Below are 139,592 nucleotides of genomic sequence, written 5' to 3' on the forward strand. Positions count from 1 at the left end.
GTGATAGGAGCAGCTGTAGCTCCCGCCATCCTCCCGGCTCACGTTGCTGAAGGGAAACTCAGCCCCAAACCCGTCCGAATCCACAGGTGGGAAATGGCGTCGCTCTTTATTCAGCACAAACCGCACGCCCCGGCGCTGCCCCCGACACCGGACGGTCACGGCTCCCCCCAGCGAGACCCCCCAACTGGGGCTCAGGGAGATGCTGGGTTTGCGGTAGCTGGGCTCTGCGGTGGGAAGCAGACAGACCGTGAGACACAGGCCCCGTCACTCACTCCTGGGCCCCATCCTCACCACGCGGCCTCAGTGGTGGGTCACACCCGGCGGCCCTGGGGACGGGCTCCTGGATCCCTTTCCACAGAGGCCCAGAGTTTCCCCTCAGCCCTGGGCTCACAGCATGAGACACGGAGCCATCCCAGCCCCTGGGGCCCAGAGCTCTGCTCCCCGGCGAGTGACAGGCCAGTCTCCAGGGTCCATTCACTCCCTGGCTTCTCTGCTGGGGGGGGGGCTGGGAGCCAGGACTCCTGGGTTCTCGCCCTGGCTCTGGGAGGGGAGTGGGGTCTAGTGGGGAGAGCAGGGGGTATGGGGGCCAGGACTCCTGGGTTCTGTGCACAGCACCACCACTGACTTGTAGGGGACTGTGCAAGTCTCTAGTATACACTGAGGTTTATAACCTTCGGCTCCACTCATCACCCCCTAACTGATGTCTTGCCTGGGATAGACCCCCCCTGCTCTTCAGCTCCCCCTGGGGGCAGGGATCCCCCCTTCCTCAGGTGTGAATCTCCAGTGGCTGCTTCTCCCCCAAGCTGGGGAACCCACCAGTGACTCCGTCCCCTGTCCCCGACCAGGCGTCCCCTCTGCTGGGCCCAGGGCTCAGGGCAGAGCCTGGCTCTGAGCGTCCCATTGGTGCAGAGACCCCCAGAGGATCTGGCTGGGTGTGGGGCTGGGAGCTGGGACACTGAGCCGGGCCCCTCACCTGCTACAATGATCTCGACGGGGTCGCTGAGATACGACCAGCGACTCGGTTCCGTTATGGAGCGATAGTCGCAGGTGTAGCTCCCTCCATCTTCCCGGCTGACACTGCGGATGGGAAATTCAGCCACGGGCCCATCAGGCACTGTGTGCACCTGCAGGTTCGGGTGTCCAGCTTTACGCAGAACGAACTCCATGCCCAGGTACAAACCCTCACAGTGGATGGTGACGTATCCCCAGAGCGCCACCACCCTGCTGGGGCTCACCCAAATGGTGGGTTTGATAAATTCACGCCCTGCTTTCAACAAGAGACAGGAGTTAAACAGGGGAGACAACCACGCCCCCCCCCACCTCCCCTCCACTCCAATTCAGTCCGTCCGTCATTCGGCCTCTCTAGGAGTCTGTCCCCTACCAGGATTGGCACTGCCTGCCCATGGGGCTCGGGGTCAGGGGGGCACGCAGACGTAGCTCAGCACTTGGCTCCATGAGAGATCACCTGACCCCCCACACCGACCCCACCTGAGGCCAGCCAGGGAGCCTGACCAGTGGGCCCCCTGCAGCTCTGCCCCCCAACCTGGGTTTGGAAATAGTCTGTGACCAGTCGGAGTTGCACAAGATCCAACTTTCCCCAGGCCTTGGGAACAGGGGAGCTGTGAGTGCAGGGGAGGGAGCTGTTGGGGGGTGAATCTGGGGGTGGGGGTGGATCTGAGGAGTTCTCCCCATGGTTGCACTGACCATGAATGTTTTGGTTACCCCAGAGTCCTGGCCGCTGGGCATGTAGGAGAGGAGAAGCCCCAGCACCCGGACCCTTGTCCCCCGCAGAAGCACGGTGCAGTGGGGGGCAGGGGAAGGCTTAGCACCAGGACCTACGCTGAGGCCCTGGAACAGGAGGATTCTCGCTACCTGCCATGGCCTCAGGGCTGGGGGACTCTCACTCCCCACTGCACCCTGCGGCTAAGGGGCAGGCACAGAGCTTCTCCGGGCCTGGGGCTGCAGGGGGGAGGGGGGCAGGGGCAGAAAGGGGCTGAGCTGTGGGCGGAGCCACAGGCCGAGGAGGCGGAACAGGAGAGGGAGGCAGGTGGAATTGGGGGAGGGATCCCCCCTTCCTCTGGCCCAGGGCCCCAGGAAACCTTAATCCACCTCAGCCCGTGACTCAGCATCGGTCGCTACTGTCAGTCCCGGGGAGGGGGGTTGTAGCTGGAGACGGTGCCGGCTCGGCAGCCTCTGGGCCCTGATTACTCTGTGCATCCCCAGCATGGAGGCAGCCAGGGGAGCATCCCCTGGGAAAGGCCCCTGCTCTGCAGCTCCCCCCGGGGGCAGGGATTCCCCCTCCCCCAGCCCTGAACCTCCAGGAGCTGCTGCTCCCCCTTGGCTGGGGAACCCCCCAATGACACTGTCCCTGCTCTCTGTCCAGGCCAGTCCTAGGGCTCTGGGCAGAGCCTGGCTCTGAGCATCCCGTCAGGTGCCGAACTTCTGAGGGTGCAGCTGGGTGTGGGGCTGGGAGCGGGGACGTGGAGCTGGGCCCCTTACCTGCTACCACCAGCTGCACGGGGTCGCTGGGCTGCGAGGAGACGAAGGGCTCTGACCGGGGCCGGTAGCTGCAGCTGTAGCTCCCTCCGTGCTGCCGGCCCACGCTGGGGATGCGGAACTCGGCCCAGGCCCCAGCAGGGTCCATGTGTCGCTGCGGGTTCAGGTCTCCAGCCTTGTGCAGGAAGAACCTCACGTCCCGGTGCTGCCCCTGACACCGGATGGTGACATTTGCCCCTGGGGCGGTGACGCTGGTGGGGCTCAGAGAGATGGAGGGTCTGGGTAAGCCGGGATCTGCGCACAGGAGACAGGCTGTGAGAGCCAGACCCAGGCACCCACCCAGCCCCATCCTCTAGCTGCAGAAGAGAAGAGTGAGGGGGGTTTTGATAGCAGCCTTCAACTACCTGAAGGGGGGTTCCAAAGAGGATGGCGCTCGGCTGTTCTCAGTGGGGGCAGATGGCAGAACAAGGAGCAATGGTCTCAAGTTGCAGAGGGGGAGGTTTAGGTTGGATATTAGGAAACACTATTTCACTAGGAGGGTGGTGAAGCACTGGATTGGGTTCCCTAGGGAGGTGGTGGAATCTCCTTCCTTAGTCGTTTTTAAGTCTGCTTAACAAAGCCCTGGCTGGGATGATTTAGTTGGGGTTGGGCCTGCTTTGAGCAGGGGGGTGGACTAGAACCTCCTGAGGTCTCTTCCAACCCTAATCTGACCTGGGCAGATCCAGGGGCCCCCTGGCAGAGATTCTCTCACAGATCCCAGAGTCCCCCTGTGACAAAGTGGGGGATTTTCTTATCTTTTCATGATTTTCCAATGGTTTGCATGCAGAAGGAGGGGGACTCAGTGCCCCTGGGTGTTACTGGTTTGACGAGGTGAGGGGAACGGGAGTTTGTTGTTGCAAAGGACCAGAGAGGGCACTTGGGACCCCAGCCGATGGCCTGGAGGAGGGACACCCCAGCGACTGGTGACCTGATGACCCTCACTGGAGACCCAGCTCAGGAGTCACAACCGGTTCTGGCCAGTGGTAGGACAATGGGCTGCGGGGAGAGGATCCCGGTGACCTGAGCAGCCGGTTCCAGCCAGAGGGGCCAGAGGAGGGCTGAGAGGAGAGGAGGCCCAGGCGACCCTGTTTACCTGGAGAGAAGACAATGGACAGAGGGGGGGCTTGGGGCCAGTGATATCAGATGCCCAGCTGGGAAGCAGGGGGGCTCTGGGCTGGAGATGGGGGGCAGGCAGAGCCCACTGGATGCAGGGGGGACTGGGATGTGCTGTGCTGAGGGGGGCCAGGCCTGAGGCCCAGAGAGTTTCCTGTGCTGGGTTCAACTCTCAATAAACCCTCAATGGACCTCCAAGAAGAGCTGTCTCACTGAAAGCGGAACCCCCCCACGGACCGCACGGGGCCAAGAGTGGGCACGATCTGTGAATCCGTGACACCCCCGACCCAGAATCCGGCCCTGCGAGCTGGGCTGCCAGCCCCACAGACACCGAGCCGCAGTTGCCTAGTTCTTGGGGTCCTCATATGCCATGTGTGGCCCCTGCATCGTTCATGGCATCCCTGAGATCCCCCAAGATTGAGGGCTCCCCTCCCACAAGAAAGGACACTGTTGAAAACTGCAACGTGCTCCCATCACACAGTCTGTGGCTGCGCCAGGAGCTGGGCCAGATCTCCTGGGTCCCAGCTCAGCGCTGTGTCCACCAAGCCACCACTTCTCCTGCAGCCCCTGCCTCATTCAGCCCCAGCCGGGGCACTGCCTGGGGCAGGGCCTGGAGAACAGAGGCGATGCGATCATGGGATTAAATAGCGACTCCCGGTTCCTACTCACAAGGGGCAGGATTAAAGTAGCCTCCCTGCCCCGGGTATCCGGGGGCTGCTGCTCCCCCCGGCCGGGGAACCCCCCAGTCACTCCATCCCTGCTCCCCGGCCGGGCGTCCCCTCTGCTGGACCCAGGACTCAGGGCAGAGCCTGGCTCTGAGCATCCCATTGGCACCGAGCCCCCGTGAGGGTCTGGCTGGGGGTGGGGCTGGGAACGGGGACGCCGAGCCGGGCCCCTCACCTCTCACCACCAGCTCCACGGGGTCGCTGGGGTACGACACATTGAACGGCTCCGATCTGCTGTGATAGGAGCAGCTGTAGCTCCCGCCGTCCTCCCGGCTCACGTTGCTGATGGGAAACTCAGCCTCCAACCCGTCCGAATCCACAGGTGGGAAATGGCGTTGCTCTTTATTCAGCACAAACCGCATGCCCTGGCGCTTCCCCTGACACTGGACGATCACGGCTGCCCCCAGGGAGACCCCCCCGCTGGGTCTCAGGGAGATGCTGGGTTTGGGGTAGCTGGACTCTGCAGTGGGAAGCAGACAGGCCGTGAGACACAGGCCCCGTCACTCAGTCCTGGGGCCCGTCCTCACCATGTGGCCTCAGTGGTGGGTCAGACCCGGTGGCCCTGGGGACGGGCTCCTGGTTCCCTTTCCACAGGGGCCAGAGTTTCCCCTCAGCCCTGGGCTCACAGCATGAGACACGGAGCAACCCCAGCCCCTGGGGCCCAGAGCTCTGCTCCCCGGCGGGTGACAGGCCAGGCCAGTCTCCAGGGTCCATTCACTCCCTGGCTTCTCTGCTGGGAGGGCTGGGAGCCAGGATTCCTGGGTTCTTTCCCTGGCTCCGGGAGGGGAGTGGGGTCAGGTGGGGAGAGCAGGGGGGGATGGGGACCAGGACTCCTGGGTTCTGTGCACATATAAAGGGACATTCAGTGGGGGTGTTTTGGTTGGGTAGCTCTCAGTACCAGGGAGAGGGGTCGATGGGAAATCAGGACCCTGAGACTGACAGTCCCCAGGTACAATGGGGAGAGGCCAATGCTCCAGGTCAGCCTGATTGACAGGGCAGACAAGCTAATCAGGGAGTTAGGAGGGCTGGGGGGTCCCGTCCTATGTGAGTTGGAATTGCCTGGGTCAGACAGAGGGGGGCCGAGCTGGGCTGTGCTGGGAGCAGAGCTGCAGCAACCGCAGCCGGAGGGGCCAGAGAAGCAGCTTAGGGACCAGGTCAGAGCTAAGTGACCACGACAAGACTGGGGGTCGAGCCCCCAGGGATCCGGGGCCCAGCCTTGCCGGGGTTACGAGGACTCTGCTGCATGTGAGGGACCCTTCCCCTGCTTACACACAGCACCACCACTGACTTGTAGGGGACGGTGCAAGTCTCTACTATACACTGAGGTTTATAACCTTCAGCTCTGTCCATCACCCTGTAAGGCCTGGTCTGCACTAAGGGGGGGGGGGTGTCGAACTAAGGTACGCGACTTCAGCTACGCGAATAGCGTAGCTGAAGTCGAACTACCTTAGTTCGAAGTACTCACCCGTCCAGACGCCGCGGGATCGAACTCTGCCACCCCGGAGTCGACGGGAGCTCGTTCGGAGTTCGAACTATCGCGTCTAGATTAGACGCGATAGTTCGAACTCCAAGAAGTCGAACTCTCCGCGTCGACCCAGCAGGTAAGTATGGACCTACCCTTAGTGTTGTGTTGCCTGGGAAAGCCCCTCCTGCTCTGCAGCTCCTCCTGGGGGCAGGGACCCCACTCCCTCAGCCCTGAATCTCCAGTGGCTACTTCTCCCCCCTGGCTGGGGAACTCCCTAGTGACTCTGTCCCCGCTCCCCGGCCAGGCGCCACCTCTGCTGGGCTCAGGGCAGAGCCTGGCTCTGAGCATCCCATCGGTGCAGAGACCCCTTGTGGGTCTGGCTGGGTGTGGGTCTGGAAGCCCGGGCCCCTCACCTGCTACAATGATCTCGACGGGGTCGCTGAGATACGACCAGTGACTCTGATCCGTTATGGAGTGATAGTCGCAGGTGTAGCTCCCTCCATATTCCCGGCCGACACTGGAGGCCAGCCAGGGAGCCTGACCAGTGTCCCCCCTGCAGCTCTGCCACCCACCCTGGGGTTGGAAATAGAGTCACACAAGACCCATCTTTCCCCAGGCCTTGGGAACGGGGGGACTTTGAGTGCAGGGGAGGGAGCTCTTGGGGGTGGGGTTGGATCTGGGGGTTTCTCCCCCATGGCTGCACTGACCATGACTGTTTTGGTCCCCGAGGGGATCTAGAGCCCACAGACGGGCCCTGTTAGCATTTGTATGAGCTGAAATAAATCCACGTGCCCCCCCCCTCCGATCCTCACAGCCTGTGGGGGACAGGACATTGAACCAAGGGACGGTTCCCAGCTGCTTTGTCAGCCCTTAGGAGCCAGAGTCAGCTGCTAGTTACTCCCTGGTGGAGTGGGGCGGGGAAGAGAAGAACGGGGCCGGGTCTGAGCTCACAGTGGGAGTTTGGATTGAGTTTTGGGGAAGTTTCAGGGCTCAGTTCCCCTCCCCGGCCTTGATGTTACCGTCCTCCCCACAAACTGATACTCACCTCCCCACACTCCGCTGTGCCCGGCCAGCCAGCAGCCTGGAGAGGAGACGGCTTGTTAGTGACCAGATCCCAGAGCAACACGCCCTGGTCTCAGATCCCCGGACACACACCCTGGCTGTCTCCAATACTTACTGAGGAGGACGACGGTCAGAAAAGACGCCATGACGGGGCAGTGGGGGTCTCATCAGAGCAGCCACCAACACCCCTGTGCTCAGCTCCACCGAGCCTGAGGTCCGAGTGCGAGGGGAATGAGGAACTGCGCCAGGGGCTGCAGCCCCAGGAAGCCCGTGATGCACTCGGCCCCTTTCTGCACCATCAGGTGGTTTCTCTGCAATCTCCAGCCCAAATCTACCGCGGTCAGAGCAAAGCCAGCTGCCTGCAACGCCCAGCAACCCACACCCCTTCCTGCAGCTGCCTGGTCCCTGCCCCCCCCCCGCCCCCATCACTTCCCAACCCCCCATGGGAGCTGCCCAGTTCAGGGACCATCTGGGAATAGGGGAATCTCAGGAGGTGTCAAGAGATGCCCAAACTGCCCTGACCTTTTCCAACAGGCCCGTGTGGACTCCCTGGAGCAGCAGCTCAGAGCAGAGGAGGGCTCCCCCAACCCCCCCCAAACAGTGCCCCCCACGGAGAGACCCTCTCCCATGGAACGGGACAGAGATTCCTTCCTGACCCAGCTGGGCCCAGCACCCGCCCTGGAGCATGAGGGTGGAGAGGCCTGGACAACCTCCTTCTCAGGTAGTGTCACTGCAGATGCTGTTCTTAGCCGAGTGCTGTGACACAGAGACAGGACGGGGAGTTGGAGGGGTTGTGGTTTGTGGCCCTCGTGAGCGGAGGAGGGAGGGATAAATGTAGATCCTGTGTTGTTAAAGGAGCAATGGATAAATCCGCTTAAGGGGAAGTCTGCCCATAGCCGGCGCTCGCTTCCTGTTTCTGCTACTGCCAGTGAAACTCTGTGTGAACCTGATGCCCCGGGAGCTGCCTGTTTTATACCCCAGTTCTGGGAGGGGAATGGGGTCTAGTGACTGGGGGGGGAGGGGCTGTGAGCCAGGACTCCTGGGTTCTCTCCATGGTTCTGGTTGGGGCCCAGGGGGAGGGGTCTGGTGCTTAGAGAAAAGGACAAAGATTAGAGCCTGGGAGGAACGGGGGAATGTGGCACACTCAGGGGAGGAGGCGGGGCCGGGCTAGGGATTTGGGGAGGGATCCAACAGGGGCAGGGAGGGGGCAGAGGTTGGAATGGGAGTGGGGCAGAGCAAGGGTGGAGTCAGGGTGGGGCTGGGGGGGTGCGAGCACTCACCGGTGCCATGAGAAGTTGGCGCCTATGCCCCCGGCCCCAGTACCTGGCCCTTCGCTGCCCAGGTGGGTGGGATCCAGCACCGCTCCAGGCTGGATCAGGTCGGTTCCCCCTGTGGGAATAGAACCAGTGTCCATCAGGGCCTGGGGAGGGGATGAAACAGCGACTCAGCGAGTATTGTGTGCAGTTTTGGTCTCCCATGTTTAAGAAGGATGAATTCAAACTAGAACAGGTACAAAGAAGGGCCACTAGAATGATCCGAGGAATGGAAGGCCTTTCGTATGAAAGGAGACTTGAGGAGCTCGGTTTGTTTTCCTTAACCAAAAGAAGGATAAGAGGAGATATGATTACACTCTTTAAATATATCAGAGGGATAAATACCAGGGAAGGAGAAGAATTATTTCAGCTCAGTGCTAATGTGGACACAAGGACGAACGGATATAAACTGTCAGTCAGGAAATTCAGGCTTGAAATTAGACGAAGGTTTCTAACCATCAGGGGAGTGCAATACTGGAACAGTCTACCGAGGGAAACAGTGGGGGCGAAGGACCTCCATGATTTTAAGATTAAGCTAGATAAGTTTATGGAGGGGATGGTATGATAGGATAACGGGCTTAGTCAATAGGTCAATTATGTGCCTGGTATGATGTAACCTTTTCCAGAGGGTTTGGCTGGAGAGTCTTGCCCGCATGCTCGGGGTTCAGCTGACCGCCATATTTGGGGTCGGGAAGGAATTTTCCTCCAGGGAAGATTGGCAATGGCCCTGGAGGTTTTTCGCCTTCCTCCGAAGCATGGGGCAGGGGTCACTTGCTAAGGCGTGGGTGGATCGGCTTATGTGGCCTGCATCTTGCAGGAGGTCAGACTAGATGATCATAATGGTCCCTTCTGATCTTGAATTCTATGATTCTATGATTCTATGATCTCCCCCAGCCGCTGACTCAGCATCGATTTTCACTGTCAGTCCTGGGAGGGGAAGGATGGATTTTAGTTGGGGGGACCCTGTTCCTCCCTGGGTGGGACGCTCACTTCCTCCTGTTTCCTTGTAGCAGAGACAGGCCAGGAGGTGCCATTCACACCTGGAGTCACTGCGGAGCAGGTCTGGGCGCGGCTGTTCCTATTTGGGAGGAGAAACGTCCCTGTGTCTATAGAGCTACGGGGGAGGTTGTCTGCCAGCCGGGGCTGTATCAAACCAGGGGGTGGGGGTGTAATTCCGACAGCCCAGACCATAGGCGCCAAGTTTCCCCAACGCCGGTGGGTGCTCGTGCCCCCACCACCACCCTGCCCCAACTCCGCCCTTTCCCCACTCCTGCCCCTCCCCCTGCCAACTCCTGCCTCAAAGTCCCTGCCCCAACTCTGCCCCTTCCCTGCCCCTCTTGGACCTCTTCCTCAAATCCCCGCCCGGCCCCACCTCTTCCCCGAGCGCGCCGCCTTCTCCCCACTCTCCCCTCCCTCCCAGCCATGCGAAACAGCTGTTTTGCAGCACAAGCTCTGGGAGCTGGGGAGAAAAGCAGGCACGTGGCATGCTAAGGGGAGGAGGTGGAGGTGATCTGGGGGGGAGCTGCCAGTGGGTGCAGAGCAATTTTCCCCATGAGATCACCAGTGGGGGTTGGGAACCACACGGGATCCATCATTTCAGGTCCAGTTTTCATGTAGACAAGGTCTTAGTCCATCTTTCTAGCCCTCACCAGACGTGCTCCCATCTCCCCGCTGCCCTACGTTCCCAAGGACCCACATTCCCACGGACCCGTGGCCGTCGGTCCCCATGGATCTGTCCATCACCCTCTATCTAGCAGAACTGAACCCATCAGTTCTGTCTGCAGGGACCATCCCCCTCCAAACGGCCCGAATGGCCCTGTGAGCGTCTGAGCCGGGAGCCCTGTTCCCTGGGGGGTGAATTGTTCCATTTCTCCCGCTCACCTTCTCCAGCCGGGTCTGTTGTGGCGGGATCCGGCTGCTGGGGCCCAGCTAGGTCAGTTCCCTCTGTGGGATTAAAATGAGCATTAGCTGGGATGAGGGAGGAAGGGAACCGAGCACCCAGGCCTGGGGCGGGAAGGGGCTGATGTTGTACCAATATAATAAAAACCAGCAGGATCTTATTAAGAGGGATAAGGCAAAGATGCCACATTTATTGTAAATACCATAATAAAACAAAAGATAACAGTAAACAATGTTGTTTTACTACTTATTTCTATCACTACTTATTTCTTACACACACACACACACACACACACACACACACACACACACACACACATTCACACAATCATTCATTCAGGTTCTGTATAGATGTTATAGTTACCAGCCTAGACGTTGCTCATGCCAAGTTACTGGCCAGGTATCTTGGTCATGAGGATGGAGCTGAGTCTGTGTCAGATGAATCTGATGCTCCTGGAGGCTGGCAGCAGAACCATAGACTCAAAGTCCTTAGTCTTCAGAGTCCAGTTTTATAGGGATTTTTCCCTATGTTAGTTCATGGGAGTTGCTTCATTCTGCTGTTGCTAAATCAATCAGCAGGTGGCTGGCTCCCTGTTGTTAGATGTTTTGTTTTTCCTTCCTTTGAGGTGGTGGGGTGGATTCCAGTTTGCCCTCCAGGGGTTATCTGGTTGATCCCACTTGACACCTTCTTCGGCCAACACTGAATTCTTCAGGCTGGTAAATCCCTAACCATTTATTCATTATTTAAACTAGGCACTCATTCACATACATCCTCTATTTTAATCACATTTATTTCACTGTCTCTTTACCTTTCGGGGTGTTACCAATTTAGAGAACAGGCACTTAGAGTCAATTGACTTTTAACAAGTTTTATATAAAGTATTTCTTTGAGCAGGCTTCACACAGACACAGCTGGTGGCTTGCAGCTTAGAGGCTAAATCTTGGGAATCACATTTACTTCTAATATAAACCTTCAGTTATAAAGTATCAATTAACAATAAATCATTTTTAACAATAAATTATTTTTCATATAAACCATGTCTAATATAAACCTTCTTTAATATCCCTACACTGAAATGGTGACTCAGTGATTGGGCCGTGGCTGGTGGGGAGTGAATTCAGCGCTGGGGCTGATGCCGGCTGGGCAGCCCCTGGGAAAGGCCCCCTGTTCTGAAGCCCCCCCGGGGGCAGGGATCCCCCACCTTCCTCTGCTCTGAATCTCCAGCAGCTTCTGCTCCCCTCTGGCTGGGACCCTCCAGTGACTCCATCCCCGCTCCCCAGCTGGGCGCCCCCTCTGCTGGGCCCAGGGCTCAGGGCAGAGCCTGGCTCTGAGCGTCCCATCAGGGCTGAGCCCCTCTGAGTATCCAGCTGGGTGTGGGGCTGGGAGCAGGATGCCAAACTGGGCCCCTCACTGGCTACCACCAGCTCCATGGGGTCACTGGGCTCCGACCAGATGGGCAGGTCCCACTCGGTGCTGTATCGGCAGCTGTAGCTCCCTGCGTCTCTCTGGCTCACGTTGCGGATGGGAAACTCAGCCACATCCCCCGCGGGGTCCATCGAGCGCCGTGCGTCCAGGACTCCAGCTTTACTCAGAAGGAACCTCGCTCCCCGACACCGCCACTCACACCGGACAGTCACGGCTCCCCCCGGGGTGACCTGCCCGCTGGGGTGCAGGGAGATGTTGGGTTTGGGGTAGCTGGGCTCTGCAGGTAGGAGGACACAGGCCGTGAGCCCGGCATGGTCACAGCGTCCCGTCCCCACAGCCCAGCCCCGGTGACGAGGCCAATACACGGGCCTGCAGGGAGAGTCTCCTGGATGCTTTTCCCCGAATCCAAGACCGAGAGAGCTGGGCTAGCGACACAAGAGACACTGCGTTCCCCACCCATCAGCAGGGCAATGGCGCGGATCCATCTGCAAGGAGCCCATGGAGGGGTGGCTGGGGCAGGGCAAGGAGAGGCCGAGGGGACCTAGAGGCTGTGTCGAACTGGGACTGTTCTGTCTGTGGTCTGTGAATGCTGAGTGGGGAGGGTTGGCCTGGGAGGACGATCTGCATTGGGGGATGGGAGACTGGCCTTGAGGAAAGATACCTGAGCACCTAACATGAGAATCCAGGAAGGGGTTAGAGGCCAGGTGACACCTCTGCCCGGGAAGCTGAACAAAGGCTGGGGGAGGAGACGCTGGGGAGTGAGAGAGTTTCAGGATCTGGCTGGGGAATGGAGGGAAGCACAGACAGGGCTCTGATTCTCCAAGGGGGTTGTGGTGCCCCTGGGATCCCAAGATGGACCTAATTGGGGAGGATCCTGTTGTCTGTCCCTGCAAGACCTGTCTTGGACTGTGTTCCTGTCGTCTAAATAAACCTTCTGCTTTACTGGCTGGCTGAGAGTCATGGTGAATCGCAGGAAGCTGGGGGTGCAGGACCCTGACTCCCCCACACTCCGTGACAACTGGTGGCAGTGGTGGGATCTACTGCACCCCATGGACGGCACTTCCTGCAGTAATTGACTGGGGAGCAGTAAAACAAAGTGGGATTGATGGGAACCAGGCGTGCTGAAGAGTCGGAGAGAGATGGTTTCAGCGGGTGATTAACCCCTGGGAGTGTGTGCCCAGTGAGAAGGACTTTGCAGTAACAGGGTCCCCCGGGGGGACTGCAGGAGCAGTCCCAGGGGTGGAGGAGTCTGCAGCTCGACGCTGGCAGAGAGGTGGTGACCTGAGGAAGGGCTGGAAGCCAGCAGGGGATCGTCCCGGTGAAGCTCCTCGTCCCTGGAACGGATGCGGATGGAACATGACAGGGAGCTGAGACGGGAAGAGCTCGAGTTAAGGAGGCAAGAACTGAAGCAGGAGCAGGAGGAACGGGAAAAACAGCATCAGCATGAGCTGGAGGAGAAAGAGAAACAGCGTCAGCATGAGTTGGAGCTGGCCAGGCTGAGGAGCCGTGGAAAAACCCAGCCTTGGGCTGTAACTGCCCAGTTTAAGCGATTTGTCCTGAATTGGCACTCTCAGGGTATGGCTCCACTCGCAGCTGTACAGCGCTGGGAGTTACAGCTGTCTTCGTACAGTTGAGTAGGGAAAGTGCTGCAGTCTGGCCACATTGACAGCGCACTGTCGTGGCCACATTTGCAGCATCTGCAGCGGCATTGGGAGCGGTGCATTATGGGCAGCTATCCCAGCGTTCAAGTGGCTGCAACGTGCTTTTCAAAAGGGGAGTGGGGTGGGGTGGAGTGTGACAGGGAGCGTGGGGGAGAGAGAGAGAGACAGTGGATTTTTGGAGCCGACACTGTGTAAGCAGCTGCCTTGCAAGTTCCGACCCCTTCCCCCACCCCTCTCTCACTCACTAAAAGCACACAACAGCTGTTTGTTTTTTCCCTCACAGACCAGATAAGCAGCCTCGCCTAAATGGACACCCCCCCATCTCTCCTGCCCGCCGCCGCTGCTTCTCTCCTCAAACCCCCTCCGTTCCCCTCTCTTCAAGCAAACACTAGCTGTGGGCGTTCCAAAGGGAGCCCCCTGCCTCTGCTCATTCACAGCAAACAGTGGCTGTGTTTGTTTTTTTGATAAGCAGCTCCGGACAAAACAAAGAGCGGGACCTTCACTTAAAAGGATTATGGGAAGCTTCCGTAGGTCAGTCACTGCGTACTAAGGTTATTCCCTGTTTACACTGGCACCCTGGTGCTGCAGCAGCAGCAGCACTATACTCTTTATTCCTCTCGTGGAGGTGGAGTACAAGCAGCGCTTTAGCCACGGAGATACAGCGCTGTATGTGCCTTGCCAGTGTGGACGGGGAGTGAGTTACAGCGCTATAAAGCCGCCAACAGCGCTGTAACTCTCAAGTGTAGCCAAGGCCCTAGTTGGGTCCCGCTGTGACGATGCGGTTCTGGCGGGACCCAACTGAGAGTGCCAATTCAGGACAAATCACTTAAAACAGGGCAGTTACAGCCCAAGGCTGGGTTTTTTCCACCTCTAAGGCAAACCAAACCAGACAGACAAAGAGGATTTCGGTCTCACCCCACTGGCTAACCACAAGTCACACAAGCAATTCCCTTAGACACTCCAGTCTTCCAGTATCACCACCAGTGCCACTCGTCCTGGGGATGAATGGTTATGAAAACCAACACCCCAATAAAAGAAAAAGGTTCTCTCGATCCCAAAGAATCAAGCCTCAGACCCAGGTCAATATACACATCAGATCTTACTCATAAATCACGCTGTTGCCAATCCTTTAGAATCTAAAATCTAAAGGTTTATTCATAAAAGGAAAAAGAGAGAGATGAGAGCTAGAATTGGTTAAATGGAATCAGTTACATACAGTCGTGGCAAAGTTCTTGGTTCAGGCTTGTAGCAATGATGGAATAAACTGCAAGTTCAAATCAAGTCTCTGGAACATCCCCCGCTGGGATGGGTCATTCAGTCCTTTGTTCAGAGCTTCAGTTTGTAGCAAAGTCCCTCCAGAGGTAAGAAGCAGGATTGAAGACAAGATGGAGATGAGGCATCAGCCTTTTATAGGCTTTACAGCAAAATGGAGTCTGGAGTCACATGGGCCAGTCCCTGCACTTTGCTGAGATACAAGGCGTATCTGCCTCCTCTCAATGGGTCAGTTGTGTAGCTGATGGTCCTTAATGGGCCATCCAGCAGGCTAGGCAGAGCTAAAACCAACTGGTCTGGGGTGTCTCCCAGAAGCACAGCACAAGTTTGAAATACAGACAGTACAGAGCCAATACTTATAACTTCAACTACAAAATGATACACACACACAGACAGCATAATCATAACCAGCAACCCATAACCTGGTCTTAGACACCTTATATGACCCCCTTTTACATAAGATTTGGTGCCACTACAGGACCTTGGTTGCATGTTCTATATGGTCCCAGATTATATCAATAACGTCACACCCCACTCCTTGGCTGGACGTCCCCTCTGTTGGGCCCAGGGCTCAGATCAGAGCCTGGCTCTGAGGGTCCCATTAACATAACATAAGAACGGCCGTACCGGGTCAGACTAAAGGTCCATCTAGCCCAGTATCTGTCTACCGACAGTGGCCAATGCCAGGTGCCCCAGAGGGAGTGAACCTAACAGGCAATGATCAAGTGATCTCTCTCCTGCCATCCATCTCCATCCTCTGACGAACAAAGGCTAGGGACACCATTCTTACCCATCCTGGCTAATAGCCATTTATGGACTTAGCCACCATGAATTTATCCAGTCCCCTTTTAAACATTGTTATAGTCCTAGCCTTCACAACCTCCTCAGGTTAGGAGTTCCACAAGTTGACTGTGCGCTGTGTGAAGAAGAACTTCCTTTTATTTGTTTTAAACCTGCTGCCTATTAATTTCATTTGGTGACCCCTAGTTCTTGTATTATGGGAATAAGTAAATAACTTTTCCTTATCCACTTTCTCAACATCACTCATGATTTTATATACCTCTATCATATCCCTCCTTAGTCTTCTCTTTTCCAAGCTGAAGAGTCCTAGCCTCTTTAATCTTTCCTCGTATGGGACCCTCTCTAAACCCCTAATCATTTTTGTTGCCCTTTTCTGAACCTTTTCTAGTGCTAGAATATCTTTTTTGAGGTGAGGAGACCACATCTGTACACAGTATTCGAGATGTGGGCGTACCATGGATTTATATAAGGGCAATAATATATTCTCAGTCTTATTCTCTATCCCCTTTTTAATGATTCCTAACATCCTGTTTGCTTTTTTGACCGCCTCTGCACACTGCATGGACATCTTCAGAGAACTATCCACGATGACACCAAGATCTTTTTCCTGACTCATTGTAGCTAAATTAGCCCCCATCATGTTGTATGTATAGTTGGGGTTATTTTTTCCAATGTGCATTACTTTACATTTATCCACATTAAATTTCATTTGCCATTTTGTTGCCAAATCACTTAGTTTTGTGAGATCTTTTTGAAGTTCTTCACAATCTGCTCTGGTCTTAACTATCTTGAGCAGTTTAGTATCATCTGCAAACTTTGCCACCTCACTGTTTACCCCTTTCTCCAGATCATTTATGAATAAATTGAATAGGATTGGTCCTAGGACTGACCCTTGGGGAACACCACTAGTTACCCCTCTCCATTCTGAAAATTTACCATTAATTCCTACCCTTTGTTCCCTGTCCTTTAACCAGTTCTCAATCCATGAAAGGACCTTCCCTTTTATCCCATGACAGCTTAATTTACGTAAGAGCCTTTGGTGAGGGACCTTGTCAAAGGCTTTCTGGAAATCTAAGTACACTATGTCCACCGGATCCCCCTTGTCCACATGTTTGTTGACCCCTTCAGAGAACTCTAATAGATTAGTAAGACACGATTTCCCTTTACAGAAACCATGTTGACTATTGCTCAAGAGTTTATGTTTTTCTATGTGTCTGACAATTTTATTCTTTACTATTGTTTCAACTAATTTGCCCGGTACCGACGTGAGACTTACCGGTCTGTAATTGCCGGGATCACCCCTAGAGCCCTTTTTAAATATTGGCGTTACATTAGCTAACTTCCAGTCATTGGGTACCGAAGCCGATTTAAAGGACAGGTTACAAACCTTAGTTAATAGTTCCGCAACTTCACATTTGAGTTCTTTCAGAACTCTTGGGTGAATGCCATCTGGTCCCGGTGACTTGTTAATGTTGAGTTTATCAATTAATTCCAAAACCTCCTCTAGTGACACTTCAATCTGTGACAGTTCCTCAGATTTGTCACCTACAAAAGCCAGCTCAGGTTTGGGAATCTCCCTAACATCCTCAGCCGTGAAGACTGAAGCAAAGAATCCATTTAGTTTCTCCGCAATGACTTTATCGTCTTTAAGTGCTCCTTTTGTATTTCGATGGTCAAGGGGCCCCACTGGTTGTTTAGCAGGCTTCCTGCTTCTGATGTACTTAAAAAACATTTTATTATTACCTTTGGAGTTTTTGGCTAGCCGTTCTTCAAACTCCTCTTTGGCTTTTCTTATTACACTCTTGCACTAAAGTTGGCAGTGTTTGTGCTCCTTTCTATTTGCCTCACTAGGATTTGACTTCCACTTTTTAAAGGAAGTCTTTTTATCTCTCACTGCTTCTTTTACATGGTTGTTAAGCCACGGTGGCTCTTTTTTAGTTCTTTTACTGTTTTTCTTAATTTGCAGTATACATTGAAGTTGGGCCTCTATTATGGTGTCTTTAAAAAGGGCCCATGCAACTTGCAGGGATTTCACTTTAGTCACTGTACCTTTTAACTTTTGTCTAACTAACCCCCTCATTTTTGTATAGTTCCCCCTTTTGAAATTAAATGCCACAGTGTTGGGCAGTTGAGATGTTCTTCCCACCACAGGGATGTTGAATGCTATTGTATTATGGTCACTATTTCCAAGCGGTCCTGCTATAGTTACCTCTTGGACCAGCTCCTGCGCTCCACTCAGAATTAAATCTAGAGTTGCCTCTCCCCTTGTGGGTTCCCGTACCAGCTGCTCCATGAAGCAGTCATTTAAAGTATCGAGAAATTTTATCTCTGCATTTCGTCCTGAAGTGAAATGTTCCCAGTCAATATGGGGATAATTGAAATCCCCCACTATTATTGGGTTCTTAATTTTGATAGCCTCTCTAATTTCCCTTAGCATTTCATCATCACTATTACTGTCCTGGTCAGGTGGTCGATAATAGATCCCTAATGTTATATTTTTACTAGAGCATGAAATTTCTATCCATAGAGACTCTATAGAACATGTGGATTCGCTTAAGATTTTTACTTCATTTGAAACTACACTTTCTTTCACATATAGTGCCACTTCTCCCCCTGCACGACCTGTTCTGTCCTTCCGATATATTTTGTACCCCGGAATGATTGTGTCCCATTGATTGCTCTCAGTCCACCAGGTTTCTGTGATGCCTATTATATCTATATCCTCCTTTATCACAAGGCACTCTAGTTCACCCATCTTATTATTTAGACTTCTGGCATTTGTGTACAAGCACTTTAAAAACTTGTCCCTGTTTATTAGCCTGCCTTTTTCTGATGTGCCAGATTCTTTTTTATGTGACTGTTTATCATCTGATCCGGCCCTTACATTATACTCTTCAGTCCTCTGCTCCTGACTATAACCTGGAGATTCTCTATCATCAGACTCTCCCCTGAGAGAAGTCTGTGTCCGATCCACACGCTCCTCTGCAGCAGTCGGTTTTCCCCCATCTCCTAGTTTAAAAACTGCTCTACAACCTTTTTAATGTTTAGTGCCAGCAGTCTGGTTCCACTTTGGTTTAGGTGGAGCCCATCTCTCCTGTATAGGCTCCTCCCATCCCAGAAGTTTCCCCAGTTCCTAATGAACGTGAACCCCTCCTCTCTACACCATCGTCTCATCCACGCATTGAGACTCTGAAGCTCTGCCTTCCTACCTGGCCCTGCGCGTGGAACTGGGAGCATTTCTGAAAATGCCACCATAGAGGTCCTGGATTTCAGTCTCTTCCCTAGCAGCCTAAATTTAGCTTCCAGGACATCTCTCCTACCCTTACCTATGTCATTGGTACCTACATGTACCACGACCACTGGCTCCTCCCCAGCACTACACATAAGTCTATCTAGATGCCTCGAGAGATCCACAACCTTCGCACCAGGCAGGCAAGTCACCATACGGTTCTCCCGGTCATCACAGACCCAGCTATCTACATTTCTAATAATCGAATCTCCCATTACTAACACCTGCCTTTTCCTAGAAACTGGAGTTCCCTCCGCCAGAGAGGCAACCTCAGTGTGAGAGGCAACCCCAGCACCATCTGGAAGGAGGGTCCCAACTACGGGAAGGTTTCCCTCTGCTCCCATCGACTGCTCTACTTCCCTGGGCCGTTCTTCCTCCTCAACAGCACAGGAGCTGTCTGAGCGGAGGTGGGACAATTCTACAGTGTCCCGGAAAGCCTCATCAACATACCTCTCTGCCTCTCTTAGCTCCTCCAGTTCCGCCACCCTGGCCTCCAAAGTCTGTACATGGTCTCTGAGGGCCAGGAGCTCCTTGCACCGACTGCACACATACGCCACCCGCCCACAGGGCAGGTAATCATACATGCAACACTCAGTGCAATAAACTGGATAGCCCCCACTCTGCTGCTGGGCTTCTGCCTGCATTGTCTCCTAGTTAGTGGAAGGGTGGTTTACAGAAAGGAGTTTTGGAATGTGGTTCGGTTTACAGGTTTTAGGGGGGGGGCACAGGGAAGGGGTTACGGCTGGCGAGGGGCTCCCACTCCCTTCCCACTCCCCTTCTAAACTCCCTTGCGAAACTCCCTGTTAGCAGCCCCTGGTCGCTTGTGCGCGGCTTTATAAAGCCCTGGCCTGAGTGAATGCCCCACCCACTGATTAAGGCTCAGCCAATTACCAGAGGCTTCAAGCTTTCAAACCTGCCTCCAACTGCCAGCCAGAGCACACGGTCCCTCAAACAACCAAACAAACAGACTGACAAACACAAGCTCAGCACACAGCAAGTAACCCCCAAACACAAACAAACACACACTACAGACAGTCACTTACCCCACAGATGCTGTATTAGCTCCTCCTTCACCTGGAGAACTCCCTTGCGAAACTCCCTGTTCGCAGCCCCATTGGCCCAGAGACCCCCTGTGGGTCTGGCTGGGTGTGGGACTGGGAGCGGGGACAGTGAGCACAGAAGCTGGGAGGGCGACAGGGGATGGATCACTCGCTGATTGCCTGTTCTGTTCATTCCCTCTGGGGCACCCGGCATTGGACACTGTCGGAAGACGGGATACTGGGCTAGAGGGACCTTTGATATGGTAGGGACCCAGTATGGACATTCTCATGAGCCAGGCCCCTCACCTGCTACAATGAGCCACATGTAATCACTGGGATCCAACCAGTCGGGCGGCTCCGATCTGGAGCGAGATCGGCAGCTGTAGAACCCTCCGTCTTCCCGCCTGGCGCTGGGGATGGTGAATTCACCCCCGTCCGCAGCAGCATTCAGCTCCCAGATTTGGATTCCACCTTTATACAGAAATAACCTCCTGTCCTTGCATTGACACTGATGGTGAAAGGTGACAGCTCGCCCCAGGGCGATCACCCTGCTGGGGCTGACGGAGATGGAGGGTCCGGGCACAGGGAGCTCTGCGTTCACACACAAACAGGACTGAGATGGGGAGACAAAAACCCCTCCCCGTGTGTTTGTAACCTGCACCCAGCCCCAGAGACAGTGCCAGGTCTAACAGACACCTCACTGCATCTACAGGGAACATGTGGGCTGGATTCTGATCTCAGCAGTCCCCGGGGTCAATCCGGTGTCACCCCTGACTGCACTAGGGGAAGGGCTGAGTTCTGATCTCAGCAGTGCCCAGGGTCAATCCAGAGTCACTCCTGACTGCACTGGGTGCAGGATGGAGTTCTGGTCTCAGTCCTCCAGGGTCAATCTGGAGTCACCCCTGACTACACTGGGTGCAGGGTGGAGTTCTGGTCTCAGTCCTCGAGGATCAATACAAGGAAGTTGAACTGATTTTTGATGGAAACGTTCTGGGGCAGCTCCTCCCCACCCCCACCCTTAACAATAAAATTTCTCCAGTCCCAGAGATACTCATGCCTGGACACCCCACTCCACGCACCAGCCAGCACCCTGGAGAGGAGACGGTGCATTAGGGACCAGATCTTAGAGCAACTGGATCCTACACCCTGGTCTCAGATCCCCCACCCCCAGGGCACATGCCCTAGCTTTAGCTGAGTCTCTGAGGAAGAGGATGATGAGAGCAGATGCCAAATGAGGAACTCAGCTGGTGGCTCCAGCTACAGGAAGTTGACATGTGTCGTCTCTTCCTGTGTCCATCACATGTTGTCTCTAATCTGCAGGTGAAATCTAGGGCAGCTAAAGCAAGCAGAGGTCCCTGCAAAACCCAGGAAACCCTGGGCCCATTGGTCTGGCCAAGCATCATGCAGCTCCCAGCTTCTCTATGTCTCTGTGGGGAGAGGTCACCCTCAGCATTGGGGAAGGTGCATCGGGCTGGGAGCCAGGAGACCACAGGGTCTTGTCTTCAATCTTCCACTGACCACTACAGTAGAACCTCAGAGTTACAAACTGACCAACCAACCACACCCCTCACTTGGAACTGGACGTGAGCGATCAGATGGCAGCAGAGATAACTTAAAAAAACACACCCAGTACAGAACAGTTCTGTGGTAAACATAAACTGCTAAAAACATAAAGTTTAAAAAGAAAGATTTGACAAGGGGAAACTGTTTCTGTGCTTGTTACATTTCAATTTAGGTGGTTAAAAGCAGCATTTTTTTTCCACATAGTAAAGTTCCGAAGCTGTGCTAAGTCCATGTTCAGTTGTATGAGGTCAATGTTCAGTTGTAAACTTGTGAAAGACAAAAAATGTTTTGTTCAGTGTAGCGAATATTTCAGAGTTATGAACAACCTCCAATCCTGAGGTGTTTCTAACTCTCAGGTTCTACTGTATTTCCATGCAGATTCACAGACACCCTTCCCAGACACACACACACCCACCCAGCCCACCTGCTTTGTTGCATTCTGAGTTCAAAGCTGGCTCGTGACCCATGTAGGTAAAATTAATAGGTGCTCCATGCAATGAAAGGGGGCAGAGTTAAGGAAAACTGAACAGTGGCATTTCTTGGTGCTGGAGGGTTTGACTCTGCAGCCTTCCCTCTCAGCCTGCCAACCTGCCCACCTGCGACACGAGCTGTGGCACCGTGTGAGAAGCGGGAGCAATGGAAGATGCCTGAGTTTGCTGCCCCTTGCACCGTAGCTGGGCGGTGATGGCGGCTTTACACTGTAACGCCTGGTTCTAAGGGGCTTGTCTCAGCGTGTGAATTAAATCAACCAGGTTCAAAAGAAAATCAGAGAAAGAGAAATTCCATCCTGGGTTCCCAACGGGACACCAGCTGGGAGAGACCCAGGGACCTTTTAATGCCCCTGCAGAGACCCTGCCCCCGAGCTGGGGGAGACACTGTCAGGGGTTATGTGGCCAGGCCCCTAGAGAGGGCCGTGACACAGGCTTTGTTTATACACCATTGGCTAGAGGGCAGCAGGAATCTGGGGTCAGGGGGGCTCCATTCCCTGCTCCGGGAGGGGAGTGGGGTCCAGTGGTTAGAGCAGGGGGCTGGGAGCCAGGACCCAGGCGTGATGGTCTCGCCATCAACCGTCCTTTGCTCTGACACTGCGCTGGGTAACACCACAGAGCAGGAGGGTGACAAGCAGCAGATTTGCTGCATAGCAGAGTCATTCCCCATCCCCGGCCTGTCTCCCACAACTAACACCCCCCACCTCTGCCTGCCCCCTCATCTCCCATCCTGACCCTTGGTCTATTCCCATTCAAGTCCCCCCGAGGGACCCTGCCCCCATCATGGCCCATCCCTCCTCACTCTCTCCCAGCCTGCCCCCCCTCACACCCTCCCCCACCATGGCCAGTCCCCCCTCAGACCCCCGTCCTCTGCCCCGTTTCCCCTCAAAGGCCCATCCCTCCTGCCCTCAGTTAAGATGGCCGCAATCTCCCAGTGTCCCCAGTGGGCTTGGCGCCAGGCTGCCCTCTGGGAAATGGTGCCTACACAGGAAACTCAGTGGGCGCCTGTTGGCGGGAGGGGCTGGTGTGGGGGGCACAGCGGCAGGGGGGTCCCGCTGCTGCGTCTGGGGCGGCGCGGCCTGGCTAGAACCCGCCCAGAGGGGGCCAGGGCGGGTGGGGGGCAGGTGCAGTGGGGCAGGGGCAGACACGGGGGGCGGGACCCCTCGTGTGCCCAGCTTTCCTCAGGGAAAGGCCCTTGCGTGGGCCATGAAGTCCCCGGGCACCAGGCTGTAGGCGGCTGGCGGGTTCTGCCTCGTGGCCCGGAAGGAGGCGTCTCCGCCACACAGGCCAGGGCTTCAGCGGCTAAATCCTTGCCCAGGAAAGGGCAGATCCTCCCCACGCTGCCCATCAGGTCCTGTGCGGGTGGTGGGAAAGGAAGCGGGGCGCCATGGCCTCAGAGACCTGGTTTGGGGGGGAGGCTGCATGCCCTGGGGCAGTGTGGAGGGAGCTACGGACGCTGCTGGGAACAAGGGGAAATGCCCCACTTGCCCCAAAACTCATCAGCCCCCCCTCCCTTTGGGCAGCTCTGGCTGCCCCCCTCTTCTGCTCCTTCCGCAGCCCCCCCAGACAGGCGCCACCTACCCCCGTTCACCAGCTACACCCCCAGACCCGGCCTGGCTTCACGTGCCCAGCTGCTCTGTCCGCTTTGGGGCCCCTAGTACCACCCAGAACCCGGTGAGCGCCCACTGAGGGATCACCCCGTTTAAAGGGGAACTGCCCTATTTCTACACGCTGCAGAGCCGCCTCGCACAGCAGGACGGGGATGTCTCCCCATGTGTGACCAAGGGGCAATGCCCTGTAATATTATTATGAAGCCTCAGCGTGCCTCAGTTTCCCTCTGTCCTTCGCCTGGCTACCAGGGTTGAGGGAGAACTTGGGTTACAGCTGCTCTTGGGGGCAGCGCGGGCCCGGAGGTGCGGGTGGCACCAGGCTGTCTGGGCCCTAGGGAACTGACTGAATCCGACCCAGATCCAGAGGGACACCAGAGGGCCCGACAGGGAACCATCCACACGCAACGGCAGGAAGCACCGGTGAACTCAGCTACTGTGTCTTCACGGCAATGCAAGCCCAGGGCTTGAGCCCAGGCTCACATCTACCCCCCTCCCCCCATCTACATACCCATCATGCTCCCCCAGGGCTCAGACCCAGCAGCCCCCACTGGAGTGCAGGGTCCCAGCCGGAGTCAAGCCGGCTCCCAGGGTTCAAGCCCTATTGCTCTGCAGTGTAGACGCAGCCCCGCCAGCCTTGTGCTCCAGAAGTTCTCCAAATGTAGCCCACAATCCCCCGGGCCAGGGGGCTGCATATACACAGCCGAGCAATCGGGCTTGAAACCAGGGTCCCTGGCTTGACACAGTCCTGTGTTACAGGAGGGTGCTAGGATGCCTGGGTTCAACCCAGGGTTAGGAAGGAGTGTAGACACTCAAGCTGGGGGCGGGTCACTCCATTTCAACTAACCCTGGGCTTTTGTTGCAGTGTAGACAGACCCAGCCCGGAGTCAAAGCACAGGGAGGCGGCCAACGAGGCAGACAGAGTCCCCTCAGGCGCTGAGAAAAGGGCTTTGTTCCTCCCGCCTGGAGCCAGAGATAGACCCCAAGAGACCTGACCACCCAAACCAGCGCCCTATACCCTAATCCCACCTTTTGGCACATGGCACAGCTGTTATGGAAATACTCTCCCAGTGGGGGGCGCTGTTGGGAGAGGGGTTGGAGGACTGGCTATGGGGTGGAGGGGCTTCCCACTTCCCCAGCCCCACCTCTCCCAGCAGGGGGTGCTGTCACGGAGTGTGGGGGAGTCCGGCCCTGCACCCCTCTTCCTGAACTCACAGTGACTCTCAGCCAGCCAGTAAAACAGAAGGTTTATTGAACAGCAGGAACACAGGATACAGCCCAGCTTGTGTTCAGAGCCAGGACCCCTCAATCTGGCCTATCTGGGGGGTTCAGGGTGCTTGGATCCCAGCCTAGGATCCCCTGAAAACCCACCTCCCAGCTCCCAACTGAAGACTGACTTCACTCCACCCTTCCCTTTTGTCTAGCCCCAGCCAGAGGTGTCACCTCCCCTCCCCCAGGCCAGGCTCATGTTACAGTCTGAATACCTGCATCTCACCTAACATCCTCCCTGCTCTCCCATCCCCCACACAGACAGCCCCTACTCCATCACAGGTGCCCCCGCCACACAGAATCGCTGTCCCAGCCAGTGTCTCTGCTTCGCAGGGGTCGTCAGTGACTGGAAGAACCATTTCACCAAGGTGCAGAGCAAGCGCTTTGCCCAGGTTTACCGAGAGCAGCTGCAGGAGCTGGTCGGGACCGTTCCCTGGGACAAGGAGTGACACCCCCCGCCAGCTCAGGCAGGGTGCACGGGGCTGTACATACCCAGGGGATATGTTGGCTGGAGGATGCCCCTCCATGGATCCAGGGCTCCCCCTACTGGCGTCCCGCGGTAGCTCCCCATTCCAGAGCAGCTGGTGCTACTGCCAGGGGGCGCCCTCGCCTGACGTCTGGCACCTCACGCTTGCCCCTGTCCCCATCCACTCTTTCCTGCCCCCTTTCCCTCCCCCCCAAATAAAAGCCGCCTGCATCTAGGGGTTGGTTTGTACCCCACACTTCTCCTGAACGCCCTAGTCCGGATGGCAGGACACGTCATCAGCAGCTGCCTTGTCTATTGCATCCACTGCGAGCCAGGACTCCTGGGTTCTCCCCCTGGCTCTGGGAGGTCAGTGGGGTCTAGTGAGTCCAGCCCAGCACCCTCTAGGCTGGGGGTCGGGGTTCAATCCTGGGGTGTGACTGTCGGAGTGGGAGCAGTCGGGGTGGGGGGATTCTCCAAGGCAGGGGTGTTTGGGGGCAGGGGGGGTTGTGCCGGCGTCTCAGCCCCCCGAGGGAAGCGGCTTGTCTCTGGGGAGATTCTCTTCTCCACACGGCCAGATCCAGGCTCCTGGGGGCACAGGGAGATGGTGGGTTAGAGGGGCCCGTGTCACCGTGGGCCCAGCCCCTGGGGGGATCAAGGGGCACAGAAGGGGGGGTCACCTCACCTAGGGCACCTCCCTCGGGCGGCTGTAACAGGCCTCAGCCAGGATCAGCCCCAGGACGAGCAGGACCGCAGCGCTCAGCACCAGGCGGGCGATGTTGGTGTTGGTGAAATCCGGGCGCCCTGGGGTGGCTGCTGTGGGGGAAGGGCAGAGTCACTCGGCAGCTCGGACGGGGAGATCAGCAGCCGGCGCTGCCCCGGGAGCGCAGCCCCCAACCCCCCGTCTGGCAGGTGCGGCCCTGGGCCCTCAGCTTCCCTAACAAGGCGGTTGCCCAGCCCCTGCCCTGAGGGCCCACCCCCGACTCACTCCACCCACCCCTCATCGGTTGCTCTCCCCCACCCTCACTCACTTGCTCATTTTCACCAGGCTGGGCAGGGGGTTGGGGAGCTGCAGAGACGGTGCTCGGGGCAGGGCCCCTGTGGCCACCCTGTGCCTGGGAGCCGGAGGGAGATGCCGGCTGCTGCCTGGGAGCCGCCCTGACTTTTAACTGCCCCGCCAGGGTCCCTTTGCAACCGGATGTTCCAGTCAAAAACCGGACATTTGGCAACCCTAGTCCCAGGCCCCGCCCGGGCACCCAGCTGGTCCCAGCCCCAGAGCCAGGCCCCCAGATCCTGTCCCTCTCCTGGGACCCCCCAGTAGCTTCCAGGCAGCAACCTCCAGGGCAGGGGCTGCCCCTCCCCCTGGTGTCTGGGCTCATGCACCATGAGTCACTGCCCCCATCCCACCCCCAGCCCCAACCCCCAGGGGGGGCTCCTTGGGCAGCATGAGCCTTCCAGGGCTGGTTCAATGGTGATTCCCCCGCTGGCCCCGGTACCTGGCCCCGTGCTGCCCGGGCGGGTGGGAGCCGGCGCCGCTCCAGGCTGGGTTGCGTTGGTTCCCTCTGTGGGAAAAGAACCGGTTTTTGCCAGGATGGGGGGAGCGGCTGAAACAGACACAGCGATACCCATCTCCCACCGCAATTCAGCTTCAATCGTCATTGTCATTCATGGGGGGGGGGGGGGGTGTGTGCCGGCTCAGCAGTCCCTGGGCCCCGACTCCTCTGTGTGTCCCCAGAGTGGGGACAGATGTCTGGGGGCCAGGATCCCCGCTCAGCCCCAAAACTCCAGTAGCTGCTGCACCCCACTGGCTGGAGAACCCCCCAGTGACTCCCCGGGTGGACGTCCCCTCTGCTGGGCCCAGGGCAGTGCCGAGGTGTGGTGGAGTAGGGGCTGTCGAGATAGGTGAGAGACAGGTATTCAACCTGTAACATGAGTAGGCAGGGGGGAGGGGAGGCCGACACCCCTGCCCGGGAAGCTACACAAAGGAAAGGAGTTGAGTGGGGAGGGTGGAGTCAGTTTTTCAGTCTTCCGTTTGGGACCTGGGTGGTGGGTTTGCAGGGCAACCTATGCTGGAATCCAGACACCCTGAACCCCCAGAAGGGCCTGATTCAGGGGTCCTGGCTCTGAACACGAGCTCTGCCGTATCCTGTGCTTCTGTTGTCCAATAAACTTTCTGTTTTACCGGCTGGCTGAGAGTCACTGTGAGTCCCAGGAAGAGGGGTGCAGGGCCCCAAGGACCCGACTGTGTGTGCGGCAGGGAGAGGGGATGTGGAGCCGGGCCCCTCACCTGCTACCACCAGCTGCACGGGGTCGCTGGGCTGCGAGGAGACAAAGGGCTTTGACCGGGGCCGGTAGCTGCAGCTGTAGCTCCCTCTGTGCTGCTGGCCCACGCTGGGGATGTGGAACTCGGCCCCGACCCCAGCAGGGTCCATGTGTTGCTGTTGGTTTAGGTCTCCAGCCTTGTGCAGGAAGAACCTCACGTCCCGGAGCTGCCCCTGACACTGGATGGTGACGTCTGCCCCTGGGGCGGTGACCCCAGTGGGGCTCAGGGAGATGGAGGGTCTGGGTAAGATGGGATCTGCGGAGAGGAGACAGGCTGTGAAAGCCAGACCTGGGCACCCACCCAGCCCCGGCCTCCCCGGCCTCCCCAGCCACGGGTAGATCCAGAGGTCCCAGGCAGAGATTCTCTCCCAGATCCCAGAGTTCCCCCCACCCAGAATCCCGGCCCTGAGAGCTGGGCTCCCAGCCCCACAGACACAAGCCGCGGCTCCCTAGTGCTTGGGATCCTCATATGCCGTGTGTGGCCCCTGCCTCACTCACTGCCCTGGACAGAGCGACTCACGGGCTGGTCTCTGGCGATGGCACCGCAGGGCCCAGGGTTGCCGGTGCCCAGTTTTCAGCCGGAAAGTGGGTTAAACAGGGAACCTGGCAGTGCCGCTGACCAGACACTAAACCTGATTCCCTGCAGTACCCAGCCTCTGCCAACAGGGGGCGGGAAGAGCAGCTGCTGCTGGAGCCTGGAGGAGCAGTGGAGCCACTCAGCAGGGGCCCTGCCCCACTCCCTGCCCCACTCCCCCCACCCCCATCCCAGCAGCACAGCTCCCCCTCCCCCACCCTGCCCTGCTCACCCCCACCCCCGGATTGTGGCTCTCTGTGCCCCACCCCAGTCCCCCCCATGGGATTAAATAGCAACTCCTGGTTACTACGCACAAGGGGCAGCGTTAAAGTTGCCTCCCTGCCCCGAGTATCCAGGGGCTGCTGCTCCCCCCTGGCTGGGGAACCCCCCAGTGACTCCATCCCTTCTCCCCCCATCTCCGCCCTGGGTGTCCCCTGTGCTGGGTCAGGGCTCGCTGAGACCCCCTGGGGCCTGGCTGGGTGTGGGGCTGGGAGCCGAGGCGCCGGGCTGGGCCCCTCACCTGCTACAATGATCTGCACAGGGTCACTGGGCTCCGAGTAGGCAGCTCGTACTGATCTGTTGCTATAACGACAGGTGTAGCTGCCCCCGTGTTCCCATCTGGCGCTGGTGATGGGAAATTCAGCCTCAGAGCCGGCAGGGTCTGAGTAATTCAGAGGGTTCCTATATCCATCCCTGTAGAGGAGGATCCTCTTGCCCAGGCGCTGATGCCAGCACCGGATGGTGACGTTTCCCCCCAGGGGGATCACCCCACCGGGGCTGACGGAGATGGAGGGTTTGGGGTAGGACCCCTCTGGAGTCACAAACAAACAGGCAGTGAGTGGGGGTGACACAAACCGCGTCCGTCTGATTCAATCCTCTGCCCAACTGTCGCTCCAGCGTTTCACCCCCCGCCCAGCCCTGGGGCACAGCCAGGCCGGGTCTGGCATTTTTGCTGCCCCAAGCAAAAAAAAAAGGCGGGGGCCGCCGGAGTGGCAAAGCAGAGGAGAAAAAAAAAAAAACACGTCACGTCCAGAGTGGCAAAGTGTGTGTGGGAAGGGAACAAAACAAAAAAACGACGCAGCTGGAGCGGCAAAGCCGGGGGAGGGGGGACGGCGCGGCCGGCAAAGCAGGGCAAAAACAAAACAAAAAACCCTACAGGGCGGCCGGAGCCAGGGTGCAGGGGGACTCCCTGTGCTGCAGAGTGCGCGCCCGGTCTAGTGGGGGGAGGGGGAGAAGGGGGGAGCCAGCGCATCAGTGGGGCGCTCACTCCACAGCCCGACCGCCGCGCCGCCTGCCGGGAGGGCTCTGCTCTGCTCTGGTTGGCGGGGAGGGAAGGACACGGGCTGCCCTGCCGGGTTTGCTGCAGGGCGCAACCCTCCTCCACCCCCTACAGAGCGGCCGGAGCAACGAACAAAAAAAAAAAAAGAAGCGGCCGTGCTGCCCTAGGATTGGGCGGAAGCCGCCCCCTAGAATCTGCCGCCCCAAGCAGGAGCTTGCTCAGCTGGTGCCTGGAGCCAGCCCTGGACACAGGAGGGGAAGGAGATTTCCAGTCTCAGATTCCTTCAGTTCTCCAGGGTCAATTCAGCCCTGCCCCCGCTGCAGTCAGGGGTGACTCTGGATTGAATCTGGGGGGCTGAGATCAGACTCTGGCCCTTTCCACACGGCACTCAGTGAATTGGGATCTCCCCTGTGGGGTTCCTGGTCCAAATTCAGGTCCTTTGCGCATGCAGCTCCCAGGACAGCCACCACCACCCCCAATTCAACCCCCCACAAAAAAACCACATTTGCAAAACCCCCGGTTGTTCTTTTTCCTGCCCACCCCTGGGGCTCAGACTCTGGCTCTGCTCCGCCCCAAACCGCTCTCAGACGCTGGGGATTTAGCTCCGCTCTGCACGGTGCCGGGGGCCCCTTTGGGGACGGGATATTCCCAAAGCTGTTCAGGGGATGTTCCGAACGCCGGGCCGGGCTGAGCCTGACCCACGAGCAAAGCAGTGACACGCGTGTGTGCAGCAAGCCGAGGGGGAGACACAACGGGGCCTTGCTCCAGTCCCTCTGCGTGTCCACGTCTTACAGCCCTGCTCGGCCTGCCCCGTTCCCCGGGCTCCTGCCAGCTCCCCGGGCACAGTGCGGGGGCGCTGCGGGGGGGCTGGTGCCTTCACTCTGTATTTCCTGCTTTGAGTGCAGGTGAATTCACCCTGTGTGGTGCCCATCCCTGTAATGAGTGGGGCGAGGTCTCAGTCTCATCTCTGGGTGTGGGAGGGAGCAGAGGACTCACACGATCATCCCTTTGGGGGATCTGCTGCACCCCTCATCCCTCACCCATGTGCCTCGTCCTTAATGTGGAAATTCCCCCAGCTGCCCCATTCCTCACAGATACTCACCTCCCGATACCCTGCTCTGCCCGGCCAGCCAGCAGCCTGGAAAGGAGACAGGCCGTTAGGGACCAGATCCCAGAGCAACTGGATCCAACACCCAGGGCTCAGATCCCACCATGGGCACATGCCCTGGTTGTCTCCGATACTCACCGAGGAGGAGGACGGTGAGAGCAGACACCATGACGGGGCAGTAATGGAGACCCTCAGCGCTGCCACCAACACCCCAGTGCTGAGCTCCACCCAGCCTGAGGTCCGAGTGTGAGCGGAATGAGGAACTGTGCCAGGGGGCTGCAGCCCCAGGAAGCCCATGATGTGCTCGGCCCCTTCCTTCCCCATCAGATGGTTTATCTACAATCTCCAGCCCAAATTTACCACTGTCAGGGCAAATCCAGATCCCTGCAACGCCCAGCAAACCACATCCCCTCCTGCAGCTGTCTGGTCCCCTTCCCCCCCACCCATCACCTCCCAGCCCCACATGGGAGTTGCCCAGTCTGGGGACCAGCTGGGAACAGGGGGAATCTCAGGAGGTGTCAAGAGGTGCCCAGGCTGCCCTGACCTTTTCCAACAGGCTCGTGTAGCCTCCCTGGAGCCGCAGCTCAGAGCAGAGGAGGGCACCCCCTACACACGCAGTGTCCCCCACAAAGAAACCCTCTCCAATGGAGGAGAGCAGACATTCCTTCCTGACCGGCTGGGTACAGTGCCCACCCTGGAGCATGAGGGTGGAGGGGCCTGGCCAACCTCCTTCTCAGGTACCGTTGCTGCAGATGCTGTTCTTAGCCCAGTGTGCGTTGGACAGAGACAGGACAGAGGGGTTGGAGGGTTGTGGTTTCCGGCCCCTGTGACAGGGGGAGGGAGGGAACATTTACACCCTGAATCGTTAAAGGAACAGCCGATAAAGCCGTGAAAGGGGAAGTCTGCCCACAGCTGGCGCTCGCTTGCTGTCTCTGCTACTCCCAGTGAAACTGTGTGTGAACCTGATGCCCTGGTACCAGGGCCGGATTTAGGGGCAGGCGACCACCTGGGGTGCCAGGCTTGGGGAGCGCCAGGCTCGGGTGCTGGTTTTGTTGTTAGCGACAAAAGGGAAAATCGAAAGTTTGGAGTAAAATGTTTCAGAAGAAAAATTCCAGAGGGAGGTTTTTTATGGCTCGTTATCCCTGCCGAAGCGTCTATCGAAGAAAGGTTCAGACCAATGAAGCACCATTGACGCATGGGGACTGTTGGACGTCAATGACAAAGACCTCTCTGTCGAATCGGACAACATCCGTCCTGTTTTGCCACACGGGACGTGCTCCCCACTCCAAGTTCTCCACCACACGCGTGAGGCAGAGCTGCAGGACACTTCTCCTAATGTGTGAGCAGCTCTGAGGATTCTGCTCACGCTGCTGGTCACAGTCGTGTGTGGTCAGCGGAGCTTTTCGATGCTCAGGCTCATTAAAACGTATCTGCGATCGCCGATGGCCAATGGGAGACGGACGTCGCTGGCTGTTTTATCGCTTGAAAATGCCACTGGCCGGTCTTTGGCTGCCACTCGCATGCTGCACTTCAGTTCACGTGAGCAAAGCTGAGAAAAGCGACTTTAAGAACTAAAGGACCAGGGGTAACATGCTCAGGCTGTCACCTGCCGTAACACGATTTAATGCTGGTTGGGGCACAGGTCAAGTCCCTGACGTTAGCACATTTCAGTTTTGCTTAAAATGAAAACGTTTCTATAAGCTTAGAAGAAATAATTTTTTTTGCACTTTTCTGATCTATGGCATGAATAAATACAGATTTACAGCTCCTAGTGTGCAAATTTACCATCTTCTACGACAGGGCTAAATCACGAATGCAAATCATGCATCAAAGTCATGAAATGGGCTAGAAATGCAATTAAAAATAAAGTATTCAAAAGTTTAACAAATGGAGGGCGGCCCCTGGGGCACCATTGCGTCCTGCCCAGCACCTGCCCAGTGATGTACCCAGCTCTGGGAGGGGAGTGGGGTTCAGGGGTTAGAGCAGGGGAGGGGCTGGGAGCCAGGACTCTTGGGTTCTATCCTGGGTCTGGGAGGGGAGTAGGGTCTAGTGGTTAGAGCAGGGCCCTGCCTCCGTGCACCTTTTCCAGAGTGATCCCATCTCACCCAGGAAAAATGAGTTAAAACAAGAGAATCCCCCATTTCGTCATAGGAGGTCCCAGGGGTCCAGAGCAAGTGGACTCCCTGAGGGGGCCCACAGTGAGAGACAGGGATGCTAAAGCTCAGAGAGGTGCAGCTCCAGGAAGTGGAGGGGCCTGACCCCGAGAGAGAGAGTGGACCCCCGGGAAGGGCTGTCTCACTGAAGGGGGTTCCCCCAGGGACCGTACGCGGCCAAGAGCCGGCCTGTGAGTTCATGACAGTTCGCAACTCTTAAATTTTCCAAACTCTGCATAAAACGTTCTGGTTCTTTCACAAGTTTACAACTGCCCATTGACTTCACACAGCTTTGAAACTGGATTGTGCCGAAGAAAAATGCTGCTTTTAACCATCTACATTTAAACGAAACAAGCACAGAGAGAGTTTCCTTCCCTTGTCAAAGCTGCTTTTAAACTTTCCCTTTGGTTTTTTAGTACTTGGTTTAACACAGAACGGTTCTGTAGTGGCTTTTTTTTGGTCTCTTCTGGTGCCTGACTGCGCGCTGCCGGTTCCCAATGAGGGGTGTGGTTGATCGGTTAGTTCAGTGGTTCTCAAACTTTTGTACTGGTGACCCCTGTCGCATAGCCAGCCTCTGAGTGTGACCCCCCCGCCACATATAAATTAAAAATACCTTTTTATATATTTAACACCATTATAAATGCTGGAGGCAAAGCGGGGTTTGTCGTGGAGGCTGACAGATCGCGACCCCCCATGTAATAACCTCGTGACCCCAAGGGGTCCCGACCCCCAATTTGAGACCCCCTGGGTTAGTCCATAACTCTGGTGTTCGTAACTCTGAGGCCACGTCTACACCACCACTTTTCTCAGTAAAATGTACATCGCTCAAGGGTGTGAAAGAAACACACACCCCAGCCCGAGCGACGTAAGTTCCACCGACACAAGCTCCGGTGTGCACAGCGCTACGTGGGCAGGAGACGCTCTCCCGCCGACAGAGCTACCGCCGCTCTTGGGGGTGGTTTATGAGGCCGCTGGGAGCTCTCTCCTGTGGGCACCGAGCGGCTACACTGGAGTGTTACAGCAGCGCGGCCGCGTGGGTACAGCTGTGCCGCTGTCAGCTCCCTAGTGTAGACATTGCCTGAGGTCCTCCTGTACCATAAACACCTCCCATCCCCCTCCCGGTGGTGAACCTCCCCCCACCCCGTCCCCACACGTGGGTCTGGACCAGGCAGGGGGACACCAGCTCAATGGGATGGGGCTGCAGCAGGGGGAGGGCAGCGTCCTCCCTAAATCTTCCCCATAAGCAGAGTTCTCTGGGGCTGGCGCTGCAGGGGGACGAGACAAAGGAAATACAGACGCTCTCATGTAGCTGGATGTCAGTGAGGCGTTCGATACAGTTCCACGTGGGAAACGATCAGTTACACTGGAGAAGACGGGTCGAGGATTCATACGAGAACTGAAAGGTGGAGAAGGAATGGGGTGAAGGGGAGACGACAACGCGTCACACTGAAAGGGGAACTGTCAGGCTGGAGGGAGGTCACTAGTGGAGCTTCTCAGGGATCGGTCTTGGGACTCGTGTTCCCTCTAATTTTCCCCACACGTGTGTGGAATTAATTTTGTTACATGTGACACATCGCCTCCATATTGATGCACATAACCAAATCCATGTGGCAGGGGTGGGTTCAGGGGGTTCGGAGTGTGAGAAGGGGCTCAGGGCTGGGCCAGAGGGTTGGGGTGAGGGAGGGGGTGTTACCCAGGGGTCTTTCAACCCAAAGCTCCTGGTAACTTTTACTTTGTGTGAGGAGGTGTCAGGAAATAAATGGAGGAGACACGGCTGCCCAACCGAGAGATGGCTGCCACAGACAGGACAACACAGGAGTGCTCTCACTTAAAGCTAAACTTTACTTCATCTCAAGCACTTACACACGTCCGCAACAAGATTAGTAAAACACCCCCGACCCGCGATAATTACCAAAGCCGAGCGTGGCTCTCGCGTGGCACAGTGGCAGACCGTCTGCTGGTGGGGAACACGAGATGCATCCAGAGGCAGAGACCAGTCCTGAAGAGTCCCCCCATCCCAAGCTTTTTCCCCTTATTTATACATTAGAAATACAACCACACGTCCCTTAAAGAAAACTTGTCAAGCAAACAGTTCCAATGGGCAAGTGTCACGGAGTCCCCGGGCGATGCTCTGGACCTGCTCCCCGCCAAGCCAGGCAGGACTCTGGGGAGCCTCCTCTCCCTTGGAGCAGACTTGTTCAGGGCAAGAAGCTCACACGGCTTCACCTCCTGGGTCTCTCCTTGGAGCATTCAGCATCCTCTGCCCCTCCGTGCGCTTCCCACAGCGAGCCCGCCCCAGCTGGGTCCTGGGGAAGCCACAGGGTCCTGCCCCCGCACTGCGCAGTCAGACGTGACTCTCAGCCAGCCAGTAACACAGAGGTTTATTCGATGACAGGAACAGGGTCTAAAACAGAGCTTGTAGGTACAGAGAACCGGACCCCTCGGCCGGGTCCATTCTGGGGGGCAGGGAGCCAGACCCCCACGTCTGCCCTCACTCCTCGTCCTCAGCCAGCTCCAGACTCCTAACCCCCTCCAGCCCCTCCTCTCTGCTCAGCCCCTTTCCCGGGCCAGGAGGCCACCTGACCTCTTTGTCTCCAGCACCTTCAGTTGGCACCTTTGCAGAGGAGGGGCCCAGGCCATCAGTTGCCAGGAGACAGTGCCAGGCATTTAGGTCACTGGCCCTTTGCTCTGCAGCAACCACACACCCTGATCCCACCACCTAGATATTAAGAACTGCAGAGGGGACACTGAGGCACCAACACTGTATTCAGAGAGAACATTAAGAACATTCCCAGTTCGTCACACCCTCATCAGCTCCCCGCCCTCCTAGTGCTGCCCCGTCCCGTGTCCCTTCACCCCCCAATTGTGCCCTTCATGCCCCAGGTCCTGTCTCCTGTTCTCCCAGCCCCGGCCCCCTGGCCCCTCACACTAGAAGGCAGAAGGGAGGGGGCTGGGGTAACTGGGAATGGAGGGGAGGGATCCCCAGAGAGGGGCTGGGGGACAGGAGATAGGGAGCTGGGGAATTGGGGGTAAGAGGGGATCCCAGCAGCAGGGGGACCCGGGCGGGGGGCAGAAGAGAGGAAGCTGGAGCAGCAGCGGATGGAAGGGGTGGGGATTGCTGCAGAGGGGGAACTGGGGGACGCAGAAGAGGGGGGCTGGGATTGGAGGGGGAGGGGATCCCAGCAGCAGGATGGATGGGGGGACAGAAGGGAGGGGCTGAGCCAGCGGGAAGCGGAAGGGGCCAGGAGAACGCAGTGGCAGCTGGGCACATCCCTCACCAGGGCACGCAGCCCTCCCCTCCCCCCCGGGGCCTCTGAGGCCACGGTCCCTCCCGCACAGGATCTGCAGGGCATGGCGGAGAATCCCTCCTTCCGGGCCACGAGGCAGAACCCACCAGCCAACGGCAGCCTGGTGCCCAGGGGCTTCATGGCCCTCAAAGGGCCTTTTCCGGAGGAAAGCTGGGCAGAGGAGGGGTCCCACCCCCCTGCACCTGTTCCCCACCCCCCACAGGGCCCCCCACCCTTGCCCCCTCTGGGCTGGTTCTAGCCAACCCACGCTGCCCCACACCAGCACCGGCACCCCCCTGCCGCTCTGCCCCCCACGTAAGCCCCTCCCGCCAACAGGTGCCCGCTGTAGGGGGCAGGCAGGAGGAATGAAGCCCCTTTCTCAGGGGGACCCTTTCTGCCCTGCTGGCCACTTCCCTGTGCTTCGACTCTGGGCTGGGTCTGTCTACACTGCGGTATAAACCCAGGATTAGTAGAAGTGGAGTGATCTGCTCCCAGCTTGAGTGTCTACACTCCTTCCTAATCCTGGGTTGAACCCAGGCATCCTAGCGCCCTCCTGTAACACGAGACTGTGTCAAGCTGGGACCCTGGTTTCCAGCCCAATTGCTCGGCTGTGTAGACGCAGGCCTTTGGCCCGGGGGATTGTGGGCTATATTTGGAAGCCTCCCAGAGCATGAGGCCAGCGGGGCTGCGTCTACACTGCAGAGCAATAGGGCTCGAACCCTGGGGGCCAGCTTGACTCAGGCTGGGACCCTGCACTCCAGTGGGGGCTGCTGGGTCCGAGCCCCGGGGGAGCGTGACGGGTGAGTAGACAGAAGGGCGGGTAGGCCTGAGCCTGGGCTCAAGCCCTGGGCTTGCATTGCCGTGAAGACACAGTAGCCGAGTTCACCGGTGCTTCCTGCCGTTGCATGTGGATGGTTCAGTGTCAGGCCCTCTGGTGTCCCTCTGGATCTGGGTCGGATTCAATCAGTTCCCTGGGGCCCAGACAGCCTGGTGCCACCCACACCTCCAGGCCCGCGCTGCCGCCGAGAGCAGCTGTAACCCTAGTCCTCCCCCAACCCCGGTAGCCAGGTGAAGGACAGAGGGAAACTGAGGCACGCTGAGGCTTCATAATAATATTACAGGGCATTGCACCTTGGTCACACATGGGGAGACATCCCCGTCCTGCTGTGCGAGGCGGCTCTGCAGCGTGTAGAAATAGGGCAGTGCCCCTTTAAACAGGGGGTGAGCCCTCAGTGGGCGCTCACCGGGTTCTGGGTTGTACTAGGGGCCCCAAAGCAGACAGAGCAGCTGGGCACGTGAAGCCAGGCCAGGCCTGGGGGTGTAGCTGGTGAACGGGGGTAGGTGGCGCCTCTCTGGGGGGGCTGCGGAAGGGGCAGAAGAGGGGGGCAGCCAGAGCTGCCCAAAGGGAGGGGCAGCTGATGAGTTTTGGGGCAAGTGGGGCATTTCCCCTGGCTCCCAGCAGCGTCCGTAGCTCCCTCCACGCTGCCCCAGGGCATGCAGCCCCTGCCCAGCGCTGGCACCGCCGGCTCATAGGACATTTGGGAAGGAAAAGGGACGCCTGGTCCGGGACTGGCTCCCCTGCACGGGTCCCACCCAGGCAGGGGCCTATTGCTAGGGGGACTTGCCCTTGGCCCAAAGGCTGGGGGGAGGTGGGATGAGAGGGCCCCCTGAATACAATGGGGTCAGGGCAATCTGGAGCCACCCACTCCCCTCCCAGAGCGTCAGCTACAACCCTGGAGTCCTGGCTCCCAGCCCCCTCCCCCCCCGCCAGCTCTAACCACTAGACCCCACTCCCCTCCTGGAGCCAGAGATAGAATCAAGAAGCCTGATCCCCCAGCCCAGTGCCCTATACCCTAATCCCACCTTCTGGCACATGGCACAGCTGCTATGGAAATACTCTCCCACTGCGGGGGGCGCTGTGGGGAGCGGGGTGGGAGAATTAGCTGTGGGATGGGGGGCTTCCCACTTCCCCAACCACAGCTCTCCCAGCAGGGGGTGCCCCCGCCTTACAGAGTCGCTATCCCACCCAGTGTCTCTGCTTCGCAGGGGTCATCAGTGACTGAAAGAACCATTTCATCTCGGCGCAGAGCAAGTGCTTTGCCCAGGTTTTCCGAGAGCAACTGCAGGAGCTGGCCGAGACCGTTCCCTGGGACAAGGAGTGACACCCCCCTTAGCTCAGGCAGGGTGCACGGGGCTGTACATAGCCAGGGGATACGTTGGCTGGTGGATGCCCCTCCATGGAGCCAGGGCTCCCTCTAGTGGTGTCCCGCGGTAGCTCCCCCCTTGCCTGATGTCCGGTGCCTGGCCCTTGTCCCCGTCCACTCTTTCCTGCCCACTTTCCCTCCCCCGCAAATAAAAGCCGCCTGCATCTAGGGGTCGGTTTGTACCCCACACTGCTCCTGAACCCCCTAGTCCGGATGGCAGGACACGTCATCAGCAGCTGCCTTGTTTATTGCATCCACTGTGAGCCAGGACTCCTGGGTTCTCCCCCTGGCTCTGGGAGGTCAGTGGGGTCTAGTGAGTCCAGCCCAGCACCCTCTAGGCTGGGGGTTGGGTTTTGATCCTGGGGTGTGACCGTCGGGGTGGGAGTAGTCGGGGGGGATTCTCCAAGGCAGGGGTGTTTGGGGGCAGGGGGGATTTGTGCCAGCGTCTCAGCCCCCCGAGGGGAAGCGGCTTGTCTCTGGGGAGATTCTCTTCTCCACACAGCCGGATCCAGGCTCCTGGGGGTGCAGAGAGATGGTGGGTTAGAGGGGCCCGTGTCACCCAGAGCCCAGCCCCTGGGAGGAGCAAGGGGCACAGAAGGGGGGGTCACCTCACCTAGGACACCTCCCTCGGGCGGCTGTAACAGGCCTCAGTCAGGATCAGCCCCAGGACGAGCAGGACCCCGGCGCTCAGCCCCAGGCGGGCGATGTTGGGGTAGGTGAAATCCGGGGCGCCCTGGGGGGAAGGGGAGAGTCACTCAGCGGCTCGGACGGGGAGATCAGCAGCTGGTGCTGCCCTGGGAGCGGAGCCCCCAACCCCCCGTCTGGCAGGTCCGGCCCTGGGGCCTCAGCTTCCCCAACAAGGCGTCAAGTATCAGAGGGGTGGCCGTGTTAGTCTGGTTCTGTAGAAGCAGCAAAGAATCCTGTGGCACCTTATAGACGTGGACGAACAGGTCCTGCCCTGAGGCCCCCCCCGACTCACTCCACCCCCCCCCCCCCATCGCTCGCCCTCCCCCACCCTCACTCACTTGCTCATTTTCACCGGGCTGGGCAGGGAGTTGGGGAAGCCCCTGTGGCCACCCTGCGCCTGGGAGCCGGAGGGAGATGCCGGCTGCTGCCTGGGAGCCGCCCTGACTTTTAACTGCCCCGCCAGGGTCCCTTTGCAACCAGATGTTCCAGTCAAAAACCGGACACTTGGCAACCCTAGTCCCAGGCAGCCAGCTGGTCCCAACCCCAGAGCCAGGCCCCCGGATCCTGACACTCTCCTGGGACACCCCAGTAGCTTCCAGGCAGCAACCTACAAGGCAGGAGGTGCCAGAGGACCTGGGGTGTCTGGTGCTGAGGGAGGGGCAGGGACTCATACACCAGGAGTCACTGCCCCCGTCCTGCCCAACCAGCCCCAACCCCGGGGGGCAGCTCCTTGGGCAGCATGAGCCTTCCAGGGCTGGTTCAATGGTGATTCCCCCCCTGACCCCGTGCTGCCCGGGCGGGTGGGAGCCGGCGCTGCTCCAGGCTGGGTTGGGTTGGTTCCCCCTGTGGGAAAAGAACCGGTTTCTGTCAGGATGGGGGGGAGCGGCTGAAACAGAGACAGCGATACCCCCCTCCCACCGCAATTCAGCTTCAATCGTCATTGTCATTCATGGCGGGGGTGGGGGGTGCCGGCTCAGCAGTCCCTGGGCCCCGACTCCTCTGTGTGTCCCCAGAGTGGGGACAGATGTCTGGGGGCCAAGATCCCTCCTCAGCCCCAAATCCAAAGCGGCTGCTGCACCGCCCTGGCTGGGGAACCCCCCAGTGACTCCCCAGGCAGGTGTCCCCTCTGCTGGGCCCAGGGCAGTGCCGAGGCCCCGAGGACCTGGCTGGGTGTGGGGCTGGGAGCTGGGACGGCTGAGCCGGGCCCCTCACCTGCTACCACCAGCTGCACGGAGTCGCTGGGCTGCGAGGAGACGAAGGGCTCTGACCGGGGCCGGTAGCTGCAGCTGTAGCTCCCCCCGTGCTGCCGGCCCACGGTGGGGATGCGGAACTTGGCCCTGGCCCCAGCAGGGTCCATGTGTCGCTGCGGGTTCAGGTCTCCAGCCTTGTGCAGGAAGAACCTCACGTCCCGGCGCTGCCCCTGACACCGGATGGTGACGTCTGCCCCTGGGGCGGTGACCCCGGTGGGGCTCAGGGAGATGGAGGGTCTGGGTAAGCTGGGATCTGCGCACAGGAGACAAACACTGAGAGCCAGACCCGGGCACCCACCCAGCCCAGGCCTCTCCCAGCCACAGGCAGATCCAGGGGCCCCCGGGCAGAGATTGTCTCCCAGATCCCAGAGCTTCCCACCCCCGAGAAACCCGCCCTGCGAGCTGGGCTCCCAGCCCCACAGACACAAGCCACAGCTCCCTAGTGCTTGGGATCCTCATATGCCATGTGTGGCCCCTGCCTCACTCACTGCCCGGGACAGAGCGACTCACGGGCTGGTCTCTGGTGCCCGGCACCGCAGGGCCCAGGGTTGCCGGTGCCCAGTTTTCAGCCGGAAAGTGGGTTGAACAGGGAACCTGGCAGTGCCGGTGACCGGACACTAAACCTGATTCCCTGCAGTACCCGGCCTCTGCCACCAGGGGGCGGGAAGAGCAGCTGCTGCTGGAGCCTGGAGGAGCAGTGGAGCCACTCAGCAGGGGCCCGGCCCCACTCCCTGCCCCACTCACCTCCACCCCCGGAGAGCGGCTCTCTGTGCCCCGCCCCAGTCCCCGCCATGGGATTAAATAGCGACTCCCGGTTCCTACGCACAAGGGGCAGCGTTAAAGTCGCCTCCCTGCCCCGAATCTCCAGGGGCTGCTGCTCCCCCCTCGCTGGGGAGCCACCCAGTGACTCCGTCCCTTCTCCCCCCATCTCCGCCTTGGGTGTCCCCTGTGCTGGGTCAGGGCTCGCTGAGGTCCCCTGGGGCCTGGCTGGGTGTGGGGCTGGGAGCCGAGGTGCCGGGCTGGGCCCCTCACCTGCTACAATGATCTGCACAGGGTCACTGGGCTCCGAGAAGGCAGCTGGTCCTCTTCTGTCGATATAACGACAGGTGTAGCTGCCCCCGTGGTCCCGTCTGGCGCTGGTGATGGGAAATTCAGCCTCAGAGCCGGCAGGGTCTGTGTAATTCAGATAGTTCCTATCTCCATCCTTGTAGAGGAGGATCCTCTTGCCCAGGAGCTGATGCTGACACCGGATGGTGACGTTTCCCCCGAAGGGGATCACCCCACCGGGGCTGACGGAGATGGAGGGTTTGGGGTAGGACCCCTCTGGAGTCACAAACAAACAGGCAGTAAGTGGGGGTGACACAAACCGCGTCCGTCTGACTCAACCCTCTGCCCATCTGTCGCTCCAGCGTTTCACCCACCGCTCAGCCCTGGGGCACAGCCAGGCCGGGTCTGGCTTTTTTGCTGCCCCAAGCCAAAAAAAGGGGGGGGGGGCCGCCAGAGTGGCAAAGCGGGGGGGGGGGGGGGAAAACATGGCCCGGCCGGGGGGGCAAAGAGTGTGTGTGCGGGAAACAAAACAAAATAACGGTGCCGCTGGAGCGGCACAGCGGGGGGGGGGGGACGGCGCGGCCGGCAAAGCAGGGGAAAAAACAAAACAAAAAACCCTACAGGGCGGCCGGAGCCAGGGTGCAGGGGGACTCCCTGTGCTGCAGAGTGCGCGCCTGGTCTAGCGGGGAGAGGGGGAGAAGGGGGGAAGCCAGCACATCAGTGGGGCGCTCACCCCATGGCCTGACCGCCGCACTGCCTGCTGGGAGGGCTCGGCTCCGCTCCAGTCGGTGAGGAGGGAAGGACGCGGCTGCCCTGCCGGGTTTGCTGCAGGGCGCAACCCTCCTCCGCCCCCTACAGGGCAGCCGGAGCAACGAACAAAAAGAAAAGAAAAATAATAGCGGCCGTGCCACCCTAGGTTTGGGCGGAAGCCGCCCCCTAGAATCTGCCGCCCCAAGCAGGAGCTTGCTCAGCTGGTGCCTGGAGCCGCCCTGGACACAGCAGAGGGGAAAGGAGATTTCCAGTCTCAGATTCCTTCAGTTCTCCAGGGTCAATTCAGCCCTGCCCCCGCTGCAGTCAGGGGTGACTCCAGATTGAATCTGGGGGGCTGAGATCAGAATCTGGCCCTTTCCACACGGCACTCAGTGAATTGGGATCTCCCCTGTGGGGTTCCTGGTCCAAATTCAGGTCCTTTGCGCAAGCAGCTCCCAGGACAGCCCCCCCCCAATCCGTCCCCCACAAAAAAACACCTTTGCAAAATCCCTGGTTGTTCTTTTTCCTGCCCACCCCTGGGGCTCAATCTCTGGCAGGATCAACCCTTTGGGGGATGGGTGCCCCCCATCCCCCACCCACGTCCCTCATCCTTAATGTGGAAATTCCCCCAGCTGCGTCATTCCCCACAGATACTCACCTCCCAACACCCCGCTCTGCCCGGCCAGCCAGCAGCCTGGAAAGGAGACAGGCCATTAGGGACCAGATCTCAGATCAACTGGATGCTACAACCTGGGCTCAGATTCTTCCCGCCATGGGCACATGGCCTGATCTCAGATCCCCACATAAGCACATACCCTGGCTGTCTCCAATACTCACCGAGGAGGAGGACGGTGAGAGCAGACGCCATGATGGGGCAGTGGGGGGCCCCTCAGAGCTGCCACCAACACCCCAGGGCTGAGCTCCACTGAGCCTGAGGCCCGAGTGCGAGCGGAATGAGGAACTGCGCCGGGGGCTGCAGCCCCAGGAAGCCCGTGATGCACTCGGCCCCTTTCTTCCCATCAGCTGGTTTCTCTGCAATCTCCAGGCCAAATCTACCACAGTCAGCGCAAAGCCAGCTCCCTGCAATGACAAGCAAACCACATCCCCTCCTGTAGCTGCCTGGTCCCCTCCATCCCCATCACCTCCCAGCCCCACATGGGAGCTGCCCAGTCCAGGGACCAGCTGGGAATAGGGGGAATCTCATGAGGTGTCAAGAGGTGCCCAGGCTGCCCTGACCTTTTCCAATAGGCCTGTTTAGCCTCCCTGGAGCCACAGCTCAGAGCAGAGGAGGGCTCCCCACAGACACGCAGTGTTCCCCACAAAGAAACCCTCTCCAATGGAGGAGAGCAGACATTCCTTCCTGATCAGCTGGGTGCAGTGCCCACCCTGGAGCATGAGGGTGGAGGGGCCTGGCCAACCTCCTTCTAAGGTATCGTCACTGCAGATGCTGTTCTTAGCCTAGTGTGCGTTGGACAGAGACAAGACAGAGACGATGGAGGGTTGTGGTTTCCGGCCACTGTGACAGGGGGAGGGAGGGAACATTTACATCCTGATAAAGCCACGGAAGGGGAAGTCTGCCCAGAGCCGACACTAGCTTGCTGTCTCTGCTACTGCCAGTGAAACTCTGTGTGAACCTGATGCCCTGGTACCAGGGCCGGATTTAGGGGCAGGCGACCGCCTGGGATGCCAGGCTTGGGGAGCGCCAGGCTCGGGTGCTGGTTTTGTTTTTAGCAACGAAAGGGAAAATCGACTGTTTGAAGTAAAATATTTAAGAAGAAAAATTCCAGAGGGAGTTTTTTTATGGCTCGTTATCCCTGCCGAAGCATCTATCAAAGAAAGGTTCAGACCAATGAAGCACCATTGACGCATGGGCACTGTTTGGACGTCAATGACAAAGACCTCTCTGTCGAATCGGACGACATCCATCACGTTTTGCCACATGGGACGCGCTCCCCACTCCAAGTCCTCCACCACACGCGTGAGGCAGAGCTGCAGGACACTTCTCCTAATGTGTGAGCAGCTCTGAGGATTCTGCTCACGCTGCTGGTCACAATCATGTGTGGTGAGCGGAGCTTTTCGAAGCTCAGGGTCATTAAAACGTATCTGCGATCGCCGATGGCCAATGAGAGACGGACGTCGCTGGCTGTTTTATCACTTGAAAATGCCACTGGCCGGTCTTTGGCTCCCTCTCGGATGCTGCACTTCAGTTCACGTGGGCAAAGGTGAGAAAAGCGACTTTAAGAACTAAAGGACCAGGGGTAACATGCTCAGGCTGTCACCTGCGGTAACAGGATTTCATGCTGGTCGGGGCACAGGTCAAGTCCCTGACGTTAGCACATTTCAGTTATGCTTAAAATGAAAACGTTTCTATAAGCTTAGAAGAAATAATTTTTGGGGATATTTTTCTGATCTATGGCATGAATAAATACGGATTTAGAGCTCCTAGTGTGCAAATTTAGCATCTGAAACGACAGGGCTAAATCACGAATGCAAATCATGCATCAAAGCCAGGAAATGGGCTACAAACGCAATTAAAAATAAAGTATTCAAAAGTTTAACAAATGGAGGGCGGCCCCTGGGGCGCCATTACATCCTGCCCAGCACCTGCCCAGTGATGTACCCCAGCTCTGGGAGGGGAGTGGGGTTCAGGGGTAGAGCAGGGGAAGGGCTGGGATCCAGGACTCTTGGGCTCTATCCTGGGTCTGGGAGGGGAGCAGGGTCTAGTGGTTAGAGCAGGGCCCTTTTCCAGAGTGATCCCATCTCAACCAGGAAAAACAAGGAAAAAACAAGAGAATCCCCCATTTCATCAAAGGAGGCCCCAGGGGTCCAGAGCGAGTGGACTCCATGAGGGGGGCCCACGGCGAGAGACACAAGCGCCGCTGTGCACGTCGCTACGTGGGCAGGAGACGCTCTCCCGCTGACAGAGCTACCGCCGCTCTTGGGGGTGGTTTATGAGGCCGCTGGGAGCTCTCTCCTGTGGGCACCAAGCGGCTACATGGGAGTGTTACAGCAGCGCGGCCGCGTGGGTACAGCTGTGCTGCTGTCAGCTCCCTAGTGTAGACATTGCCTGAGGTTCTCCTGTACCATAAACACCACCCATCCCCCTCCCGGCGCTGAACCTCCCCCCACCCCGTCCCCACACGTGGGTCTGGACCGTGCAGGGGGACACCAGCTCGATGGGATGGGGCTGCAGTCGGGGGAGGGCAGCTTCCCCCCTAAATTGTCCCCATAAGCAGAGTTCTCTGGGGCTGGTGCTGCAGGGGGACGAGACAAAGGAAATGCAGACGCTCTCATGTAGCTGGATGTCAGTGAGGGGTTCGATACAGTTCCACGTGGGAAACTATTAGTTACATTGGAGAAGGTGGGTCGAGGATTCATACGAGAACTGAAAGGTGGAGAAGGAATGGGGTGAAGGGGAGACGACAATGCCTCACACTGAAAGGGGAACTGTCAGGCTGGAGGGAGGTCACTAGTGGAGCTCCTCGGGGATCGGTCTTGGGACTCATGTTCCCTCTAATTTCCCCCACACGTGTGTGGAATTAATTTTGTTACATGGGACACGTTGCCTCCATATTGATGCACATAACCAAATCCTGGGTTTTGTGCATCCAGGGGTGGGTCCAAGGGGTTCGGAGCGTGAGAAGGGGCTCAGGGCTGGGGCAGAGGGTTGGGGTGCAGGATGGGGTGTTAACCAGGGTTCTTTCAACCCAAAGCTTTTGGTAACTTTTACTCTGTGCGAGGAGGTGTCAGGAAATAAATCGGGGAGACACGGCCACCCGACCGATAGATGGCTGCCACAGACAGGACAACACAAGCATGCTCTCACTTAAAGCTAAACTTTACTTCATCTCAAGCACTTACACACGTCCGCAACAAGATTAGGAAAAACACCCCCGACCCTCGATAATTACCAACGCTGAGTGTGGCTCTTGAGTGGCACAGTGGCAGCCCGTCTGCTGGTGGGTAACACGAGATGCATCCAGAGGCAGAGACCAGTCCTGAAGAGTCCCCCCCATCTCAAGCTTTTCCCACTTATTTATACATTAGTAATACAACGACACGTCCCTTAAAGAAAACTTGTCAAGCAAACAGTTCCAATGGGCAAGTGTCACGGAGTCCCCGGGCGATGCTCTGGAACTGCTCCACACCAAGCCAGGCAGGACTCTGGGGAGCCTCCTCTCCCTTGGAGCAGACTTGTTCAGGGCAAGAAGCTCACACGGCTTCACCTCCTGGGTCTCTCCTTGGAGCATTCAGCATCCTCTGCCCCTCCATGCGCTTCCCACAGCGAGCCCGCCCCAGCGGGGTCCTGGGGAAGCCACAGGGTCCTGCCCCCACACTTCGCAGTCAGACGTGACTCTCAGCCAGCCAGTAACACAGAGCTTTATTCAATGACAGGAACAGGGTCTAAAACAGAGCTTGTAGGTACTGTGAGCCGTTCCCCTTGGCCGGGTCCATTCTGGGGGGCAGTGAGCCAGACCCCCACGTCTGCACTTCACTCCTCGTCCCCAGCCAGCTCCAGACTGACACCGCCTCCAGCCCCTCCTCTCTGCTCAGCTCCTTTCCCGGGCCAGGAGGTCACCTGACCTCTTTGTTCTCCAACACCTTCAGCTGGCACCTTTGCAGAGGAGGGGCCCAGGCCATCAGTTACCAGGAGACAGTGCCAGGCATTTAGGTCACTGGGCCTTTGCTCTGAAGCAACCACACACCCTTATCCCACCACCTAGATATTAAGAACTGCAGAGGGGACATTGAGGCACCAACACCGTATTCAGAGAGAACATTAAGAACATTCCCAGTTCGTCACACCCTCATCAGCTCCCCGCCCTCCTAGTGCTGCCCCGTCCCGTGTCCCTTCACCCCCCAATTGTGCCCTTCATGCCCCATGTCCTGTCTCCTGTTCTCCCAGCCCTGGCCCCCCGGGCCCCTCACACTGGAAGGCAGAAGGGAGGGGGCTGGGGTAACTGGGAATGGAGGGGAGGGATCCCGAGAGAGGGGCTGGGGGACAGGAGACAGGGAGCTGGGTATTGGGGGTAAGAGGGGATCCCAGCAGCAGGGGGACCCGGGCGGGGGGCAGAAGAGAGGGAGCTGGAGCAGCAGCGGATGGAAGGGGTGGGGATCGCTGCAGAGGGGGAACTGGGGGGAGCAGAAGAGGGGGGCTGGGATTGGAGGGGGAGGGGATCCCAGCAGCAGGATGGATGGGGGGGCAGACGGGAGGGGCTGTGCCAGCGGGAAGCGGAAGGGACCTGGAGAACGCAGAGGCAGGTGGGCACATCCCTCACCAGGGCACGCAGCCCTCCCCCCCCCCGGGCCTCTGAGGCCACGGTCCCTCCCGCACAGGATCTGTAGGGCCTGGCGGAGAATCCCTCCTTCCGGGCCACGAGGCAGAACCCACCAGCCAACGGCAGCCTGGTGCCCAGGGACTGCATGGCCCTGTAACCCTTCTGCCCCTCTGAGTTGGCAGCAACAAGTGCCTGGTTCAGTATCCAGGGGTTCCGTGTCAATAACACAATGCAAAACCGGCTCGACAATTACATACCACCACCACCACCCCGGGCGCCTCTAGGAGGCAATACTTCCCCACTCGCAAGCACAGAGTCCGAGTGTAGCAAAATCCTTTTAATAAAGGAGGGAAACAATGCGCCATCACGTTGGAGAGACACCACAAACAGAATTATACACAAACCATAAGCAAAATCCCACCTCCAAGTATGTTTGGCAATGTCCTTTCCCCCTTAGGGTCTTAAGTCCAATCATCCCAAAGTCCAACAACCCAAAAGTCTCTGGTCAGTGCCGCCCCAGATTTCAAAAGCTTATCTGCAGAGTTTTACCCCCCGAGCCTGGGTGGAAATGGTGGAGGGGCACCTTACGTAGGCCAGGGCCGACTGCTCCGCCTCTCCGTGGAGTTCTGCTGCAGCCTTCACCACGACCGGCTCCACTACACCAGCTGTGCCGCTCCTCCAGCCGACCCGTGAACCGCATAAGCGGTCCCCACAAACCACTCCACTCCGCTCACTGTTCCATGGGCTGCTCCAACACGCTGCAAACTGCTCCGCTCTGCCAGCCACTTAGCGATGGATCTTCAGGCTCCCCCACTAGTTAACACAGCACCCAGTGATCTCAGCTCAGTGAGCTTAGCTCTTTTAGTGATTTCAGCTCTTAGTAATTTCAGCTTGTAGTAGGGGAAGCTCCAGTGCTGGTGCACCGTCGGCCCGATGTTAATTTAGGTCAGCAGCCTCTAGATGGACTCTTAAAGGATTCAAAATTAGCTCTGTTCTTCAACAGTGGAGAGAGGCAGATGTGCAATTGGTGTTCCAGGCCCTCAAAAGGGGTCCCATACCATCACGTACACACCCCAGTCCCCAACCTCTCTCAATTCACTGGCTTTTGGCACCCATGTCCCTTGTCTAGTAAGTGCTACTTAATGGATACTGAGCCATCTCTGTCATAACGCAGTCTCATACTTCCTCATTTACTTAATCAGGGTGACAACACTTTATTCCTCCTGCCCCAATAACAAAGAAATTGGGGATCCCACAGCTGTGAAAATAACCATCCCAGGCTGCTGTGGGCTGTGCTAGGTGGGGTGGATGTGCCAAGGCAAAATACCTGAAATTCCTTTCCACACTCCCCATAATTCGCCACCAGATGTCAGGGTAGAGCTCATCCTGACTCTGCTTACACTTATATGACTTCTGGTTAGCTAGTGGGGTAAACCACAGTTCTCTCTGGCTGGCTGGTTTGGTTTGCCTTAGTGATAAAGGACACCCAGTCTTGGGCGGTGACTGCCCTGCTCTAAGCAATTTGTCCTGAATTGATACTCTCAGTAGTGTCCCGCAAGAAGCCGCATCGTTACAGCCCCCATGCCCCTGGATCAGACCCAGAAGCCCTCACAGCCGCTGTGTCATACCCAGGAGCCACCAGTAGCAGCTGCGTCTCTGGCAGGGGCTGGAAACCTGCCGCTTTCAAGCTGGTGGCACCAGGCAGGGCCAGATTGTGTCTGGTACAACAACCCCTGGCTCCTCCCCAGCGCTTTGCACCCACAGATCTCACTGATCTTCACAGAGGGGGGCAGGAGGGATGGGAGCCAGGACTCCTGGGTTCTATCCCTGGTCCTGGAAGGGAAGTGAGGTCTAGTGGTTACAGCTGGGGGGGATGGGAGCCAGGACTCCTCAGTTCTATCCCTGGCACTGGGAGGGGAGTGGGGTCTAGTGGTTAGAGCCAGTGGGGATGGGAGCCAGGAATCCTGGATTCTATCCCTGGCTCTGGGAGGGGAATGGGATCTAGTGGTTAGAGCCAGGGGGGCTGGGAGCCAGGACTCCTGGGTTCTCCCTCTGGCCCTGGAAGGGGAGTGGGGGCTAGTGGTTAGAGCCAGGGGGGATGGGAGCCAGGACTCCTGGGTTCTATCCCTGGATCTGGGAGGGGAGTGGGATCTAATGGTTAGAGCGCAGGGGGTGGGTGGGAATTAGAGGTGCTGGGTGCAGCACATGTAAGCGGACTGTTGGCCCCTTACTGACACATACTGTGGCCATCTCCCAGTACCGAAGAGGAAGGGCTAATGAGAAATCAGGTCCTTACGACTGACAGTCGCCAGGGCCAATAGGGAGAAGCAAATGCTCAGGTTAAAGAGGTAATCAGGAGCCTGGGGTCCCGCCCTCCCTGTGAACTGGAGCTGCCTGAGCCAGAGCGGGTGAACTGGGGGAGAGCAGCCGGAGCCGAGCTGGGGGGAGCTGGGCTGGAGGCAGAGTGGGGCTGGGGCTGGGTACGGTGAGCTGCTGGGCAGAGCCAGGGGGGCCCTGGAGCACAGGGAGACGCCCCCAGCCAAGAGGCTCTGCAGGCCGGACTCGGAGGGGGATTGTAACCCCCACAGGGGCAACGCTGGGATTAAGGGTCCTGCCACCTACAGCCAGAGCAAGTGTCTGACCCGCAACGTCCCTGCGGCACGGCCAAGCTGTGGGCAGGGGCCTGGGAGTGGGGACACTCTCGCCCCTGTCCTAAGCGACCACCTGGCCTCCTTGTAGGGCCTGGAGCTCTCCCCTAGGGTGCCCCATGGCGTGGGCTCTCCATCCCACTGCTGTTAGCCATTTCTACCACCCCACAAAGGGAGGCCCTGGCACCGCCCTCCCCCAGCCCCATGCCAAGCCGGGCCCATCCGGACGCTCAGACGGGTTCAGCTGCACTGGTCCTTCCAGCTCCGTCCTGATGACGCGGCGTCACGTCATTCGAGGTGACGGTGACCCCACTGCCCTCCCCCCACGCTGAGGAAGCCAGGCTGTAGTGGGGGGGAATTGCGGGGGGGGGTCACCTCACCTAGCGTCTGCCCCTCCTCCAGCCGTGCGCAGCCTCGGCCAGGATCAGCGCCAGGGCCAGCAGGACCCCAGTGCTCAGGGCCAGACGGACGATGTTGCCCTGGGTGTAATCTGGGGGTGACAAAAGGGGAAGGGGGGTTGGTGCAGTCAGACCCACCAGGGCAACTGCCCCCTCCTGCCCCATCCCAAAACAGGAAACCAGGACAGCTCCCTCTCCCCATCCCCCCACCCTGCCTGTCCCTGTGCGAACCCCTTGATCCATCCCAATGCAGGGAGCCCCTCCCCATGGCGTCTGGGCCCCACATACCCACAGTAATTCCAGCCATTCTCCCCACCCAGGCCCAGCCCTTCGTGGCTCCCCCTGGGGCCGGCTCCTTGGGCAGGATGAGCTCATTTAATTGGCCTACGGGGTCCCTCCCCCTGCCCCCTTGCTGCCCCCTCGCTGCCTGGGCTCTGGGGCAGAGTGACTAGGAGACACCAGTCTGGGGCCCTCACCTCTCACTACCAGCCGCGTGGGGTCGCTGGGGTGGGACACAGCAACCGGCTCCCGCGTGGTGTGATAGGAGCAGCTGTAGCTCCCCGCATCTTCCCATCTGGCGCCGGCCACAGGGAACTCGGCCATGTCCCCCGCGGGGGCCATGCGCCCCCAGTAGCGTCCGTCTTTATAGAGAAGGAAGGTGGCGTTCTGGGACCGAGCCCGGCAGAGGATGGTGGCAGGTCCCCCGAGGGTGACCCCCCGGGTGGGGCGGACGGAGATGGAGGGCTTGGGCAGAGAGGGCTCTGGGAGCAGAAGGAGACAGTCCATGAGACGCAGACCCTGGGCGAGGAGGGGCCGACACAGCGACCCAGCCACCGGCCCCTCCCCAGCAGAGCTCCCCATTGAGTGCTGGGTTTCCAGGGGAGTGGGGAAGGGCTGGCTGATGGGGAGCATCCCCCTGCGAAAGGCCCCTGCTCTGCAGCTCCCCCTAGGGGCAGGGATCCCCCCTCCCTCAGACTCAAATCTCCAGCAGCTGCTGCTCCCCCCAGTGACTCCATCCCCCATGGGCGGTGGATTCACCCCCCATTTCCGGGAGGTTAGCCCTGCAGCCCCACCCCTGCCACACAAGGCCCCACTTCCTGTGGCAGGAGCCCTGAGGGCCCCCTCGCCACCAGCTCCCATGGCCGGAGAACCCCAGGCCGTCCAGAGCCCCGAGACAGTGCCCCCCCCCCCCCCCCGAGGCCACCCCCACTCCTGGGTAAGCCCCAGACAGCCAACCGACCTGAGCCCCAGCCATGCCGGCCAACTGATCCCACCCGACGGCTGGCCAGGCCCACCAGGCCCAGCCACGCAGGCTAGTCTGAGCAACCTCATCCCTGGGCTATGCCGGAGTAGCCACAGCTCCCAGCTGGCCAGCCAACCACAGCCCTGGGCCGCCTGGCCCGAGCAGCACCAGGCCCAAGCTGGCCAGCTCGAGCAGCCCCTGGCCTATTATACCTGCCACCCACCCCTCCACTCCCTGGCCAGGTGTCCCCTCTGTTGGGCCCAGGGCTCAGGACAGAGCCTGGCTCTGAGCATCCCACGATCATGGAGAACCCCCCCCACCCCCCCGGAGGATCGGGCTGGGAGTGAAAATGCTGAGCCAGGCCCCTCACCTGCTACCACCAGCTCCACAGAGCTGCTTGTGTAGGATGAGACTAAGGGCTTTGACCGGGGCCGGTAGCTGCAGCTGTAGCTCCCTCCGTGCTGCCGGCCCACGCTGGGGATGCGGAACTCGGCCCTGGCCCCAGCAGGGCCCATGTGTCGCTGCGGGTTCAGGTCTCCAGCCTTGTGCAGGAAGAACCTCACGTCCCGGCGCTGCCCCTGACACCGGATGGTGATGTCTGCCCCTGGGGCTGTGACCCAAGTGGGGCTCAGAGCGATGGAGGGTCTGGGTAAGCTGGGATCTGTGCACAGGAGACAGACACTGAGAGCCAGACCCAGGCACCCACCCAGCCTCGGCCTCCCTGGGCTGCCCTAGACACAGGGGGATCCAGGGGGGCCTGGACAGAGATTCTCTCCCAGGTCCCAGAGTTCCCCACAACCAGAATCCCGGCCCTGCGAGCTGGGCTCCCACCACACAGACACTGAGCTGCGGCTCCCTAGTTCCTGCGATCCTCATATGCCGTGTGTGGCCCCTGCATCATTCCCTGCTTCTGACCTGCCCTGGACACAGACGATACATGGACTGGTCTCTGGCGCCCAGCACTGCAGGGCCTGAGCCCCACATAGGAAGGGACTCACCCTCCCAGCCCCCTGGGGAAACTGAGGCCCAGACAGATTCACTGGCTGGTGCTTGGGGCGGCAGACTCCAAGGGGCGGCATCCCGCCGAATCCTTTTTTTTTTTTTTTTTTGCGCTTCCTCCCTCCACCCTTGCAGGGTTTTTTTTTGGTTTGCTGCTCCTGCCGCTCTGTAGGGGGCTGCGGCGCAGAGGAGGGGAGCTGCTGGGAGCGGTGCCAGGTCTGCAGCAAGCCCAGCACGCAGACCGCGTCCTTCCCTGCCTGCCCACTGGAGCGGCGCGGAGCCCTCCCGGCAGGCGGCACGGCAGGAGGAGCCGCATGGCGTGCGCCCAGCTTAAGGAAGCCCTGGCCACCCCGCTTCTCGCTCCACCCCCCCGCACTCCTCCCCCCGAGCTAGGGTGTGCATTCCACTGTCGGGGTCTGCAGGGCTGGGAGTCCCCACGCTCCTGCCGCCCCACAGGTATTTTGTTTTGTTTTGTTTTTTCTTCCCTTCGCTGCTCTGGCCGGCCGGGCAATTTGTTTCGCACCCACCCGCCCTTTGCTGCTCCAGCCGGCAGGTTTGTTTCACGTCCCCGCCCCCCCGCTCCTTTGCTGCTCCGGCTGGCAGGTTTGTTTCACGCCCCCCCATGCTGCTCCGACCCCATGCTGTTTCCCGCCCTCCCTCCTTCGTCGCTGGCAGGTTTCCTGCCCTCCCGCTTCATTGCTCTGCCCGCCCCTTTGCTGCTCCGGCTGGCAGGTTTGTTTCAGGTCCTCCCCCCTTCATTGCTCTAGCCGGTAGGTTTGTTTCAGGCATCCCCATCCTTCATTGCTCCTACCGGCCGGCAGGTTTCCTTCCCCCGCCCCCACCCTTTGCTGCTCCGGCCGGCCAGCAGGTTGGTTTCCTGCCCCCTCATTGCTGTTCAGGCTGGCAGGTTTGTTCCCCGCTCCTTCACCGCTCTGGCTGAGCGGCAGACTTGCCCCACCCCACCCTCCGCCCTTTGCTGCTCCGGCCCCCGCACAGGTTTTTTTTTTGTTTGGTTGGTTGGGTTTTTTTGCTTGGGGCGGCAAAAAAGCCAGAGTCAGCCCTGAGTGCAGACGTGGGGGTCTGGCTCACTGCCCCCCAGAATGGACCCGGCCGAGGGGTCCGGTTCTCTGTACCTACAAGCTCTGTTTTAGACCCTGTTCCTGTCATCAAATAAACCTCTGTGTTACTGGCTGGCTGAGAGTCACGTCTGACTGCGAAGTGGGGGTGCAGGACCCTGTGGCTTCCCCAGGACCCCGCTGGGGTGGACTCGCTGTGGGAAGCGCACGGAGGGGCAGAGGATGCTGAATGTTCCAAGGAGAGACCCAGGAGGTGAAGCCGTGTGAGCTTCTTGCCCTGGAGACAGTCTGCTCCAAGGGAGAGGAGGCTCCCCAGAGTCCTGCCTGGCTTGGTGGGGAGCAGTTCCAGAGCATCGCCCGGGGACTCCGTGACACTTGGGAACAGGGGAGCTGTGAGTGCAGGGGAGGGAGCTGTTGGGGGATGAATCTGGGGGTGGGGATGCATCTGAGGAGTTCTCCCCATGGTTGCACTGACCATGAATGTTTTGGTTACCCCAGAGTCCTGGCCGCTGGGCATGTAGGACAGGAGAAGCCCCAGCACCCGGACCCTTGTCCCCCGCAGAAGCACGGTGGAGTGGGGGGCAGGGGAAGGCTAAGCACCAGGACCTACGCTGAGGCCCTGGGACAGGAGGATTCTCGCTACCTGCCATGGCCTCAGGGCTGGGGGACTCTCACTCCCCACTGCAACCTGCGGCCAAGGGGCAGGGACAGAGCTTCTCCGGGCCTGGGGCAGCAGGGGGGAGAGGGGCAGGGGCAGAAAGGGGCGGGGCCATGGGCGAGGCTTCAAGACAAGGAGGCAAGACAAGAGAGGGACGCAGGTGGAAGGGTTGGAGGGATCTCCCTTGCCCTGGCCCAGGGCCCCAGGAAACCTTAATCCACCTCAGCCCGTGACTCAGCATCGGTCGCTACTGTCAGTCCGGGGAGGGGGGTTGTGGCTGGGGACGGTGCCGGCTCGGCAGCCTCTGGGCCCTGACTCCTCTGTGCGTCCCCAGGGCAGGGGCAGCCGGGGGAGCATCCCCTGGGAAAGGCCCCTGCTCTGCAGCTCCCCCTGGGGGCAGGGTTCCCCCCTCCCCCAGCCCTGAACCTCCAGGAGCTGCTGCTCCCCCCTGGCTGGGGAACCCCCCAGCGACACTGTCCCTGCTCCCTGGCCAGGCCAGTCCTAGGGGTCTGGGCAGAGCCTGGCTCTGAGCATCCCGTCAGGTGCCAAACTTCTGAGGGTCCAGCTGGGTGTGGGGCTGAGATCGGGGACGCCGAGCTGGGCCCCTCACCTGCTACCACCAGCTGCACGGGATCGCTGGGCTGCGAGGAGATGAAGGGCTCTGACCGGGGCCGGTAGCTGCAGCTGTAGCTCCCTCCGTGCTGCCGGCCCACGCTGGGGATGCGGAACTCGGCCCTGGCCCCAGCAGGGTCCATGTGTCGCTGCGGGTTCAGGTCTCCAGCCTTGTGCAGGAAGAACCTCATGTCCCGGCGCTGCCCCTGACACCGGATGGTGACGTCTGCCCCTGGGGCGGTGACCCCGGTGGGGCTCAGGGAGATGGAGGGTCTGGGTAAGCTGGGATCTGCGCACAGGAGACAGGCTGTGAGAGCCAGACCCAGGCACCCACCCGGCCCCATCCTCTAGCTGCAGAAGAGAAGAGTGAGAGGGGATTTGATAGCAGCCTTCAACTACCTGCAGGGGGTTTCCAAAGAGGATGGAGCTCGGCTGTTCTCAGTGGGGGCAGATGGCAGAACAAGGAGCAATGGTCTCAAATTGCAGTGGGGGAGGTTTAGGTTGGATATTAGGAAACACTATTTCACTAGGAGGGTGGTGAAGCACTGGACTGGGTTCCCTGGGGAGGTGGTGGAATCTCCTTCTTTAGAGGTTTTTAAGGCCCAGCTTGACAAAGCCCTGGCTGGGATGATTAAGTTGGGGTTGGTCCTGCTTTGAGCAGGAGATTGGACTAGAACCACCTGAGGTCTCTTCCAACCCTAATCTATGATTCCCCGGCCAGCTCTGGCATGGGCAGATCCACGGGGCCCCTGGCAGAGATTCTCTCACAGATCCCAGAGTCCCCTTGTGACAAAGTGGGGGATTTTCTTATCTTTTCTTGGTTTTCCAACGGTTTGCATGCAGAGGGAGTGGGACTCAGTGCCCCTGGGTGTTACTGGTTTAACGAGGTGAGGGGAGAGGGATTTTGTTGTTGCAGAGGACCAGAGAGGGAACTTGCGACCCCAGCCGACGGCCGGAGGAGGGTCACTCCCGTGACTGGTGACCTGATGACCCTCACTGGAGACCTAGCTCAGGAGTCACAACCGGTTCTGGTCAGTGGGAGGACAATGGGCTGCGAAGAGAGAACCCCTGTGACCTAACCAGCCGGTTCCAGCCAAAGGGGCCAGAGGACAGAAGAGAGGAGACCCAGGTGACCCTGTTTACGAGCCTGTTTACCTGGAGAGAAGACAATGATCAGAGGGGGGGCTTGAGGCTGGGGGTATCAGATGCCCAGCTGGGAAGCAGGGGGGCTCTGGGCTGGAGAGGGGAGCAGGCAGAGCCCACCTGGATGCAAGGGGGACTGGGATGTGCTGTGCTGAGGGAGGCCAGGCCTGAGGCCCGGAGAATTTCCTGGGCTGTGTTCAACTCTCAATAAACCCTCAATGGACCTCCAAGAAGAGCTGTCTCACTGAAAGGGGAACCCCCCCCCCCCCCCACGGACCACATGGGGCCAAGAGTGGGCACGATCTGTGAATCCATGACACCCCCTGACCCAGAATCTGGCCCTGCGAGCTGGGCTGCCAGCCCCACAGACACCGAGCTGCAGTTGCCTAGTTCTTGGGGTGCTCATATGCCATGTGTGGCCCCTGCCTCATTCATGGCATCCCTGAGATCCCTCAAGACTGAGGGCTCCCCTCCCACAAGAAAGGACACTTTTGAAAATGGCAACGTGCTCCCATCACACAGTCAGTGGCTGCGCCAGGAGCTGGGTCAGATCTCCTGGGTCCCAGCTCAGTGCCGTGTCCACCAAGCCATCACTTCTCCTGCAGCCCCTGCCTCATTCAGCCCCAGCCGGGGCACTGCCTGTGGCGGGGCCTGGAGAACAGAGGGGATGGGATCAAGGGATTAAATAGAGACTCCCGGTTCCTACGCACAAGGGGCAGCATTAAAGCAGCCTCCCTGCCCCGGGTATCCGGGGGCTGCTGCTCCCCCCGGCCGGGGAACCCCCCAGTGACTCCATCCCTGCTCCCCGGCCGGGGTCAGGGCAGAGCCTGGCTCTGAGCGTCCCATTGAGGGTCAGGCTGGGGGGTGGGGCTGGGAACAGGGACGCTGAGCCAGGCCCCTCACCTCTCACCACCAGCTCCACGGGGTCACTGGGGTCTGACACGTTGAATGGCTCCGATTTGCTGTGATAGGAGCAGCTGTAGCTCCCGCCAAGATCCCGGTGAATGTTGCTGATGGGAAACTCAGCCTCCAACCCGTCCGAATCCACAGGTGGGAAATGACGTCCCTCTTTATTCAGCACGAACCACACGCCCTGGTGCTGCCCCCGACACCGGACAGTCACGGCTCCCCCCAGGGAGACCCCCCCGCTGGGGCTCAGGGAGATGCTGGGTTTGGGGTAGCTGGGCTCTGCAGTGGGAAGCAGACAGGCCGTGAGACACAGGCCCCGTCACTCAGTCCTGGGGCCCATCCTCACCACGCGGCCTCAGTGGTGGGTCAGACCCGGCGGCCCTGGGGACGGGCTCCTGGATCCCTTTCCACAGGGGCCAGAGTTTCCACTCAGCCCTGGGCTACAGCATGAGACACGGAGCAACCCCAGCCCCTGGGGCCCAGAGCCCTGCTCCCCGGCGGGTGACAGGCCAGGCCAGTCTCCAGGGCCCATTCACTCCCTGGCTTCTCTGCTGGGAGGGCTGGGAGCCAGGACTCCTGGGTTCTCTGCCCGGCTCTGGGAGGGGAGTGGGGTCTAGTGGGGAGAGCAGGGGGAGAGCAGGGGGGATGGGGGCCAGGACTCCTGGGTTCTGTGCACATGTAAAAGGACATTCAGTGGGGGTTTTTTGGTTGGGTAGCTCCCAGAACCAAAAGGGGACAGGTCGATGGGAAGGCAGAACCCTGAGACTGACAGTCCCCAGGAACAATGGGGAGAGGCCAACGCTCTAGGTCAGCCTGATTGACAGGGCGGGCAGGCTAATTAGGGAGTCAGGAGGCTGGGGGGCGGGTCCTGTCCTGTGTGAGCTGGAATGCCTGGGTCAGGCAGACGGGGGCCGAGCTAAGGAGAGAGCTGGGGCTGAGCTGAGCTGGGCGCGGAGCTGCAGCCCCAAAGCCAGAGCACAGCCCCCAGAGCGGACCTGCCCTGGGAGCAGAGCTGCAGCAGCCGTGCTGAGGCAGTGTGAAGCTGGGGCTGGAGCAGTCCAGAGCTGGGTGTGGTGAGCAGCTGGGGAGAGCGAGGGGGGACCCCGGGCAGTGGGCCCAGCGCAGGGAGATGCCCCCAGCCACGACACCCTGCAGGCCAGACTTGGGGGGGAGAGGGTTATTGTACCCCCGACAGCGCAGGGGTGACGCTGGGAAGAAGGGGAGCCTGAGAACGTGTGGCCACTGCCAGAGCGAGTGTCCGACCTGCAGCGTCCATGCAGCCCAGCCAGGGCCTGAGAAGGGGCCTGGGATGTGTGAGGAACAGGCTTAACTGCCCTGACATCCCAAAGACACTGGGTGTGATGTCCCCGTGCCACAGAGCAGGGTGACGGGTTTCCCTCGAACCGTTCCTATTTTTTTCCTTATTTTTTTTAAATTGATTGTTGTTTAATAAATTTTACGTGCTCTGAACTCTGTGTACTGATCAGTGGTCAGGGAAGTGCCCCGGAGTGGGGACACCCTCGCCCCTGCCCTAAGTGACCACAACAAGACTGGGGGTCGAGCCCCCAGGGATCCGGGGCCCAGCCTGGCCAGGGTTACGAGGACTCTGCCACAGGGGAGGGAGGAAGGGGAGCCCTCGAGGTCAGACAGGCCTCTGAGTAAAGGGAGTGGGAGCGAGGACTCAGATCCTTTCACTAGCCAATCCCACCGGGGCGGATATGAGCCAGGAGAGTTCCCCCACAATAGCGGGATCCTTTCCCCACGTACACACAGCACCACCACTGACTTGTAGGGGACTGTGCAAGTCTCTACTATACACAGAGCTTTATAACCTTCAGCTCCGTCCATCACCCCCTAACTGCTGTGTTGCCTGGGAAAGGCCCCTGCTCTGCAGCTCCCCCTGGGGTCAGCGACCCCACTCCCTCAGCCATGAATCTCCAGCAGCTGCTGCTCCCCCCTGGCTGGGGAACCCCCCAGTGACTCTGTGCCCTCTGCTGGGCTCAGGGCAGAGCCAGACTCTGAGCGTCCCATCAGTGCAGAGACCTCCTGAGGATCTGGCTGCATGTGGGGCTGGGAGCCGGGGTGCTAAGCCAGGCCCCTCACCTCCTACAATGATCTCGACGGAGTCGCTGAGATGCGACCAGCGACTCGGTTCCGTTATGGAGCGATATTCGCAGGTGTAGCTCCCTCCATCTTCCCGGCTGACACTGGGGATGGGAAATTCAGCCACAGGCCCATCAGGCACTGTCCACACCTGCAGGTTCGGGTGTCCAGCTTTACGCAGAAAGAACTGCATGCCCGGGTACAAACCCTCACAGCGGATGGTGACGCTTCTCCCGAGCGCCACCACCCTGCTGGGGCTCACCCAGATGGTGGGTTTGGGGTATTCACGCCCTGCTTTCAACAACAGACAGGAGTTAAACAGGGGAGACAACCCCCCCCCCACCTCCCCTCCACTCCAATTCAGTCCATCCGTCATTCGGCCTCTCTAGGAGTCTGTCCCCTACCAGGGTTGGCACTGACTGCCCATGGGGCTCGGGGGCAGGGGGTTCACCCAGACGTAGCTCAGGACCCGGCTGCATGAGAGATCACCTGCCTCCCCGCCCTGCCCGAGGCCAGCCAGGAAGCCTGACCAGCGCCCCCCCTGCAGCTCTGCCCCTGACCCCGGGGTTGGAAATAGAATCACACAAGACCCATCTTTCCCCAGGCCTTGGGAACAGGGGGACTGTGAGTGCAGGGGAGGGAGCTCTTGGGGGTGGGGGTGGATCTGGGGGTTTCTCCCCCATGGTTGCACTGACCATGACTGTTTTGGTTCCCCAAGGGGATCTAGAGCCCACGGACGGGCCCTGTTAGCCTTTGTATGAGCTGAAATAAATCCACGTGCCCCCCCCACCGATCCTCACAGCCTGTGGGGGGCAGGACATTGAACGAAGGGACGGTTCCCAGCTGCTTTGTCAGCCCTCAGGAGCCAGAGTCAGCTCCTAGTTACTCCCTAGCGGGGCGGGGCAGGGAAGAGAAGAACGGGGCCGGGTCTGAGCTCACAGGGGGAGTTTGGATTGAGTTTTGGGGAAGGTTCAGGGCTCAGTTCCCCTCCCCCGGCCTTGAGGTTACTGTCCTCCCCACAGACTGATACTCACCTCCCCACACCCCACTGTGCCTGGCCAGCCAGCAGCCTGGAGAGGAAACGGCTGGTTAGTGACCAGATCCCAGAGCAACTGGATCCAACCCGCCATGGGCACACGCCCTGCTCTCATCTCCACCCCCCGACACACACACCCTGGCTGTCTCCAATACTCACCGAGGAGGAGGACGGTGAGAGCAGACGCCATGATGGGGCAGTGGGGGGCCCCTCAGCGCTTCCACCAACACCCCAGTGCTGAGCTCCACCGAGCCTGAGGCCCGAGTGCGAGGGGAATCAGGAACTGCACCGAAGGCTGCAGCCCCAGGAAGCCCGTGATGCGCTCGGCCCCTTTCTGCACCATCAGGTGGTTTCTCTGCAATCTCCAGCCCAAATCTACTGTGGTCAGAGCAAGGCCAGCTTCCTGCAATGCCCAGCAACCCACATCCCCCGCTGCAGCTGCCTGGTCCCCCACCCCCACCCCGATCACCTTCCAGCCCCACATGGGAGCTGCCCAGTCCAGGGACCATCTGGGAATGGGGGAATCTCAGGAGGTATCAAGAGATGCCCAGGCTGCCCTGACCTTCTCCAATAGGCCTGTGTAGCCTCCCTGGAACAGCAGGTCAGGGCAGAGGAGGGCACCCCCAACCACACCCCAAACAGTGCTCTGTGTGGAGCAACCCTCTCCCATGCAGTATGGCAGAGGTTCCTTCCTGACCCAGCTGGGCCCAGCACCCGCCCTGGAGCATGAGGGTGGAGGGGCCTGGACAACCTCCTTCTCAGGTAGTGTCGCTGCAGATGCTGTTCTTAGCCGAGTGCTGTGGCACAGAGACAGGACGGGGGGTGGGAGTTGTGGTTTGTGGCCCTCGTGAGCGGGGGAGGGAGGGATAAATGTAGATCCTGAGTTGTTAAAGGAGCAGTGGATAAATCAGCCACAGCGGAAGTCTGCCCAGAGCCGGCGCTCACTTCCTGTTCTGCTGCTGCCAGTGAAACTCTGCGTAAACCTGATGCCCCAGGAGCTGCCTTGTTTTATACCCCAGTTCTGGGAGGGGAATGGGGTCTAGTGATTGGGGGGAAGGGCTGGGAGCCAGGACTCCTGGGTTCTCTCCTGGTTCTGGTTGGGGCCCAGGGGGAGGGGTCTGGTGCTTAGAGAAAAGGACAAAGATTAGAGCCTAGGATGGATGGGGAAGAAGGGGGAACGGGTGCACTCAGGGGAGGAGGCGGGGCCGGGATTTGGGGAGGGATCCAATAGGGGTAGGGTTGGGGTAGGGACTCTGGGGAAGGGGGGCAGGGCAAGGGTGGAGTCAGGGTGGGGCTGTGGGTGGCACGAGCACCCACCGGTGCCATGAGAAGTTGGCGCCTATGCCCCCGGCCCCAGTACCTGGCCCTTTGCTGCCCAGGTGGGTGGGATCCAGCACCGCTCCAGGCTGGATCAGGTCGGTTCCCCCTGTGGAAATAGAACCAGTGTCCATCAGGGCCTGGGGAGGGGATGAAAGAGTGACTCAGTGATCTCCCCCAGCCGCTGACTCAGCATCGATTGTCACTGTCAGTCCTGGGGAGGGGAAGGATGGATTTTAGTTGGGGGAGACCCTGTTCCTTCCCTGGGGGGGACGCTCACTTCCTCCTGTTTCCTTGTAGCAGAGACAGGCCAGGAGGTGCCATTCACACCTGGAGTCACTGCGGAGCAGGTCTGGGCGCGGCTGTTCCTATTTGGGAGGAGGAACGTCCCTGTGTCTATAGAGCTACAGGGGAGCTTGTCTGCCAGCCGGGGCTGAATCAAACCAGGTGGGGCTAATTCTGACAGCCCAGACTCCCTCTGAGATCACCAGTGGGGGTTGGGAACCACACGGGATTCGTCATTTCAGGTCCAGTTTTCATGTAGACAAGGTCTTAGTCCATCTTTCTATCCCTGATCAGACATGCTCCCATTAAGCCACATTCCCACTGACCTGTGGCCGTCCGTCCCGTGGATCTGTCCATCACCCTCTATATAGAAGAATTGAACCCATCAGTTCTGTCTGCAGGGACCATCCCCCTCCAAACGGCCCGAATGGCCCCGTGGGCGTCTGAGCAGGGAGCCCTGTTCCCTGGGGGATGAATTGTTCCATTTCTCCCGCTCACCTTCTCGCTCCGGCTCCGTGAGTGGGGGATCCGGCTGCTGGGGCCCAGCTGGGTCAGTTCCCTCAATGGGATGAGAACGAGCGTCAGCTGGGATGGGGGAGGGAGGGAGGGAAGGAACCGAGCACCCAGCCAGCGGCCCTGAAACTCCAGCGGCTGCTGCTGCCCCCTGGCTGGGGAACCCCCCAGTGACCCCGTCCCCGCCCCCCATGTGGGTGTTTCCTGTTCTGGGCCCAGGGCTCAGGCCTCTCTGGCTTAACCCCCGAGAGAGATTGTGGCCCCCGAGAAGGGCTGTCGCACTGAAGTGGTTCCTCCCAGGGACCGTGGGGAGTTTCTGGTTACAGAGGACCAGCCACGAAACTTGGGACCCCGGCCAATGGCCTGGAGAATGGATTCCCCGGTGACTGGGGACCTGATGACCCGGAGGCCCAGCTCAGGAGTCACAGCCAGTTCTGGCCAGTGGGAGGACAATGGGGGGTGACGAGTGGACCCCGGTGACCAGATCAGTCGTTTCCAGCCAGAGGGGGACAGAGGACAGAAGAGGGGAGAGGAGGCCCAGGCCACCCTGTTTACCTGGAGAGAAGACATTGGACAGAGGCAGGAATTGGGGAGGTGATCTCAGATGCCCCAGCTGGAAAGCACAGGTGGGGGCTGGACAGAGAGAGCAGGCAGAGCCCACCTGGCTGCAGGGAGACTGCGATGTGCTGGGCTGAGGGAGGCCAGGCCTGAGGCCCTGAGAGTTTCCTGTGCTGGGTCCAGATGCTCAATAAACCCTCCTGTGTTACGCTGCCTGAGAGGCGCTCTGGTCTAGAGAACAGGTGGCATTATTCCCTCTGGGAGTGGAGGCCCTGGGGGTCCAGAGTGAGTGGATTCCCTGAGGGGGCCCATGGCGAGAGACAGACGTGCTAATGCTCAGAGAGGTGCGGCTCCAGGAGGTGGAGGGGCTTAACCCCCAAAAGAGAGTGGACCCCCAAGAAGGGCTCTCACTGAAGGGAGCTCCCCCCACGGACCGCACAGGGCCAAGAGTGGGCACGATCTGTGAGTCGTGACAACATGGCAGCAGAGGATGGTTGGCGGATGCCCCCTGTAGACGGCTGGCTGCGAGCGCAGGCACTTGGCAGTGTCGGGGACTCGAACCCCAACAGCGAAGTTCGTTGTCTGACCGCAGAGTTACAGACAACACCAGCAAGGTCCAAAACAAAAGCTCTTTATTGACAAGTGCACGTGTCAGTAAAGAACTGCTCGTATCCGAAAAGAACCAGCCCCCTCTTTACAGCTTAGTATTAGCTTATATAGACAGTTTTATTACGTCATAAATTATTCACTTCACACAACCCATATCCCACCCCCCTTTGGTTAGTAACAAACCCTAATAACAAAGCACATCTGTCTTTCTTTATAATGTAAGCAAGTTGTGATGCCCCAGCAACTTTCTTATCAGCATAGTTGCCAAGCACCAGACACTGGAAGACAGGAGTTAACGCAGCTGGTAACTTGAGGAATGCACCTCCCTTTCGTATCTCACTTTTTCCCAGGGCTTTATGAAACATGCTGACTTCAGTCAGATTGACATAACTGGTTTTTGTGCTACATCTTTATTCAGGCCTAACAATCCCCCCTTTGTCCCTAGAGGACCAACAGGACTCTTGGGACAACAAATTACTGCTTGGCAGGGCACAACCGGGTTATGGTTTCTTCAGTTGCAGACGAAGCTTCAAATCGCCTTCAGGGGTAACAGTTCATTGGTCTGGGGCACTGACTATAAATCAGTTAGGTATACCAAGGGGTCTAATGTCCCAGATGTCTCGGTAAATAATTCAGTCCCACACGCCTCCTCCCCATGGACCCGGCAGGATCTGGTATGTGGGAGCCCACACCCACCCTAACCGGTCCAAATGCTTGTGTAACCCTTCTGCCCCTCTGAGTTGGCAGCAACAAGGGCCGGGTTCAGTATCCAGGGGTTCCGTTTCAATAACACAATGCAAAACCGGCTCGAGCCCCCACCCAGTGACCTGGGACAATTACCTACCACCCCCCCGGGCGCCTCTAGGAGGCAATACTTCCCCACTCGCAAGCACGAAGTCTGAGTGTAGCAAAATTCTTTTAATAAAGGAGGGAAACAATGTGGCATCACGTTGGAGAGACACCACAAACAGGACTATACACAAACCATAAGCAAAAACCCACCTCCAAGTACATTTGGCACTGTCCTTAGGGTCTTAAGTCCAATCACCCCAAAGTCCAACAACCCAAAAGTCTCAGTCTCCGGTCAGTGCCACCCCAGAGTTCAAAAGTTTATCTGCAGAGTTTTACCCCCCCCAGCCTGGGTGGAAATGGGGGGGGTCGCACACCAAGGGTGTTAAGGGACACCTTACGTGGGCCAGGGCCGACTGCCCGCTTCTCCGTGGAGTTCTGCTGCAGCCTTCACCACGACTGGCTCCACTCCACCAGCTGTGCCGCTCCTCCAGCAGACCCGTGAACCACGACAGCCGTCCCCCACAAACCGCTCCACACTGCTCACTGTTCCATGGGCTGCTCCAACGTGCTGCAGACTGCTCCGCTCTGCCAGCTGCTTGGTGATAGATCTTCAGGCTCTCCCACTACTTAACACAGCACTCAGTGATCTTAGCTTAGTAAGCTTAGCTCTTTTAGTGATTTCAGCTCCTAGTGATTTCCACTTGTAGTAGGAGAGCCCCACTGCCACATGGCCCAACGTGAATTCAGGTCAGCAACCTCTAGATGGACTCCTAAAGGATTCAAAATTAGCTCTGCTCTTTAACAGTGGAGAGAGGAGGAAGTGCAATTGGTGTTCCAGGCCCTCAAAAGGGGCCCATACCATCAGGTACAGACACCAGTCCCCAGCCTCTCTCCCTTCACTGGGTTTTGGAACCCCTGTCCCTTGTCTGGCAAGTACTATTTAATGTAGGTTGAGTCATTTCTGTCATAAAGCAGTCTCATAGTTCCTCATTCACATAATTAAGGTAACAGCCCCTTTTTTTCCTTCCTGCCCCAATAACAAAGAAATTGGGGATTCCACAGTGTGAAAATAACCTTCCCATGCTGCTGTGTGTTATGCTAAGTGAAGTGGGTTTACCAATGCAAATGCACATTCCTAAAATTCCTTTGCCCACTCCTCATAATGTACCACCAGATGTCAGGGTAGGGCTCATCCTGACTCTGCTTACATCCTCCCCCCAGCCGAGAATTTGTCGTCCCGACAAATCACATTCCCTACTATACCAACTTACTGGTCCCCTCCAAAGGGCCTCAGATAGCCCACCTTAGCTTTCACAAACCTGTGTGCTAAAGGTATTGGCTCCTCACTAATCACCCCAGGTGCATCGTAAGTTAGCCGTTTCACTGGTCTTATTACTCTGTCTCGCCTATGAAGAAACTCTGTTGCTGTGGTAGGGGGGACATCCTCTTGAGTGACGGATGGGGAGGTTTCCTGTGAGTTCCCCTCGGATACTGGCATAGGCCCCTGCATTTCTAGTTCTAACCGTGGAGGATCGAAGGTGCTTGGGACATCTTCCATCTGTATGTCGCCACTGTCCAATAATCTGTGTAAGTCATTGCATGGGGGTTCCACCAGTGGCTCAGGAGTGTCAGGAATGGGCCTAAATACTTCTGCCATAGGGTTTAGGGCGGAAGAGGACGTAGTCTCTTTTGATTCAGCTGATCGAGACTGCAATCTTGTCTTCATCCTAGGATACACCATGGTTGTGTCTTCCTCCTCAGACTCACTCTCAGATGTGCTGAGTAGGGGTAGGTTAGCTGCAGGAGGCTGGCTGTCCACGTTGGGAAGTGGCTTTGGTACAGCACCTTTGTTCTGCCCAATTGCCCTGTTGTGGCCCATCTCATAAGGGCTGCCTACCAATTCCCCCACCGGGAGCAAAAGGTTTCTATGCACGGTCTTTGTCTGCCCTGGACCCTCTTCAGGTTTGATCTTGTAGACCGGCAGGTCTCCTAGCTTTTCCATCACCAAGTAAGGTATTGCCTTCCATCTGTCAGCTATCTTGTGTTTGCCAGCAATACCCAAATTTCGCAGCAGGACTCTGTCCCCTGGCTGGAGCTCTTGCGGACGTACTCTAGCATCATATCGATGTTTGTTACGATCTGCATTCTTCTGAGCTGCAGATGCAGCTAAGTGGTAAGCATCCCGCAGCTTTTCTCGTAGTCGGGATACATATTGCTGATGGGTTTCATAGCTATCGCCATCCTCTGATACACCAAAGCACAGGTCTATGGGTAATCTTGGTTCTCGCCCAAACATCAAGAGATATGGGGTGACTCCGTAGCATCATTCTTGGTGGCGTTGTAGGCGTGCACCAGAAATGCAACATGTTGGCTCCAGGTTGCCTTCTGCTCTGGCCGCAAAGTCCCTAACATATCTAACAGGGTTCGGTTGAACCTCTCTGGCTGAGGGTCACCCTGCGGGTGATAAGGCGTTGTCCTCGACTTTTTAATTCCTGCTATCCTCAGCACCTCCTTCAGAAGGTGACTCTCAAAGTCTCGTCCCTGATCCGAGTGTATCTGGGCTGGGAATCCATAAACTGAGAAATATTTTTCCCAAAGTACCCGAGCGACAGTGGTGGCCCTCTGATCACGTGTGGGATATGCCTGCGCATATCGCGTATAATGGTCGGTCACGACCAGAATGTTCCCAATATTCCTCTTGTCCACTTCTAAAGACAAGAAATCAATGCAAACCAGCTCCAGAGGTTTGTTGCTGGTAATGTTCTTCAGATATGCAGCCCTCGTGGGCAGAGTTTTCCTTTGAACACATCGAGCGCAGGTCTCACATTTCCTGTGAACATCTTCAGCCATCCGGGGCCAATAGAACCTACTTCGGATAAGTTCCAGGGTCCTCTCCATCCCTAAATGTCCAAAGTCATCATGCAGGGCCCTCATGGCCAGGCCTCTGTACTCTTTTGGCAGCACTAGTTGGTTCCGTTGCCTTTGTAGAGGGTCTGTGGTCACACGGTGTAGCACTCCCTGAATCAGTTTTAGCTTGGTCCATTCTCTCAATAGTAGTTTGCCCTCTGGGGTAGGTGGGACAACCGCAGCTGGGCCTCGCCCCTCCCTTTGGGCAAGTAGCGTATCACGAATGTCAATATCTTGCAGCTGGGCTTCCTGCCAGTCAGCCGCATTGAGCACGGGCAAGGGAGATTGGTCCAAAGCAATATAGTTCACTGAAGCAGAAGGCACGCATTCAGGGGGCAGTCCCAAAGCTTCAGCAACGCATCCATGAAGGCTCTCATGGGCCTCTGGCTCTCGGCGACTCACACTGCAAATAGCTCTCACTCCATCCGTGGGTATCACAGCAACTCCTGGTGCTTGTGGACGCCTGGACAATGCATCTGCATCTACATTGCTTCTCCCTGATCGGTATTGAATGCTGAAGTCATAGCTAGCCAAAGGCCACCCATCTTTGCCCTGTAGCATCCAGTTTAGCACTTGTTAACACATAAGTCAGTGGGTTGTTGTCTGTCCACACCTGGAACTGAGCACCATACAAGTAGTCTTGAAATTTCTCAGTGATGGCCCATTTCAAGGCCAAGAACTCCAGCTTGTGGGTGGGATAGCGTGTTTCACTATCAGACAGTCCTCGGCTGGCAAAGGCTATAGGTTTACGTGCCTTCCGCCTCCTGGTACAGTACTGCTCCCAGACCCTCCAAACTGGCATCTGTATGCAGGATAAATGGTTTGCTTGGGTCAGCAAAGACTAGGACAGGGGCATGAGTTAGGCAAGTAATGATTTCTCGAAAAGCCTTTTCACATCTCTCATTCCACCGTGGCCCAAAGGGTTCGAAGGGGCCATAGTGTCTCTGCACGGAAGGCCTTTTATTCCTGGTCTTAGATTTGTTCTTGCTGGACTGATATCCCCTGGTAAGATCATTGAGGGGTTTTACAATTGTAGCATAGTTTTTTACAAATCTGCGGTAGTAGCCACTAAACCCAAGGAAAGTCTTGAGTTCTCTGTAGTTGCTTGGACGTGGCCATGTAGTGAGGGCTTCTATTTTATCAGGATCAGTACTCACACCCTCTTGGGACACGATGTGGCCCACATACTTCACTGAGGTCCTGCAGAACTGGCATTTGTCAATTGAAAGCTTCAAACCATAATCCTCCAACCTATCAAGCACTTTAAGAAGTCTTTCTTCATGCTCTTCCAAAGTTCTTCCAAACACAATCAGGTCATCCAAATAAACTAACACTTGCAGTAAATTCATGTCTCCCACAACTTTCTCCATAAGACGTTGAAATGTGGCAGGTGCTCCAGAAATCCCTTGGGGCATGCGTTCGAACTGATAAAACCCTAATGGGCAGATGAAGGCTGTCTTCTCCTTATCTTCTTCACCCAGAGGGATCTGGTAGTATCCACTCCGAAGATCCAACACAGAGAACCACTGGCTTCCCAGTAAACAGTCTAAAGCATCTTGGACTCGAGGCATTGTGTACTGATCAACCACTGTACGGCGGTTCAGAGTGCGGTAGTCAATACACATCCGGATTTTCCCATTCTTTTTTCGGACCACCACAATGGGTGAGGCGTATGAGCTGCGGGACTCTGTAATGATGCCATTTGCAGCCAGCTCTTGAAGATGTTGTCGCACATCTTCCATCTCAGAGAGAGCAAGCCTCCTAGATCTCTCTCGGAAAGGTCGGGAGTCATGTAGTCTGATGTTGTGCTCTACTCCTTTTGCACATCCCACATCCCACTCATGCAGTGAGAACACCTTGGGTCTTTCACAAAGTTTCCTCCTCAGACGATCTTTCCACTCCTCCGACAATGGTGAATCTCCAAAGTCAAACTTTGCTGGGTCTATTGTCGGAACGTGAGTCTCGCACAGGGGTTTCACAATAGATTCAGGCTCAAGAGGTCTGCTATCTTTTGTCCTTGCTTCACAACAACATCTCGACTTGTTTCATTAGCAATCAGTATAGTCACCTTTTCCTGGGCTTCAGCAGGTAGGGTTATGACTCCACTGGGGACCAGCACTCCTTCCGGGAGCTCTCCTTCAACTGGCTGCTCTATCATTGCTAATGTCCCTTTACTGCCTTTCAGCCTGGTACTCATGACAAGCACCTCTTGCTCTGTCCTTGCGGGCACTACTAAGGGGGTTGTGCCCATGTACTTCAGTGCCCCAATCGGTAGCTCAGATGTCTCCGTTTTAGCACTCTCAATCTTCCTATAGGCTTCAGCACAAAGCGTATGGATCATCAGGGTACTCAGGTACTGGTCCCCAGCCCGTCGTCTGCAGTAATCCGCGAGCACCTTGAAGAGACTGGAATTGGTCCCTATCAGCACAGACACATCAGAGGTCCCTTTAGGGTCAGGGCATATTAAGGCAGCTGTGTCTACCTCTTCCGTTACCCCAGCAACCTCCTCTGGGAATTCCAGGTGCACTATGACATACCCTTGGTAGGGGTATTCATCCATGCTGAGGCCACACAGACCAATGCCAGTCAGTGGCTGTATAGGCAGGTGCCTAAGCATCTGTTGGTAGAATGACTGAAATATAATAGTCACTTGAGATCCAGTGTCAAGCACGGCTTTACACTCCACCCCTTCAATCCTCACCATGACCTCTGCTCGCGGCCCTATCAGTCCTGCAGGGATCCCAGCTGGACGGTCTCTTTTGGGGGAATCTTCAAATCCTGTAGGTCTAGGTGGTCTCTGTCCCCAGACCTTCTGGCCACTACTGGGTCTCTCCCAACTGCTCCTCAGCTTTTCGTACACTAAGGAGGGGTTCTCTTCCTTATGGCAGTTAGTAGCACTGTGCCCATCCTGACCACACCGATAGCAAAAGAATTGCCCTTTCCCCTTCGCCGGGGTGGGACAGTGGCTCTAGATACTGACTTCTCCATTGTCACAGTCTGAGGCTCCTTATTCCTGGAAATCTTAGCTCGGTCAACGGTGCTTTGCAGCTCAGCTATCCGTTCTGTCAGGACCTGCATTTGTTGGGCAAGTTCCTCTGTAGTGCTCACCATCAGTACACTGGCCATTTGCAGTGGCGTTGTGCTGGCTGGTTCCAATGTTTGGGCTTCCCAACACTCGCTGGCAGCCTGCCTTTCTTCCTCTTCCCTGACCTCCTTTATCAGCTGGGAGTAACTTGGGGGATGATCCTGCCGTTCTCTTAGTCGGAGATGAAGTAGGATCGGGTTCTGATACCGAGTCCCTCTTACAACTTGAGCCAGTCTGGTCTGATCCATCTGCTCAGCAGTCACTGCTCCCCTCATAACAGCTCTCTGAAGCAGTCTCTCCAGCCTCTGTATATAGGCGGAAATTTTCTCACCCCTTTCCTGTCGGGAATCAAGGAATTTACAGTAACTGTCTTCAGGGCTCTCTACGCTCCCAAAGGTATTATCAAGGGCCTCCAGGCAGTCCTTCACACTGACCTCAGGGTCAATGAGCTTCAGGGTGTGAAGTACATCTAATGCTGGGCCACTAAGGCTCTCTATTAGACACCTTCGCTTTTCTACATCAGGTACGGCCCACTCCCGCAGCATTTCAGTGGTATGCTCCAACCAGGGTTCAAACTCCTCTTCCCCTGCAAATAACCTTAACTTACGACAAGAGTTTGACGTAGCATAGGCCAACACAATCTTTTCCAATATATGCCCCAGTGCTTGTGCCCAATCATTGGCTGAGGCTGCCGCCCCTGAGCTAGGGGCTGCAGGACTGGGGCCCAACAAATCCAACATATTAGCCATTATACAAACAGTAATTCCCTCAAAATATAAAGACAATTGTTTCCCAATACAGTGGAACACTCAACAGGTGCTTGCGAGGGGTACTGACCCAGGGATCCCGGACGAGCCCCCAAAAATGTAACCCTTCTGCCCCTCTGAGTTGGCAGCAACAAGGGCCGGGTTCAGTATCCAGGGGTTCCGTGTCAATAACACAATGCAAAACCGGCTCGAGCCCCCACCCAGTGACCTGGGACAATTACCTACCACCCCCCCGGGCGCCTCTAGGAGGCAATACTTCCCCACTCGCAAGCACGAAGTCTGAGTGTAGCAAAATCCTTTTAATAAAGGAGGGAAACAATGTGGCATCACGTTGGAGAGACACCACAAACAGGACTATACACAAACCATAAGCAAAAACCCACCTCCAAGTACATTTGGCACTGTCCTTAGGGTCTTAAGTCCAATCACCCCAAAGTCCAACAACCCAAAAGTCTCAGTCTCCGGTCAGTGCCACCCCAGAGTTCAAAAGTTTATCTGCAGAGTTTTACCCCCCCCCCCCAGCCTGGGTGGAAATGGGGGGGGTCGCACACACAGGGTGTTAAGGGACACCTTACGTGGGCCAGGGCCGACTGCCCCGCTTCTCCGTGGAGTTCTGCTGCAGCCTTCACCACGACTGGCTCCACTCCACCAGCTGTGCCGCTCCTCCAGCAGACCCGTGAACCACGACAGCCGTCCCCCACAAACCGCTCCACACTGCTCACTGTTCCATGGGCTGCTCCAACGTGCTGCAGACTGCTCCGCTCTGCCAGCTGCTTGGTGATAGATCTTCAGGCTCTCCCACTACTTAACACAGCACTCAGTGATCTTAGCTTAGTAAGCTTAGCTCTTTTAGTGATTTCAGCTCCTAGTGATTTCCACTTGTAGTAGGAGAGCCCCACTGCCACATGGCCCAACGTGAATTCAGGTCAGCAACCTCTAGATGGACTCCTAAAGGAGTCAAAATTAGCTCTGCTCTTTAACAGTGGAGAGAGGAGGAAGTGCAATTGGTGTTCCAGGCCCTCAAAAGGGGCCCATACCATCAGGTACACACACCAGTCCCCAGCCTCTCTCCCTTCACTGGGTTTTGGAACCCCTGTCCCTTGTCTGGCAAGTACTATTTAATGTAGGTTGAGTCATTTCTGTCATAAAGCAGTCTCATAGTTCCTCATTCACATAATTAAGGTAACAGCCCCTTTTTTTCCTTCCTGCCCCAATAACAAAGAAATTGGGGATTCCACAGTGTGAAAATAACCTTCCCATGCTGCTGTGTGTTATGCTAAGTGAAGTGGGTTTACCAATGCAAATGCACATTCCTAAAATTCCTTTGCCCACTCCTCATAATGTACCACCAGATGTCAGGGTAGGGCTCATCCTGACTCTGCTTACACTTGGAAGGAGCACTGTGAATGTCCACACTTCCATCCAGAAAGTGTCCAAGTATGTCTTCATGACCACAGATCAGATGGTACTCCTGTGTGTCTGTAAGGGCAGTGGGCCAAGTCCAGTGCTCAGGATCAATTTAAACATACTAGATCCCACTGCAATGCCTTTCCAGCCTCAGTGATATTTAGTACCATCTCTGTCAGTAACTTCTGGGTCACAGAACTAAGGGTGGAAATGACATGTAACTCACCAACTCCAGCCTGTACTTAAGATAGCTGAGCATCAAAAATAAGTCTAGTGGCCTTTTCTAGTTGGCCCAATTTCTCATCATTTTCTAGGCCTTTAAGAATATTCCAAATGGCAGTGTACCATTGGCCCCTAGACCACAGGGATTTGGTCAATTCTCTTTCTTTCCAGAGGAAATAACCCAGGCCCTCTGTTGTGCTAATCTAATGGCAGCCCCTTGTGAGCAATCTGGGTATGTAAAAGCGATCTGAAAACTGGATAAGGACAATGCTATTCAAAATGCAATGAGGGAGGGCAATACATGCTGAAGGATTTATCCAAAACACAGGGCGCAGCCTGTAGAATAAACCCCAAAATCCAATTAATACCACAGTTCCAAACATAAGTCCCACAAATTTCTTCCTGCCAGTGTGTAATTGTTTGTTTCTTCACCAGGGTCAGTTCTTAATGTTCTTTTTGGTCAGGAATTCCTGGACTTTGGCAATGTCAGTGGAGTGAGTGTTTTTTTCTTCTTTCCCAAAACAGATGTAGTTTAGCATTCTACAGGGAAGAGATTATCAGTACATCACCCTGTAATGGTTTTGCTTCTTTTAGAAAAATTCAAAGGCACAATAGATTTGTCCGTGGACAAGGGAGAGGTTCAACCAGCACGTTACCTTGTCCTTTTGCCATGCTGTTCAGAAGCACAATAGAACTAGAAAAAAAGAATAGGCTTATCATCAGTAGGAGAATTCTTCTGAGGTGGAGGGGTCTTTTTGCAGAGAGAATCCTGGGTCCAAACAGTCAGTCTTTGGCACTTCACAGCGGTGTTGGTAGTCAGCAGGACTCAATACGGGCCTTTCCAGCATGGAGCCAAGGCAGTCTTTCGTTGATGGATCTTTATGTAGACCCAGTCTCCTGGTTCCAAGGGGTGGGAGGGCTGCTAGGATCTTTGGGTTGTTTCTTCTTTACCTGTGAGAAAAGAAACCTAACACATTGCATTAGTGTCTTTGCAGAGTTTACAAATTTTATAGCTGCATGGGCAAATTTAAGTCCCCCCCTTGTTCCTTTTGAGGGTTAGCCAAGTCTTAGCTGTGAGGAGTGTCCTTGAACAAAGTCAGTGTCTCAGCTTTAAACTGAGCATGTTATCTATTTTTTTTTCAGTCAACTTGTTTTTTTTTTTTTCGCTTCCCTTCTCAGCTTTTTTTTTAACCTACAAAAAAAACTTTCATGTTTTACGTATACACCTGGTGTTAACAATGAACATATACACATTGCTGTTATACAGTACATTAGTCTTATCTAATATATGCCACATATACCATTTCACTAAAATAATGTTATTACAGAGCTTGAGAACAACAAACCAAGACAAGTACACCCACTTCGATGAGTTCATTTAATACAAACTGTAGTCCAATAGCTGTCCACCATCCCCAGCCCTCTGGCTAGAAGTCTGAGGTAGCCAGAAGGATCCCTTGTACAATATGGGGAGTGGGTTAACTTTCCATGTCCTTGCTTTCAAAGACTGTTAATATGCAAATTTCAATAACAATTGTCAATTAAAAGTTTTGGCCAATGTAGTATCTTTCTCTTACTTAAGAAAATGTATTAGACTTTAGTATATCACATTTTTCTGATGCATCCAAACACTTTGTATTCTAAGTTGAACAAAACAAATATCTGCATTTTAATCCAACACTGCTGCTTGATTTTAAATCAGACCATCCCATAAAAATATTAAACACATCAATTTTGGCCACAGGACAAACACCACAAGACAGAACATAGAACACAAAACACAATTTTTACTGTGCCAGCAAATCATGGTACGGTGAATGCTGTTCAGCCGGCATCAGTGTTCTCTGATTATCTGAAAGACAGAAACAGAAGTCTACCCCTTCTGGGCAGGCAATCATTACTAAAAATATACAAAGACTTTTGTTGATTTTAGGCAAAACAAGGGAATTACCCCATATTAATTAGATAATTTGCATTAATACAGATGCTTGCTGGCTCACTTTTTACTTGTAACTCCTGCTTGTAAACACTGAAAGAAAACATCATCACTCACAGTGCTCTTAGAGCCTAATACAATTTTAATTACATAGCACTGGATACATTCTTCAGCTAATTTAACAAAATTGTTCATAGCCAAATGATTGCAATCTAATAATTTCTTTGCCTGAATTTATTTACAAACATTTCAAAGACACCAAGAACTTTTTACTTTAGTACATTTACAAAATTCAACTGCTGTTCCCTCCAGCAACTATAGAGTTAACTTTTCACTGTGCCTTAAATCACTTGCTTGTTCTTTCAACAGCCACTTACCAACTCAGATCACCATTCCAAATATTCTTCTGAGTATATGAACCCCTATGCGTATACTTACTTACTCTGTTCTTTCACTACACCCGAAAAGTTTCCAACCTGTTCTCCAAGCTCTCTGTCTGTTGCCTGGCTGCCTGGGCCCGATCCTTTTTTTTTTTTTTTCCTGAACCGTTTCTTTCCATGGGTACCAACTTATTGCACTACCAGTTAGCTAGGAGGGTGGGCTTTTTAAGTAGCCCCCACCCTTCTGGTCCTTTCCCTAAAACATTTCTACTCACAAAACTACTCGAGTCCTCCCCTGTGAGGCTTGCCACCTGGGCAAAACACATGGCCCACTGGCGTTGAACTATTTAATTTCCTCTTGTAGCAAACACACTGCTGTTACAATATATGCTGAGCACAAATGGTTAAATTTTAACAAGTCCCTGAAGGACTGGTACTTGCTTAGCCAGGGCTTCCTTTTCTAACTGGAAGTCCTGTCTCAAAGCCTGCAACTTGCCCTGGCGCAGGTTTGAGTTGCCGCCTGGTTCATGATCCATGCTCTTAATTGCTCAATTCTAGTTATCAAGTACACATCTCGTCCCTTTTCTCCAACTACTCTATTGCCCAGTCCTGCTACGACTGGGGGCAGATCCACCTGCCACCCTTCCGGTCAACCAGGGTGGAGAGAAAAATGCTAAACCCCTCTCCAGTTCTCAGACTTACTGCAGCTGAGAGTAGGCTCACCTTTAATCATGCAATCCTCAACATATAACACCAACAGTACCAAACAAAAGAAACACAAAAGAACAAAGGCAAAACAGATAGATGGTGTAAATTCTATAGGGCTCCCCTATTCGCAATTGCTCACCAAACTGTGACAAATCTGTTACCAATTTATCTACTGCAGGACGTTGGGGAAACACACCATATAATCAAATTTTAAAGCTTAATTAAAAATAATAAAACAACAATGAAGAGTGTTGGGAACGCTCCCACATTACTCAGGAAGAACATGAATGCCCCAAGCCTTAAGCCACTTTAATACTCACACATGTTCAAACTGGCCACGTCTGTATAACTTTCAGAGAAGGGGAATAGGCAGACGGGAGATTATCCTGTATACAGCTTGTCCAGAATTTCCAACATGCTTCCGCTCTTGGGAGAGCTGTTTTTTACACCCTGGAATCTCCTGCAGTGTCTCTTTCAGAGAGTCCAGTTCAGATTCCAGCCTGTGGCTTCTCCAGTTTCACCAAGTCAGGCTGAATTTCAAATTAACCCGTTCCTAGACAAATTGCTCACACTGTGTCAGAGGCTTTTCTTTGGTGATTAAAAGCTCCTTTGAGATATATGATCTTATCTAGATTGAAGGTACCTTCTAATGGGCATTGTTTAGATAGATTTTCACGCGTGTAAAGATTCCAATTCTTTAAATACCTGCAGGTTTTAAGACCATAATGTACGTACATGTAACATGCTGGGGTACCCTTAGGGGGTGAGGTGGAATATTTAGACTGTCCCTCCCCCATTTTCCACACACACACACACACACACACACACACACACACACACAGGCCATTATTTCCTATTACCACGATGCATCATATCTTGCTGCACAGTCAATAAATTCAGATGGCGTGAGCCCAAGAGAGACAGACGTCCCCACGGACAGTCTTCCTCCCAGTGTGGCTCTGGGGCATATGCTGGGGGATTTTTACAAGAGCTCTCCATACAGCTTTAAACATACAGCTCCAAAAGCTACCTGGTTCCAGAAATCTTCTTTCAATCTTTAAGTATTAGAGACAATGGGGCGTCCCCCAGACACTTACTGCCAACTTGTTCCATTTTGTAAGGGGACTCTAACCCCTCTTTCCCGCGTCAAGGTAAAGGGACTCTAACCCCCACCTCCCGCGTCGAGCGCTCACTTACCTCTCCAGGGGACTCGAACACCTGGACTGGGACTCAAACCCAGGCTGGGACTCTAACCCAGACTACTTGGATCCTGTGCAAACCTGGACTGGGACTCTAACCCAGACCTGGACTGGGACTCTAACCCAGACCTAAGTTGTCAGGGACTCTAACCCCGACAATCTGCACTGGGACTCTAACCCAGGCAACCTTAACCCTACTCAACGGGTAGGTGGATGTTGCTGGATTTCTACGAGCTTCAGCTGGTTCACAGAACTCGCCTTATCGCCGACGCAGAGATCAGATTACCAGGCAAGGCTCCTCTAAATCAGAGGATGCGCGCTGCGTTGCCTCAGAGTCTGATCCCCCGCCGGAGAGTCAGACAAAGTCCCGACCGGAGTCGCCAAAGATGTCGGGGACTCGAACCCCAACAGCGAAGTTCGTTGTCTGACCGCAGAGTTACAGACAACACCAGCAAGGTCCAAAACAAAAGCTCTTTATTGACAAGTGCACGTGTCAGTAAAGAACTGCTCGTATCCGAAAAGAACCAGCCCCCTCTTTACAGCTTAGTATTAGCTTATATAGACAGTTTTATTACGTCATAAATTATTCACTTCACACAACCCATATCCCACCCCCCTTTGGTTAGTAACAAACCCTAATAACAAAGCACATCTGTCTTTCTTTATAATGTAAGCAAGTTGTGATGCCCCAGCAACTTTCTTATCAGCATAGTTGCCAAGCACCAGACACTGGAAGACAGGAGTTAACGCAGCTGGTAACTTGAGGAATGCACCTCCCTTTCGTATCTCACTTTTTCCCAGGGCTTTATGAAACATGCTGACTTCAGTCAGATTGACATAACTGGTTTTTGTGCTACATCTTTATTCAGGCCTAACAGCAGTGAGTGGCTGCCAGCGGTAGAACGAGGGTATTGAAAGGAACCAGCCTGGCAATGGCCTGTAACCAGCTCCGTAAGAGCGACCTGGCACATCTGTGCAGGGGGAGAGGGCTGAGCATCGGGAGGCTGATTGCTCAGCTTGTGGAGACTGAGAAACAGGCTCCGGGCTCCTGGGGTCCCCAGAGAGCCGGGGAGTAGCTGTGGGGGCAGCATGTGTAGCGACCGGGAGCCCATCAGACCTGACTCCCCAGTCACCACAGGGGGACCCCGGTCAGGTCCAGCTGCGGAGGCTGGAGCTGAAAGCGAAGAAGCTGGAGCTGGAGGAGCGGAGGCTGAAGGACCGTGCAGAACAGCAGAAGCACAAGCTGGAGCTGGAGGAGCGGGGGGCCAAGAGGGCCTGCCGGGGGGTAAGTGGGGAAGGACCCCGAGTTGCCAGTTGTGACATTATGAGTGTGATATAATATCTGACAGGGCCAGAAAGAGTCAATTAACTCTTTCGGACGGACCTGGCCCATGGCCGAACTTTAGAGACTGGTTAGGAAGATCTGTAAATGACTAGAGCTTTGAAATACAGCCTGTAGTGTTAGAGATAGAAGGGGAGGTGTTTGCTCAGGTCTTGTGATGTCAGCAAACAAGTCTTGTCTGTCGCTTTAGCTTTGATTCAAAGACCAAAAAAGGAATATTAACATTTAGGAAGACACTTGAGTGAAACTGTATTATTGTCTCTATGTCTCTTTGAAGGTTGTGGTAACCTGTATCTGAACTGTTTAATGGATAAATTACCCTGTGCTAAGTGCCGGGATGTTTGGGAGAAGGGGAGTTAAGCCGATTGTTTTCTCAGGCCAAAAGGCTGCTGGAAATGCATAAAAACCCTGGGACATGATCCTTCTTCATTTCATATCCGCTTTGGGTTTCAAGAGGGGGAAACCTTAAGCCATAAGGACTGAGATCCCCAGTCACTGTCTGGAGCCACCCTGAATATGGACACTGAATTATAACCTAGGGACTATTTCTAAAAGGACTTTTGGCAACTACAAGCTCATCTCAACTTCGTATCTGTACCTCAAGAATTGAATTCAAGTCTGTCTGTATATGGATCTTTTAACCAACACTTTATCTCTTTTCTTTTAAAATAAATTTTAGCTTAGTTAATAAGAATTGGCTAATAGTGTGTATTTTGGGTAAGGTCTAAGTTATAATTGGACCTGAGTGTGTGGCTGATCCTTTGGGATTGGAAGAACCTTTTCGTTCATATGATGAGATAGAATTTTCAGTAATTATCATCATATCTGACGTGTGTGTCTGGAGGGAGGCCTGAGGCTGGACACTTTAAGGGAACTGCGTGGTTTGGATGTCTGAGTAACCAATGAGGTATTACAGAAGTTGTTTTGTGCTGGTTTGGAAAATCTAAATACTGGAATATCCACCAGCTTCTGGGGTTTGTCTGCCCCGTTTTTTTTGCAGTTCACCCTAATTGAGTGACCTCAGCTGGCTCCCACGGGCAGCACCGTGACACCAGTGTTGTGGGGAATCTAGGCACCAAACTGCTGCCCCAGTTCAAGGGGGAGGGGGTATATTGATGCCTATCTCACAGCCTTTGAGAAGGCCTGTTATCTGAACCAGATTGACCCCAACAGGCAGGCTTCGCTGTCTGACCCCTGCGCTGCATCCCAAGGCCATAGAGGTGTTCAGCCAAATGGATGGTATTGAGACGGGGGACTCTGACCTGTTCAAACAGGCTTTGCTGCTGAATTTTGAACTGACCCTCCAGGTGCACAGGAAGTGATTCCGGGGTGTACGCAAGACCTCAGGTGTCACTTACAAGGAGGTTGCCAACCTGCTGGGGGAATATCTCCACAAGGGGGGGAAGGGCACAGGGGCCACTACCACAGAGGACGTATATAACCTGGTGGGGTTGGAGCAGCTGTCTGACATCTGCCCTCCGGACCTTAAGATGTGGCTAGTGGACCAGAAACCCAAGGATCTGCGCAGTGCAGGTGCCCTGGCAGATGAGTTTGTGGACAGAAGATTGGGGGCAGGAGGGAGACCCACATCGGGGACTCAGAAGGGGAGACTCAGAAGTGGGACTCCAGGAAGCCCAACTCAGGGTGCCCGTGAATGCCGGGGCGGGACAACCCCCCTCGTGGGACTTGAGGGACCTGAAATGTAATTACTGTGGCTGTCACGGACTCACAGATCGTGCCCACTCATGGCCCCGTGCGGTACGTGGGGGGTGCCCCTTTCAGTGCGACAGCCCTTCTCGGGGGTCCACTCTCTCTCGGGGTGAGGCCCCTCCACCTCCTGGAGCCGCACCTCTCTGAGCTTTAGCGCGTCTGTCTCTGCCGTGGGCCCCCTCAGGGAGTCCACGCGCTCTGGACCCCCACAGGCCTCCACCCCTGAAGGGGTTGGTGCCCCCTGTTCTCTAGCCCAGAGCGACTCTCAGCCAGCGTAACACAGGAGGGTTTATTGAGCATCGCAACACAGCACAGGAAACTCTCAGAGCCTCAGGCCTGGCCTCCCTCAGCCCAGCACATCCCAGTCTCCCTGCATCCAGTGGGCTCTGCCTGCTCCCCCTCTCCAGCCCAGAGCCCCCCTGCTTCCCAGCTGGGCATCTGATACCCCCGGCCCCAACCCCGCCTCTGTCCATTGTCTCCAGATAAACAGGGTCGCCTGGGCCTTCTCTCCCCTCAGCCATCCTCTGTCCCCCTCTGGCTGGAACCGGCTGATCAGGTCACCGGAGTCCTCTCTCTGTAGCCCATTGTCCTCCCACTGGCCAGAACCGGCTGTGACTCCTGAGCTGCGTCACTAGGTCACCAGTTGCTGGGGTCTCCATCCTCCAGGCCATTGTCCGGGGTCCCAAGTTCCCTGTCCGGTCCTCTGTAACCACAAACTTCCTCTCCCCTCACCTCATTAAACCAGTAACACCCAGGGACACTGAGTCCCACCCCCTCTGCATGCAAACCATTGAAAAAAACAAGAGAAACCCCCTTCATCACAGTGGGTAAGATCTGACTGGTATATTGACCTGGGTCTGGGGCTTGGTCCTTTGGGATCGAGAGAAACTTTTTTCTTTTACTTTGGTTTTGATAACCATTCATCCCCATAAGGTGCAGCGCTGGTGGTGATACAAGGGAACTGGAGTATCTGAGGGAATTGCTTATGTAACCCTTCTGCCCCTCTGAGTTGGCAGCAACAAGGGCCGGGTTCAGTATCCAGGGGTTCCGTTTCAATAACACAATGCAAAACCGGCTCGAACCCCCACCCAGTGACCTGGGACAATTACATACCCCCCCCCCCGGGCGCCTCTAGGAGGCAATACTTCCCCTCTCGCAAGCACAGAGTCTGAGTGTAGCAAAATCCTTTTAATAAAGGAGGGAAACAATGCGGCATCACGTTGGAGAGACACCACAAACAGGATTATACACAAACCATAAGCAAAAAACCCACCTCCAAGTACGTTTGGCAATGTCCTTTCCCCCTTAGGGTCTTAAGTCCAATCACCCCAAAGTCCAACAACCCAAAAGTCTCTGTCTCTGGTCAGTGCCGCCCCAGAGTTCAAAAATTTATCTGCAGAGTTTTACCCCCCCCAGCCTGGGTGGAAATGGGGGGGGCACCTTACGTGGGCCAGGGCCAACTGCTCCGCCTCTCCCTGGAGTTCTGCTGCAGCCTTCACCACGACCGGCTCCACTACACCGGCTGTGCCGCTCCTCCAGCCGACCCGTGAACCGCGTCAGCCATCCCCGCAAACCGCTCCACTCCGCTCACTGTTCTGTGGGCTGCTCCAACACGCTGCAAACTGCTCCGCTCTGCCAGCCGCTTAGCGATAGATCTTCAGACTCTCCCACTAGTTAACACAGCACTCCGTGATCTCAGCTCAGAAAGCTTAGCTCTCTTAGTGATTTCAGCTTGTAGTAGGGGAGCTCTAGTGCTGCTGCACCATTGGCCCAACGTGAATTCAGGTCAGCAGCCTCTAGATGGACTCTTAAAGGATTCAAAATTAGCTCTGCTCTTCAACAGTGGAGAGAGGAGGTGGTGCAATTGGTGTTCCAGGCCATCAAAAGGGGCCCATACCATCAGGTACACACCCCCCAATCCCCAACCTCTCTCAATTCACTGGGTTTTGGCACCCATGTCCCTTGTCTAGCAAGTGCTACTTAATGGATACTGAGCCATCTCTGTCATAACGCAGTCTCATACTTCCTCATTTACTTAATCAGGGTGACAACACTTTATTCCTCCTGCCCCAATAACAAAGAAATTGGGGATCCCACAGCTGTGAAAATAACCATCCCAGGCTGCTGTGGGCTGTGCTAGGTGGGGTGGATGTGCCAATGCAAAATACCTGAAATTGCTTTCCACACTCCCCATAATTCACCAGCAGATGTCAGGGTAGAGCTCATCCTGACTCTGCTTACACTTGTATGACTTCTGGTTAGCTAGTGGGGTAAACCACAGTTCTCTCTGGCTGGCTGGTTTGGTTTGCCTTAGTGATAAAAGACACCCAGCCTTGGGCTGTGACTGCCCTGCTCTAAGCAATTTGTCCTGAATTGATACTCTCAGTAGTGTCCTGCAAGAAGCTGCATCGTTACAGCCCCCATGCCCCTGGATCAGACCCAGAGGGCCTCACAGCCGCTGTGTCATACCCAGGAGCCACCAGTAGCGGCTGCGTCTCTGGCAGGGGCTGGAAACCTGCCGCTTCCAAGCTGGCGGCACCAGGAAGGGCCAGATTGTGTCTGGTACAACAACCCCCGGCTCCTCCCCAGCGCTTTGCACCCGCAGATCTCACTGATCTTCACAGAGGGGGGCAGGAGGGATGGGAGCCAGGACTCCTGGGTTCTATCCATGGCTCTGGGAGGGGAGTGGGATCTAGTGGTTAGAGCGCAGGGGGTGGGTGGGAATTAGAGGTGCTGGGTGCGGCACATGTAAGGGGACTGTTGGCCCCTTACTGACACACAGTGTGGCCAACTCCCAGTACGAAGGGGAAGGGCTAATGAGAAATCTGGTCCTTAAGACTGACAGTCGCCAGGGCCAATAGGGAGAAGTGAATGCTCAGGTCAGCCTGATTGGCGAGTTAAAGAGGCGAGTTAAAGAGGGAATCAGGAGCCTGGGGTCCCGCCCTCCCTGTGAACTGGAGCTGCCTGAGCCAGAGTGGGTGAACTGGGGGAGAGCAGCAGCCTGAGCCGAGCTGGGGGGAGCTGGGCTGGAGGCCGAGTGGGGCTGGGGCTGGGTACGGTGAGCTGCTGGGCACAGCCAGGGGGGCCCTGGAGCGCAGGGAGACGCCCCCAGCCAAGAGGCTCTGCAGTCCGAACTCGGAGGGGGATTGTAACCCCCACAGGGGGCAACGCTGGGATTAAGGGTCCTGCCACCTACAGCCAGAGCAAGTGTCTGACCCGCAACGTCCCTGCAGCACGGCCAAGCTGTGGGCGGGGGCCTGGGAGTGGGGACACTCTCGCCCCTGTCCTAAGCGACCACCTGGCCTCCTTGTAGGGCCTGGAACTCTCCCCTAGGGCGCCCCATGGCGTGGGCTCTCCGTCCCACTGCCGTCAGCCATTTCCACCACCCCACAAATGGAGGCCCTGGCACCGCCCTCCCCCAGCCCCACGCCAAGCCAGGCCCATCCGGACGCTCAGACGGGTTCAGCTGCACTGGTCCTTCCGGCTCCGTCCTGATGACGCGGCGTCACGTCGCTCGGGGTGACGGTGACCCCACTGCCCTCCCCCCACGCTGAGGAAGCCAGGCTGTAGTGGGGGGAATTGCAGGGGGGGGTCACCTCACCTAGCATCTGACCCTCCTCCAGCCGTGCGCAGCTTCGGCCAGGATCAGCGCCAGGGCTAGCAGGACCCCGGCGCTCAGGACCAGACGGACGATGTTGCCCTGGGTGTAATCTGGGGGGACAAAAGGGGAAGGGGGGTTGGTGCAGTCAGACCCACCAGAGCAACTTCCCCCTCCTGCTCCATCCCAAAACCAGGACAGCTCCCTCTCCCCATCCCCCCCACCCTGCCTGTCCCTGTGCGAACCCCTTGATCCATACCAATGCAGGGAGCCCCTCCCCATGGCGTCTGGGCTCCACATACCCACAGTAATTCCAGCCATTCTCCCCACCCAGGCCCAGCCCTTCGTGGCTCCCCCTGGGGCCGGCTCCTTGGGCAGGACGAGCTCATTTAACTGGCCTAGAGGGTCTCTCCCGCTGCCCCCTTGCTGCCCCCTTGCTGCCCCCTCCCAGCCCCGGCCTCCAGCTGCAGAAGAGAAGAGTGAGGTGGGATTTGATAGCAGTCTTCAACTACCTGCAGGGGGGTTCCAAAGAGGATGGAGCTCGGCCGTTCTCAGTGGGGGCAGCTGGCAGAACAAGGAGCAATGGTCTCAAGTTGCAGTGGGGGAGGTTTAGGTTGGATATTAGGAAACACTATTTCCCTAGGAGGGTGGGGAAGCACTGGACTGGGTTCCCTAGGGAGGAGGTGGAATCTCCTTCCTTAGAGGTTTTTCAGGCCCGGCTTGACAAAGCCCTGGCTGGGATGATTGAGTTGGGGTTCATGCTGTTTTGAGCAGGGGGTTGTACTAGAACCACCTGAGGTCTCTTCCAACCCTCATCTTCTATGATTCCCCGGCCGGCCCCAGCCACGGGCAGATCCAGGGGCCCCTGGCAGAGATTCTCTCCCACATCCCAGAGTCCCCCTGTGATGAAGTGGGGCTGTTCTAAATGTTTCCTCTGAATACTGTGTGGGTGCCTCAGTTAAGGCTGACACTCTCTCTCTGTGGCAACTAATGGTCCGGGGCGTTCCTCCCTGCAAGGGGATGCTAAAGGTGTGGGAGGACAGGGAGATCAGGTGCTCTCCTGGCCCGGGAAAGAGACAAAGCCCAGAGGGGAGGGGATGGAGGGGGTTTCAGTCTGGAGCTGGCTGGGGACGAGGAGTGAAGTGCAGACGGGGGGGTCTGGCTCCCTGCCCCCCAGAATGGACCCGGCCGAGGGGTCCGGTTCTCTATACCTACAAGCTCTGTTTTAGACACTGTTCCTGTCATCAAATAAACCTCTGTGTTACTGGCTGGCTGAGCGTCACGTCTGACTGCAAAGCAGGGGAGCAGGACCCTGTGGCTTCCCCAGGACCCCGCCGGGGTGGGCTCGCTGCGAGAAGCGCACAGAGGGGCAGAGGATGCTGAATGCTCCAAGGAGAGACCCAGGAGGTGAAGCCGTGTGAGCTTCTTGCCCTGCAGACAGTCTGCTCCAAGGGAGAGGAAGCTCCCCACAGTCCTGCCTGGCTTTGTGGGGAGCAGTTTCAGAGCTTCGCCCGGGGACTCCGTGACACCCCGACCCAGAATCCCGGACCTGCAAGCTGGGCTCCCAGCCCCACAGACACTGAGCCGCGGCTCCCTAGTGCTTGGGGTCCTCATATGCCATGTGCGGCCCCTGCCTCATTGACTGCATCCGCCTCCTCCCCCTTGAGCACAGGGCAACTCAAAGGCTACTTTCTGGAGCCTGGCAACACAGGACCTGAGCCCCACACACAAAGGGAATCAGCCCCCCTGGGAGGCAGCAAGGCATCTTTTTCCCCATTCTACAGGGGGAAACTGAGGCACAGACAGATTCACTTTCCTTAGTGAGTTCCCAGGGGTAGGGACTGTCTCTTCACTCTGTTTATGCACCACCAGGAACAAAGGGGCCCTGACCATGGCAGGGACCCTACATGATCCCCCAACACAAGGGATCCAGCACTATTGAGGCAGCGTCTGCAGATGTCTCCACTAACTGTGGGTGTCTTGGTTTGTGGGTGCTTGGCCAGAGATCCCCCAAGATTGAGGCTCCCCCCCAAGGAAGGACACTTTTGAAAACTGTGACGTGCTCCCATCACACAGAATCTGTGGCCACGCCAGAAGCTGGGCCAGATCTCCTGGGTCCCAGCCCAGCGTTGTGTCCACCAAGCCCCCACTTCTCCTGCAGCCCCTGCCTCATTCAGCCCAGGCCATGGCACTGCCTGCGCTGGGGCCTGGAGAACAGAGAGGAGGGGATCACTGCATTAAATAGCGACTCCCGGTTCCTACGCACAAGGGGCAGCGTTAAAGTCGCCTCCCTGCCCCGAGTCTCCAGGGGCTGCTGCTCCCCCTTGGCTGGGGAACCCCCCAGTGACTCTGTCCCTGCTCCCTGGCCGGGCGTCCCCTCTGCTGGGTCAGGGCTCAGGGCAGAGCCTGGCTCTGAGCGTCCCATTGGCCCCAAGCCCTGTGAGGATGGGGAGGGAGGGGCTGGGAACGGGGACGCCGAGCTGGGCCCCTCACCTCTCACCACCAGCTCCACGGGGTCACTGGGGTCCGACACAACGAACAGCTCCGATCTGCTGTGATAGGAGCAGCTGTAGCTCCCCCCGCCCTCCCGGCTCATGTTGCTGCTGGAAAACACTCCCTCAAACCTGTCCGAATCCACAGGTGGGAAATGGTGTCACTCTTTATTCAGCACGAACCGCACGCTCTGGTGCTGCCCCCAACACCAGACGCTCATGGCTCCCCACAGCAAGACCCCCTGGTTGGGTCGCAGGGAGATGCTGGGTTTGGGGTAACTGGGCTCTGCAGTGGGAAGCAGACAGGCCGTGAGACACAGGCCCCGTCACTCACTCCTGGGGCCCGTCCTCACCCCGCAGCCTCAGTGGTGGGTCAGACCCGGCGGCCCTGGGGACGGGCTCCTGGATCCCTTTCCACAGGGGCCAGAGTTTCCCCTCAGCCCTGGGCTCACAGCATGAGACACGGAGCAACCCCAGCCCCGGGGGCCCAGAGCTCTGCTCCCCGGCGGGTGACAGGCCAGGCCAATCTCCAGGGTCCAGTCACTCCCTGGCTTCTCTGCTGGGGAGGAATGGGGGCCAGGACTCCTGGGTTCTGTGCACAGCACCACCACTGACTTGTAGGGGACTGTGCAAGTCTCTACTGTACACTGAGGTTTAAAACCTTCAGCTCCACCCATCACCCCCTAACTGATGTGTTGCCTGGGAAAGGCCCCCCTGCTCTGCAGCTCACCCTGGGGGCAGGGATCCCCCCTTCCTCTGCCCCAAATCTCCAGTGACTACTTCTCCCCCCTGGCTGGGGAACCCCCCAGTGACTCTGTCCCCGCTCCCCTGCCAGGCGTCCCCTCTGCTGGGCCCAGGGCTCAGGGCAAAGCCTGGCTCTGAGCGTCGCATTGTTGCAGAGACCCCCAGAGGATCTGGCTGGGTGTGGGGCTGGGAGCTGGGACACTGAGCCAGGCCCCTCACCTGCTACAATGATCTCGACGGGGTCGCTGGGATACGACCAGCGACTCTGATCCGTTATGGAGTGATAGTCGCAGGTGTAGCTCCCTCCATCTTCCCGGCTGACACTGGGGATGGGAAATTCAGCCACGGGCCCATCAGGCACCGACTGCACCTCCAGGTTCGGGTGTCCAGTTTTATGCAGGAAGAACTCCATGGATCGTTGCCAACCCTCACAGTGGATGGTGACGCTTCCCCCGAGCGCCACCACCCTGCTGGGGGTCACCGAGATGGTGGATTTGAGAAATTCACGCCCTGCTTTCAACAAAGGACAGGAGTTAAACAGGGGAGACACCCCCCCCCCCGGCTCCTCGCCTCCCCTCCACCCCAATTCTCTCCATCCATCATTCGGCCTCTCTAGGAGTCTGTCCCCTACCAGGGTTGGCACTGCCTGCCCATGGGGCTCGGGGCAGGGGGTTCACTCAGACGTAGCTCAGGGCCCGGCTGCATGAGATCACCTGGCCCCCCGGCCCCACCTGAGGCCAGCCAGGGAGCCTGACCAGTGCCCGCCCTGCAGCTCTGCCCCCACCCCAGGGGTGGGAAAATAGAGTCTGTGACCGGTGGGAGTCGCACAAGACCCACCTCTCCCCAGGCCTTGGGAATGGGGGGCTGCGAGTGCCGGGGAGGGAGCTGTTGGGGCTGGATCTGCAGGCAGATCTGGGGGGTTCTCCCCACGGCTGCACTGACTGGGAATGTTTCGGTTACCACAGAGTCCCAGCTGCCGGGAAGCAGGACAGGATAAGCCCCAGTACCCGGACCCTTGTGCCCTGCGCAAGCACGGTGGGGTAGGGGAAGGCTTAGCACCAGGACCTCCGCTGAGGCCCGGAGACAGGACGAGCTCTCACTCCCTGCTGTGCCCTGGGGCTGGAGCATTGGGACAGAGGTTCTCCGGGCTTGGGGCTGCAAAGGGGCGAGGGATGCGGGTGGGGGGAGGGCAGAAAGGGGTGGGGCTCTGGGCGGAATAGGAGCGGGGCCCCGGGGAAGGGGCAGAAAGGCCCCTGCTCTGCAGCTCCCCCCTGGGGCAGGGATCCCCCCTCCCCCAGCCCTGAACCTCCAGGAGCTGCTGCTCCCCACTGGCTGGGGAACCCCCCGGTGACACTGTCCCTGGCCAGGTGAGTCCTAAGGCTCTGGGCAGAGCCTGGCTCTGAGCATCCCATCAGGCTGCCGACCTTGTGGGGGGCCAGGCTGGGAGTGAAGGACGTGGAGCCGGGCCCCTCACAGGCTACCACCAGCTGCACGGAAAGTGGGTTGAACAGGGAACCTGGCAGTGCCGGTGACGGGACACTAAACATGATTCCCTGCAGTACCCGACCTGTGCCACCAGGGGGCGGGAAGAGCAGCTGCTGCTGGAGCCTGGAGGAGCAGTGGAGCCACTCAGCAGGGGCCCTGCCCCACTCCCTGCCCCACTCACCCCCAGCCCCATCCCAGCAGCGCAGCTCCCCTCCCTCCCCAGCCTGCCCTGCTCACCCCACCTGCTCCCCTCCCCCATCTCCTGAGCGTGGGTCCCCATCCCTGCCACACTCATCCCCCACCTGCCTCCTCCTCCACCCTGCCCCACTCCCTGCCCCCACCCCACCCCGCTGTGCAGCTCCCCTCCCCACCCTGAACCACTCATCCCCAGCCCTGGAGAGCGGCTCTCCGGGATTAAATAGCGACTCCCGGTCTCTACGCACAAGGGGCAGCGTTAAAGTCGCCTCCCTGCCCTGAGTCTCCAGGGGCTGCTGCTCCCCCCTGGCTGGGGAACCCCCCAGTGACTCCGTCCCTTCTCCCCCCATCTCCGCCCTGGGTGTCCCCTGTGCTGGGTCAGGGCTCGCTGAGAACCCCTGGGGCCTGGCTGGGTGTGGGGCTGGGAGCCGAGGTGCCGGGCTGGGCCCCTCACCTGCTACAATGATCTGCACAGGGTCGCTGGGCTCCGAGTAGGGAGCTGGTCCTGTTCCGTTGCTATAACGACAGGTGTAGCTGCCCCCGTGTTCCTGTCTGGCGCTGGTGATGGGAAATTCAGCCTCAGAGCCGGCAGGGTCTGTGTGAGTCACATAGTTCCTATCTCCATCCTTGTAGAGGAGGATCCTCATGCCCAGGCGCTGATGCCGACACCGGATGGTGACGTTCCCCCCCAAGGGGATCACCCCACCGGGGCTGACGGAGATGGAGGGTTTGGGGTAGGACCCCTCTGGAGTCACAAACAAACAGGCAGTAAGTGGGGGTGACACAAACCGCGTCCGTCTGACTCAATCCTCTGCCCATCTGTCGCTCCAGCGTTTCACCCCCCGCCCAACCCTGGGGTGCAGCCCGGCCCCGCGGCTCACAGCCAGGGAGAGACACAGCCAGGGCCGGCTCTGGCTTTTTTGCCACCCAAAGCAAAAAAAAAAAAAAAAAGAGTGTTGGGGCCGCTGGAGCGGCAAAGATGGGGAAAAACACAACAAAACATGGCACGTCTGGAGCAGCAAAGCAGGGAGGGGGGGACAAAAACACGGCAGGGCTGGAGCGGCAAATCTGGGGGGAGGGGGGAGAAACAACAGTGCGGCCGGCAAAGCAGGGAAAAAACAAAAAAAACAAAAGCCAGGGTGCAGGGGGACTCCCTGTGCTGCAGCGTGTGCGTCCGGTCTAATGGGGGGGAAGAGGAGGGAGTGGGGGGGGATGGAGAGAACAGGGGCGGCCAGCGCATCAGTGGGGCGCTCGCCACGCAGCTCTGACCGCCGCGCCGCCTGCCGGGAGGGCTCCGCTCCGCTCCGGTCGGCGGGGCGGGAAGGACGCGGCTGCCCTGCCGGGTTTGCTGCAGGGCGCTCCCCTCCTCCGCCCCCTACAGGGCGGCTGGAGCAACGAACAAAAAAAAAAAAAAGAAGCGGCCGTGCTGCCCTAGGATTGGGCGGAAGCCGCCCCGTAGAATCTGCCGCCCCAAGCAGGAGCTTCCTCAGCTGGTGCCTGGAGCTGGCCCTGGACACAGCAGAGGGGAAAGGAGATTTCCAGTCTCAGATTCCTTCAGTTCTCCAGGGTCAATTCAGCCCTGCCCCCGCTGCAGTCAGGGGTGACTCCGGATTGAATCTGGGGGGCTGAGATCAGAATCTGGCCCTTTCCACACGGCACTCAGTGAATTGGGATCTCCCCGTGGGGTTCCTGGTCCAATTCAGGTCCTTTGCGCAAGCAGCTCCCAGGACAGCCACCACCACCCCCAATTCAACCCCCTACAAGAAAACACCTTTGCAAAACCCCCGGTTGTTCTAACATTTTTCTGCCCACCCCTGGGGCTCAGACTCTGGCTCTGCTCCGCCCCAAACCGCTCTCAGCCGCTGGGGATTTAGCTCCGCTCTGCACGGTGCCGGGGGCCCCTTTGGGGACTGGATATTCCCAAAGCTGCTCAGGGGACGTTCCGAACGCCGGGGCGGGCTGAGCCTGACCCACGAGCAAAGCAGTGACACGCGTGTGCAGCAAGCCGAGGGGGAGACACAACGGGGCCTTGCTCCAGTCCCGCTGCGTGTCCACGTCTTACAGCCCTGCTCTGCCTGACCCGTTCCCCGGGCTCCTGCCAGCTCCCCGGGCACAGTGCGGGGGCGCTGCGGGGGGGCTGGTGCCTTCACTCTGTATTTCCTGCTTTGAGTGAGGTGAATTCACCCTGTGTGGTGCCCATCCCTGTAATGAGTGGGGCGAGGTCTCAGTCCCCACCTCTGGGTGTGAAGGGGAACAGGAGTCTGACAGGATCGTCCCTTTGGGGGATCTGCTGCACCCCTCACCCCACCCATGTCCCTCGTCCTTAATGTGGAAATTCCCCCAGCTGCCCCATTCCCCACAGATACTCACCTCCCAATACCTCGCTCTGCCCGGCCAGCCAGCAGCCTGGAAAGGAGACAGGCCGTTAGGGACCAGATCCCAGAGCACCTGGATCCTACATCCAGGGCTCAGATCCCCCCATGGGCACACGCCCTGGTTGTTTCTGATACTCACCGAGGAGGAGGACAGTGAGAGCAGACGCCATGACAGGGCAGTGGGGAGACCCTCAGCGCTGCCACCAACACCCCAGTGCTGAGCTCCACCCAGCCTGAGGCCCGAGTGCGAGGGGAATGAGGAACTGCGCCGGGGGCTGCAGCCCCAGGAAGCCTGTGATGTGCTCTGCCCCTTCCTTCCCCATCAGATGGTTTCTCTGCAATCTCCAGCCAACATTTACCACTGTCAGGGCAAATCCAGATCCCTGCAACGCCCAGCAAACCACATCCCTTCCTGCAGCTGCCTGGTCCCCTTCCCTCCCCCCATCACCTCCCAGCCCCACATGGGAGCTGCCCAGTCTGGGGACCAGCTGGGAACAGGGGGAATCTCAGGAGGTGTCAAGAGGTGCCCAGGCTGCCCTGACCTTTTCCAGCAGGCCCATCTAGCCTCCCTGGAGCCGCAGCTCAGAGCAGAGGAGGGCTCCCCACACACACGCAGTGTCCCCCACAAAGAAACCCTCTCCAATGGAGGAGAGCAGACATTCCTTCCTGACCGGCTGGGTGCAGTGCCCACCCTGGAGAATGAGGGTGGAGGGGCCTGGCCAACCTCCTTCTCAGGTACCGTCACTGTAGATGCTGTTCTTAGCCCAGTGTGCATTGGACAGAGACAGGACAGAGGGGTTGGAGGTTGTGGTTTCCGGCCCCTGTGACAGGGGGATGGAGGGAACATTTACACCCTGAATCGTTAAAGGAACAGCCGATAAAGCCGTGGAAGGGGAAGTCTGCCCAGAGCCGGTGCTCGCTTGCTGTCTCTGCTACTCCCAGTGAAACTCTGTGTGAATCTGATGCCCTGGCACCAGGGCCGGATTTAGGGGCAAGCGACCGCCTGGGGTGCCGGGCTTGCGGGGCTCCAGGCTCGGGTGCTGGTTTTGTTGTTAACAACAAATGGAAAATCAAATATTTGAAGTAAAATGTTTCAGAAGAAAAATTCCAGAGGGAGTTTTTTTATGGCTCGTTGTCCCTGCCGAAGCGTCTATCGAAGAAAGGTTCAGACCAATGAAGCACCATTGACGCATGGGGACTGTTCGGACGTCAATGACAAAGACCTCTCTGTCGAATCGGACAACATCCGTCACATTTTGCCACACGGGATGCGCTCCCCACTCCAAGTTCTCCACCACACGCGTGAGGCAGAGCTGCAGGACACTTCTTCTAATGTGTCAGCAGCTCTGAGGATTCTGCTCACGCTGCTGGTCACAGTCGTGTGTGGTGAGTGGAGCTTTTAAAAGCTCCGGCTCATTAAAATGTATCTGCGCTCACCAATGAGAGACGGACGTCGCTGGCTGTTTTATGGCTTGAAAATGCCACTGGCCGGTCTTTGGCTCCCTCTCGGATGCTGCACTTCAATTCACGTGAGCAAAGGTGAGAAAAGCGACTTTTTTAACTAAAGGACCAGGGGTAACATGCTCAGGCTGTCACCTGCGGTAACACGATTTAATGCTGGTTGGGGCACAGGTCAAATCCCTAACGTTAGCACATTTCAGTTATGCTTAAAATGAAAACGTTTCTATAAGCTTAGAAGAAATAATTTTTTTTGTATTTTTCTGATCTATGGCATGAATAAATACAGATTTACAGCTCTTAGTGTGCAAATTTATCATCTGAAACGACAGGGCTAAATCACGAATGCAAATCATGCATCAAAGTCATGAAATGGGCTAGAAATTCAATTAAAAATAAAGTATTCAAAAGTTTAACAAATGGAGGGCGGCCCCTGCGGCGCCATTACGTCCTGCCCAGCACCTGCCCAGTGATGTGCCCAGCTCTGGGAGGGGAGTGGGGTTCAGGGGTTAGAGCAGGGGAGGGGCTGGGAGCCAGGACTCTTGGGTTCTATCCTGGCTCTGGGAGGGGAGCAGGGTCTAGTGGTTAGAGCAGGGCCCCGCCTTTTCCAGAGTGATCCCATCTCACCCAGGAAAAACAAGGAAAAAACAAGAGAATCCCCCATTTCGTCAAAGGAGGCCCCAGGGGTCCAGAGCGAGTGGACTCCGTGAGGGGGGCCCACGGCGAGAGACACAAGCTCCGGTGTGCACAGCGCTACGTGGGCAGGAGACGCTCTCCCGCCGACAGAGCTACCGCCGCTCTTGGGGGTGGTTTATGAGGCCGCTGGGAGCTCTCTCCTGTGGGCACCGAGCGGCTACTCGGGAGTGTTACAGCAGCGCGGCTGCGTGGGTACAGCTGTGCCACTGTCAGCTCCGTAGTGTAGACATTGCCTAAGGTTCTCCAGTACCATAAACACCTCCCATCCCCCTCCCGGTGCTGAACCTCCCCCCACCCCATCCTCACACGTGGGTCTGGACCGGGCAGGGGGAAACCAGCTCAATGGGACTGGGCTGCAGTCGGGGGAGGGCAGCGTGCCCCCTAAATTGTCCCCATAAGCAGAGTTCTCTGGGGCTGGCGCTGCAGGGGGACGAGACAAAGGAAATACAGACGCTCTCATGTAGCTGGATGTCAGTGAGGCGTTCGATACAGTTCCACGTGGGAAACGATCAGTTACACTGGAGAAGACGGGTCGAGGATTCATACGAGAACTGAAAGGTGGAGAAGGAATGGGGTGAAGGGGAGACGACAACGCGTCGCACTGAAAGGGGAACTGTCAGGCTGGAGGGAGGTCACTAGTGGAGCTCCTCGGGGATTAGTCTTGGGACTCGTGTTCCCTCTAATTTTCCCCACACGTGTGTGGAATTAATTTTGTTACGTGTGACAAGTCAGCTCCATATTGATGCACATAACCAAATCCATGTGGCGGGGGTGGGTCCAAGGGGTTCGGAGCATGAGAAGGGGCTCAGGGCTGGGCCAGAGGGTTGGGGTGCGGGAGGGGGTGTTTCCCAGGGTTCTTTCAACCCAAAGCTCTTGGTAACTTTTACTCTGTGTGAGGAGGTGTCAGGAAATAAATGGGGGAGACACGGCTGCCCGACCGATAGATGGCTGCCGCAGACAGGACAACACAGGAGTGCTCTCACTTAAAGCTAAACTTTACTAGTCTCAAGCACTTACACACGTCCGCAACAAGATTAGTAAAACACCCCCGACCCTCGATAATTATCAACGCCAAGTGTGGCTCTTGCGTGGCACGGTGGCAGCCCGTCTGCTGGTGGGGAACACGAGACGCATCCAGAGGGAGAGAACAGTCCTCTAGAGTCCCCCCATCTCAAGCTTTTCCCCCTTATTTATACGTTAGTAATACAACCACACGTCCCTTAAAGAAAACTTGTCAATCAAACAGTTCCAAGGGGCAAGCAAGAGGCTCCTTCTGATTATTGATTAACGAGGGGTGGGTTTTTCCAGAGTCTGCAGCCTTGAGACCCCAATAGACATTCCTGGGGCATATCAGCAACTTCAACACAATTCTTATCAGGAAGGACGTGGGGTCAAGCTGCCCTTTCTGTGGCACCCAAAACTGCCCTCCCCTCCTGCCTTGGTCAAGCTGCATGGCCATTTTACAGCCTGCTGACTCGGTTGCTTTTTACAATAAGCCATAGTGGTTTGAGGCACTTTACTGGTTTGTCAAAGTCTCCCCGTACGGGGGGGGGGGGTGAGGGCTCCGGCTGCGGGTGCAGGAGAGGGCTCTGGGGCTACAGCGGGGATAGAGGATTCCCCCCAGCTCTCTCTCCTGGCAGCAGCCCCTGGGCTGGGGAAAGAGGCGCCTCTTCCCCAGCCGCAGCAGGTCTGGGCCAGGGCTGGGTTTGGGTGGCCCCTTCCCCAGCTGTGGCAGGTTGCAGCCAGGGGGGTTCCCCGAGCTCCTGCGTGGCGCTAAATAGGCTGCTGTGTGGTTGCGCCACTGCGCAGCTTGCAGGGAACTTAGCTTGGGACCAAACTTATTTCACAGTTTTATTCCTGACCTTGTCACAAAAAGTGGGCGTGTGCTCAAAAAATTTGCGGCTGACACAAAGTTGGGAGGTGTTGCCATTACAGAGGAGGACCGAGGCATCATACAGGAAGAGCTGGACGACCTTGAAAACTGGAGTAATAGAAATGGGATGAAATTTAATAGTGCAAAGTGCAAGATCATCCATTTAGGGACTAACAACAAGAATTTTTGCAATAAGCTGGGGACGTATCAATTGGAAGCGACAGAGGAGGAGAAAGACCTGGGTGTATTGGTTGATCACAGGATGACGATGCGACACCAGTGTGATGCAGCCGTGAAAAAAGGCGAATGCAGTCCTAGGATGCATCAGGCAAGGGAGTTCCCATAGACACAGGGAAGTGTTTATACTGTTATACAACGTGATGGTGAGACCTCATCTGGAATAGTGTGTGCAATTCTGATCTCCCATGTTTAAGAAAGACCAATTCAAACTGGAAGAGGTGTAGAGAAGGGCTACTAGGATGATCTGAGGAATGAAAAACCCACCTTACGAGAGGAAACTCAGAGAGCCTGGCTTGTTTAGCCGAACCCAAAGAAGGCTGCGGGGAGATACGACTGCTCTGCTCTCTAGAAACACATCAGAGGGATAAATACCAGGGAGGGAGAGGAGTTATTTACATTAAGCACCAGTGTGGACACAAGAACAAATGGATATAAACTGGCCATCAGCAAGTTTAGGCTGGAAATTCGATGAAGGTTTCTAAGGCCTTGTCAACATTACACAGTTTTGTCAGCAAAAGGCAGCTTTTGTCGACAAAACAGGGCAGGTGCGTACAATACAGTGCCGCTTTTGCTGACAAAATTCCCGTTTAACCAACAAAATAAAACCCTTTTGACGAGAGGCGCAGAGCTTTGTGCAGCAAAGCGGTAGCGACAGTGTCAGTGACCACACCGTGCTGGGTTGTGTCTCTGTAAGTGGCCTCCAGGAGGTCGCCCATAATGCCCATCCTGACCGCTCTGGTCAGCAGTTCGAACTCTGCTGCCCAACAGCCAGGTAAACCACCATCCACTCCTCCCCCTTTAAAGGCCTGGGAATTTTTGAAATTCCACTTCCTGTTTGCTCAGCGCAGAGCTCACATCGCGTCTTCCCAGCTGACCACGGCGGCTCCACGTGGCAAACGCCCCCTGCTTGGAGCAATGCGGAGCTGTTAGATCTGCTGAGTGCATGGGGAGAGGAGGCCGTCCCGTCCCAGCTCCGCTCCAGCTGAAGGAACTTCCACACCGACACCCTTTGCCCCGGTTTGAACGCCCACCACCCACCCAAGCTGAACTCACCATGTTCAAGGAGTTGCCCCAGATGTCTGCTTTGCTCAGGGTCTGTGAGAAAGCGATTGGTGTGGTACAAGAGGTGTATTTTACTGTAATGATTCAATGCTGTGCGTGAACTAACCACCCTGCTTCTGTGTATTGCTTCTTGTGCTTCTGCGGATGTGGCCTTCAGGGGAAACCCCTACACATCAGCCAGATAAGGAAGTCACCAAAGTGGAGCAAGGAGGACGTGTTCCGAGAGGTGCTTCAGTCCTCAGGGGCAGAAAAAAGAGAACAGAGGGAGTGGAGAGAAATGGAAAGGCGGGACAGAAAGGAGCATGAGGGGAGCGTTCAAAAGGCCCATGAACGGATGATAAAAGTCATGGAGGAGGAAACAGAAATGCTGAAGTTTCTCATCACGCGTCAGTCAGAACAGATGTGCGCTTGGCCCCCTCTGCAGCTGATACAGAACTATTTTCCATGCCCTCCGCAAACTCCTTCCACACCTTCCTTCGAACTTTCTGGGACATCTCGGTATCCCGTTCACTCCATCCCTTCGGACAGCTTCTAAAATGACAGCTGGACTTGCAGACAGGTATGACAGCCTCCACTGCCCTGCACTACCACCTCTCTTCCCACCAAGCCTTTTGTGCGTGTTAATTGGTGTTTAATAAAAACAAACTCTCTGAAAGAGAACAAATCTGTATTTGTGTCCTACACATATTGATTACTGCTGGTACATGTACTTTAATCATTTGCTTACTGTAAATCCAGCTAAGGATGCATCACAAGTATTAGGCAAAATAAAAAAAAATCAAATTAATGAATCGTGGCCGATTGCTGAATAGAAATACACATTACCAGTGCTCATTATCAAAATGTTGACTTAAAGCCTCCCTGATTTGAATTGCCCCCCGTTGTGCCCCTCTAATAGCCCTGGTATCAGGCTGCTCAAAATCAGCAGCCAGGTGATCTGCCTCAGTGCTCCACCCCTGGGCAAACTTTTCACCCTTAGCATCACAAAGACTATGGAGCATGCAGCAGACAGCTATGACCATGGGAATGTTTTCCTCACTTGGGTCTAACCTGCCATAGAGGCCTCGCCAGCGCACTTTTAATCTGCCAAAGGCACATTCTGCACCTGCTCAGCCTATTGTTGAAGTGCTCCCTGCTGCTGTCCAGGTTTCTCATGTCAGGCTTCATGAGCGGATGGGAGTAAGGGGTATGCTGGGTCTCCCAGGATCACTATGGGCATTTCAACACCCTCCACTGGAATCTTCCAGCCTGGAAAGAAAGTCCCTGTTTGCAGTTTTCTGTACAGGCCAGTGTTCCTGAAGATGTGTGGTCATGCACCTTCCTGGACCACCCTGCGTTGATGTCACTGAAACACCCACAGTGATCAACAAGCGCCTGCAATACTATGGAGAAGTACCAATTTCTATTGATGTGCTCTGTCACAAGATGGTCCGGGGCCATCTATCACCCTGTTGCAGTTACAGAATCCCATTGCTCATCCACTATTTCATGCACATTACCAAGCGTCACTGTCCTTCATAGCAAGATGTGATTAGCCGCTCTGCACACTTGTGTTAACAGGGCACCCGCAGTCGACTTCCCCACTCCCAGCTGATTCCAACTGACCAGTAGCAGTCTGGAGTCGCCAGCGTCCCCACAGCGATCGCCGGGCGCTTCTCCACGAGAAGCTGCTCTCGTTTGGGTGTCCTTGAGCTGCAGGGCTGGGGCGAGCTCTGCACACAGGTCCAGGAAGGTGGCTTCCTTCATCTGAAAGTTCTGTATCCACAGCAAATTGTCCCAGGCCAGACGACTGGTAACTGCAGATAGTCGGGATTGGGGGGCGCAGTGAGGGGCTCCCCACCACCACAGGCACGGTCGGCTTCCTGGTGACGGCCAAGGGCCCCTCCAGCAACACCCTCATGACCTGGGTGGTCGCCCACCTCGCCCACACTTAAGGCCGACCCTGCCAGAGTCATCCTGAGGGAAAATGGCCCCCTAGGTGAATTTGTATTTTTGCAACTTGGCCCCTGCTGCCTCCCACCCCATTGCCCCGACTCCCTGAGCTCCCTTCTGTGCACCCAGGCAGGCTAGTCCAGACTGACACTAAGGCAGGTACATACGTTTCCTTGCTGGATTAATACTTATTTCACCAGACCCGTGTCACCCGTGAAGAGGAATTATTCTCACGGGGGCCCTGCAGCTGCCGGGCGAGGAAGGAGGGGGACTCAGACGGCTTCCCTGTGTCCCCTCTGGCAGAGAGCTGCACTGCCAGCTCGGCCTCACTTCCCGGCCCTGGGCAACGCTTAGTGGGGTTCGGTGGGAGCGTCGCTGCTGGTGCCTTTCCCACGCACAGGCCAACTCGCACCCTGGCAGAAATCAGGAGGAGCATGTGACCCCGCATGTCCCCCCCACACATTGCCTATCCTAGATCTGCATAACAATGTGATCCCACCACTCAGCGCTTGTTTCCCGAGTCCCAGAGCGACGCTCCGCTGTGTGCAGCCGCTTCCTGAATGCCAGGAGGAAGCTGGTGTTGTTTCTTTCCATGGCACACAGCAGCTCGGGCAGCTCTGGTTCGTGTTCACACTGGGAGCTCACAACATAATGCCTGGCCAGCCGCTCTGCATTCACAGCAGTGGAGGGATCCATCCTTTCACACAGGGATGGCGGGCGCACCAGAAACAGGGGCCGTTGGAAAATGCCGCGAAACGCAGTCAGACCAGCGTGGGATGCTGGGACAGAAAATAAGGCACCACGGGACACTGAGCCCACCCCCATGACACGCTGCGATCCCCCCCCCCGCCTTCCCACAAGTCCTAGCTGCAGAAGGTGCCGAGTAGCATGGTGGGATAGCTACCCACAATGCACTGCTATTGCTATCGACGCTGGAGCACCAAACATGGACGCGCTCTGCCAGCAGAGGAAGCGCAGTGTGAACGTGCAATAGCGAGGTTATCATGGCGCTTTTTGTCAACAACGCTGCAGTGTAGACAAGGCCCAACCGTCAGAGAAGCGAAGTTCTGGAGCAGCCTCCCAAGGGACCTGTCCCTTCCCCATCCCCAGCCAGCCCCAAACTGAAACCCCCTCCAGCCTCTCTTTCCCGGGCCAGGAGGTCACCTGATCTCTTTGTTCACCTTTAGCCATCCCCTTGCAGGGGGGAAGGGCCCCGGCCATTTGTTGCCAAGATACAAAGTGTCGGCCATTTATGCACACTGGAGACTTAAGAAATGCATAGGGGAAACTGAGGCACCCACACAGTATTCAGAGGAAACATTAAGAACAGTCCCACTTCATCACAGGACCTAACTGGCTTCAAGACTGAGCTTCTGGAGGGACAGGGTGAGGAGACATCCCACAACAGCATGGAGCTGATCCGTGACTGCTAGCAGCAAATCTCTCCAACGGCCGGAGACGGGACACTCGCTGGGGAGGGCTCTAAGGCCTGGTCTACACTACGGGGGCGGGGGATCGAACTAAGGTACGCGACTTCAGCTACGCGAATAGCGTAGCTGAAGTCGAACTACCTTAGTTCGACTGACTTACCCGTCCAGACGACGCGGGACCGAACTCCGCGGCTCCCAGGTCGACTCCGCCACCGCCGTTTGCAGTGGTGGAGTTCCAGAGTTGACCGGAGCGCTTCTGGAGTTCGAACTATCGCGTCTAGATCAGACGCGATAGTTTGAACTCCGAGAAGTCGAACTCTCCGCGTGGACCCGGACGGTAAATATGGACCTACCCTGAGTTACATCAGAGAATCCGTTCCCAGGTGTCTGGCTGGTGGGTCTTGCCCACATGCTCAGGGTCTAACTGGTCACTATCTGGGGTCAGGAAGGAATTTCCCCCCCAGGTCAGATTGGCAGAGACCCTGGGGGGGCGTTCGCCTTTGTCTGCAGCCTGGGACGCGGGGCACTGGCAGGTTTAAACTAGTGTCAGTGGTGGATTCTCTGTAACTTGAAGTTTCTAACCCATGATTTGAGGCTGTCAGTGACTCAGCCAGAGGCTGGGGTCTGCTACAGGAGTGGGTGGGTGAGGCTCTGTGGCCTGCGATGTGCAGCAGCTCAGACCAGATACCAGGTCCCCCGGCTCGGCCTGCAGTGCCTGGCGGTCCAGCTCGGCGTAGATGAGTCTGTTGGTGCCAGGGCTGGGCTCCTGGGGACAAGAGGGGACAGAGTCACTGGTGTGTGTGTGTGTGTGTGTGTGTGTGTGCACCAACTGCCCCCACACACATTCACACAGAGCAGGGCTTGTCCCCTCCAGCAGGCGGTGACAGGGACACAGACACACACACACTCCCCTGCAACCCCATCCCCACCCCAAAATACTGAGTGTGACAGATAAGGTGAGCGGGCCCCATGTGGGTCAGGCTTGGGGGTCAGGGCCCGCGGGCAGACAGGGACACTTACCAGGGCCTGTGGCTGTTTCCATTCATCGATGGAGGCATCTGCAGAACAGAGACACCCGCTGAGCTGCACCCCCGGCCGGCCCAGGGCAGAACCCCACACCCAGCTCCAACCCCCCCGTCCAGCCATGGGGCTTAGTGCCCGGCAGAGCTACCCCTCCCCCGCCCCACAGCATGGGCCAGGGTCATTAGCCCCGTGTTACAGAGAGGAAAACTGAGGCACAGAGATGGCAGCAGAGTCTAGGGGGTTATGGCGGGGCAGGGGGGCTGGGAGGCAGGATGCCTGGGTTGTCACCCTGGCTCTGGGAGGGGAGTAGGGTCTAGTGGTTAGAGCAGGGGGGCTGGGAGCCAGGAGTGGATGGGGATTCCCCACAGGTCACTGGCTGGGAAGGTCTGATGGAGAAATGAATGGGGGGGGACATGCAAAGCCCCAGGCCTGGGGGGGAGAATAGGGGGCACAGAGAGGGAGACTATGAACTAGAGGGGGAGGGGAGGGTGACCCACAGGTAGCTGGTCAGGAGGAGGCAGGAAGCTCAGCTGACACTGGCTACTTCTGGGACCTTCTCCATTTACAGCAGCTGTAAATCAGGCCCTGCCCCATATGGGTGGAGCCCCCACAAGCCCCGCCCCTCACGAGGTGTCCTCCCCACCCCATGGTACCCCCTTGCGTGCATTACTTACAGATGGGGTCTTCCTGAGCTGGGGCCTTCAACACCCCCAAGGGGATGGTGCTAAAAGAGAAAAAAATCCCCTTGTAAATGTCATATCCCCCCACCCGCAGAGAGATTCCCCAACACACCCAGAGAGCCCCCAATCCTGCCTCACATTGAACCCTGTTCCCTAACCCCCCAACCACACCCACTAGACCCCACTCCCCTGCCAGAGCAGGGGACAGAACCCAGGCAGAGGTGACACATGTGTGTGTGTGGGGGGGGAAGCAGGGTCACACGACCCCCCCCCACACAGCTCAGTCACATGGTGCAGCCAGGCCCCTCCCTGCGGAGCAGCTGAGCTGTGGAGCAGGGAGCAGAGGCAGGAGCAGAGGAACAGCTGGGAGCTGCACGGGGGGGTCACTGTTTTCCGAGAGGGGGGACAGGGGTGACTCCAGCTGTTCTGGGGTTGTGCCCCTCCACTGTCAGCAGGCCCAGATCATCTCTGAGGAGTCCTGGCCCCCAACCCCCACTCCCTCCCCCAGAGCCGGGGACAGAACCCAGGAGCCCTGTGACCCCGGCAGGCCCATTGGGAGGGGGGAGGAGCCGGGTTCCTACCTGCTCGGACTTGGTGCGTCTCGTTTTCCTGCAGAGGGACACAAACCAGAATCCCCCATGAGCCGATCAGGATGCCCCGGTCCCAGCGCCCGGCCACTCACCCCCCACAGGGCAGCAGGGATGGGGGTGGCTGGGGTGGTCCCCTCTGCTGCTGGTGCTGAGCCTGGATCCCTGCTGGGATGGGACGGACCTGCAGGGGGCAGCACAACACCATAGCATGCACCGGGGGGAGGGGCAGATTAACTCAGGGGGCTTTTCCTGTCCCCAATCCTCCCTCGTTAGTGACTCGTTATAACGAACCTGATCCATAGGTCAGTTCCCCCGGCACCACAGGCACCTGAGAGGCCCGGTGCCCACAGCTCGTTATACAGGGACCCCTTGCTCAGTGCTGAGATGCGGCCCCAGATGGTGCAGGTGGGGCAGAGGGATTGGTTATATGGGGACCCCTCAGCTGGCCCTAAGACGCGGCCACCTCTGGGGTGGGACAGGTGCGTGTGTACAGAGATTACACATGCAACAGCGCCCCCTGCTGAGCCTCCACCCCACTCCTTGGCTTCCCCAGCACAGTCCCCCATCCCAGCCGTGACCCCAACGGCCCTGCCTAGCGGCAGGTTTAACCCTTCCCTCGCTGGACGGGGCACTCACTGACTCGGGTTTTTCTGAAGCGGACGAAGGCCACGAGGAGGAGAAGCAGGAGGAGGCCGGCGGCTGCTGCGCTCGCCCCAGCGATGATGGGGCTGGTCAGCCCCAGAGGTGCCGGCGATTCCGATCTGCCTGGGAAACAGCAGCAGCCGTGAGTGCCGGGAGCAGCTGGTCTGTTTCCACCCCCCACGAGCCCTTCCCACCCCAGGCGGCGCCCAAGGGGCTGGGACACCGCAGGGCGCAGGCAGCAGAAAATTCTATGGGGAGGGTGTTGCGGTCCCCAGGGCATCAAGTGGGGTCAGAGCCAGCAAGATCTGGGGGATTTGTAGCACTAGAGGCACTGGACTGCAGGGGGAGGGGGGCTCCGTAGGGGTTGCTCTCCCCATCGGTCAGGGCTGGCCCCACTGCCCCAGCACGGCGCTAGGGGGCGCTGTCTGAGCCAGCCTGGCCGTCATTTCTAAGGCATTTCACCCCCTTCCTCATGGCCACACCGGCTCAATCCAACGGGCCCATCTAGCCCGGTATCCCGCCTCCCAGGCTGACGGCTCCTGGCTACTTCGCAGGAAGCTCTGGCGGGTTCATGTCGGACCAGGAGGCTTCTCTCTCCTCCCAAATCTGTTGGTGGAGAGGAGTCACTGCCCCTAGGAACAGCCTCCCTCCTTCCCCCAGCCAACCACTGGAGAGAAGCTGCCCCATAATCTGTGACTCAGTAGATTCCCCCTGGTACCTGGCCCCACGCTGCCCGGGTGGCTGGGAGCCGGCGCCGCTCCAGGCTGGACCGAGTCGGTTCCCTCTGCGGGAATAGAACCAGCATCTGTCGGGGCAGGGGGAGAGGCTGAAACACCAACTCAGAGTTCGCCCCCACCCTCTGTGAGCACTGGTGGATCGACCACTGGTCTCAGGGGCCTGGCCCAGTTTGGGGCCCCGGAGAAGACCCAGCACCCAGACCCTGGTTCCCGCCGAAGCAGTGGGCGGGGGGAGGCAGTGAATGCCTCTGGTGCGGCCCCGGGACGGGAGAACTCTCGCTACCTGCTGTGGCCTCAGGGCTGGGAGACTCACTCCCTGCTGCCCCCCGGGGGCCGAGGCAGGGGGACAGAGCTTCTCCGGTCTGGGGCTCACAGTGGGGGGAGCAGAAAGTAGCAAATGGGTTGTGGAGCTCCAGTGGGGGGAGAAAATGGGGTGGGGCTCCGGGAAGGGGCAGAAAGGGGCAGGGCCGTAGGCCAAGGAGGTGAAACAGGAGAGGGACGCAAGTGGAAGGGGGGGGGAGGGATCCCCCTTTGCTCTGGCCCAGGGCCCCAGGAAACCTGAATCCACCTCAGCCCGTGACTCAGCATCGATCGTCACTGTCAGTCCCGGGGAGGGGGAGTTGTGGCTGGGGACGGTGCCGGCTCGGCAATCTCTGGGCCCTGACTCCTCTGTGCGTCCCCAGGGCAGGGGCAGCCAGGGGAGCATCCCCTGGGAAAGGCCCCTACTCTGCAGCTCCCCCCGGGGGCAGGGATCCCCCCTCCCCCAGCCCTGAACCTCCAGGAGCTGCTGCTCCCCCTTGGCTGGGGAACCCCCCAGCGACACTGTCCCTGCTCCCTGTCCAGGAGAGTCCTAGGGCTCTGGGCAGAGCCTGGCTCTGAGCATCCCGTCAGGTGCCGAACTTCTGAGGGTGCGGCTGGGTGTGGGGCTGGGAGCAGGGACACCAAGCCGGGCCCCTCACCTGCTACCACCAGCTGCACAGGGTCACTGGGCGGCGAGGAGACGAAGGGCTCTGACTGGGGCCGGTAGCTGCAGCTGTAGTTCCCTCCGTGCTGCCGGCCCACGCTGGGGATGTGGAACTCAGCCCCGGCCCCAGCAGGGTCCATGTGTCGCTGCAGGTTCAGGTCTCCAGCCTTGTGCAGGAAGAACCTCACGTCCCGGCGCTGCCCCTGACACCGGATGGTGACGTTTGCCCCTGGGGCGGTGACCCCGGTGGGGCTCAGAGAGATGGAGGGTCTGGGTAAGCTGGGATCTGCGCACAGGAGACAGGCTGTGAGAGCCAGACCCAGGCACCCACCCAGCCCCTGACTCCAGCTGCAGAAGAGAACAATGTGTGTGTGTGTGTGTGTGTGTGTGTGTGTAGGGGGCGGAGGTTGATAGCAGCCTTCAACTCCCTGAAGGGGGGTTCCAGAGAGGATGGAGCTCGGCTGTTCTCAGTAGGGGCAGATGGCAGAACAAGGAGCAATGGTCTCAAGTTGCAATGGGGGAGGTCTAGGTTGGATATTAGGAAACACTATTTCACTAGGAGGATGGTGAAGCACTGGACTGGGTTCCCTAGGGAGGTGGTGGAATCTCCACCCTCATCTTCTATGATTCCCAGGCTCGGGCAGATCCAGGGGCCCCCTGGCAGAGATTCTCTCCCTGATCCCAGAATCCCGGCCCTGTGAGCTGGGCTTCTAGCTCCACAGACACGGGGCCTCGGCTGCCTTGTTCTTGGGGTCCTCATATGCCATGTGTGGCCCCTGCCTCATTCACTGCGTCCAGTCCCCCCAGCACAGAGTGACTCACGGGCTGGTCTCTGGCACCCAGCACGGCAGGGTCTGAGACCCACAGAGGAAAGGAGTGAGCCCCCCGGGAGGCAGTGAGGCATCATTATCCCCATTCTAGGGGGTCGGGGGGGAGACTGAGGCATTCACAAATTCACTTTCCTTAGTGAGCTCCCAGGGGCAGGGACTGTCTCTTCACTCTGTGTTTATGCAGCGCTATTGAGGCCAGTATTGGCAGAGGTCTCAACTATCTGTGGGCATCTTGGTTTGTGGGATCTTGGCCTGAGATCCCCAAGATTGAGCGCCCCCGCCAAGGAAGGACATTTTTGAAAACCGCGATGTGCTCCCATAACACGGAGTCTGTGGCCGCGCCAGGGGCTGGGTCAGATCTCTGGAGTCCCAGCCCAGCGCCGTGTCCACCAAGCCACCACTTCTCCTGCAGCCCCTGCCTCATTCAGCCCCGGCCGGGACACTGCCTGGGGCGGGGCCTGGAGAACAGAGGGGATGGGATCACGGGATTAAATAGCAACTCCCGGTTCCTACGCACAAGGGGCAGCGTTAAAGTAGCCTCCCTGCCCTGAGTCTCCAGGGGCTGCTGCTCCCCACTGGCTGGGGAACCCCCCAGTGACTCCGTCCCTGCTCCCCAGCCAGGCGTCCCCTCTGCGGGGTCAGGGCTCAGGGCAGAGCCTGGCTCTGAGCGTCCCATTGGCACCAAGACCCCATGAGGTTTGGGCTGGGGGTGGGGCTGGGAACGGGGACGCTGAGCCGGGCCCCTCACCTCTCACTACCAGCTCCATGGGGTCGCTGGGATATGACACAGTGAATGGCTCCAATCTGCTGTGATAGGAGCAGCTGTAGCTCCCGCCAAGATCCCGATGAACGTTGCTACTGGAAAACTCGGCCTCAAACCCGTCCGAATCCACAGGTGGGAAATGACGTCCCTCTTTATTCAGCACGAACCGCATGCCCCGGTGCTGCCCCCGACACCGGACAGTCATGGCTGCCCCCAGGGAGACCCCCCCGCTGGGGCTCAGGGAGATGCTGGGTTTGGGGTAGCTGAGCTCTGCAGTGGGAAGCAGACAGGCCGTGAGACACAGGCCCCGTCACTCACTCCTGGGGCCCATCCTCACCACGCGGCCTCAGTGGTGGGTCAGACCCGGCGGCCCTGGGGATGGGCTCCTGGATCCCTTTCCACAGGGGCCAGAGTTTCCCCTCAGCCCTGGGCTCACAGCATGAGACACGGAGCAAACCCAGCCCCTGGAGCCCAGAGCTCTGCTCCCCGGCGGGTGCCAGGCCAGGCCAGTCTCCAGAGGCCATTCACTCCCTGGCTTCTCTGCTGGGAGGGCTGGGAGCCAGGACTCCTGGGTTCTCTCCACGGCTCTAGGAGGGGAATGGGGTCTAGTGGGAAGAGCAGGGGGGATGGGGCCCAGGACTCCTGGGTTCTGTGCACAGCACCACCACCGACTTGTAGGGGACTGTGCAAGTCTTTACTATACACTGAGGTTTAAAACCTTCAGCTCCGTCCATCACCCTGTAAGTGATGTGTTGCCTGGGAAAGGCCCCCCTGCTCTGCAGGTCCCCCTGGGAGCAGGGATCCCCCCTCCCCCAGCCCTGAACCTCCAGGAGCTGCTGCACCCCCTTGGCTGGGGAACCCCCCAGTGACAATGTCCCTGCTCCCTGGCCAGGCCAGTCCTAGGGCTCTGGGCAGAGCCTGGCTCTGAGCATCCCGTCAGGTGCCGAACTTCTGAGGGTGCGGCTGGGGGTGGAGGCTGGGAGCAGGGACGCTGAGCCCAGGGGCGGCTCTAGGCACCAGCGGGCCAAGCGCCCGCTTGGGGCGGCATCCTGGGGAGGGCGTCATTTGGCTCCGGTGGAGCTCCCGCCGGCATGCCTGCGGCAGGTCCACCGGAGCCCGGGACGAGCGGACCTGCCGCAGGCATGACTGCGGCGGGTCCCGTCTTCCCGCTGCTCGCTGAGCTCCCGCAGGCATGACTGCGGCAGGTCCGCTGTCCCGGGCTCCGTGGACCTGCCGCAGGCATGCCGGGCGAGCTCCACCGGAGCCAAATGCCGCCCTCCCCAGGAAGCCGGAGCCGCGGGAAGAGGGGACCCGCCGCGGGACTGGGGAAGGGCGGCGCAGCGCTCCGCGCTGCTTGGGGCAGCCGGATTTCTAGAGCCGCCCCTGGCTGAGCCGGGCCCCTCACCTGCTACCACCAGCTGCACGCTGTCGCTGGGCTGCGAGGAGATGAAGGGCTCTGACCAGGGCTGGTAGCTGCAGCTGTAGCTCCCTCCGTGCTGCCGGCCCACGCTGGGGATGCGGAACTCGGCCCCGGCCCCAGCAGGGTCCATGTGTCGCTGCGGGTTCAGGTCTCCAGCCTTGTGCAGGAAGAACCTCACGTCCCGGCGCTGCCCCTGACACCGGATGGTGACGTCTGCCCCTGGGGCGGTGACCCCAGTGGGGCTCAGAGAGATGGAGGGTCTGGGTAAGCCGGGATCTGCGCACAGGAGACAGGCTGTGAGAGCCAGACCCAGGCACCCACCCAGCCCCTGACTCCAGCTGCAGAAGAGAAGAGAGTGTGTGTGTGGGGGGGGGGGGATCACGGGATTAAATAGTGACTCTCGGTTCCTACGCACAAGGGGCAGCGTTAAAGTAGCCTCCCTGCCCTGAGTCTCCAGGGGCTGCTGCTCCCCCTGGCTAGGGAATCCCCCAGTGACTCCGTCCCTGCTCCACAGCTGGGCGTCCCCTTTGCAGGGTCAGGGCTCAGGGCAGAGCCTGGCTCTGAGTGTCCCATTGGCACCGAGCCCCCGTGAGGGTCTGGCTGGGGGTGGGGCTGGGAACGGGGACGCCGAGCCGGGCCCCTCACCTCTCACCACCAGCTCCACGGGGTCACTGGGGTACGACACGTTGAACGGCTCCGATTTGCTGTGATAGGAGCAGCTGTAGCTCCCGCCGTGCTCCCGGTTAACGTTGCTACTGGAAAACTCAGCCTCAAACCCGTCCGAATCCACAGGTGGGAAATGACGTCCCTCTTTATTCAGCACAAACCACACACCCTGGTGCTGCCCCCGACACCGGACGGTCACGGCTGCCCCCAGGGAGACCCCCCAGCTGGGGCTCAGGGAGATGCTGGGTTTGGGGTAGCTGGGCTCTGCAGTGGGAGGCAGACAGGCCGTGAGACACAGGCCCCGTCACTCACTCCTGGGACCCGTCCTCACCACGCGGCCTCAGTGGTGGGTCAGACCCGGCGGCCCTGGGGACGGGCTCCTGGATCCCTTTCCACAGGGGCCAGAGTTTCCCCTCAGCCCTGGGCTCACAACATGAGACACGGAGCAACCCCAACCCCTGGGGCCCAGAGCTCTGCTCCCCGGCGGGTGACAGGCCAGGCCAGTCTCCAGGGTCCATTCACTCCCTGGCTTCTGTGCTGGGAGGGCTGGGAGCCAGGTCTCCTGGGTCCTGTCCCTGGCTCTGCGGGGGGAGTGGGGTCTAGTGGGGAGAGCAGGGGGGATGGGGGCCAGGACTCCTGGGTTCTGTGCACAGCGCCACCACTGACTTGTAGGGGACTGTGCAAATCTCTACTATACACTGAGGTTTATAACCTTCAGCTCCACCCATCACCCGCTAACTGCTGTGTTGCCTAGGAAAGGCCCCCCCTGCTCTGCTGCTCCCTCTGAGCTGGGCCCCTCCCTCACCTCCCGCAATGATCTCGACGGGGTCACTGGGATGCAATGAGCGATTCTGATCCGCTATGGAGCGATAGTCGCAGGTGTAGCTCCCTCCATCTTCCCAGCCAACACTTGTGATGGGAAATTCAGCGACATTCCCATGAGGCACCGTCCGCACCTGCGGGTTCGGGTGTCCAGCTTTACGCAGGAAGAACTCCATGGATCGTTGCCGACCCTCACAGTGGATGGTGAGGTTTCCCCCGAGCGCCACTACCCGGCTGGGGCTCACCCAGATGGTCGGTTTGAGAAATTCACGCCCTGCTTTCAACAAGAGACAGGAGTTAAACAGGGGAGACACCCCCCCACCACCACCTCCCCTCCACCCCAATTCAGTCCATCCGTCATTTGGCCTCTCTAGGAGTCTGTCCCCTACCAGGGTTGGCACTGCCTGCCCGTGGGGCTCGGGGGTCACCCACATGTAGCTCAGGACCCAGCAGCATGTGAGATCACCTGCTCCCCTCAGCCCCACCTGAGGCCAGCCAGGGAGCCTGACCAGTGGGCCCCCTGCAGCTCTGCCCCCACCCCCACCCCACCCCGACCTGGATTTGGAAATAGTCTGTGACCGGCGGGAGTCATGCAAGACCCAGCTTTCCCCAGGCCTTAGGAGTGCGGAGGGGGGGGGGGCTGTGACTGCAGGGGAGGGAGCTGTTGGGGGCGGATCTGGGGGGTTCTCCCCATGGCTGCACTGACCGTGAACATTTCGGTTCCCCAAGGGGATCTAGAGCCAACAGACGGCCCCTGTTAACATGTGTATGAGCTGAAATAAATCCACGTGCCTCCCCCACGCCCAATTCTCACAGCTTGTCGGGGGCAGGACTTTGAACCAGGGGACGGTTCCCATCTGCTTCCTCAGACCCCAGGAGCCAGATTCAGCTCCCAGTTACTCCGGGGAGGGGAGGGGGTCACAGAAGAACGGGGCCGGGTCTGAGGTCACAGGAGGAGTTTGGGTTGAGTTTGGGGGAAGGTTCAGGGCTCTGTTCCTCCTTTCCCCACCCCATGCATCCCCTCCCCCGTCCTTGATGTTACCCACCTCCCCACAGACTGATACTCACGTCCTGACACCCCGCTCTGCCCAGCCAGCCAGTAGCCTGCAGAGGAGACGTCTCATTAGGGATCAGATCCCAGAGCAACTGGATCCTACACCTTGGTCTCAGATCCTCCCCCTCTCCCCCCCCCATGGGCACATGCTCTGGTCTCAGATCCCCCCCATGGGCACATGCTCTGGTCTCAGATCCCCCCCCCCCATTGGCACACACCTAGCCTCAGATCCCCCACCCTATGGGCACACGCCCTGGCTGTCTCCGATACTCACCGAGGAGGAGGACAGTGACAGCAGATGCCATGACAGGGCAGTGGGGGCCCCTCAGCGCTGCCACCAACGCACCGGTGTTGAGCTCCACTGAGTCTGAGGCCCGAGTGCGAGCGGAATGAGGAACTGATCCGTGATGCGCTCAGCCCCTTTCTTCCCATCAGATGGTTTCAATCTCAGCACTCTCCGGGGCAAATCTACCGTGGTCAGAGCAAAGCCAGCTCCCTGCTATGCCCAGCAACCCAAATCCCCTCCTGCAGCTGCCTGGTGTCCCCCCACACCCGTCCCACATGGGAGCTGCCCAGTCTGGGAACCAACTGGGAATGGGGCAATCTCTGGAGATGTCAAGAGATGCCCAGGCTGCCCCAACCTTTTCCAACAGATCCATCCAACCTCCCTGGAGCAGCAGCACAGAGCAGAGGAGGGATACCCACCCCCCACGGTGTCCCCCACCGAGTGACCGTCTCCCATGGAGCGGGGCAGAGATTCCTTCCTGACCCAGCTGGGCCCAGCACCTGTCCTGGAGCATGAAGGTGGAGGGGGTCTGGCCAACCTCCTTCCCAGGTAGTGTCGCTGCATCGCCATTCTTAGCTCAGTGATGTGGCACAGAAGCAAGACAGAGGGGTGGGAGTTGTGGTTTCTGGCCCCCGTGAGCAGAGGAGGGAGGCATAAATGTAGATCCTGAGTTGTTAAAGGAGCAGCTGATAAAACCAATGCTCAGTTGGTGTTTGTGCTACGGCCAGTGAAACTCTGCGTGAACCTGATGCCCGGCACCTTCCCTGTTATATACCCCGGCTCTGGGAGGGGAGTGGGGTCTAGTGATTGGTGCAGGGAGGGGCTGGGGGCCAGGACTCCTGGGTTCTCTCCCTGGCTCTGGTTGGGGGGTGGGGTCTGGTGTTTAGAGAAAAGGACACAGATTAGCACCAGCCCCCTAGAGGTGAAAGGCCCCATGTCCCTTCCCCATCCCATCCCCAGGGCAGTGGGTCCACACAGCTCAGGTCCCTAGGCTGGCCTCACCTCAGATGCTGCGTAAAAGATGGGGGGGGCAGCCGACCAGCCCCCCAGAAAGGGGAGGGGGCAAGAATATGGGGACAGAGCTCAAGAGTTCCCCCCCTCCCGGCAGATGATCCAGCTCTGGCTCCCCAGCTCGTTTGCCCTTCACCTCCCACCCCCGACATTCACACATTGGGCCCCTCCTCTCCCTGTCCTGCTTCCCCTCCCCATTCACATCCCCCGTCCCATGTCCCCATCCCCCCTCCCCCGTTCTGCGTCTGGCCTGTGTCTGCTCCCACATACATGTCCCCCACCATGTCCCATGTCCCCTCATTTCCCTGTCCCCCCCACTTTCTGCCCCCTGTCCTGTAGTTCCCTCACATCCCCGCCACTTCTGCCCCATCCCATTTCCCGTCACCCCCCACGTGTGTCCCCTCATGTCCCCGACCCTGTTCTACCCACCCCATCCCCTATCCCCTCACATCCCCCCGACCTCCCTCAGGGAATGTGGGGCAGAAGGGAGTGTGGGGTGTTCTGGGGGCAGGAGATTGAGGGGAAAGAAAGTGGGGGACCCAGGACTGAGCGGTCAGGAGCAGGAGGGGGTACTGAGAGGGGAAGCTGACGAGGGATGGAAATGGCAGCTCCCTCCTGGGGGGCGCACCGTCTGCCCCCTCCCCCGCCACACCCCCAAAAAAATCCTGTCCCCTGGTTCTGACATTTGGGGGGAGCCTGTCTGCCTTCAAACTCCTGTCCCCCCTCCTGACCCCTGTCCCCACAGCCCCCCTCCTGACACCCCCAACCTACTTCCCTCAAACTCCCGGCTCCCCCGAATCACCTGCCATGGGGGGGCCCAGAAGCGCTGGCAGCTAAATCACTCTGGGCCCTGGAGATGCAATAAAGGGCCCAAGGTGTGAACATGCCCCAGCCCCTGCCCCACACTGAACAGGGTTAAACACGGGGGCAGGGTCCAGAGCCTGCAGCCTGCTCAGCCCCACGGCAAACCCCCTATTGACCCCTGGGACCGGCTGTTACAGACCCAGCAGAACAGGAACCAGGGGAGCCGTGGCAGGTGCCATGTGAAACGAGGGGTTTGTTCCAGCCCCAGCCCCGTTCGCTGGAGCGAGTCTCTAGCTGGAAAATCCCCCGGGTTTGGGTGTCTCCCCACTGGCCCCGGAGACACTAGCAACTGTCCGGGGGGAGGGTGCAGAGGAGCCGGCAGAGCTGGGCTGGAGCAAGCGTCACCGTGGCTGCTGTTAAAGTCCGACCCCGTTTCCTCCCAGGTTGGGGGTTGAGCCAGGGAAGGGGCGATGGTGGGTCCCTCTCTCCAGCCGCTCTGCTCAGGACGTCTCCGCGGAGCAGGGTGTGGATGGCTCAGGGGGCCCAGGAGACAGGGGGTTGCAGTCACGATGGTGAAGCGAGTCTCTTTCTTTAAGGCCCCAAAGGGCGGTGGGCGGCACAGCCCATCCCCGCAATATTTTATCCACCAATGAGACCTCATTTCCGACACCCCAATTTTGAGTCACAGATTTCTGCTCCCCCATTTCTCCCATGTCCCAGGCAGGCCCCAGCCCGGCCCGTGGGGTCTGTCCGGCGGCCACTCGGGTTGGACTAATCCCGTCTTTCTGCCTCACCAACTTTCCCCCCAACGTTCATTCGTCCAGGTTCTCGTGACGCTGCCTGAACTTCTCACTCACCGTCGTCGGCTGAACCCCCCACATTTGGAGGCTCCGGTATCACAGCCGCCCCCTGGGGGGGGGAGATTTCGGGGACAGGGGAGAAGGAAGCTCTGGGGGTTTGTACAATAGAAATACAGGGCGGGGCAGGTCTAGGGAGAAAGAGGGGGAGAGAAAAGGGGCCGGGGGACCCCACTGCAGAGAGAGGAGGGGACGGACACCGGGAGGGGGCCAGTAAGTGCCGTTATTCTACCACCACACAAAACGCAGCATCCCTGCTCCCCACTGACAGCCCCAGGCAGAGACCAGCCCGGCAGGGCCAGAGTGTGGGACCCAGCACTGTCCAGGGGCTGCCCTGCGAGGAGCCCAATGAGCCCAGCACGGGGCAGTTCCTCTAACTGGCATTGCAGGGGCTGGTGCTCACGGGGTTAGGGGCTCAATCCTGGGGTGCCGCTGTCAGGTTGGGAGCTGTTTGGGGGTGGATTCTCCGGGGCAGGGGTGTTCCGGGGCCGGGGGGGTTGTGCCGGTGTCTCAGCGCCCCGAGGGGAAGCAGCTCGTCCCCAGGGAGATTCTGTTCTCCGGACGGCTGGATCCAGGCTCCTGGGGGTGCAGAGAGATGGCGGGTTAGAGGGGGCCATGTCACCTTGGGCCCAGGCCCTAGGGGGAGCAAGGGGAACGGGGGGGGTCACCTTACCTAGGACACCTCTAATAGGCCTCAGCCAGGGTCAGCCCCAGGATGAGCAGGACCACAGCACCCAGCACCAGGTGAGCGACGTTGGCATTGGTGAAATCCGGGCGCCTCGCGGGGGCTGCTGTAGGGGGAAGGGAAGAGACACTTGGCAGCTCAGACAGGGAGATCAGCAGCTGGAGCTGCCCTGGGAGCGGAGCCCCCAACCCCACCCCCCCATCCTTCAGGTCTGGCCCAGCCCCCCTCTGGGGTCTCCCAGGTGCTGCAGCTCTAGGGCGTCCCCTGTTGCCAGGGGGACGCCATGGGGCCTAGGGAAGGCAGCAACCCTAGGCCCCGCGCTGCCCGGACAGGTGGGAGCCGGTGCCGCTCCCGGCTGGGTCAGGTCGGATCCCCCTGGGGGAATAGAACCAGTAGCCTTCGAGGTGGTGGGAGAGGCTGAAATAGTGACTCAGCAATTGCCCCACCCCCATCCCACAACTCAGCATCGATCCTCACTGTCGTTCCCGTGGGGTTAATGACTGGGGCAGGGACCCCTTCCCTCATTGGGCGGGGGCTCACTTCCTCCTGTTTCCCTGTAACGGAGGCAGGCCAGGAGGTGCCATTCACACCTGGAGTCACTGCGGAGCAGGTCTGGGCGCGGCTGTTCCTATTTGGGAGGCGGAACGTCCCTGTGTCTGTAGATCTACAGGGGAGCTTGTCTGCCAGCCGGGGCTGTATCAACCAGACTTGCTCTGAGATCACCAGTGGGGGTTGGGAACCACACGGGATTAGTCATTTCAGGTCCAGTTTTCATGTAGACAAGGCTCACTTTGTGGATGGGAAATTCAACCACGTCCCCAGCAGAATCTGTCACGTGCCGTGCGTCCGGGTCTCCAGATTTACTCAGAAGGACCCTCGCTCCCCGACAGCGACACTCACACCGGATGGTCACGGCTTCCCTGGGCGACCCTGCCACTGGGGTGCAGGGAGATGTTGGGTTTGGGGTTGCTGGGCTCTGCAGGCAGGAGGAGACAGGCTGTGAGACACAGACCCCGGCACGGTCACTGCGCCCCGTCCCACAGACCAGCCCCAGTGATGAGGCCAATATAGGGGCCTGCAGGGAGAGTCTCCTGGATGCTTTTCCCCCAAATCCAAGACCGAGAGAGCTGGGCTAGCAACACAAGAGACACGAGCCACAGTGTGGAACCATCTGCAAGGAGCCCATGGAGGGGTGGCTGGGGCAGCGCAAGGAGAGGCCGAGGGGACCTAGAGGCTAATTGCATTTTCTCTCCATCAGCTGGGGAAGGAGAAATCAGTTCAGTGGGGAACGATCACAAGTGAATCAGATTTCAGAGTAGTAGCCATGTTAGTCTGTATCCGCAAAAAAAACAGGAGTACTTGTGGCACATTAAAGACTAACAAAGCTCATGCTAAAATAAATTTGTTAGTCTTTAAGGTGCCACAAGTACTCCTGTTTTTTAAGTGAATCAGAGTTCACTGGTGTAGCAGGAACTGCTTCGTCAGGTCACACTGGGAACTATTGCTGAGCTGCCTGACCAGTAACTGCCATTGGCTGAATTAAACCCACTTCATGGGCAACAATTTACATTCATGGAGCCCCAGGAGCTGGAGTTCGAACGTACAAGGCACTAGGCCAGAACCCACCGCGCTACGGTCCCGTCGCGGATTCTCTGTTTTCAGCCTGAGTTCGGAGGACAATGTTTTAAGATGCTTCGTTATATCTTGATTGAACCATCTTCCTGTGATGTCATTGTTTGTTGTTCTGAGTCCCAGTTCAGATAACTACACCCAGGGGCAGCTCTAGCCATTTTGCTGCCCCAAGCACAGCGGCATGCCACGGGGGGCGCTCTGCCGGTCGCCGGTCCCGCTGCTCTGGTGGACCTCCCGCAGACGTGCCTGCGGATGCTTCACCAAAGCCGCGGGACCAGCGGAGCCGCCTGCCGCCCTCCTGGCGACCGGCAGAGTGCCCCCCGTGGCATGCCACCCCAAGCACGCGCTTGGCGTGCGGGGGCCTGGAGCCGCCCCTGACTACACCCATTCCTCCAGGCCACGGGTTGGCTTCTGAACTGAACAACCATCCCTCCGCTGCTTTCTGGTGTAGGCACAGTCCCTTCCTTCTCTGGCAACTTCTCTCCTCCTGTCGCTGCACCTGAAGGTGCTGGTGCATTACTTTCGCTACAGCTCACTTCCTCTTCATTTCTTCAGCCCCTTTCTCTTTGCTCACATCTGATTTCCATCACGTTTCATTCGTGCTTTACATATCTCGCAGTTTTGTAACAATTTCTTAGGTAACTTGGAGACTCTTTCATTGTTTTTTCTTCTTGTTTCACTGCACGGTTCTTCCTGTAACTTTTCCCCTCACGCCTCTGTCTTTCCTCTGTCTGCCTCCTCCTGTTCCCGGCGCCCGCCAACTCTGTCCATTCTGAACTGGACTTTCTACCTGCCAGCTCCGTACCCGGCGCCTTTCAAAGACACAGCTCGGCCACCGGGGTCCCTTTCCACTGGCTCCCTGCTCGCTGGGTCCCTTCATTTCTGGTGCCGGTTATTACCTCATGTCATGGACTCACGGGTCGTGCCCACTCTTGGCCCTGTGGGGAGTGGTTCCACTCACTATCGGGGGTGCAGCCCCTTAGCCTCCTGGAACCGCATCTCTCTGAGCCTTAGCACGCCTGTCTCTCGATGTGGGGCCCTCAGGGAGTCCACTCGCTCTGTACCCCCAGTTCCTCCACTCCCAGAGGGAATAACGCAACCCTGCTCTCTAGCCCAGAGCCTCTCAGCCAGTGTGAAACAGGAGGGTTTACTGAGCGTCTGAACCCAGCACAGGAAACTCTCAGGGCCTCAGGCCTGACCTCCCTCAGCCCAGCACATCGCAGTCTCCCCTGCATCCTGGTGGGCTCTGCCTGCCCCCCCTCTCCAGCCCAGAGACCCTGATATCACTGGCCCCAACAGCTCCTCCCGAGTCCTTTATCTTTGTCCCAGGTAAACAGGTCGCTGGGGCCCCTCCCTTCTGTCCTTTGTTCCCCTCTCGCTGGAACCGGCGGGTCTGTCAGGTCACCGGGGTCCTCTTCCCTCAGCCCTTTGTCCTCCCACGGGCCGGAACCAGCTGACCTCATACCTGCTCCCCATGTTGGGTGTCCCCTCTGCTCGACCCAGAGCTCAGGGCAAAGCTTGGCTCTGAGCATCCCATTGACCCCTGCGGGTCTGGCTGGGTGTGGGGCTGGGCGTGGGGACATCTTGCGAATGATGAATTCACCCCCATCCCCAGCAGCATCCAGCTCCTGGATTTGGATTCCACCTTTATACAGAAAAAGCCTCCTGGCCTCGCACCGACACTGACAGCGGATGGTGGCAGCTCCCCACACAGCGATCACCCCACTGGGGCTGACAGAGATGGAGGGTCCGGGCGCAGGGAGCTCTGCGTTCACACACAAACAGGAGTGAGATGGGGAGACACACACCCCTCCCCGTGTGTCTGTAACCTGCTCTCAGCACCCAGACTCATGGACAGCGCCAGGGCTAACAGACCCCTCACTGCATCCACAGGGAACCTGTGGGCTGGATTCTGATCTCAGCCCCCCAGGGTCAATATTAAAAGGTTAAAATGAGCTCTGGGCGAAGGTTCAGGTTTCAGCTCCTCTTTTCTCCTCCCCCTCCATCCTAAATACTAAAGTTTACCCAGCCCCACAGACACTCATGTACAAACACCCCACTATGCCCAGCCTGCCCCTCACTCCCACTCCAGCCGGCCAGAGGTGCCCCCCCACAGCCCATCCACCCACCCCCACTCTATGAGAGGGGAGCCCTGCACCACCGCACCCATCCTGTCTCCCCTCACCTCACACCCCTCTCATCACCCCTCCGTTCTCCGCCCTTCCAGTCCCCCACACTGTCTTGTCTCCTCTCAAACCTCTGCCCCCTACCCCAATCCGATGTACCCTCCAACCCCCTGTCTCAGACTCCCAGGCCACGGGCTCTCTTGGCTCCGTACGGCCCCTGAGAGATCCCTCTTCGGTGTGACAGCTCCCCCCCCCAGGGGTGCCCTCACTCTCCGGGGTTAGGTCCTCTGGCCCCACCACCTCCTGGGGCCGCACCCCTGAGCCTGCAGCCTGCCTGGCTCCCTCCAGGAGCCCCCTCAGGGTGTCCCCTCACTAGCCCCCCAGGGCCACCACCCCCAGAGGGAGCGATGCCCCCGCTCTCCAGCCTGCAGGGACTCTCAGCCAGCATAAAAGAGGAGGGTTTATTGTATGGCTGAGTGACATGGGACAGAGATGGGCTGGGGGGCTGGGCGGGTTTGTGGTTTCCAGCCCCTGGGAGGCGGGGGGACGTAGGGGTAAATTTAGATCCTGAGTGATTAAAGGAGCAGCCGATAATACCGCGAAAGGGGAAGTCTGCCCTCAGCCAGTACCCGCTTCCTGTTTCTGCTACCGCCAGTGAAACTGGTAAACCTGATGCCCGGCCCCTACCCTGTTACACAGCCCAGCTCTGCCCCCTACCCCCATCCGATGTACCCTCCAACCCCCTGTCTCAGACTCCCAGGCCACGGGCTCTCTTGGCTCCGTACGGCCCCTGAGAGATCCCTCTTCGGTGTGACAGCTCCCCCCCCAGGGGTGCCCTCGCATGGGGGGGAGAGGCAGTTTGTGGGTTCTGTGTTTAATACAAATCTGGAGATTAACAGGATACAAAATAACATCAACAGCCACCTTGGCACATCCCCTCCCCCTCCCAGTGCTGAGCTTCCCCCCTCCCCTTCCCCCCCAAACCTCCCACATGTGGGTCTGGGCGGGCAGAGGGACAGCAGCTCGGGGAGGGCAGCCTGGGGTATCTCCCCTGGAAGCAGAGTTCTCGGGGCTGGAGCTGCAGGGGGGATGAATCTGTCACCCTCTGGGGGTCGGTGCCCCATGGCTGCAGGGGGCTCTCACTACACCCCCATCCCCACTCACGTTGATCACGGTGTACACACTGGGCTGGGGCCAGGGCGCCCCGCTTGGCCTGCAGCGCCCGGCCATCCAGCTTGGCGTAGGTGAGTCCGTCAGCGCCGGGCTCCTGGGGCTGGGAGGGGAAGAGAGTCACTGGGGTGTGCATGTGCGTGTGGATGTGCACGAAATATCAGAGCCATGAGGGCAGCTGCCCACCCTGCCCACCCACCCCACTGCCAGCTCCCCCCACCTGTCTGGTCATCCGGCAGGAACAGGGCCAGGCCCTGCCCGTGAGTCCCATGGCACCGCCTCCCTGCGGGGCTGGGCCCGGCCGGGCACTGCCCCTTACTGACATGCCCAGACCCTGCCCTGGCAATTTTCAGCTTTGTTATTCATAGACTCTAGGACTGGAAGGGACCTCGAGAGGTCATTGAGTCCAGTCCCCTGCCCTCGTGGCAGGACCAAATACTGTCTAGACCATCCCTGAGAGACATTTCTCTAACCTGCTCTTAAATATCTCCAGAGATGGAGATTCCACAACCTCCCTGGGCAATTTATTCCAGTGTTTAACCACCCTGACAGGTAGGAACTTTTTCCTAATGTCCAACCTAAACCTCCCTTGCTGCAGTTTAAGCCCATTGCTTCTTGTTCTATCCTTAGAGGCTGAGGTGAACAAGTTTTCTCCCTCCTCCTGACGACACCCTTTTAGATACCTGAAAACTGCTGTCATGTCCCCTCTCGGTCTTCTCTTCTCCAAACTAAACAGACCCATTGACTGTGTGTCTATCATTGGCATCTCAACCATGCAACCATTAATGAAATAGCTCATTACATGAGCATGAATTACAGTGTGTGAAAATCACTACTCAGCTACAAGCTGTCCTCACTAACAGCCCCGTGTAAAGACGTTATGTTCACTCTCCCACCTTGCTGCTCCTCCTCCTGATGTTTCCCCCTTCTTGCTTCCCACCCATGTCCCTTTTCCATCTCTTTCATCTCCCCACCTCCTGGTGGCTCTGTCTAGTGCCTGCTCCCACCCACACACTCAAAGTGGCAGAGGAGGTTCCCCCTCCTTGGGCAGGAAGGTTGCCTAGTGGTTAAGGCGCAGGCCTCGGGCTCAGGTGTTCTGGGTTTGATTCTCTGCTCTGCCACAGTCTCGCTGCTTAGCCTTGGGAAAGTCACTTTGACTCTGCGTGCCCTAGATTCAGGCCAGCTCTGTAGGGGGGATGGGAAAGAGAGAGTGGGGTCAGGGCTTCAGCCCTGCAGCTTCTGCCATTAGGGTGGCTGGGGCTCCTGAGGCAGGGACTTCAGCTCCACATCTTCTGCCAGGGTCCTCCCCCCCAGCCCAGCATGGCTCCTGCCAGGGTCCCAGGCTTTTCCTCCCCCTAATCCACCACTGCACTAGGGTGACCAGACAGCAAGTGTGAAAAATTGGGATGGGGGTGGTGGTAAATCAGAATCTATATAAGAAAAAGACCCAAAAATCAGGACTGTCCCTATAAAATCAGGACATCTGGTCACCCTACACTGCACCCACCCCTAGTCTAGCTGGGCTTCCTTGGGTCACCGGATGCCTGCTGTGGCCAGAGTCAAGCCTGGCTGGTAGGGAGCCACCACACAGCTGGACGCCATGGCCATCAGCCCAAGAGGTGTGGGGTGGCCCCAGGTGAGCAGTGGCTGGCTGTGCTGCTGCTGATAGCCCAGCACTCCCACCCACACCTCACCCTGAGGCTTTTTCCTTCTGTGAGAGGTTTCAGAGTCGCAGCCGTGTTGGTCTGTATCTATTCAGGAGACACCATCACAGGACCCAGCCACATCAGGGGCTTAGTTCACCTGCGCATCTACCAATGTGATAGATGCCATCATGTCCCAGCAATGCCCCTTTGCCATGTACATTGGCCAAACTGGACAGTCTCTGCGCAAAAGAAGAAATGGACACAAATCAGATGTCAAGAATTATAACATTCAAAAACCAGTTGGAGAACTCTTCAGCCTCCCTGGTCACTCTATTACAAACCTAAAAATTGCAATATTACAACAACAAAAAAACCTTCAAAAACAGACTCCAAGGAGAGACTGCTGAATTGGAATTAATTTGCAAATTGGACACCATCAAATTAGGCTTGAATAAAGACTGGGAGTGGATGGGTCATTACACAAAGTAGAACTATTTCCCCATGTTTATTCCCCCCCCACACACACACACACTTCCTCCCAACTTCTTGTCAACTGCTGCAAATGGACTATTTGGATTACCACTACAAACAGTTTCTCTCTCCTCTGCTAGTAATAGCTCACCTTAACTGATCACTCTCCTTAGAGTGTGTATGGGAACACCCATTGTTTTATGTTCTCTGTGTATATATTGTGACAAAAGTTCCTCCTCTACCTTGGTGGGTCCTGTGCTTATTGGCGGGTTTGCTCGCCTCAGTGATCTTCCCCTCTGGTGGAACCCACAGTCTGGGTCAACTCCTCCTGTGTCTAATCAGGAATTGGGATGTTTGGGGGGAACCCGGGCCCGCCCTCTACTCCAGGTTCCAGCCCAGGGCCCTGTGGATTGCAGCTGTCAGTAGTGGCTCCTGTAACAGCTGCATGACAGCTACACCTCCCTGGGCTACTTCCCCATGGCCTCCTCCAGACACCTTCTTTATCCTCACCACAGGACCTTCCTCCTGGTGTCTGATCATGCTTGTACTTCTCAGTCCTCCAGCTCCTTGTACCTCTTGCTCCCAGCTCCTCACATACACCACAAACTGAAGTGAGCTCCTTTTTAAACCCAGGTGCCCTGATTAGCTAGCCTGTTGTGACCTTATTGATATAAATGGGGACCATATAGAACATGGGTTGCAACCAAGGTCCTGTAGTGGCACCAAACCTTAGGTAAAGGGGGTCATCTAAGGTGTCTAAGACCAGGTTAGGGGTTGCTGGTTATGATTATGCTGTCTGTATGTCTGTGTATCATTTTGTAGTTGAAGTTATAAGTATTGGCTCTGTACTATCTGTATTTTGTATTATGCTCGGCTTCTGGGAAATATCCCAGACAAGCTGGTGTTAGCCCTGCCTAGCTGGCTTGTTGGCCCATTAAGGACCATCAGCTACACAATTGACCCAGGGAGAGAAGGCAGACACGCCTTGTGACTCAGCAAGGTATGCAGAAACTTGTCCATGTGACTGCAGACTCCATTTTGCTGTAATTTTCCACAGTGAGGACAAAGAGATTCTTACACCTGGAAAAGTCTATATAAGGCTAATGCCTCATCTCCATTTTGTCTTCAGTCCTGCTTCTTACCTCTGGAGGGACTTTGCTACAAACTGAAGCTCTACACAAGGGACTGAGGACCCATCCCAGCGGGGGATGTTCCAGAGACTTAATTTGAACCTGCAGTTTACTCCAGCACTGCTGCAAGCCTGAACTAAGAACTTTGCCATTACTGTATGTAATTGATTCCATTTAATCAATTCTACCTCTCATTTCCACCTTTTTCCCTTTGTAAATAAACCTTTAGATTTTAGATTCTAAAGGATTGGCAACAGCGTGATTTGTGGGTAAGATCTGATGTGTATATTGACCTGGGTCTGGGGCTTGGTCCTTTGGGATCAAGAGAACCTTTTTCTTTTATTGGGGTGTTGGTTTTCATAACCATTTATCCCCAGGACGGGTGCACTGGTGGTGATACTGGGAGACTGGAGTGTCTAAGGAAATTGCTTGTGTGACTTGTGGTTAGCCAGTGGGGTGAGACCAAAGTCCTTTTTGTCTGGCTGGTTTGGTTTGCCTTAGAGGTGGAAAAACCCCAGCCTAGGGCTGTGACTGCCCTGTTTGAGCAATTGGTCCTGATTTGGCACTCTCAGTTGGGTCCCGCCAGAACCACACCGTCACACCAGGTAAACAGGGTCGCCTGGGCCTCCTCTCTTCTCCGCCGTCCTCTGTCCCCCTCTGGCTGGAACTGACTGATCTGGTCACTGGGGTCCTCTCGTCACCCCCCATTGTCCTCCCACTGGCAGAACTGGCTGTGACTCCTGAGCTGGACCTCCTGGTGACCAGGTCCCCAGTCACTGGGGAATCCATTCTCCAGGCCATTGGCCGGGGTCCCAAGTTTCGTCGCTGGTCCTCTGTAACCACAAACTCCCTCTCCCCTCACTTTGTTAAACCAGTAACACCCAGGGAAAGTGAGTCCCACCCCCTCTGCATGCCAAGCATTGGAAAAACTAAGGAAAAAAACAAGAAAACTCCCACTTCGTCACAGGGACCCAGAAAGGGGGCTAGATGCTGGAGCGTTTTCGCAGGGTCAGCCTGGCTCCAATTACCAGCCTTGCCAAAGGCCGCGAGACAGGCACCTGCATCTCCCCCCTCCTTAACCTGGGGCAGCAATTTAGTGTCGAGGTTCCCTGCGGAATTGGCACCCAGGGTCCATCCCCACTCACCCCTGGACGGGTCCCTCTGCCTCTCAGCTCCGCCAGCGCCAGTTCATCTCCTGCTGTTCTGCCTCCTGCCCTCCCTGTATCTCATGGTCCCCTGACTCCTTCAGTCTCCGCTCCAATTCCGTCCATCTCAGATCCACCCACAGGGAGCCGGGTGGAGATTCCCCAGCTGGTCAAGGACACGGGTCGTGGGGCCTCAGGGCCTCAGCTGAGTTGGGAACCGGTGAGGGCCCTGGGGCTGTGTGGATGCTCCCAGCCTCTCTTGCAGCCCCAGCTGGGTCAGGAACCGGCTCCTTAGAGCGACCGTCCTCTTCCAGCTGAGCAATCAGCTGGGCCTCGGTGAGCTTTCCAATGCGCAGCCATCTCTGCACAGCTCTGCAATGTCCTTCTTCAGGAGATGGTTACAGGCCATCTCCACGCTGTTCCCAGTGGTCACGGACTCACAGGCCTGTGCTCTCTCAGCTCCCCACGGTCCCTGGGAGGAACCACTTCAGTGCGACAGCCCTTCTCGGGGGCCACAATCTCTCTCAGGGGTTAAGCCACAGAGCCCTGAGCCCTGGGCCCAGCAGAGGGGACGCCCAGATGGGGAGCAGGGACGGAGTCACTGGGGGGTTCCCCAGCCACGGGGCAGCAGCAGCCGCTGGAGTTTCGGGGCCGCTGGCTGGGTGCTCGGTTCCCTCCCTCCCCCATCCCAGCCAACGCTCGTTTTCATCCCATTGAGGGAACCGACCCAGCTGGGCCCCAGCAGCCGGATTCCCGCCCCCCCCCCCAACGGAGCTGGAGGGAGAAGGTGAGCGGGAGAAATGAAGCAATTAATCCCCGAGAGAACAGGGCTCCCTGCTCAGACGCCCCCGGGGCCATTCGTGCTGTTTGGAGGGGGTGGTCCTTGCAGACAGAACTGATGGGTTCAATTCTTCTATAGAGGGTGATGAACAGATCCATGGGGACGGACGGTCACGGGTCAGTGGGAATGTGGGTCCTTGGGAACGTAAGGCAGTGGGCAGATGGGAGCACGTCTGATCAGGGATAGGAAGATGGACTAAGACTTTGTCTACATGAAAACTGGACCTGAAATGACGAATCCCGTGTGGTTCCCAACCCCTACTGGTGATCTCAGAGCGAGTCTGGGCTGTCGGTATCAGCCCCCCCTGGTTTGATACAGCTCCGTTTGGCAGACAAGCTCCCCTGCAGCTCTACAGACACAGGGACGTTCCTCCTCCCAAATAGGAACAGCCATGCCCAGACCTGCTCCGCAGTGACTCCAGGTGTGAATGGCACCTCCTGGCCTGTCTCTGCTACAAGGAAACAGGAGGAAGTGAGCGTCCCCCCCAGGGAGGAACAGGGTCGCCACCAACTAAAATCCATCCTTCCCCTCCCCAGGACTGACAGTGAAAATCAATGCTGAGTCAGCGGCTGGGGGAGATCACTGATCACTGTTTCATCCCCTCCCCAGGCCCTGATGGACACTGGTTCTATTCCCACAGGGGGAACCGACCTGATCCAGCCTGGAGTGGTGCTGGATCCCACCCGCCCGGGCAGCGAAGGGCCAGGTACTGGGGCCGGGGGCATAGGTGCCAATTTCTCATTGCACCGGTGGGTGCTCGCGCCACCTCAGCCCCACCCTGACTCCACCCTTGCCCTGCCCCCCTTCCCCAGAGTCCCTACCCCATCCCTGCCCCTATTGGATCCTGCCCCAGCCCTGCCTCCTCCCCTGAGCGGACCCGTTCCCCCTCCTTCCCCATCCATCCCAGGCTCTAATCTTTGTCCTTTTCTCTAAGCACCAGACCCCACCCCCGGGCCCCAACCAGAACCATGGAGAGAACCCAGGAGTCCTGGCTCCCAGCCCCTCCCCCGCAATCACAAGACCCCATTCCCCTACCAGAACTGGGGTATAAAACAGGGTAGCTCCCCCGGGGCATCAGGTTCACACAGAGTTTCACTGGCAGTAGCAGAAACAGGAAGCGAGCACCGGCTCTGGGCAGACTTCCCCTTTCGCGGATTTATCCACTGCTCCTTTAACAACTCAGGATCTACATTTATCCCTCCCTCCCCTGCTCATGAGGGCCACAAACCACAACTCCCACCCCCCATCCTGTCTCTGTGCCACAGCACTTGGCTAAGAACAGCATCTGCAGCGACACTACCTGAGAAGGAGGTTGTCCAGGCCCCTCCACCCTCATGCTCCAGGGCGGGTGCTGGGCCCAGCTGGGTCAGGAAGGAATTTCTGTCCCTTTCCATGGGAGAGGGTCTCTCCGTGGAGGGCACTGTGTGTGTGTGTGGGGGGGGGGGGGTTGGGGGTGCCCTCCTCTGCTCTGAGCTGCTGCTCCAGGGAGGCCAGACGGGCCTGTTGGAAAAGGTCAGGGCAGCCTGGGCATCTCTTGACACCTCCTGAGATTCCCCCATTCCCAGATGGTCCCCAGACTGGGCAGCTCCCATGTGGGGCTGGGAGGTGATGGGGGTGGAGGGGACCAGGCAGCTGCAAGAGGGGATCATAGAATCATAGAATCGTAGAATTCAAGATCAGAAGGGACCATTATGATCATCTAGTCTGACCTCCTGCAAGATGCAGGCCACATAAGCCGATCCACCCACTCCTGAAATAATTCTCTCCCTTGACTCTGCTGTTGAATGCTCCAAATCATGATTTAAAGACTTCTAGTAGCAGATAATCCACCAGCAAGCGACCCCTGCCCCATGCTTCGGAGAAAGGCAAAAAACCTCCAGGGCCACTGCCAATCTACCCTGGAGGAAAATTCCTTCCCGACCCCAAATATGGCGATCAGCTGAACCCCGAGCATGCGGGCAAGACTCTCCAGCCAGACCCTCTGGAAAAAGGCTAACAATATCCCAACATTGACCCTTTGTACTAATTACCATTGTGGCATGTTACTGACCTATTGACTAAACCCGTTATCCTATCATACCATCCCCTCCATAAACTTATCTAGCTTAATATTAAAGTCATGGAGGTCCTTCGCCCCCACTGTTTCCCTCGGTAGGCTGTTCCAGAATTGGGATGTGGGTTGCTGGGTGTTGCAGAGATCTGGCTTTGCTCTGACCACGGTAGTTTTGGGCTGGAGGTTGCAGAGAAACCATCTGATGGGGAAGAAAGGGGCCGAGTGCATCACGGGCTTCCTGGGACTGCAGCCCCCGGCGCAGTTCCTCATTCTGCTCGCACTCAGGCCTCAGGCTCGGTGGAGCTGAGCACAGGGGTGTTGGTGGCTGCTCTGACGAACCCCCCACTGCCCCATCATGGCGTCTGCTCTGACCATCGTCCTTCTCAGTAAGTATTGGAGACAGCCAGGGCATGTGTGTCCGGGGATCTGAGAGCAGGGCGTGTGCCCATGGGGGGTGGATCCAGTTGTTCTGGGATCTGGTCACTAACCAGCCGTTTCCTCTCCAGGCTGCTGGCTGGCCGGGCACAGCGGGGTGTGGGGAGGTGAGTATCAGTCTGTGGGGAGGACGGTAACATCAAGGACGGGGGAGGGGAACTGAGCCCTGAACCTTCCCCAAAACTCAATCCAAACTCCCCCTGTGAGCTCAGACCCTGCCCGTTCTTCTCTTTCTCGCCCCACTCCACCCGGGAGTAACTAGGAGCTGACTCTGGCTCCTGGGGGCTGACAAAGCAGCTGGGAACCGTCCCCTGGTTCAATATCCTCCCCCCCACAGGCTGTGAGTATGGGGGGGGAGCGGCACGTGGATTTATTTCAGCTCATACAAATGCTAACAGGGCCCGTCCGTGGTCTCTAAATCCCCTCGGGGAACCAGAACAGTCATGGTCAGTGCAACCCTGGGGGAGAAACCCCCAGATCCACCCCCACCCCCAAGAGCTCCATCCCCTGCACTCACAGTCCCCCCGTTCCCAAGGCCTGGGGAAAGATGGGTCTTGTGTGACTCTATTTCCAACCCCGGGGTCGGGTGCAGAGCTGCAGGGGGCCCATTGGTCAGGCTCCCTGGCTGACCTCAGGTGGGGCTAGGCGTGTGCCCATGGGGGGTTGGATCCAGTTGTTCTGGGATCTGGTCACTAACCTGCATGATCTCTCATGCAGCCGGGCCCTGAGCTACGTCTGGGTGACCCCCCTGCCCCCGAGCCCCAAGGGCAGGCAGGGCCAACCCTGGTAGGGGACAGACTCCTAGAGAGGCCGAATGACGGATGGACTGAAATGGGGTGGAGGGGAGGTGGGGGGGGTTGTCTCCCCTGTTTAACTCCTGTCTCTTGTTGAAAGCAGGGCGTGAATACCCCAAACCCACCATCCGGGTGAGCCCCAGCAGGGTGGTGGCGCTCGGGGGAAGCGTCGCCATCCGCTGTGAGGGTTTGTACCCGGGCATGGAGTTCTTCCTGCGTAAAGCTGGACACCCGAACCTGCAGGTGCAGTTGGTGCCTGATGGGACCGTGGCTGAATTTCGCATCCCCAGCATCAGCCGGGAAGATGGAGGGAGCTACGCCTGCGAATATCACTCCATAATGGAACAGAGTTACTGGTCGCATCTCAGCGACCTCGTCGAGATCATTGTAGGAGGTGAGGGACCCGGGCTCCCAGCCCCACACCCAGCCAGACCCACAGGGGGTCTCTGCACTGATGGGATGCTCAGAGCCAGGCTCTGCCCTGAGCCCAGCAGAGCTGGCGCCTGGCCGGGGAGCGGGGACAGAGTCACTGGGGAGTTCCCCAGCCAGGGAGGAGAAGCAGCTGCTGGAGATTCAGGGCTGAGGGAGTGGGGTCCCTGCCCCAAGGGGGAGCTGCAGAGCAGGGGGGGCCTTTCCCAGGCAACACATCAGTTAGGGGGTGATGGGTGGAGCTGAAGGTTATAAACCTCAGTGTATAGTAGAGACTTGCACAGTCCCCTACAAGTCGGTGGTGGTGCCGTGTTTAAGCAGGGGAAGGGTCCCTCACAGGCAGCAGAGTCCTCGTAACCCTGGCCAGGCTGAGCCCCAGATCCCTGGGGGCTCGACCCCCAGTCTTGTCGTGGTCACTTAGGGCAGGGGCGAGGGTGTCCCCAATCCGGGGCACTTCCCTGACCACTCATCAGTACACAGAGTTCAGAGCACGTACGATTTATTAAACAACAATCAATTTTAAAAAAAATAAGGAAAAAAATGGGAAAGGTTCGAGGGAAACCCGTCACCCTGCTCTGTGGCACTGGGACATCACACCCAGTGTCTTTGGGATGTCAGGGCAGTTCAGTCTGTTCCTCACACATCCCAGGCCCCTTCTCAGGCCCTGGCTGGGCTGCAGGGCCGCTGCGGGTCGGACACTCGCTCTGGCGGTGGCCACACGCCCTCAGGCTCTGGGTGTCAGGACCCCCCCAAGTCTGGCCTGCAGGGTGTCGTGGCTGGGGGCATCTCCCTGTGCTGGGCCCACTGCCCAGGGTCCCCCTCGCTCTCCCCAGCTGCTCACCGCACCCGCCTCTGGACTGCTCCAGCCCCAGCTCCAGCTCCACTCTGCTGCTGCTGCTGCTCTGCCTCCAGCTCCCTGGGCTGCGTCTCTGGCCGCTCTGGTTGCTGCAGCTCTGCTCCCAGGACAGGTCCGCTCTGGTGGCTGTGCTCTGGCTTCGGGGCTCCCAGCTCAGCTCAGCCCCTGCTCTCTCCTTAGCTCGGCCCCCCTCTGCCTGACCCAAGCATTCCAGCTCACACAGGACAGGACCCCCCCACCAGCCTCCTGACTCCCTGATTAGCCTGCCCGCCCTGTCAATCAGGCTGACCTAGAGCGTTGCCCTCTCCCCATTGTTCCTGGGGACTGTCAGTCTCAGGGTCCTGATTTCCCATCGACCCCTCCCCCTGGTACTGGGACCTACCCAACCAAAACATCCCCACTGAATGTCCCTTTACATGTGCACAGAACCCAGGAGTCCTGGCCTCCATCCCCCCTGCTCTCCCCATTAGACCCCAGTCCCCTCCCAGAGCCAGAGAGAGAACCCAGGAGTCCTGGCTCCCAGCCCTCCCAGCAGGGAAGCCAGGGAGTGAATGGACCCTGGAGACTGGCCTGGCCTGTCACCCGCTGGGGAGCAGAGCTCTGGGCCCCAGGGGCTGGGGTTGCTCCGTGTATCATGCTGTGAGCCCAGGGCTGAGGGGAAACTCTGACCCCTGTGGAAAGGGATCCAGGAGCCCGTCCCCAGGGCCGCCGGGTCTGACCCACCACTGAGGCCGCGTGGTGAGGACGGGCCCCAGGAGTGAGTGACGGGGCCTGTGTCTCACGGCCAGTCTGCTTCCCACTGCAGAGCCCAGCTACCCCAAACCCAGCATCTCCCTGAGACCCAGCGGGGGGGTCTCCCTGTGGGGAGCCGTGACCGTCCATTGTCGGGGGCAGCGCCGGGGCATGCGGTTCATGCTGAATAAGGAGGGACGTCATTTCCCACCTGTGGATTCGGACGGGTTTGGGGCTGAGTTTTTCATCGGCATCGTGCACTGGGAGCACGGCGGGAGCTACAGCTGCTCCTATCACAGCCGATCGGAGCCGTTCAACGTGTCGTACCCCAGTGACCCCGTGGAGCTGGTGGTGAGAGGTGAGGGGCCCGGTTCAGCGTCCCCGTTCCCAGCCCCACCCCCAGCCAGACCCTCACGGGGTCTTGGTGCCAATGGGACGCTCAGAGCCAGGCTCTGCCCTGAGCCCTGACCCCGCAGAGGGGACGCCCGGCCGGGGAGCAGGGACGGAGTCACTGGGGGGTTCCCCAGCCAAGGGGAGCAGCAGCCCCTGGAGACTCAGGGCAGGGAGGCTACTTTAACGCTGCCCCTTGTGCGTAGGAACTGGGAGTCGCTATTTAATCCCGTGATCCCCTCCCCTCTGTTCTCCAGGCCCCACCCCAGGCAGTGCCCCGGCCGCAGCTGAATGAGGCAGGGGCTGCAGGTGAAGTGGTGGCTTGGTGGACATGGTGCTGGGCTGGGACCCAGGAGATCTGGCCCAGTGGGAGCACGTTGCAGTTTTCTAAAGTGTCCCTCATTGGGGGGGAGGCTCAATCTTGGGGGATCTCAGGGACGCTATGAACGAGGCAGGGGCCACACATGGCATATGAGGACCCCAAGAACTAGGCAACTGCAGCTCGGTGTCTGTGGGGCTGGCAGCCCAGCTCTCAGGGCCAGATTCTAGATCAAGTGTGTCACAGACTCACAGATTGTGCCCACTCTTGGCCCCGTGTGGTCCGTGGGGGGGTGCCCCTTTCAGTGCGACACCCTTCTCGGGGGTCCACTCTCTCTCGGGGTCAGGCCCCTCCACCTCCTGGAGCTGCACCTCTCTGAGCCTTAGCACGTCTGTCTCTGCCATGGGCCTCGCTCTGGACCCCCCGGGGCCGCCTCCTCCCCGAAGGGGTTGGTGCTCCCTGTTCTCTAGCCGAGAGCGACTCTCATCCAGCATAAAACAGGAGGGTTTATTGAGCGTCTGAACCCAGCCCAGGAAACTCTCTGACCCTGAGGCCTGGCCTCCCTCAGCCCAGCACATCCCAGTCCCCCTGCAGCCAGGTGGGCTCTGCCTGCTCCCCCTCTCCAGCCCCAAGCCCCAGCTAGGACTCTGATATCCCATGCTTCTGCGGGGGACAAGGGTCAGGGTGCTGGGACTCCTCCTGTCCTACTTCCCGGCGGCCAGGACTTGGGGTAATCGAAACATTCATGGTCAGTGCAACCATGGGGGGAACCCCCCAGAACCACCCCAGCCCCCAGATCCACCCCCCAACAGCTCCCTCCCCTGCACTCACAGTCTCCCCCACCCCTGTTCCCAAGGCCTGGGGAAAGGTTGGTCTTGTGAGATTCCTGCCAGTCACAGACTCTATTTCCAACCCCAAGGGGGGGGGGGCACTGGTCAGGCTCCCTGGCTGGCCTCAGGTGGGGCCGGGGGGAGCAGGTGATCTCTCATGGAGCCGGGTCCTGAGCTACATGTGGGTGACCCCCCTGCCCGCGAGCCCCATGGGCAGGCAGTGCCAACCCTGGTAGGGGACAGACTCCTAGAGAGGCCGAATGACGGATGGACTGAATTGGGGTGGAGGGGAGGTGTGGGTGGAGGTTGTCTCCCCTGTTTAACTCCTGTCTGTTGTTGAAAGCAGGGCGTGAATTTCTCAAGCCCACCATCTGGGTGAGCCCCAGCAGGGTGGTGGCGCTCGGGGGAAACCTCACCATCCGCTGTGAGGGTTGGCAACGATCCATGACGTTCTTTCTACATAAAGCTGGATACCCGAACCCACAGGTGTGGTCAGTGGTATCTGAAGAGACCGTGGCTGAATTTCCCATCCCCAGTGTTGGCCAGGAAGATGGAGGGAGCTACACCTGCAACTATCGCTCCATAACGGAACAGAGTCACTGGTCATATCCCAGCGACCCCGTCGAGATCATTGTAGGAGGTGACGGAGAGGCCAGGTTCAGTGTCCCGGCTCCCAGCCCCCCACTCAGCCAGACCCTCAGGGGTCTCTGCACCAATGGGACACTCAGAGCCAGGCTCTGCCCTGAGCTCTGGGCCCAGCAGAGGGGATGCCAGGCTGCAGAGCGGGGACAGAGTCACTGGGGGGTTCCCCAGCCAGGGGGGAGAAGCAGCCACTGGAGATTTGGGGCAGAGGAAGGAGGGATCCCTGCCCCGAGGGGGAGCTGCAGAGAAGGGGGTTCTTTCCCAGCAACACATCAGTGATGGACGGAGCTGTAGGTTATAAACCTCAGTGTATAGTAGAGACTTTCACAGTCCCCTACAAGTCAGTGGTGCTGCCGTGCACAGAACCCAGGAGTCCTGACCCCCATCCTCCCTGCTCTCCCCACTAGACTCCACTCCCCTCCCAGAGCCGGGGACAGGACCCAGAACTCCTGGCTCCCAGCTCTCCCAGCAGAGAAGCCAGGGAGCGAATGGACCCTGGAGACTGGCCTGGCCTGTCACCCGCCGGGGAGCAGAGCTCTGGGCCCCCAGGGGCTGGGGTGGCTCCATGTCTCATGCTGTGAGCCCAGGGCTGAGGGGAAACTCTGGGCCCCTGTGGAAAGGGATCCAGGAGCCCGTCCCCAGGGCCGCCGGGTCTGACCCACCACTGAGGCTGCGTGGTGAGGACGGGCCCCAGGAGTGAGTGACGGGGCCTGTGTCTCACGGCCTGTCTGCTTCCCACTGCAGAGCCCAGCTACCCCAAACCCAGCATCTCCCTGAGCCCCAGTGGGGGGGTCTCGTTGGGGGGATCTGTGACTCTCCGGTGTCGGGGGCAGCGCCGGGGCGTGTGGTTCGTGCTGAATAAAGAGCGACGCCATTTCCCACCTGTGGATTCAGACGGGTTTGAGGCTGAGTTTTCCAGCAGCAACGTGAGCCAGGAGGACGGCGGGAGCTACAGCTGCTCCTATCACAGCAGATCGGAGCCGTTTGCCGTGTCGTACCCCAGCGACCCCGTGGAGCTGGTGGTGAGAGGTGAGGGGCCCGGCTCGGCATCCCCGTTCCCAGCCCCACCCCCAGCCAGACCCTCCACGGTGTCTTGGTGCCAATGGGACACTCAGAGCCAGGCTCTGCCCTGAGCCCTGACCCCACAGAGGGGACACCCGGCCGGGGAGCAGGGATGGAGTCACTGGGGGTTCCCCAGCCAGGGGGAGCAGCAGCCCCTGGAGACTCAGGGCAGGGAGGCTACTTTAACGCTGCCCCTTGTGCGTAGGAACCGTGAGTCGCTATTTAATCCCGTGATCCCATCCCCTCTGTTCTCCAGGCCCCGCCCCAGGCAGTGCCCCGGCTGGGCCTGAATGAGGCAGGGGCTGCAGGAGAAGCGGTGGCTTGGTGGACATGTTGCTGGGCTGGGACCCAGCAGATCTGGCCCAGCCCCTGGCATAGCCACAGATTCTGTGTGATGGGAGCACATCGCGGTTTTCAAAAGTGTCCTTCCTTTGGGTGGGGTGGGGGAGGGGGGCTCAATCTAGGGGGATCTCAGGTCGGGCGCCCACAAACCAAGATGCCCACAGTTAGTGGAGACCTCTGCAAACGCTGCCTCAATAGCGCTGGATTCCTTGTGTTGGGGGAGCATGTAGGGTCCCTGCCATGGTCAGGGCCCCTTTGTTCCAGGTGGTGCATAAACACAGAGTGAAGAGACAGTCCCTGCCCCTGGGAGCTCACTGAGGAAAGTGAATCTGTCTGTGCCTCAGTTTCCCCCTCTACAATGGGGAAAAAGATGCCTTGCTGCCTCCCAGGGGGGCTGATTCCCTTTCTGTGTGGGGCTCAGGCCCTGTGGTGCCAGGCTCCAGAAAGCAGCCTCTGAGTTGCCCTGTGCTCAAGGGGGAGGGGGCGAATGCAGTGAATGAGGCAGGGGCCACACATGGCATATGAGGACCCCAAGCACTAGGGAGCCGTGGCTCAGTGTCTGTGGGGCTGGGAGCCCAGCTTGCAGGTCTGGGATTCTGGGTCAGGGGGTGTCACGGAGTCCCCGGGCGAAGCTCTGGAACTGCTCCCCACAAAGCCAGGCAGGACTTTGGGGAGCCTCCTCTCCCTTGGAGCAGACTGTCTCCAGGGCAAGAAGCTCACACGACTTCACCTCCTGGGTCTCTCCTTGGAGCATTCAGAATGTGCCCCTCCGTGCGCTTCCCAAAGCGAGTCCACCCAGGCGGGGTCCTGGGGAAGCCACCGGGTCCTGCACCCCCACTTCACAGTCAGACGTGACTCTCAGCCAGCCAGTAACACAGAGGTTTATTAGGTGACAGGAACAGGGTCTAAAGCAGAGCTTTTAGGTACAGAGAACCAGACCCCTCAGCCAGCTCCATTCTGGGGCCCAGTGAGCCAGACCCCCACATCTGCCCTCACTCCTCGTCCCCAGCCAGCCCCAAACTGCAACCCCCTCCAGCATTTCCCCTCTGGGCTTTGTCTCTTTCCCGGGCCAGGAGGTCACCTGATCTCTCTGTTCTCCCACACCTTTAGCATCCCTTTGCAGAGGGAAAGGGCCCGGGCCAGTAGTTGCCATGGAGACAGAGGGTCGGCCATAACTGAGGCACCCACACAGTATTCAGAGGAAACATTAAGAACAGCCCCACTTCGTCACAGGGGGACTCTGGGATCTGGGAGAGAATCTCTACCAGGGGCCCCTGGATCTGCCCATGGCTGGGGCCAGCCGGGGAATCATAGAAGATGAGGGTTGGAAGAGACCTCAGGTGGTTCTAGTCCAACCCCCTGCTCAAAGCAGGACCAACCTCAAGTCAATCATCCCAGCCAGGGCTTTGTCAAGCTGGGCCTTAAAAACCTCTAAGGAAGGAGATTCCACCTCCTCCCTAGGGAACCCAGTCCAGTGCTTCACCACCCTCCTAGTGAAAAAGTTTTTCCTAATATCCAACCTAGACCTCCCCCACTGCAACTTGAGCCCATTGCTCCTTTTTCTGTCATCAAGCCAAGCTCCATCCTCTCTGGAACCCCCCTTCAGGTAGTTGAAGGAGGCTGTCAAATCCACCCGGCTCTTCTCCTCTGCAGCTGGAGGCCAGGGCTGGGTGGGTGCCTGGGTCTGGCTCTCACAGCCTGTCTCCTGTGCGCAGATCCCAGCTTACCCAGACCCTCCATCTCCCTGAGCCCCACCGGGGTCACCGCCCCAGGGGCAGACGTCACCATCCGGTGTCAGGGGCAGAGCCGGGACGTGAGGTTCTTCCTGCACAAGGCTGGAGACCTGAACCCGCAGCGACACATGGAACCTGCTGGGGCCGGGGCCGAGTTCCGCATCCCCAGCGTGGGCTGGCAGCACGGAGGGAGCTACAGCTGCAGCTACCGGCCCCGGTCAGAGCCCTTCGTCTCCTCGCAGCCCAGCGACTCCGTGCAGCTGGTGGTAGCAGGTGAGGGGCCCGGCTCCACGTCCCCTCTGCCAGCCGCACCCTCAGAAGGTCGTCACCCTGAGGGGGATACTCAGAGCCACGCTTTGTCCAGAGCCCTAGGACTGGCCTGGACAGGGAGCAGGGACAGTGTCACTGGAGGGTTTCCCAGCTAGGTGGGAGCAGCAGCGGAGGTCCCAGTGCTAAGGTTTCCCCTGCCCCCTTCCTCTCCCCCCGCCCCAGTGCTTCTCCGGGAGCCAGGGTCAGGGTGTTGGGGCTTCTCCCGCTCTGTTCTCCCGGAGGCCGGGGCTCTGGGGCCCCCCACTTGGCTGATCCACCACTGGTTGCGGAGGGTGGGGGGAGAACTCTCAGTCAGTGTTTCAGCCCCTCCCCTGTCCCTGACGCTGGTTCTATTCCCGCAGGGGGAACCGACCCGACCCAGCCTGGAGCAGTGCCGGCTCCCACCCGCCCGGGTAGCCCAGAGCCAGGTACGGGGGCCAGGGGCGAATCTCTTGAATCACAGATTTTGGGGCAGCTTCCCCCAGTGGTTGCCCAGGGGGCGGAATGGAGGCTGTTCTCAGGGGCAGTGACTCCCCCCAACACCGATGGATTTGGGAGGGGAGCGAAGCCTCCTGCTCAGACACGAACCCGCCACTAACAGAGCAGCCGGAGGCTTCCTCTGGGGGCAGCTGGGCCCATCAGTGACCATTGGGGGGTGCCCTGGAGCTCCCTGCGAAGCAGCCAGGAGCAGCCGGCCTGGGAGGCGGGATACCGGGCTAGATGGGCCTGTTGGCCTGAGCCGGTGTGGCCATGAGGAAGGGGGTGAAATGCCTTAGAAATGACGCCAGGATCAGACAGCGCCCCCTAGCGCCGTGCTGGGGCAATGGGGCCAGCCCTGACCGATGGGGAGAGTGCCCCCTACTGAGCCCCCCCTCCCCCTGCAGCCCAGTGCCCCCTAGTGCTACAAATCCCCCAAATCTTGCTGGCTCTGACCCCACTTGATGCCCTGGGGCCCCCAACACCCTCCCCATAGAATTTTCTGCTGCCTGCGCCCTGCAGTGTCCCAGCCCCTTGGGCGCCGCCTGGGGTGGGAGAGGCTGAGGGGGGAACAGACCAGCTGCCCCCGGCACTCACGGCTGCTGCTGTTTCCCAGGCGGATTGGAGCCACCACGTCTGACCAACCCCATCATCGCCGGGGTGAGCGTGGCAGCCGCCGGCCTCCTCCTGCTTCTCCTCCTCGTGGCCTTTGTCTGCTTCAGGAAAACCCGAGTCAGTAAGTCTCCCGCCCAGTGAGGGAAGGGTTAACCTGCCGCTAAGCAGGGCCGGATGGGGTCAGGGCTGGGTTGGGGGACTGTGCCAGGGAAGCCAAGGAGTGGGGAGGGGGCTCAGCGGGGGGGTTCTGCTGCATGTGTAATCCCTGTACACACGCACCTGTGCTGCATCTTAGGGCCAGCTGAGAGGTCCCTGTATAAAGAGCCATCGGCACCGGGCCTCTCCGGTACATGGGGTGCCAGGGGAGCCAACCTATGGATCAGGTTTGTTATAATGAGTCACTAACGAGGGAGGACTGGGGACAGGAAAAGCCCCCCGAGTTCATCTGCTCCTCCCCCCCCCCCCGGTGCATGCTGTGGTGTTGTGCTGCCCCCTGCAGGAGCAGCCTGCCCCAGCAGGGCTCCAGGCTCAGCACCAGCAGCAGAGGGGACCCCCAAGTCCCCCCATCCCTGCTGCCCTGTGGGGGGTGAGTGGCCGGGCGCTGGGACTGGGGGATCCCGATCAGCTCATGGGGGATTCTGGTTTGTGTCCCTCTGCAGGAAAAGGAGCCGCACCGAGACCGAGCAGGTAGGAACCTGGCTCCTCCCCCTCCCGATCGACCTGCCGGGGTCACAGGGCTCCTGGGTTCTGTCCCCAGCTTGGGGAGGGGAGTGGGGTCTAGTGGTTACAGCGGGGTGGGGGTGGGGTCTGGTGGTTGGGGCAGGTGGCTTAGGGAACTGGGTTCACTGTGAGGCGGGGGGGGCTCTGTGTGTGCATTGAGGAATCTCCCCACAGGTGGGGGGATATGACATTTACAAGGGAATTTTCTCTTTTAGCACCAGCCCTATGGTGACATTGAAGGCGCTGGCTCAGCAAGACACCATCTGTGAGTAACACACCCAAGGGGGTACCAGGGTGGGGAGGACCCCTGGGGGAGGGGAGGGGTTTGTGGGGGCTCCACCCACATGGGGCGGGGCCTGATTTACAGCTGCTGCTGGGTGGGGCCCCAGAGGTAGCCGGTGTCAGCTGAGAGTGTTGGACTCCCAGGAGCTCCCTGGGGCCACCCTCCCTTCCCGCTCTAGTTCCCCATGCACTCCTGGCTCCCAGCCCCCTGCTCTAACCACTAGACCCCATTCCCCTCCTGAGCCAGGATGAGAACACAGGCGTTCGGATGCCCATCCCCCATCCCGCTGTAACCCCAGACAGCTCTGGGCCTCAGTTTTCCTCTCTGTAACACAGGGCTAATGACCCTGGCCCATGCTGTAGGGTTGTGGGGTGGCTGTGCCAGGCTCTGAGCTCTATGGCTGGATGCAGGGATGGGAGCTGGGTGTGGGGTTCTGCTCTGGGCTGGCCGGGGGTGCAGCTCAGTGAGTGTCTCTGTTGTGCAGACGCCTCCATCGACGAAGGAAAAGAGCCGCAGACCCCGGTAAGTGTCCCCTGTTCCCCCATGGGGGCCTGACCCCCAACCCTGACCCACATGGGCACCAGCAGCCCCCTCACACCTCCCCGCCCCCAGCCTTTCCTGGCACACTCAGTGGTTTGGGGTGGGGGTTGGGCTGCTGGAAGAGGGGGTGGGCTTATGGGTTCGCCAGATGTGTGTGTGTGTGTGTGTGAACCCTGTGCTCTGTGTGTATGTTGGGGTGTTGGTGGATTCACACACCTCCCCCCCAGTGACTCTCTCCCCTCCCAGCCCCAGGAGCCCGACTCCGGTACCGACGGACTCACCTACGCCGAGCTGGACGGCCGGGTGCTGCAGGCCAAGCGGGGGGGCCTGGCCCCTGCCCCCGAGCCTGCCCAGCCCAGTGTGTATGCCGCGATCAACGTGAGCCGGGGGCCCCACAGTGAGAGCCCCCCGCAGCCATGGGGTGCCGGGCCCCGGGGGGTGACAGACTCACCAGCCCTGAGAACTCTGCATCTAGGGAAGAATTAGGGGGGGACGCTGCCCTCCCCCTGCTGCAGCCCCTTTTCACTGAGCTGCTATTCCCCTGCCCTGCCCAGTCCCACATGTGGGGGCCAGTGTGGGGGGCTCAGCACCGGGACGGGGAGGGGATGCACCGAGGCGGCTGTTTATGTTATTGTGCATCCTGTTAATCTTCAAATTTGTAATAAACACGGAACCACAAACCAGCCCAACCTGGGCACCCCACAGCCCCCCTGTGCCCATGCCAGGAATGTGTGTAACACCTAAAGGTAATAAAGGTAATAATTGGAGATATACCAATCTCCTAGAACTGGAAGGGACCTTGAAAGGTCATTGAGTCCAGCCCCCTGCCTTCACTAGCAGGACCAATTTTTGGCCCAGATCCCTAAGTGGCCCCCTCAAGGATTGAACTGGGGCAGATGGGGTGGGGCGTGGGGGCTGGTTATACAGGGACCCCTCACCCGGCGCTGGGTTGCAGCCCCTCTGGGGAACAGCATCAGTTGTCCAGGTCACCGGGGTTCTCAGCCTGACTCTGGGCGAAGCTGCAGCAGGGTCTGGTGCCCGTGACCAGTTGGCGCCGGCTGTTTACAGCCCCTCCATGGGGTCGTCCCTTCCCCGCTGTGCTGGGGGCTCCATCGCCGTGAGCCGGGGGGGGGTGGGGCTGAGAGGAAGTGATCCCTGGGCAGGGCCCGTACGAGAGATCGCGGGGTCTTCACCCTGTGACCCCGATGTTCCCCTCCTCGGGACCTCGGGCGGGTCAACGTGGGCACAGGACGAGCCCCACAGCTAATCCCCCCCTTGGAACTTCCCCCCAAGGGTCCCTGGGGCGATATGGGAATCATCACTTGCTGGGAGCAGTGCGGGGGCTAGGACACAGAGCTGGGCAGTTCTGAATCTGCCCTACAGGGGGTGGGGGCTGTTTTCCATTGAACAAGGGTTTGTTTCTGTTCAGCGGTGTGCAGAGGAGTCCCATAAGCTCCAACACCCTGGCCCCTGCACGAGATGCTCCCCCCGCCCCGCCCCAAGATCAGGGCCCCTGCATGAGATGCTCCCCTGCTTCTGAGATCCTGGCCCCTGCAGCCTCCGGACCCACAGATTGGCCTTACCCACATCTGCCTGCCCCGGGTGCTCAGACATCAGCCGTCTCCCCATTGCCCCCGTTTCCCTTAACTCCTGCTTAAAGAGCCCCCCTAAGCCTGCTAGTCCCCGCCTGAGACACTCTGTACCTCGGGGGAACAACCTCCACCCCCATGTTCATCCTCATGATATGATTGTGTGGGAGCCTGTGCAAACTTTGTCATGGCGGGTGTCTTTGGAAGGCTCATGATGCACTCAGCATGGTTGTTACAGTGATGTTATAGGTTGTAATTTCATGTCTATAGTTATGAGGCTGAAAATGTGTCGTCATGGCTTAAAACAAGCCCAGGCAAAGCTCCCCAAGAGCAGCGGGGCAGTTCACAGCTCATCAGGGCACGTACGGGACAAACCCAGCCCAGCCTCACAGGGACAAAGGACACTGGCCTAGGCAGCAACAAAGGATCTGTTGGACTCTCGGGTGAGTCACCCCCGTTCCCATGGTCAGTTTGGGACTGCGATGAGGTAACGCTCCCCTGACTCTGAAGGGGGTGGGGGCACAGCCAAGAGGGAGAGACATTTGCCAGGCTCTCTCTCGTCCACCTCCATCTACAGACACCACCACCCAGCGACTGAAGCGCTGATCACAGGGGCGAGCCTGGGGAAGGGCACCCAGCCAGCCTGGGGTGAGAAACATTGAAGTTTGTACGGGAACTGAAAGTGTTAAGATGAGCTCAGAATGGGTTTTGCTTTTATCTCATTTGACCAAATCCGACTTCTTGTGTTTTGATTTATAATCACTGAAAATCCATCTTTTGTAGTTAATAAATGTTTTTGTTTATTCTACCGGAAGCAGCATGTTTGGTTTGAGGCGTGTCAGAGACTCCCCTTGGGATAACAAGCCTGGTACATATCAATTTATTTGTTAAATTGACAAATTCATAAACTCATGTTTGTTCACACGAACTGTGTTGTGTCTCCAGCATTCTTAACAGACCTATGAAGTACTTCTAAAATTGCCTTTGACAGTGATTGGCTTATAAGGCTTTCTGCACGGTGATGCACTCCAGAGGCCTGGTGTTTTGCAGCCTTTTCACGTAGTTTGCCAGCACTGGCTTTGCTGATCGGTCTGGCAAACCAAGCTCCTCCACTTTTACCAGTTACAGCACTGGGAAGCTTTCCTTCTTCGTAAGCTTTTTTGCAAGAGGTGCACCAGTAGCCATCTTTTGTAACGTCAGTAAATGGGAACACTTTGACCAACAGACATTGGGAACGGCCTTTAGGTTTTGGAGACACTTCAGTAGTAGCTGTATTTGTGCTTGGGCTGGTTGGCTGTAGATACAGCACTCGAACCTTCAGATGACATGTTGATATATTCTTGGTTCTTGGTGTGTTCTTCACCGTGGTTGGTT

General features: G+C 58.1%; 3 protein-coding genes across 3 annotated transcripts; all 3 read right to left on the reverse strand.

The window, feature by feature from the left end:
* Nucleotides 1–25,457: 25,457 nt before the first annotated feature.
* LOC120388452 (leukocyte immunoglobulin-like receptor subfamily A member 2) lies at nt 25,458–43,092 on the reverse strand. The gene is made up of 14 exons (XM_039510273.1): nt 42,889–43,092; nt 42,468–42,732; nt 42,311–42,346; nt 40,888–41,178; nt 39,818–40,108; nt 39,279–39,448; nt 38,561–38,651; nt 37,741–37,860; nt 30,269–30,304; nt 28,408–28,698; nt 27,279–27,569; nt 26,488–26,595; nt 25,677–25,807; nt 25,458–25,579 (listed from the first exon to the last, which is right to left on the reverse strand). Exons 2-13 carry the CDS (start codon nt 42,670–42,672, stop codon nt 25,677–25,679), a joined length of 2,061 nt encoding a protein of 686 aa, XP_039366207.1. The 5' UTR covers nt 42,673–42,732; nt 42,889–43,092; the 3' UTR covers nt 25,458–25,579.
* A 4,349-nt stretch (nt 43,093–47,441) lies between these two features.
* On the reverse strand, nt 47,442–86,844 carry LOC120388453 (immunoglobulin superfamily member 1-like). Its single transcript, XM_039510274.1, has 10 exons — nt 86,546–86,844; nt 78,114–78,135; nt 61,857–61,943; nt 61,117–61,213; nt 58,728–59,011; nt 56,619–56,807; nt 54,564–54,615; nt 50,454–50,738; nt 49,960–50,069; nt 47,442–47,898 (listed from the first exon to the last, which is right to left on the reverse strand). The coding sequence occupies exons 1-9, from the start codon at nt 86,737–86,739 to the stop codon at nt 49,960–49,962; spliced, it is 1,320 nt and encodes a 439-aa protein (XP_039366208.1). The 5' UTR covers nt 86,740–86,844; the 3' UTR covers nt 47,442–47,898.
* A 12,729-nt stretch (nt 86,845–99,573) lies between these two features.
* LOC120388335 (immunoglobulin superfamily member 1-like) lies at nt 99,574–106,887 on the reverse strand. Its single transcript, XM_039510110.1, has 7 exons — nt 106,708–106,887; nt 105,288–105,572; nt 102,003–102,131; nt 101,358–101,385; nt 100,771–100,820; nt 100,094–100,131; nt 99,574–99,839 (listed from the first exon to the last, which is right to left on the reverse strand). Exons 1-7 carry the CDS (start codon nt 106,850–106,852, stop codon nt 99,672–99,674), a joined length of 843 nt encoding a protein of 280 aa, XP_039366044.1. The 5' UTR covers nt 106,853–106,887; the 3' UTR covers nt 99,574–99,671.
* Between the last annotated feature and the right edge of the window lie 32,705 nt (nt 106,888–139,592).

The sequence above is a fragment of the Mauremys reevesii genome, linkage group 22 (assembly GCF_016161935.1).
Source record: "Mauremys reevesii isolate NIE-2019 linkage group 22, ASM1616193v1, whole genome shotgun sequence".
Lineage (NCBI taxonomy): Eukaryota > Metazoa > Chordata > Testudines > Geoemydidae > Mauremys > Mauremys reevesii.

Coding starts and splice junctions, on each gene's coding strand:
- LOC120388453 (XM_039510274.1), bottom strand. CDS start 86,739: ATGGAGTTCTTCCTGCATAAAACTGGACACCCGAACCTGGAGGTGCAG. Junction 56,808..58,727: donor GCGACTCCGTCGAGATCATT/GTAGGAGGTGAG, acceptor TGTCGGGGGCAG/CACCAGGGCGTGTGGTTCGT. Junction 54,616..56,618: donor GTGACCCCGTGGAGCTGGTG/GTGAGAGGTGAG, acceptor CGGCCCCGGTCA/GAGCCCTTCATCTCCTCGCA.
- LOC120388452 (XM_039510273.1), bottom strand. CDS start 42,672: ATGGGAAGAAAGGGGCCGAGTGCATCACGGGCTTCCTGGGGCTGCAGC. Junction 42,347..42,467: donor GAGTATTGGAGACAGCCAGG/GTATGTGCTTAT, acceptor TCTCCTTTCCAG/GCTGCTGGCTGGCCGGGCAG. Junction 38,652..39,278: donor CGGGGGCAGTGACTCCTGGT/GTATGAGTCCCT, acceptor CCTTCCCCCCAG/GGCGCCCCGGATTTCACCTA.
- LOC120388335 (XM_039510110.1), bottom strand. CDS start 106,852: ATGGACCCTGCTGGGGCCGGGGCCGAGTTCCGCATCCCCAGCGTGGGC. Junction 102,132..105,287: donor CATGGAGCTGGTAGTGAGAG/GTGAGGGGCCCG, acceptor GCTGTTTCCCAG/GCAGATCGGAATCGCCGGCA. Junction 101,386..102,002: donor CTTCAGAAAAACCCGAGTCA/GTGAGTGCCCCG, acceptor GTCCCTCTGCAG/GAAAACGAGACGCACCAAGT.